Source organism: Perca flavescens, chromosome 8 (genome assembly GCF_004354835.1).
Source record: "Perca flavescens isolate YP-PL-M2 chromosome 8, PFLA_1.0, whole genome shotgun sequence".
Taxonomy (NCBI): Eukaryota; Metazoa; Chordata; class Actinopteri; order Perciformes; family Percidae; genus Perca; species Perca flavescens.
Window position 1 is genome coordinate 13,460,107 of NC_041338.1, and position 139,149 is coordinate 13,599,255.

At 41.0% G+C, this 139,149-nt stretch overlaps 14 protein-coding genes across 26 annotated transcripts in view; 8 read left to right on the plus strand and 6 right to left on the minus strand.

Moving 5' to 3' along the window:
- Positions 1-3,246: 3,246 nt before the first annotated feature.
- On the minus strand, positions 3,247-5,171 carry bscl2 (BSCL2 lipid droplet biogenesis associated, seipin). The gene has a single exon (XM_028584713.1). The coding sequence runs from the start codon at positions 4,596-4,598 to the stop codon at positions 3,339-3,341; it is 1,260 nt and encodes a 419-aa protein (XP_028440514.1). The 5' UTR covers positions 4,599-5,171; the 3' UTR covers positions 3,247-3,338.
- On the plus strand, positions 5,029-15,234 carry fnbp4 (formin binding protein 4). 2 transcript variants are annotated; one of them, XM_028584704.1, is made up of 17 exons: positions 5,029-5,504; positions 5,994-6,071; positions 6,170-6,285; positions 7,231-7,405; positions 8,509-8,656; positions 8,747-8,843; positions 8,950-9,294; positions 9,459-9,651; positions 9,783-9,922; positions 10,015-10,119; positions 10,420-10,553; positions 11,544-11,713; positions 11,910-12,199; positions 12,327-12,444; positions 13,919-14,112; positions 14,366-14,523; positions 14,678-15,234. In XM_028584704.1, the coding sequence occupies exons 1-17, from the start codon at positions 5,381-5,383 to the stop codon at positions 14,766-14,768; spliced, it is 2,676 nt and encodes an 891-aa protein (XP_028440505.1). In that variant the 5' UTR covers positions 5,029-5,380; the 3' UTR covers positions 14,769-15,234. The 2 variants fall into 2 exon arrangements, with proteins under 2 accessions (XP_028440505.1, XP_028440506.1); XM_028584705.1 differs by having other exon boundaries at positions 5,030-5,384.
- A 362-nt stretch (positions 15,235-15,596) lies between these two features.
- Positions 15,597-27,176, plus strand: agbl2 (AGBL carboxypeptidase 2). 7 transcript variants are annotated; one of them, XR_003693225.1, is made up of 23 exons: positions 15,598-16,259; positions 16,656-16,785; positions 17,165-17,338; positions 17,576-17,683; positions 18,407-18,554; positions 18,696-18,951; positions 19,844-20,242; positions 20,450-20,592; positions 21,155-21,314; positions 21,536-21,662; positions 21,744-21,844; positions 22,103-22,215; positions 22,329-22,407; positions 22,491-22,610; positions 22,976-23,056; positions 23,158-23,256; positions 23,514-23,583; positions 23,722-23,877; positions 23,973-24,003; positions 24,112-24,332; positions 24,452-24,593; positions 25,112-25,502; positions 26,978-27,176. XR_003693225.1 is itself a non-coding variant. In XM_028586317.1 (23 exons), exons 2-23 carry the CDS (start codon positions 16,674-16,676, stop codon positions 25,402-25,404), a joined length of 3,024 nt encoding a protein of 1,007 aa, XP_028442118.1. In that variant the 5' UTR covers positions 15,598-16,259; positions 16,656-16,673; the 3' UTR covers positions 25,405-26,183. The 7 variants fall into 7 exon arrangements, 6 of the variants coding, with proteins under 6 accessions (XP_028442119.1, XP_028442118.1, XP_028442120.1 ...); XM_028586317.1 differs by lacking the exon at positions 26,978-27,176 and having other exon boundaries at positions 25,112-25,257; positions 25,367-26,183; XM_028586319.1 differs by lacking the exon at positions 26,978-27,176 and having other exon boundaries at positions 25,112-25,200; positions 25,367-26,183.
- On the minus strand, positions 26,240-28,487 carry tmem17 (transmembrane protein 17). Of its 3 annotated transcripts, none has more exons than XM_028586323.1 (5): positions 28,298-28,487; positions 27,831-27,934; positions 26,966-27,079; positions 26,712-26,855; positions 26,240-26,537 (listed from the first exon to the last, which is right to left on the minus strand). In XM_028586323.1, the coding sequence occupies exons 1-5, from the start codon at positions 28,386-28,388 to the stop codon at positions 26,403-26,405; spliced, it is 588 nt and encodes a 195-aa protein (XP_028442124.1). In that variant the 5' UTR covers positions 28,389-28,487; the 3' UTR covers positions 26,240-26,402. The 3 variants fall into 3 exon arrangements, with proteins under 3 accessions (XP_028442124.1, XP_028442125.1, XP_028442122.1); XM_028586324.1 differs by having other exon boundaries at positions 28,221-28,359; XM_028586321.1 differs by having other exon boundaries at positions 28,134-28,357.
- A 2,655-nt stretch (positions 28,488-31,142) lies between these two features.
- Positions 31,143-32,504, minus strand: mthfs (5,10-methenyltetrahydrofolate synthetase (5-formyltetrahydrofolate cyclo-ligase)). The gene has a single exon (XM_028585889.1). The coding sequence runs from the start codon at positions 32,367-32,369 to the stop codon at positions 31,767-31,769; it is 603 nt and encodes a 200-aa protein (XP_028441690.1). The 5' UTR covers positions 32,370-32,504; the 3' UTR covers positions 31,143-31,766.
- Positions 32,505-33,286: 782 nt separating this feature from the next.
- On the plus strand, positions 33,287-36,370 carry LOC114560388 (tripartite motif-containing protein 16). Its single transcript, XM_028585728.1, has 6 exons — positions 33,287-34,226; positions 34,345-34,440; positions 34,559-34,792; positions 34,873-35,029; positions 35,144-35,188; positions 35,275-36,370. Exons 1-6 carry the CDS (start codon positions 33,615-33,617, stop codon positions 35,793-35,795), a joined length of 1,665 nt encoding a protein of 554 aa, XP_028441529.1. The 5' UTR covers positions 33,287-33,614; the 3' UTR covers positions 35,796-36,370.
- An 883-nt stretch (positions 36,371-37,253) lies between these two features.
- Positions 37,254-41,813, plus strand: LOC114560814 (tripartite motif-containing protein 16). The gene is made up of 6 exons (XM_028586451.1): positions 37,254-37,918; positions 37,996-38,091; positions 39,442-39,688; positions 39,800-39,953; positions 40,058-40,123; positions 41,185-41,813. The coding sequence occupies exons 3-6, from the start codon at positions 39,443-39,445 to the stop codon at positions 41,721-41,723; spliced, it is 1,005 nt and encodes a 334-aa protein (XP_028442252.1). The 5' UTR covers positions 37,254-37,918; positions 37,996-38,091; position 39,442; the 3' UTR covers positions 41,724-41,813.
- Positions 41,814-43,178: 1,365 nt separating this feature from the next.
- On the minus strand, positions 43,179-47,735 carry slc15a5 (solute carrier family 15 member 5). Its single transcript, XM_028584487.1, has 10 exons — positions 47,381-47,735; positions 46,798-46,836; positions 46,410-46,581; positions 45,573-45,742; positions 44,676-44,896; positions 44,395-44,574; positions 44,042-44,273; positions 43,735-43,866; positions 43,484-43,592; positions 43,179-43,371 (listed from the first exon to the last, which is right to left on the minus strand). The coding sequence occupies exons 1-10, from the start codon at positions 47,733-47,735 to the stop codon at positions 43,230-43,232; spliced, it is 1,752 nt and encodes a 583-aa protein (XP_028440288.1). The 3' UTR covers positions 43,179-43,229.
- A 2,120-nt stretch (positions 47,736-49,855) lies between these two features.
- Positions 49,856-54,858, plus strand: ccdc34 (coiled-coil domain containing 34). Its single transcript, XM_028585523.1, has 7 exons — positions 49,856-49,993; positions 50,386-50,664; positions 50,844-50,988; positions 51,172-51,279; positions 51,430-51,588; positions 51,694-51,823; positions 54,280-54,858. The coding sequence occupies exons 2-7, from the start codon at positions 50,399-50,401 to the stop codon at positions 54,495-54,497; spliced, it is 1,026 nt and encodes a 341-aa protein (XP_028441324.1). The 5' UTR covers positions 49,856-49,993; positions 50,386-50,398; the 3' UTR covers positions 54,498-54,858.
- A 1,470-nt stretch (positions 54,859-56,328) lies between these two features.
- rab19 (RAB19, member RAS oncogene family) lies at positions 56,329-58,686 on the plus strand. Its single transcript, XM_028586012.1, has 3 exons — positions 56,329-56,619; positions 57,860-58,043; positions 58,342-58,686. Exons 1-3 carry the CDS (start codon positions 56,425-56,427, stop codon positions 58,614-58,616), a joined length of 654 nt encoding a protein of 217 aa, XP_028441813.1. The 5' UTR covers positions 56,329-56,424; the 3' UTR covers positions 58,617-58,686.
- Positions 58,687-59,011: 325 nt separating this feature from the next.
- Positions 59,012-64,174, minus strand: hdhd5 (haloacid dehalogenase like hydrolase domain containing 5). The gene is made up of 8 exons (XM_028586011.1): positions 63,829-64,174; positions 62,913-63,116; positions 62,692-62,804; positions 62,079-62,172; positions 61,967-62,000; positions 61,679-61,853; positions 61,378-61,566; positions 59,012-60,866 (listed from the first exon to the last, which is right to left on the minus strand). The coding sequence occupies exons 1-8, from the start codon at positions 63,937-63,939 to the stop codon at positions 60,446-60,448; spliced, it is 1,341 nt and encodes a 446-aa protein (XP_028441812.1). The 5' UTR covers positions 63,940-64,174; the 3' UTR covers positions 59,012-60,445.
- A 1,012-nt stretch (positions 64,175-65,186) lies between these two features.
- ccdc77 (coiled-coil domain containing 77) lies at positions 65,187-79,193 on the minus strand. Its single transcript, XM_028585333.1, has 12 exons — positions 79,108-79,193; positions 78,360-78,408; positions 77,756-77,942; positions 77,492-77,634; positions 75,593-75,689; positions 74,656-74,746; positions 74,358-74,446; positions 73,696-73,844; positions 73,209-73,470; positions 66,010-66,135; positions 65,727-65,879; positions 65,187-65,497 (listed from the first exon to the last, which is right to left on the minus strand). Exons 2-12 carry the CDS (start codon positions 78,392-78,394, stop codon positions 65,351-65,353), a joined length of 1,479 nt encoding a protein of 492 aa, XP_028441134.1. The 5' UTR covers positions 78,395-78,408; positions 79,108-79,193; the 3' UTR covers positions 65,187-65,350.
- A 69-nt stretch (positions 79,194-79,262) lies between these two features.
- ush1c (Usher syndrome 1C) lies at positions 79,263-103,732 on the plus strand. Of its 4 annotated transcripts, XM_028585329.1 has the most exons (24): positions 79,263-79,347; positions 79,816-79,934; positions 82,003-82,070; positions 84,550-84,693; positions 86,108-86,246; positions 88,198-88,306; positions 88,438-88,462; positions 88,548-88,605; positions 88,699-88,887; positions 88,985-89,044; positions 89,494-89,550; positions 90,933-91,075; positions 92,384-92,449; positions 92,565-92,695; positions 93,411-93,460; positions 93,719-93,883; positions 94,072-94,188; positions 98,082-98,147; positions 99,544-99,585; positions 100,623-100,676; positions 100,810-100,909; positions 101,192-101,301; positions 102,054-102,109; positions 103,301-103,732. In XM_028585329.1, the coding sequence occupies exons 2-24, from the start codon at positions 79,899-79,901 to the stop codon at positions 103,311-103,313; spliced, it is 1,998 nt and encodes a 665-aa protein (XP_028441130.1). In that variant the 5' UTR covers positions 79,263-79,347; positions 79,816-79,898; the 3' UTR covers positions 103,314-103,732. The 4 variants fall into 4 exon arrangements, with proteins under 4 accessions (XP_028441130.1, XP_028441133.1, XP_028441131.1 ...); XM_028585330.1 differs by lacking the exon at positions 79,263-79,347 and having other exon boundaries at positions 79,741-79,934; XM_028585331.1 differs by lacking the exons at positions 79,263-79,347; positions 79,816-79,934; positions 82,003-82,070 and adding an exon at positions 84,068-84,205.
- A 5,367-nt stretch (positions 103,733-109,099) lies between these two features.
- Positions 109,100-139,149, plus strand: part of abcc8 (ATP-binding cassette, sub-family C (CFTR/MRP), member 8) — a 72,923-nt gene continuing 42,873 nt past the window's right edge. Inside the window, exons 1-9 of the mRNA XM_028584666.1 lie at positions 109,100-109,321; positions 115,242-115,383; positions 117,177-117,298; positions 118,814-118,980; positions 121,908-122,150; positions 126,203-126,391; positions 128,025-128,189; positions 128,290-128,445; positions 138,594-138,728. Of these exons, the coding sequence (XP_028440467.1) occupies positions 109,174-109,321; positions 115,242-115,383; positions 117,177-117,298; positions 118,814-118,980; positions 121,908-122,150; positions 126,203-126,391; positions 128,025-128,189; positions 128,290-128,445; positions 138,594-138,728 (1,467 nt within the window). The 5' untranslated portion in view covers positions 109,100-109,173. The remainder of the gene's footprint in view (positions 109,322-115,241; positions 115,384-117,176; positions 117,299-118,813; positions 118,981-121,907; positions 122,151-126,202; positions 126,392-128,024; positions 128,190-128,289; positions 128,446-138,593; positions 138,729-139,149) is intronic.

Genomic DNA, 139,149 nt, shown 5'->3' on the forward strand with positions numbered 1-139,149 from the left:
AGGATATCTGTGGGATCTAAACAGTACTGGCAAGCATGTATTTCTACTTGATAGATATTATAGGTGTGTTTGCAGGACACTTTTCTATTAAACTGACTGTGCAGTTGGTCAGTATGGCAGGGATTGAGAAAAAGAAAGGATTCTTTACGCACATTTTTGTTCGAGCAGAGTGTGAGATAATATCTATACCTGCTGAGGCTAAATACAGTGAGGATTTTAATACAAGAGATGGATGATTTAAGTCAATTAGTGCACTCCTTATCCAGACCAATGCATAATTCATCTGATAGATTGGGGCTGTGGTTTGAATAAAGGCTGCTAATGGGCTCTAATATCATCGTCATAGGTTCACGATTTGAAACAGATCGTAAATGCAGCTTTCCAATTCCTCAGAGTACCAGGAAAATGTTCAGTAAACAAGATTAAATGTCATTCCACAATGTATCTTTTTAGGCACTTCAAATCCTTTTAACAAACCGTAGGAAAATAGATTACCGTGGGCCTTTTACTGGAAATGTGATTATTTCACACAGCGTGAACACACAGAACTACTGTATTAGCTTCAATTCAGCCTCCTATTTAAAACAACAACTAGTTTATTGTGTGTTTATGTAACTCTAGAGGTTCTATGAACACATAAAGACACCATTCTGTTTTATCATTCCAATGCTGTACAGTGTATGTCAACAATAAACAACTAGATTATGTTATACTGCCCCCCTAGCACACCTAAATCCAAAGACTCCACTAACAGCATTTTACACTACTGTACATTCAATCCACTCTCGGTGTTGCAATGAGCTGTCTGCAAGTTGTCTGTAGATGCAAAAAATGTATTGGCCCTGTTCTTATCAACATGTACTTCATATCACCCTAGATTGATTATCATAAGTCTTTTCTCATTTTTTTGACAAGATTTGTCCGTAAAAAATCTGGTTTTTAACCCAATGTTTTTTTTTAAAGGATTATTTAAGAATAATAGAACAATGCTACTAAAGCAACACATTCTAGTATGTAAAACACTAATGACTAATGTAATCCCTTTGATGTCTTTAATACCATAATCAGGTGTTATAATGGACATAATATCATATTGGACAGGGTCCAACCATTTGTTTTTTTAAATGCTTTCGGATTTCACTCATAATCTATATTAATCAATATAAAATATTATGGGAATAAAAAAATCTGCTTTATTTTTTAAATATGAAATTTGCACATATTGACAGAAGTAAATTAACTTTTACCATGCAGTTAACCTAACATAAAAAAAAAGTTCTCAGATTTGGGTTTCAAATCTCATATAGTATACAAAAATGACACAAACTCAATCATTGTAGAATATTTGAATAGTTAGAGCAGCTATATAGTTTGGCAGGGATGTCACCCAAACGTATACAAGAGACAATAAAAAAAAAGAGAAGTGCACCAATGAATGTTTATTTAATTAGTTCAACACATAAATAACACCAACTCATATAATGTTAGGGGAGTACAGCACATTAAACAATATCTTTGGTACAGAATCCTACATCAACACCATTTCCATAAACCTTGTTGAAATCATAAGCTCCTCTAAAGCGTAGGTTTAATACATAAAGGCTAAGCTATATTCAACAATTCCTGCATCACCCATTAGCTCGAATAACCAGTATTTCAAAACAGTACATTCAGTTATCCTTTTAATACGGTTTCTTATTATTAAATACAAACGTGTTGAAGCAACAGACATGTTCCCTAATAGACATTATGTTGTTATTAAAACACAATCAATGAAATATTTTCTACATTAAATTGCAATGTTTAAACTGCACTGTAACAGATACTGAGTAAAGGAATGATGATATTGATGGAATGAATGCCAACTTTGTAAAAGCACTGAAGCCTTAACTAAATATGCCACGGCTGTATAAACCATTAAACTGGGACAGAACGTTCACTATTTGCAATATGAAAATTAATAAATGCAACATATTCCTTATGTCCCTCGGGCTGCACCCACAGCACATGTTTTCTAAGACGTTATTAAAAACAAAGACACTCTTTTGGGCACATTTTCCAAATCGAATTGCTATGAGAGAGCCTCTGTTAAAAAAATGAATCACGAGGCAGTGTTGTGCAAATCTTTTAAAAAGGGTGTGAAACATTCTAGGAAATCCAAAAAAAAACACATTTAAATTTGGTTTCAAGTATGTAGCAGCTACATTCAAAAACAGAATCACATCTACTGATGTTTGAACTGGTTATCAAGAGAGACAATGTTTACTTGTATTATCATGAGAGGACAGGCCTTTTTCACAGCAGACAAATTGACTTTTCACAGTAAGAAACGCACAAGTGTAAATAATGAAATTAATGATAGCTGAATTCCATTTAGCTGCTTTAATTTCAGCTTCCTGGTATTGTGTATGCTGGCTCCCGGTCACTCTCACTGGGACACTTGAATAGAACGGAGCCATCGTGTTATTAATTATTAGTAACACCTGTACTTTTCAAAAGGTCTGCTGTGAAGAAGGTCAGGATTTGTGCATCCAGCATTTGCAAGCTGGGCGTGTTGTGAAGAAAAAAATGCCACCTTACAGGCATTGGAAGCGGTAAAAAAATGGGAAGGTTCAACAGACTTTCAAAAAAGGGTGCGTTTTTGGTGGAATTTCCAGAAACACCATATTGTGGTATGATGAGACTAATAAGGGAACGCTTACATGATAACATCAGGCCATTCATAGGTCACAGGTCAGGGGACGAGAACATTCGGCCAGTCTCTAACACCCAAACTGTACAAACAGTAAAGCTGTACTGCCTTCTCAATCGAGTGTTCGTTAAGTGCTTCTGTGTAATTCATCGGGGTCTCCCGAACCTTCTTCGCGTATGTGAAATGAGTTGTGCTACAGTTTTTCCTTAACAGTGGTAAAAACATATGGTAATATTAAATTCCCCTAGACAATACTGTTGGACAAGCCAGAGCTAAAATCGAGTGCCACCTGCTATGGGGTTCATCAAAACCAAGATAGCAAAACACAAGACTGTAGACAATAAGCAGAAAGACATGAGAAGAGGTCAAAGTTACAACGAGGTAAATTGTTTTTTTTAACACAAGACAATAAGCAGCAGTGTGTTAGCTAAAACAACACAGGTATAATATTAGCATGCATCTAGTAGGCTGACTCAAGCATGGGGTTAAGCTGGGCTAAGCTAATGCTGGAACCGTCAGACAGCGTTACAGCACGCACGGAGATGAGAAGGGTATGTATCGACTTGTCTTACTCTGGGGGTTACGGTGAATAAGCTAAATTCCCAATAAGTCGGCGTGTTCCTTTAACTGTGTGCACAAGCGTGGTTCACAGGCTCATCCATGGCCCAGGTCTCTGCCGGAGTAACGTCTCCCCCTGGTGAGGCAGCTGGCAGCCATCCAACGCGTCTGAGCCGCCTTTCTCCTCATGAGAGGAGTTACGAGACCCTTCCTCCTTTGCATCTGGCACATCAGCCCCAGATGCATTCAGCATTTCTGAGGGCTTCGTTGGCGGTGGCTCTGCTACTGCTGTGTCATCGTCCTGGAAATCAGATGCATCGTTCACAGATCCTATCACTTGAGGAGCACCCAGGTCCTTCTGCGAGTTTTCCTTCTCCATGCGCTTCCGAGCCTCCTCTCTCCTCTGCTGGATACGGGTGTTGTCTCCCATCATAACCCTGACTCTTACTTGATCTGGAGGCCAGATCCCGCCCCATATGAACTGCAGGTAGCTGAACAGCACAATGACACAGAGGAAGGCAAAGTTGGTGGCTACGCCGATCACTGCAGATGTCAGGGGGAAGTTGTACAGAACATATCGTATGCCAGTGAAGAAAGCATGGATTCGGAGTTGAGCTGAGTAGATCTGCACTCGTTTGGACTGGATCTCAATGACTGCACCGACAGAGGGTTGATAAGCATTTGTCTTGTATTCCGAGAAGAGCTCCACTTCTATGAGTTGCTTCTGCTCAGCCATCCCGGTCAGAAAGAAAGGAGAGAACAGTAAAGTACTCAGGCTCTGCAGAAGGCTGGAGCGGTAATGCAGCATGGTAGATCGGCCCACTGACGAAACTGTCTTTCCACCCTTGGTGTAACAAGACATCTTGACCATAAACATACCCAAGCGTTCATTCACTGGAGACTCTGGCATCTCTAACTCCAAAGACACTCGATAAGGCTGACCGTAAGCCATCACAAGGTCCCTCTCATTCTTCATGAAAGAGATGTTGGCCGTGGGGAATGAACAAAGTGCTGACTCTGAGGAATCACAATCAGAGGTGTAGTAGAAGTGCACAGGGGTGGAGAAGCTCACACTGGGCATGTAGGAGTAATAGAAGCTTCCGTAGAGAAAGATGGACACCCAAAGTAGCAGAACCAGGACACAAAACAGGATGGCAGCCTGAAATAAAGTCCGCCGGGCTTTGAGGAGAGTAACAGCTGCCACATTTTGGAGCCAGTGTAAAACCGGTCCCATTGTAGCCCCCATCATGTCTGATCCGGACCTCCTTCTGGCACTGGTTTGGGCAGTTGTTCCTCCTTCGAGCCTATTCGACTGCTGCCTCTGTGGTGGGTCTTTATGTTCATACATCAATGGGCGGCTCCCCTCCGAAACTGTATAATTGCTTATCTTCACCCTCCCATGACTAGCTAGCTAGTCTGTTCAACTAACGTTACACATTCACTTAGCTACGGCCCGAGTTTTAGCTTGTGAAGCTAACGTTAGTTGCTGCTAGTTTGGTCCACAAAGTAGGTAACGTTAAAAACGATAAAATGGAAAAATTCTTGGCTTCTAAAGGTCGGACGGTTATCTACCTGACTTGCTCGGAGGGTGTCGCATTCAAACATCGCTGCTAGGTTACAGCCATAGACTGTATATAGCTAATTCTCTATTACTGAAAGCGTTTCTGGTTACTTTCAAAACATAACCATATGAACCGGAAGTTGATACCTGTGCCCTCTTCGAAGCAGCAGGGTAGATGCTAGATCGCACCCGTTTACCCGTTCTCTTTGATACATCCATGGTTTACGTCAACACGCTCATACTGCGCAGGCGTCAACACACTTGGGCTTCACGTCTGTATCTGCAGCCGAAAATTGAAAATGAATGTGTCGTGATCTGAAATTGGGGAGAAATTATTAACAACATTAGCACCCAAGAGGGCAAGCGTGTATGTTAATAGAAACTGTAGTAACGTCTGAATGGTGTTGAAGCCTACGCATTGACGCATGCGCAGTATGCGCATATTGACGTCGACACGTGTATCGGATGCGATCTAGCAACCATTACCTAGCAAGCAGCAGCAGAGCAGAGCCGCAACAACGACGACGCCAGGGAAGGAAGGGAGCAGGCCACTAGACTGAGAGACAACGATGGGTAAGAAAAGTCGCCTCACAGGAGGAGTGGTCGGTCGGAGAACGATCCTCCAGCTTTCACCTCCCGGGCTCCGCAGTGGGAATGCCGGAGAGAGGGAAGAAGCACCCTCGGGATCCGATGGTATTTTTTATTTCTCAGTGGCTTGATAGCGACAGGCTAGTTGAGTGCTAAATGCTCGAGGTGTAATAGAATGGGCCTATCTCATAAAAATCGATTTACTTAACGACATTTAGCTAGCTGCTGAGTTTCTGGTTTCAGAAAGGCACCATTACCAAGAATTAGCCAAGCCAAATTCTAGCTAACGTTATATACTAGCTCATGACACGACAACGTGATGTTTTTAATTGGACCGACCAGAAGCTATCGCCTATCGTGCTAAGCTAGCAAGCTAGCTAGTAGTTATGTGAGCATGCCAAAATAGGCTTATGACAAATGACTGGGCCAGTTAACTATAACGAAATGTACCAACTAACACAAATACCGTTACATTTTACTTGCTTTATCTAGCTAGGGGAGTGAGTATCTATGTGGGCGAATAACGTTAGCCTATATCTAGCTTTCTGTAGCAACAAGCTCAAGGCTAACCTCTTGGCTGGCATTGTTTTGCAGATGAACAGGAGGGTGATGGACTCAGATTCGTGAGAGAAAGGCTCACAAACATGAAGACTCCCGCAGCAAAAGCAACAGGTAGAGTAACTGTGTATATGTTTGGTGCTGTTTTTGGTTCTCAGGCATTGGAAAACCAGTTGATTTGAACAAAGTTGTTTTTATCTCTACCTTTTTAGAGGGTTTGTCCTTGCTTGGAGCCTATGATGATAGTGATGAAGAAGATGCTGGAGACTCTCAGCATACAACGACAAAGTCAGCTGACATTGACAGCACATTGGCCAATTTCATGGCTGTGAGTATTATTTGCTCCATATCTTAAAACTCTTAAAAAGCTAATTGGTATACCTGGTGATACAGTTAAGACTGTAGTAGAGCTGGGCAATATATCGATATTATATCGATATCATGATATGAGACTAGATATTGTCATAGATTTTTGAATATCGTGATATGACATAAGTGTCTTTTCCTGGTTCTAAAGGCTGCATTACAGTTAAGTGATGTCATTTTCTGAACTTACCAGACTGTTGTGACTGTTATTAACTGTAAACTATTATTTGCCTTTACATAGTCATTATATCCACATTACTGGTGATAATATGTTGTTTTTATTTGTTGTTTGTATACCTGGGGTGGTAACAAAAATAATTTCCCCCTGGGATTATTAAAGTATTTCTGATTCTGATTATTTATCAAAAATCTCATTATGTAAATATTTTTGTGAAAGCACAAATAGTCAACCCTACAATATCGTAGCAGTATCGATATCGAGGTATTTGGTCAAAAATATTGTGATATTGGATTTTCTCCGTATCGTCGTATGTAGGCTACTGCACAACATTTATGTATGTATGGCTTGCAACGTCAAAAACACAATGTGTTAACCCAGTTTTCTTGATATAACAACTAGAATTAATCTTTATCAGGCTCAAACCTGTTCAGAAGCACAGTATTTAGTTGTGAAGTGAAAGGAGATATTGTGATTCGATCTGTGGGCCTTATTCATTGTGGATAATTATGGGTTGGTGGCAAATAAGTACCAAGTAAACTGCAGGTTTTGAGTTTTCTGATTTTTAGAATCAATTTTGCGTAGGTTTCCAATCTGGGCCTGGGTTGTCATTAATTCATATTATTATTAAAGTAAAGATTAGTGCTAAGTAAAGTGTGGTTCATACTAAGGGCTGAAAACACAGTTTTGTCAAAAATATAAATCCTGTTGCCATTTTTCCCACCACAGGAAATTGATGCAATCACCACTCAGCCAAGTTCAGAGGATGCAGCATCTCATCCTTCGGTCCCAACTAGCACCCCACCCAGACCTGAGGTTAATACTCAGCAGCCAGCCGCCAGTGAAGAACAGAACCAACAACACACATCGTTTGAGTACAATACGGAGTACTCGCTTGCTGGAGGTAACTGTCTGTGCTGTATTTAAGATAAAGTTTTTATGTTCTGATGCCTTTCTGATTGACAATGGATTTTTTTTTTCTTCAAGTACCTGTGGTATAATACTTTAACAGAGCAATTTCATATTAATTTTATTAACATTAATTATACTCTTTATAACCTATTCAAGCAGATTTCTTTTTGACTGGGTATTAAAGCTGCTGGCGTACTTGGAAGAAAGACAAGCCATTATGTTTTTTTATATTAATCATCTTATACTCTGGAATACAACTTAACTGCTATAGATTAAAATCCATCAGCCACTTTTTAGAATAGCAGAATTTTTATTCAGCCTAAATTGAGTAGCGGTTGTTTGTTTGTGGAATTCAATTTTATTTATAGTATAAATCATAACCAGAGTTATCTCAAGACACTGTACAGATAGAGTAGGTCTAGACCCCACACTATAATTTACAAAGACCCAACAATTCCAGTAATTCCCCCAAGACCAAGCATTTAGTGCGACAGTGGCGAGCAAAAACTCCCTTTTTGGGAGAAACCTTGGGTGGTGAGGAAACCTCAGACAGACCCAGGCTCTTGGTAGGCGGTGTCTGACGATGCCGGTTGGGGGTGTGATGAACAGTGGCAATAATAGTTACATTACATGTCATTTAGCTGACGCTTTTATCCAAAGCGACTTACAATTGCTATATATCAGAAGTCGCATGCCTCTGGAGCAGCTAGGAGTTAAGTGCCTTGCTCAGGAACACATTGGTTGATGTATCACAGTGGGAATTGAATCCTAGATCTCCCACACCAAAGGCATGTGTCCATCCACTGCACCATCACCACCACCTATTATAGTCACAATAAAGATAATGGAACTATGACTAGAAATAGTAGTTGTAGTAGTTCATGGCGGAGCAGGACAACAGCTGCAACCATGATTTAGGTGCCACCCTAATCCAAGGAAAACTGCTGGGCGAAAAAACAAAAGTCCTCCGGGGAATAAGCTCCCCAGAGCTTGGTTATGGAAACCGATAAATTGTGTGCATTACATCACCAAAAAGCTCTTTGTCTCAAAGCATCTAATGTATATGTTTTTTATTTTTATTTATTTTTTTTGCAGTGGGTGTAGAGATGGGAGACTGGCAGGAGGTGTGGGATGAGAACTCTGGCTGCTACTACTACTGGAACACTGTAACCAACGAGGTATCCTGGGAGCTGCCGCATTATCTAGCTGATCAGGTGCAAAGCCTGGAGGAGAATGCCAAAAGGTAGGAGCAACTGACAGAGTGACAGTATTTGGTGTTTTTGTCTCTAGTACAGAAATTCAGCTATGTATGATTTTTTTCTTTTCTTTGTAGCTCTAATGTCAACGGCACAGGGCATGCAGCTTATAACACCAAGGAAAATGCTGCATCTGCTGCAGCCCTACAGTCAGTTAAAGAGACCAAAGTCAAGGCAAGTTTCATTGAAGTCCAACACAAATGTCTCTCTTGATTCTGTGTTTTTTTTAAGGACTGTTATTTTGAGTTTTAATATATCACCATCATGTGTTGTCTAAAAGGAGGTGATTGAGAGTGTTGTAGGCCTCACGAGTGAAGAGGAGGAGCGCTGTGGAGTGGCTGCATCTCTGCTTGGTCCTCTGATTCCTTCTGAAGTGAAAGAAGCTGAAGAAAAATGGAGAAAAAGCCTGCTTAAAGGCTTGGACGAGACTGAGAATAGTTTGGATTCTGATGGCGAAGGCGTTCGCCCTGCAGGATCCCCCTCTATCCCTCTGCCGGACCCTGACCCAGTCCCCACGGTCCAGAAAGATGTTGGCGCTAAGAAGCAGTCGGGAGACAACTCCGATGCTGAGGAGGAGACAGAGGAAGACACAATGGAGCTGGAACTAGCTCTGGAGAGGAAAAAGGTGTGTTTTTAATAGTGTTTTTACAGCTTTGACATGTGCAGGAATTACCTTTTTTTTTTTTTTTTTTTTTTTTTTTATTTTTTTTTTAATGTACAGCAGTGGTATTTCAAAAATATATAATATTGTCTGTGTAACTCAGTTCTATCCTGTTGTCTGGCTCCTAGGCTGAGCTCCGGGCGCTGGAGGAAGGTGACGTGAGCGCAGCGGGCTCCAGTCCTTGTTCTGAGACGAGCCAAGAAGCCTCTGGTTCTCATGGCCTTACACTAAAGAAAAGCCGGTGGAAGACTGCCTTCCCCTCTGCTCCCAGCCCCGACTCCAATAGCAGAGGCTCAGACCTACAGGACAACACAGAGACGAGTGAGTCTAAATAATTACATATGCGCCATTGGAGGATGGCATGCATGATGGGAGTGGGTGAAAAATGCATAAATATCCCACTTATTAAATATTTTTAAGCCATACTTAAATGCCTCTTTTGTGTCTTGTAGCACTTTCTAAAGTCCTAGAGAGTGTTGTGGAAGGAGAAGACAAGGAAACGGACAGTTCTGAGGAAAAAACAGTTACAAAACCTGCAGTAAAAGAAGAGGCGGAAACACCTGAGCTCAAAGTAGAAACGCCTGAGCTCAAGGTAAGCCCAGTGTTACCATTACAGTCCATCATTTTTTGTGACAATCTCTTTTGATATATGTTTTGTTAATGCTGAAAAAAAAAAAAATGTAGTTTCAGATCGGACAACTGGCTAACACCTTAACCAGCAAGATGGAGTTCTTGGGGATAAACAAAAAGGCGATCTCAAACTTCCAGTTTCTTCTGCTACAAACTGAGGTGAGAGGATAATGGTACAGTTCATCATAGGTTCCAGTTGTGGATATTCCAGTGCGACTTCTAAAATATTTAACGCTTCATTTGGTTTCATATCATTTTCCACACGGACGTGGTAGTACTTAATATTTAAAATTCTCATAATAATCCATCAAAAGGTGTCATTGTGAAAACTTACTGTAATTACTCTTTCATGATACTCATCTATCTTGTGGCTCTTCTGTCTTTGTCTCTTTATCCCTTTACCTCTATGTTCTGGGCTTTTATCTCACTCTTGTCTCCTGTTTCTTCCCCCCCCCCCAGACTCGGATTGCTGACTGGAGGGAGGGCGCTCTGAATGGGGTCTATCTTCGCCGCAGGCTTCAGGAAGCTGCCGAACACATAAAATATTACGAACTTAACGCCACCCCTAAAGGCTGGTCCTGCCACTGGGACAGGTACGCGCTCCTTACCTTTCACATCTCTAAACTCCCTCGTCCCCCAAAAATTTTACCATGTGACTACACCCTTCTCAGTGCCGAGGTTGCAGACTTTGTTACATGACTTGGGGAGAAGCTTAACCAGTCTGAGAGGATCAAAATGCTTACCAGAAACAGACTCTTCAGGTTTCTGTGATGCAATCCTGGCACTCTGCCTTGCACAAACTGATAAGGGAGCATCCACTCTGGGCCAGCCTGCGTCCTGTCACAGAGAAAACTCCCTGTCCCCATAACCCAGACTCTTAAGCCCTTTGTTGTAAGGGCATTTGTAGACTGATTATGGGTCCAGTCAGTGGAAAATTTGGTAGGGGAGGGTGTACGGTAGAAAGGTTGGTTGCGTGGGAGAGCTTTGCACTTTACAGGACTACAACCCCCCAGAATGCAATGCAGACAGAGTGATGCCCTGGAAGCGAGGAGTGTCACGCATCAAATAAAAGGTGAAGATGGAGCAATGACGGGAATCCAGCAGGTCAGACCTACTCTATTTCATATGTCTTCCTGTTTTTTATTTTTTTATTTTCTTCTTTCTGATGTAAAATGAGTTGACTGTGCTTGTTATTTTCTGACCTATGGTTGTTGATGATTATGATGGTGCTTCCTCCCTGGCGTCTTCCTGTGTCTGGGAGGGAATGGTTGTCTAAAACGGAACAAATGTGACAACCATGGTGTGAGCTGCTGAATGCTACTTTCAGGACCTAGAGATGATTTGTTTTGCTTTCTTTGTTTTTGAGAGCAAGGTGGGTTCCCTATCCACATCCATAACCACACTCCAATTGGGCCCTTCTTTTGGACGGCTAAAGTCGCTGTCCATACCAACACTCCTGCCCCCTACTGTGGCCATTATGTCCACTCCCTTGCCCCACTATCCCAGGGTATTATGCCACTCAGCCAGTTGCTAGGCCAGTCGTTGAGACTCTTGTCTTCTATCTCTGTTGTCCCACTTTTTAGAGAGCACAGGCGGTATTTCTATGTGAACGACCGGACCAGTGCCTCCCAGTGGGATTTCCCAAAAGAGGAGGACAGGGAGGAGGGCCTGAAAGGCAGCCACGGTGCCCAGACACAGATTTCCAGTCCAGGGGACGCCAAAACATCGTCTGCCACTGCTGGTGGGGTCACAGGTCAGTCTATTACTACGGTCGCTGCTCCTTTGATCTGCCTGTTAAATGTCTTCTTTAGTGACTTCAGAAGAATAAAGAGTATAAATTCAGTAAATATTGTTGTGCTGTATTAAGTGCATACTATGTGACATATTGCCAACCTCCCTATCGCCCCATGTTATCACCTTTTTTTTATTTTATTTTTTTTTTTAAACAGGATCGTCTACTTTTACTATGGCTGCCCCACCACCACCTCCATCGTCTCTCTGTTCCCCATCTCAACCTCCTCTTCCTGAAAGCCCACCTCCGCCTTCCAACAACCCCCCGCCTCCACCTCTCCCCCCAGGCTCACCACCTCCACCTCCTCCCCCTCCTGACAGCGATGAGGAGATCATGGAGGTGGAGATGGAGATGGACGATGATAATGATGGGGAGCCTCCAGCCCCTGGAACGGAGGAAGACGGCAGTGGGAGGCCTCCTTTACCCCCAGGCACTGCTAGCATGAAGGTATGGGAGTAATTTTTTTTTTTTTTTTTCTTCTTTGATCAGTATATTGGATAATGCAAGATGTGTACATTCTGAATAAAGGAGGACATCAGCTTTTAACTTCTGTCCTATTTCTTGTTCCTCACAGATCGTGGAGTCATTGGGCCCATTGGGGAAGGGTCAGAAACGTAAAGCCAGTCAGCTGAATAAAGCCATTACTATTGGCAGCAGTCCCATTATCTACACCCAGCCTGCTATCAATGCAGGTAAAAAGATATCACTACACAACATCTGCATTTACATTATACTGTGTATATTAATGATATCCATAGCAAAAATGCATGTGTAAACAAGATTATTACATATCTAGAAGCCCAATCATGGTGTCCAAACACCAAACATTCGCAAGGAGGGGCAGGTGCTTCCAGTCATAAAAATAGTAACGATACAGGATTTATGTTCATACTGAGTAAAGGCACACCAGTGTAACACCTCACTAAGACAGTGCTTAAAGGAACACGCCGACTTATTGGGAATTTAGCTTATTCACCATATCCCCCAGAGTAAGACAAGTCTAGCACAGATCCTGCAGGTAACTGGTTCCAACTAGCCTACTGCTCTGAATTGTGACAAAAGTGACAAAACAACGCCAACATGTTCCTATTTACATGTTGTGATTTGTATAGTCTGGCGTGTACAAAAAAACAACAACATGACATGAGACACAGCCATCTTCTAACCGTAAACAAACCGGGAACTATACACTCAGACAGGCTTGCTGCGAGCATATCACTCCGCCCAAGTACTATATTCTTCCGCCTGAGAATATAGTTCCCGGTTTGTTTACTGTTAGAAGATGGCTGTGTCTCATGTTACGTTGTTTTTTGTACACGCCAGACTTATAAATCACAACATGTAAATAGGAACATGTTGGTGTTATTTTGTCACTTATTCGGAGCAGTAGGATTGCTGGAACCATTCACCTGCATGTTCTGTGCTGGCCTGATGCTGCTGGAGCCGTCAGACAGCGTTACAGCACACACAGAGATGAGAAGGGTATGTATTGACTTGTCTAACTCTGGGGGTTACGGTGAATAAGCTAAATTCCCAATAAGTCGGCGTGTTCCTTTTAAGTTAAAGCTACATTGTGTAAGAATGTCTCCCATCTAGGTGTGAAATTGTATATGACAACCAACCTGAATATTACTTTCTAGCCCTTCCCATTCCGAGCGCATTTCAATTCCTACAGTGGCCGAACCCGAAATTAGGTCTTAGTATCTTCCTTGTTTACACGCATCTGTTCTAGCCACTCCAGTTGGTCTTGTTGCTTTGTCTGTCGCATTGTCGTTTTAAATCTCTTTTTTTCGCTTCCCTGGCGAGTAATCTCCCCCCTGGCATTCGTCACGGTGCCACTGAGTTTAAAAGCGCGAAATGCGGAGTTACTCCCTCTTTGGCTAATGTATTTTAAAGATGGAGGCGCTACATGGCTGCCATCATTCGAGCAACTCACTAGTATGTGTTCTGAATGATTCTAAATGGCAGATTGTACGCTTACGAGAATACTTTGATTAGTTGGTGGAAGTAATTACACATGAATGAGCACACATTTGTGAAAGAACAAAGTTTTTAAGAATCAACTCAAAAACAATTACACAATGTAGGTTTAAGGGATTTGCATTTCAAACATGTAATTGCAAAATTTTCAAGTGTTTACTCTATAAGGTTTCTCTTTGTTTGCAGCTCCTCTAATGTCAGCGACTGCCTACTGGGGCATGCCGGCTGTCCCTGCTCTTTTGGTCCCTTGTGAACCTCCTGCCCCCCCTATCCCGGCCCTACCTCCCCAACCACCACTGCCACCATCCCTGCCACCCGTTGAACCTCCTGGAGCCAAAGCTCTGCCCACAGACAAGACCAAGAAAGCCAAAAAGGATAAGGTTAGCATCGCAGTTAACATATTACATCAAGTGTCAAAGGAGGGCGGTAGATAAGTTAGAAAAAAATGTGTTTTAATACCAATAATGTTCAGCATTAATAGTATTTTTTCCATTGTAAATCTTCTGGATTGATTTTTCGTACTTGTTTTTTTTATTTTTGGTAAAGTCTACACAGTCAAGCTGTCCTTCTAATACATATCAAATACAAAAGACCTGAAGTATATATTTTTTTTCTCTCTTCCTATGACTATAGTCCAAGAAGAGCAAGATCAAAATGCCTTCTCTGGTGATGAAGTGGCAGAGCATCCAGAAGGAGTTGGATGAAGAAGAGAAGAGCAGCTCCAGTGACGAGGACAGAGATCTGCTTAACAAAAAGTTTATCGAGGACTGGAAGCAACAGCAGCTCATGACGTACGTTTACGTTTGAATCGACTAAAGTTTAGTTTAGTTTTAGTTTAGTTATGATGAAGATATAAGGACGTAGCTACACTGTTTCATTAAGTTCTTTCTGTTTATTCTGATATTTTTCCATCTTGGTAACCCTTCACTTTTCTTAATTCTACAGAGGGAAAGCTTCAAAAAATGCTAACTTTGAGGCACTTCCTGATAACTGGCGGGAACGACTGAAGAAACGGAAGATGGCGAATAGCACGTAACATCAGTCACGTTAACTCAGTCAACATTTGTTTTTTGTTTTTTTAAATCCACTCCAACTGTAACTATAAGGTCATCCTACCCAGCTTAATTTCTGTTTAATGATCTATGGACTTCCTTTACCATTTTACTTGTTCACAATGGAGACAGTTAGAGGCCCCTACATGGCAGGCCATTCAGCAGAGGGGTTTGATTGTTCTTTTTTGTGTGTTTTTTTTTTTTTTTTTTGCCACTATTGTAAATGTGCCAAAATTCTTGAGTTCATCAGAAAAACTTCACAATTTTTTTATAGACCCCTGTAGATGACCACCACAGTTTGTTTGGAGGGATTGTCTATTTTATTCACCATTTTTACAACTGTGTACATATAATGTCTAATGGGATAAGCCATGTTTTGGAAGGGGGGGAGGAATGTCACTGAACTTGTACATTTTGTAAAAAGTTATTAAACTGTTTTTCCAAATGCAACTGTTTTGTCTTTTTCTTTCTTTTACATGGTATGCATTTTTTTTTAAACCTTTTTTTTTTTTAAAGAATGTGTAGTAGTAATAGTAGCGTACATACATAGCATAACATTGTTGGACTGCAGTTTTATCACGCTTCATCTTTTTATTATTTTTTGGGGCTTTTCCCTTTTATTATAGTGACAGCGGATAGACATGAAAGGGGTAGAGTAGTGGCCCTGAAGTGCAAACCACAACTGCAAATATGAAAACATGACCGAAAATATGAAAACCCTTAAACAAATCATAAAACACAACGGCAAACGAGAGAGAGAGAGAGAGAGAGAGAGAGACCTTTGCGGGACGCTGCTAACAAGGGGCGGACGCTCTTACTGGGTGAGCTAGAGGCGGTCGTGCCATCCCCACATCTTCACTCGGGAACTGCTTCAATGGCAAGACATCTCCATGGCAACCGCGGTGTTTTTGGAGACGCTCGGTTGCCTGGCAACATCACTTACTTCATGAGGGTACTTCTTCCACGCCTAGTAGCCGCTACCTTTGCTTTTTGCTGTTCTGTTCATGAAAAAAAGTTTACGTTGTGTAATTGAAATGTAGCTAAGTGGCTGTCAGGCATTGATGCATATTTAAAAAAATATATATATATATATCATTGTACAAGTTGAGAGCGGCGCGATAGCAGCAACGTTAGCTAGAAGGAGCTAAAGAAAATGTTAGCAAAACAGGAAAAAGCAAATAACGTCGACGTAAGTAATTCGCGAGCGTGGTAATGGCGACCGAGTGGTCTCAAAAAGTGGATTTAGGATTTAACCTGCTGAGTTTATGCAGAGAGACCGGGATGCCGGTCCTGTGCTGAAGACGGACATTGTAACGTTACGTTACTGCTTATGAGCTATTGTGTTCGAGCTAACATTACTGGTAAACTATAACGTGATATGTTTACTTTATAACGGAAGACTTTCTCTGGCGGTTTACTTTGAGCAGAAAGGCAGCCCAATGTGCCTGTGAGAAATTTCCCCCTCCACACCTCACGTGAGTTTTCTCCAACATGTTTTTTGTCTTTCTTGCGAATTCACTCAGTGTATCAAGGTTATATTTTGAATATGAGCTAAAGATACATATGTCATCACCATAACCTTATTGGACAATATCCTAAAAATGTCCAACATTGGTTTGTTTGATCATTAGTGGTATGTTACTTCCAATACATTTCAAATGATATATCTATCCATCCTATAAATGTTTTGTAAGATAAGGAAAAAAAACAAACTAATCTGTTCTATAACTAGCATTTCTATATGACTCAAATGTGATATTCTGTGAGAAAATGGAATTGGCTTCAAATATCTGATATTGGTTCATAATTCACCTTTGCAGTAGTTAATAACACGGGCATCAGATTGGTAATTACTAACATTTTCCAACCAGGCAGAGAAAACACCAACCATGGCTGTCTCTGCTATCAGGAATTGGTGGAATACCCACCAGTTGGACAAATCGGACACCAATGACTCTAACACAGAGGAAGATGAGGAGGAATTAGCAGGGAGGAGGCAGTGTAAGCTGTTTTCACATATGTACTGTGCGCTTGTAGCCTAACTGTTGCCTAAAATGTGCATACGATATTGGTGACTTTACCACAAAGATGTGGTATCGACCTGTTGCTGTTCAACTACTGTCTCATGTTTGATGTGGAGTGTGAATTCCTACTGTGCAGGCTTTCCAGATCATTATATATTAAAGAAGCTCTTTTGTGATTGAGATAATTAACACAAGCAGGTGCAGCATAATCCCTTCTTAAAAGAACAAGCTTGTGTGGTCTAGGTGAGGTAAGGGGCAGCAGACCTGATTAAAAATGGATATCCACAGTGCACCAGTGAAAGAACAGGAGCATAAAAAGACCACTCACTTAAGGTATGATTCATGTCTCCACTCAGTATCTATAAACCTTAGTCAGACTCTGCGGACCAGGCAGCTGCTCATTGGCTTTGATGGTGGCCGACCTACTTTGAGTCTCAGGGCACCGCTGGACCTGGTTAACTTCCCATCTATCTTCCGCCCTCGTTGGCCCATAGAATGTGAGGTCAACAGCGACATCATCCATCACATAGGTAATTTAAATTGTATTGAAACCATTATGTTACTAGGTATGTTACTGATTTGCACAAAGGCTTATCAATGGTGTTAATCAGCCGAAGAGTAGGCAATGAGTGGAAATTGTGAGCAGATGCTTCTGGCAAAACATATCCCGTCTTAAGTAAAGAAGTGACAAAATGTAAATGAATTAAACCAAGCCCTTTTGCTGTTACTGTCGACACGTAATGACACCAAAAGAGTGTGTGTTGTAGAGTGGGACCCCCCAGAGCCAGAGCCTTTCTACCAGCCCACAGGACATGAGAGGACACCCATGCCAGTAGGAGAGGAGAGGGAGAAAGTGGTATACTGCATTGACCATGGTAACTTATGACACCTAAGGCATTTTTTGTTGTTGTACCACCAGGTTACATGTATGGCTATGCAGTGTATTATGTCATCCTAGTGTTGTCAACAGATCCTTCTGAACACAAGATAATGATAGGAACCTAATACTTTGAGTTACTTCATGCTATACGTTTCCCTGTTTAACTTTGAGGGCATCTTACTGCAAACATTTGTATACTAGTGAGGAACCAACCTAACTCCTTAGTGCTTCAAGATGTAGATTTTATTTAATTACAATATACGTGCTGTATAACAATGTACAAGTCTTGCTCACTGTTTAATATACAATAATGGGAATTGTGGTGGGCCATTGGGTAGTTTCTTCCCTCAGCTGTGCTATCCTAGATATTATTTTTAGTGTTGCTGCCCCATCCCTCTGGAACACCCTCCCTGCAGATATTCTTAATGCTACACCCCTGCACATTTAAAAAAAAAAACTCCTGAAACACTACTTGTTGATCACAGCCTACAACCTCCCTTAGTTTAGCCACTGTAATTGTGTAAAGAGTCCTTGGGTTTCATGAAAGGCGCTATATAAATAAAAGTTATTATTATTATTAATAATTTTCTAGATAAATATGATATACCCTGCCACTGCTCTTTGAAAAACAATGCCAGTCCATGTTAATTGAAAGTTTTAACATATTTAGCTGTTGATATTCACTCACACACCTTCATGTTGTTCTCACTCTTTAAAGCCACTAAGCGTCCCTATTTCACCTGCTCCCGGGTCGGAGGAAGCAGGGGGCCCATTAAGAGCGCCACTTCTTATGACGGTCGGACAGACTTCACCCTTGAGTTTGAGTCACGCTTTGAGAGTGGGAACCTTCAGAAGGCTGTGCAAGTGTAAGTCTCTGCAGCCTAATCTACTGATTAGTTGTTGCAGCTTTTTGCCCATTACTGTATATTTTCACTATGGTTAGTTCTTACTGTGGCTCCAGGTTAAGTTACTCTTCCCCCCCCCCCCCTCCATTTTCTTCTGTTCAGGGGTGTCTATGACTATGAGATCACCCTGCGCACAGACATGTACACCAGAAAGCACACACAGTGGTTTTACTTCAGGGTCAGGAACATGAAGGCTGGAGTGACCTACCGCTTCACCATCGTCAACTTGATGAAGAGCAGCAGCCTGTATTCACAGGGCATGAGACCACTCCTCTACTCTGAGAGGGCTGCCACCGACAAAGGGATTGGATGGCAACGCACTGGCTCCAATATCCGATACTACCGTAACAGCAATCAGGTAGGTGAACTTTCTGACATAAGATGAAAATGGTGTCTCGACTGGCTTTTGATAGTAAACTGTAATTTTCTAGCCCATTTTCAATTTTTTTCGGCAGCGTTGTCATTTTTAGTTTATGTGAGTATAGAATAAAATAGAATTTGCAGACATTTTAAACTTGTTTTAAATAGGTAATCATCTAATTGAATCATCTTTATGTCCTATCAAAAAGGTTTTCACTGCATGGTAGTGCAGGTAAAGGAAGCCCCGTGAGTGAGTCCATCTTGCCATAAGCAAGGGAACAAAAGGACATCATTGACTGTAGTTGAGTTCAAATGGCCTTCACTAGTAATAAAGTAGTGTTGCTGTCCAAAAATGAATGATAAAATAATTGATGATGTCCAAATAATTCCCTTAATCAAAATAATAATAAAAAATACTATCTGCTTTTTTTGTGTAGACTAAAACCTGTCCACAGTGATGTATAGTAAATTAACTGACAATGAAAGAAGACTTAAACTTAAAATTAAATTGGAAGAGAGGAACAGCGAAGGAAAAACTGCCCCTACTTCATATAAACTGGAATACAATTTTACTTTGGCAGCCATCTTTCATCTAGACATTTCACAAATTGAGAGAAGTCAGCATTCAGAAGTTAAAGATGCAGTAGGTAAGACTTATAAAACAAACTTTCTGGCATATTTGCTGAAACTGACCCTATGTTCAAGTAGAACTACATGAAGCATGTCATTTAAAAAAAAAAAAAATCTGGCTCCTCTGGCACCACCTACAGCCTGTAGTGCGATTTGCAAAAATCCACAATGTAGAAACTTCTGCAGTTCTTTAATAAATTGCAGTTATAATTGAAGAAGCAGGATCTCTCTTAAAAAACATTATCTCTGTCTCTATTTAGAATACAAAGGACAACAGCGACACAGTCGCCCTGTACTCACTCACCTGGACTCTCCAGTTCCCTTATGACTCAGACACCTGCTACCTGGCCCACTGCTACCCCTACACCTATTCCCACCTGCAGCGCTACCTTAGGCGCATTTCTTCCAACCCAGCAGTTGCATCATACTGCACACTGCGGGTGCTGTGCCACAGCCTTGCAGGGAATGCGGTGTATGTGGTGACAATCACGTCCCGGGGTGGCGGCAGAGTGGCGGGTAGGAAAAAAAAGGCTGTGGTGGTGACGGCCCGAGTGCACCCTGGAGAAACCAACGGATCCTGGATGATGGAGGGGTTCCTAGACTTCCTGCTCGGGGACTCGGAAGATGCTCAGCTACTCAGGGACACTTTTGTTTTTAAGGTGAGGGATCTCAAGCTCACAGCCTCCCATCTGTCTTACAGTATGATCATGGTCTTTACTTTAGTATCTTCCAATTTGTGATATGTCTGAAAAGCAATTTATGAAGTTGACGGGGAATAAGGTCGTTTTGAGATTTATATTATGTTGTAATGCCATATACTGCTATTGAACATGTTTTTTTCCCCCCGTGGATTTGTGTTGCTGCAGGTGGTGCCAATGCTGAACCCAGATGGTGTGGTAGTGGGTAATTACCGCTGCTCTCTGGCAGGCAGGGACCTCAACAGATATTACAAAACATTGCTCAGGGATTCCTTCCCCTGTGTGTGGCACACCCGAAACATGGTGGAAAGGTATGACTGTACACGTGCAGCAACAAACACATTAAACACACTGCATATTAAAGAATTTGTATTTAATGGCCATTTGAATTTTAGTAGAAATTAAGCAATTTGGTGTTTTCATTTCTAAATGTATTTCTAAATGTATGTCAGATGTTACAAAGGCTATTTTATTTATTAATCTAAAGCTATACATAGAACACAAAATGATCAGTTCTTTCACTTCTGTATTAGTGAGCAACAAGTTTGAGTTGTTAGTAGGACTGTAGTACTCTGACGGATTGGGATTAAGGTGAAGATGTGAGAACAAAATAAACAAACTGACACATGAAAACTCATTACAAGTCTTTGTGCATTGAACACATATGGGTTATTTAGTCTGCGTTTGCTCACTAACTTTATGGGAGAAAGCAGTCCAGCTGTGGACTTTGTTGGACTTTATCTATACAAAAAGGCACATTTCTTTTAACCAGATCCGATGGTATAGTAGTCTAAACAGGATAGAAAATGGCTGGATGCCAGAAAGATTATGATGATGCCATAAACTGGCCCTATTATGATATATTTTCCCCAGGCTGATGGCTGAGACGGATGTAGTTCTTTACTGCGACTTTCACGGCCACAACCGTAAAAACAACGTTTTCATGTACGGTTGTAACAACCGAGGCGATGCTTCGCTGAAGCTGCACGAGAGAGTCTTTCCACTAATGATGAGCAAGAATGCCAGTAATAAGGTAAAGTCACTGTTTTTGAACAACACTTTCAAACCCATATTTAGTCTAAGGAACATAGGGCTTCTATTTACATCATGACACCACGCTTATTCAACTATTCAATTCAGTCACCCATCTGTTACACAAATATTGACCATGTTTCAGAGGCAGCGTTTCTTTCTTCATATTCATTTGTGCATACTACATTTCAGCTACATCATCTATGTCACTCTCTTTGTTAGTTCTCCTTTAAGAGTTGCAAGTTTCGGGTGCAGAAGGGCAAAGAGGGAACAGGACGAATCGCCATGTGGAGACTAGGCATCAAAAACAGCTACACTATGGAGGCCACCTTTGGAGGCTCCACTCTGGGTGAGTTTAGACTTTCCAACTTGTTTCTGTGTGTGCTTAGATGTCTGTTGTATGAGGATCTATCATGTGTTTGAATGTTAGGCGACAGGAGAGGAACACATTTTACTACTCGAGACCTGAAGTCCCTTGGCTTTTATTTTTGTGACACCCTGCTGGACTACTGTGACCCAGATCCAACAAAGGTGAGAGATAAAGCAGCATGTCTATAATTTATATAGAAATGTATAAATGACTCCTTCCACCGCTGGTGTGTGTGTGTGTGTGTGTGTGTGTGTGTGTGTGTGTGTGTGTGTGTGTGTGTGTGTGTGTGTGTGTGTGTGTGTGTGTGTGTGTGTGTGTGTGTGTGTGTGTGTGTGTGTGTGTGTGTGTGTGTGTGTGTGTGTGTGTGTGTGTGTGTGTGTGTGTAGCTGTTATTTAATGTTATTTAAATGTTATTTCAGACCACTTACTGTCTGACAGAGCTGGCAGCGTTGTTGACAAAGGAGGTCAGGGAGAGGCTGGGCAAAGATTTGGGCACTGACTGTAACTTCTCTGTGTCTGACCTGGAAACCAGGTGATAGAGTAATTTATCTTAAATACACATGCAAACCCGACTGGGGCAATATGAGATATTTAAATGTGCTCTCATTCAACTTGAGTGTGAATGTTTCTTGTTTGCTTTCACAGCACCAGTGGTTCAAATAGTTCTGATTCTGATGGCCTCCCACTTCATTTACTTAACCAGCCACAAACTGCCCACCCAGAGGTACACTGACATAAGATGATATGATATGATGATGATATGATATGATACACCACTTTACCTCATGCTCCTGATCTCCTCCACAGCAAACCGTGAAGAAGAAAAAGAAACGCTTGAGGAGTTGTAAAGAGAGGGACACGCTGCGACCAGAGAGAGTGAAGAATAACACACAGCCAAAGGTCCGGCAAAGCAGCGTAAAAAATATTGTAAGAGACTAAATTAACCACTCATTAGTGCACACCGCAGCGATGCTTGCATGACTCTTGTATATGGATCTATAGATAGTCTTTATTGTCCACTGGGGAAATTATTTTATCACAGTCTGTACAGGGCCTCACAAATACACATACATACATACATACATACATACATACATACATACAGTAAACATTGACACCTTCTCCCCAAACACCCTATAATTCACAGTTCCCTCCAACCATTCCATTGACACCCCTTGTGCACAGCATACACAACATATGAATAAATTACACACACATAACAATCTATCATGCGCACACCCTTGTCTGGTTACTGACCTTTAACAAGACTGATTAGCAAAAGGTCTTTGCAGGAGTCCAACCTGCCCCATGAGGACACAGTTAAAGAGATCATCCATGAGAGAACTGTTGGAAGACACAGGAAGAAATGGCAGGTATGAAGTTGAGAGAGAGTGAATTCGTTTAGGAGACAGGAGCCAGGGAAGTGAGAAGATTTTCTGACCTGTTCCTTTTCAATATTTTGGTCTTTGTGAAGGCAAAAGGTCTGATGAGAAAAGCGGAGATCCCGCCTCCCACCGCTCACCCTGGGGAGGTCACTCCGGTGACTCTGTGGCAGGGCTGCGAGCCGGTCAAGGTAGAGATGATCCTAAATTCTCTCACAAAATCACCTTGTCCTCACCACCTGTTAGATCATCAGTACACATTATTGGCCAGTGACATCCTAAATTCTCTCACAAAATCACCTTGTCCTCACCACCTGTTAGATCATCAGTACACATTATTGGCCAGTGACATCATACATTCACTCACTCACACACCCATTTCAAGTTGTATTGATATAACACCATCTGTAATTTTGACTTGGGTTTTGGGCTATTTTCTGCATTTTAGGACAGAAACATGAAAGGTGCATACCCGCATCGCAGGGTAGAAGCATGTCCACATCTCGGCACATACACAGGTAACATTTATTTTCACACCCTCGCTGTTTAATCCACCACTATCATCAATGCAGTACTGTGTCTGCCTTTTGACTTCCAAATATAAAGCAGATTTGAATACACTCGTAACATATCATTTACTTGGCTTATGTTCACAGATGACCTGGGGATGTATACAGGACAGTGGAGGTGCTCCTCTAAGCTGCTGCACCTGAGTGCTCTCCTTCCACCTTCTCCAAATCCCATCATACATTCCAGCCAGCAACAGCAGCGCTGCCCCCAACAATCCTTCGTCTCCTACAAAGTCTACAGAGGTTTTTCCGCATGCACAGTAGCTTAAGATAGAACTGAATTCATGTTTTCATGTTTCTGTAGCTCTTTAGTAGTCAAACTTGTCTCCATCTTTTAGGGCTGCCATCTTCCCTTACAGCGCTCCACAGGTAAGCCTCACAGAGACATTGTATCCTTATCAACAGAGTGTAGATAACTGCATGTTGAGGTACGTTCCGAGTCACGTCCATTCAAGGGTTATGTCTCTTCTTTGTTAGGTCTCCCTCATCCGTGTACGTCAAGATGATCCCAGATCTTTTTCCAAGAAAGCGCTTGCTGTCAAGTTTCACCACTGACAAGATCGACGCCAGGCATATTTTAAGAAACTCTTTACTGGCCTCAGAACGTGACTTTGTGCCTGAGGATTCCTCCCCGTCACACGCAGACATGACCGAGACCAAACGACTAAATGAGGAACAGGAAGAAGACTCCTCAGAAGGTTTCATATGCACACTTATCCTACTGATATATGAAACTGTAATTATTATGATGATTATGCGTCACTGTTTGCTAAACTCACCTCTTCGGCTTTATTATCTGATTTTGTCATTTGTTCAGTGGGTCTGTCCCTGTTGAAATGTATACCACCTGGAGAGCAGAACCGGAGAGATCTCACCCCTGATGTTCCCTGGAGAGGAACTGAACCGTGCAGCAATTTATTTGTGCCTGTTCCGAAGGGAAAAGACCTGAGAAGAAATGGGTGAGTTTGAGCACTCTCTCTTTGTCTGTCATTATCTCTCTGTTAAAGGTGCTGTAGGTAGGATTGTGAAGATCCAGGACTTAGCCAAAAGATTTGAACATCGACAACTTCTCAGTCCCTCCCCCCTTTCTGCTAAAGGCGGGCATGCAGGTAGACACCCCCGGCCCTGATTGGTGCATCTGAAGAGGGAGCGGTGGATTTTTGCAAATCACACTACAGGCTGTAGGTGGTGCCAGAGGAGCCGGATTTTATTTAAATGACCTGCTTCATGTAGTTCTACTCAGTTTCAGCAAATATGACAGAATGTTAGTTTTTTAAGTCTTACCTACTGCATCTTTAAAAGCTCAGGTGGCTGTTGCAGTTCAAAAAATGGAAAAATAGGCCCTGATCTTTGTGCAATGATTATTTCGTTTTATTATTATTATTATTATTATTATAATAAGTATTATACATTTTACCTCATTTTAATGGTCTTTCAAATGTTTTCTGTGCTCCCTGTCTTTTTTCAATTTCCTCAGACTAGGCAGACTAGGTGTATTATCCCCTTTGTCAAAGCCTTCTGGCCTCATGAAGATGGAACGTCCACGTCCTAAGAGTGGCACCCTCGGTAGGCTTCAGGCTAAGGACATCAGGCACTATAACTCTGGAAGAGAAAGCCAGATAAGTGCGGCAATGGTCGCAAGATCGTCACAGTCTGCCCCACTGTAGGGCATAATATTCATAATATGGAAACTACAGATTGACAGATATTGTTCTCTCTATTTTCGGGCCAGTGATGGGAACCTGCTCTGATGGATCAAGAAGACTATGATCGAACTCGAACTTCAACAAATGTGTTAAACCAAGTGCTTCCCAACCTTTTTGGTCCGAGGTCAGATGAACTCAAGTACCCCTTCATCGATTCACAATGTATGTTCCTAATGTATAACACTATTCCTTATATAAAACAAGTTTTCATAAAATTGAACTGTCAATATTAAGGTTGGTTTGGTCAGCAACCATGTATCGAGTACGTGACTTTTAACTAATCCTTTTAACTGTTTAGCCATTACTTTTAGCTATCTGTTTAAACTTCTGTGCTCGCTTGCTAACTAGTTTTCTCTTACCTAATTACAAGATGTGGTGTTAACTGTTGACATAATGTTAATATCTGGATATATATATATATATCATAATTTGTAAATGTTCAAATTACAGCAGTAGAGCTCTCCAATCTTTCCACGTACCCCCTGGCAACCCCCCTGGGGTACACGTACCCCTGGTTGGGAATCATTGTGTTAACATTCACACATATATCACGATGCAGTGTAATACCAATAGGAGAGACATATTTTTTTCTTAAATTTTGATAAAATTTGTTTATCGGTGTTATTAGGCAATGGTTAGGGTTAGGTGCCTTGAAGTCAACGGTCGCAGCGCTGCCTTTGAGTCAACGTTGGGGGCTTAAAACTCCATGGAGCAAAATTGATACAAACTCTTGTATTTTTGTTTTTACATAAAAGGTCACAACAATGCTTATCTATTTTCTGCAGTGTTGATATTGGTAAGAACGACATTTACTGATGACAAACCTTTGCGCTCGGGTTCTCAGAGTACATCGAGTCTATAATACGTTACAATAGCTGTCTAATAAATGATACACAGGCTCTGTTATATACATTTTATTTATGACAACGCTACAAAAACAAGAATACAATGTGAATATAATGTGCATGAAATATAAAAATAAATATGTTCAAACATTTTTCTCTTGAATTCTCAATCGGGGGAAGGAAATATCTCATGGACGATATGTTGTGATGCATAGTATTACATATTGTCTGGGAAGTGTAAGGATGTTTCAAGGTGTGGCCGGGACGTCAGAGCTTCAGAAAACTGCCGGAGATGAAATTGGCTCTCTGTGTGTCGGACCACGTTCCGGAGCGCCACAAAACCAGAGAGGGCCTGGATCATTCAGGAATGAAAACATCAATTTAAAAAAACATTTAAATCCAATCAGCGACGATCTCCAAATGATGAAATGTAGAAAACACGCACAACGTAACGTATATTTAGGTATATGGAGATTATAAATGGTAGAATTACAACGGTCGGTTTTTAAAAGGAATGTTATCGTACCTGTGTGAGTATGAATGTGGCGAGGACTATGTGAACACCTCTCTCCAGGGGTTGTATGAGAATGGCTTCGTTAAAGAGCAGAAACAGGATGAGTGGAAACTGCAGCAGGATGCTCAGCAGCCAAAATCCAGCCAACTCTGGGACCTTCCACAAACGCATAACATGAGTTACAATCTCTGCCCTGCGCTAGTTTTGTGTGTGTGTGTTGTTGTGTTGACCTCTTGTACTTTATGCTTGTGCGAGTGATTCGCCACCTTTTCTTGCAGGTTCCCAGCATATCCCAGAAAGAGTCTAATGGCCTCGATCAGAGTCATCAGGATGAGAACGGTGACGAGGATGAACTTGTAGTAGTCTGGCAAGACAGGATACTGGAAGAAATAACAATTACAACAATGCAGGCAAATGAACTGAAATTAAATCAACGTGATTCATTCAAATGGGCTTTTATGAAATAGTCTGACTTGTTTCCAGGTCTAATCCTGACAATTAAAATGAACATTTATCACATCATGTATCAGCTTTTCGGGATCATTTGTTCTCTTTGCTGCTTACGTTTTGTGTTTAGGTTCCTCCCAAAGTCATACATGATTTAAAAGATGAAATAACTTGATGTTATTAAAACAGAAGTGGCGAGTCCCATCCATCTCAGCACAGTGAAAGTTTTACTTGAACTGAGTTTGAACTTAAGGATCAGCAACTTAGTCTGACAATGGGAAATGTATATTGAGGGCCAAATCTCTTATTTAATCATTTTCTCTCTGTACACTTTTTGTAATTGTAATGACGGGGATCCTAATGTTGAAGTTTGTACACTGTCTGATCATTTATTAAGTATAGTCAACAAACATCACCAAGGCTTTGATCTGTTTGACCTGTTGCCCTCAGGGGGGCGCTACAGGTGCATCAGAACAAGGACTAACAGACTCAAGAACAGTTTTTTTTCTTTTTTTTCCCCAAAAGCCATAACCACTTTGAACTCCCACATGCATTGACCTCACAGTCTTTTAATCTCCTTGTACATGTGTATAGTGACAATAAAAGGCATTCTATTCTAGAAACAACGATAGCAGTATTTAAACTCTCCTCCTATCTCACTCTCTCTCTCGGTTTGCCTTTTACCTTGAGGTGCAGCATTACAGTTTCACTGATCCACCACACGGGGAAGAACCACATGTTAAAGTACAGAGACATCTGGAGGTGGAGACTAGACAGAACCCGCTTGTCTGAAAAGAAAACAACAGAACACACACGGAAGGGATAAAACAATTCCAGCAACAACAGCTGCTGTAAAACTATGTTTGAGGCCAACATATCTCAATCCAACCGTTCCTGACTCTAGTAAACGTTAGCTAACTACGCTAACATAATGCTAATTCGTCCATAACGTTAACGTTATGTAGCTATCTGCACTCTTGAGTTTACCGTGTGGTAAAAACGTGTCATTCTCATTTGGGAAAGGCTGAGTCCGACTCTGGTCAAATAACACATTCCGGGAAAAGTCCTCTAAACCTTTTCTGAGCGTCAGCGACAGATCCATCGTGGAAAATGCTCCCTAAACACACATATCACCAGGAGGAAAAACACACCCAGCCTCTTCCCCACTGCAAGGACGTTCAGGCTGCTGCCGTCGTTGCCCTGGATACCAAAGAAATCTCGCGTTCCGCTCAAATCTCGCATGGAAAGTGTTCACAAAGAGGAAAAAAAATGTCCTCTTGTTTCCTCTGTTGGTTCCTTTCCTCCTCGTTTAGTCTACGTACGCTATGGTTTTAGTCCTTTAAAATGTTTAAATATGACACACAACCCATGACGAAAAATAAGATTAATAGCAGCAGGTCAACAACTAAAATATGAATAAGCAATGATCCTAGTGTTTGTCTGTATTATGGAAATCTAATAGAAATATAGTCAAATATATAATGCAATAAAACAGTAAGAAGATATTATAAGACATTAACATAGTATAATATAGTGTGGAATATAAGATATAAGATAGAGGACTTCCTGTAACTATTGGTCTTGCTGATATAGAGCTTCAGGTGATTGTTGTTGCACCATGTGGTGTGTGTGTGTGTGTGTGTGTGTGTGTGTGTGTGTGTGTGTGTGTGTGTGTGTGTGTTGGCCATAATAATTAAGAATCAATAGAAAGAATAAGAAAAAAAGAAAACATGACAATATGATATGTTGACAATAATTGAGTTTGAGAGTTGAGTAAAAGTACAGCCATCGGTGTGTATGCAGGTGTGTGTGTGTGTGTGTGTGTGTGTGTGTGTGTGTGCGCGTGTGAGAAACAAGGAATATTCCTCTCTAACAGGTCCAGCAGTACTGCAGCCAAACCACCCTGGGCCTCGCTTATGGTGGTAAACAGCATTTACAAAAGCATTCTGCAAGTCCTATCACTTATTTAAGAGCTCAATGATTTATCTTACTCCCTTTGTTGTCCTTTTTCCTGCAGTACATTCAGCAGTTTCCTTCACATCAAAGAAAAAGTTCAACCTCCCGACCAGGTGAGAAGGATGGCCGACCACAAGACGAGCTGGAGAGGGAGGGTCACCCGGGATTTAGTCAACTAAGTAAGTAAGCCCTTACTAAGACGTCAACAGTAGCAAATGTGAAATAAACAGCCAACACCTTTTTATAAATCTGTGACAATACAGATTAAAGTTCTTTATTAAGAGATCTTCTTTCCGCAGGCTGTCACTGTGATGAACACTTAACACCAGTCCATAGATTAGGATCAGTCCCTGTGCAACAACCCCGTAATGCCAAGCATCCACCTTTTAGTCAATTATATATTTAATAGTGTTAAACACACAACTTAAACATGTACAAATCTGTCAAATACTCTATCTACTGTCATATCCACCTACCACAGATATTTAGGCAACCTGTTGTATTAATATAACAATTGTATGTGTTAACACTTACTTGGCCATTAAAGATGATTCTGAGATTATTGATTCTGCAGGAGATATGTGGTGGAACATCATGATGTCTGTTAACTCAAAGGAGGAAGTGAAGTGTATGAAAAAAAAAATGAATGACTTTTCCTGTGTCTTTGACATTTCAGGGCATCTGAGAGTGGACGTAAACCAGCCGCTCATCCCAGGGCACAACAGCAGTCCACTGAACCTCGCTCAGCAAAATGATAAAAATGAATTCAACATGAATTGCCTACCCTCTGGTAGGCGATACAGGGCACTGTTCGCCAAAACCAGCCGACACAGAGACAGTTTCTTTCCCCAAGCAGTCACTCTGTTGAACGCTCAGAAATAGCCCCCACCCTTACACTGAACGGAAAACTGTTCTGCCCATCTACCTCATATATAGTTCAATCTTACAATTACAATATTGTTATTAATATATTACCGTTGCATTGAACTGCCTTGCACTATATTTATATTTAAATCTTAAATCTCAGACTATACTGATATTGCACTATTCCTTCCCTCTCTTCAATTATTGTATATTTTTGTAAATTTTTAAATTCTATTGTATTGTTATACTGCATACTTAACAGTATTTTTAAAAAATATATATTTCTTACATTTCTTTCTGTTTTTATTCTTTATATGTTAAGTGGGTGTTGTACTTTGAGAGCAAAGATTAATCGGAGTCAAATTCCTTGTTTGTTTCCGCAAACCTGGCCAATAAAGGTGAGTCTGATGAGTATAAGGTTATAAACAAAAATGAAACAAAGTGTGTGCACTGAATTTGTCTCGCCCTGAGATGAGAGGTAAATCTTTCCCGTCGGCAACTAAAATCTTATGTTTTAAGTAGCTGTAGAAAATGAGATTTCATCAAACAGTAGTGCAACACACAACAAATCATCCCCCCCTTCCTGTAACTTTGCGTTGACATTCAGGGTGAATGGCCAGGACGGAGGGCAGGTGACGGCCAACGTGATGTGGCTGGTTTTGTAACCTGCCAGAAGAAAGAAGAAAATCCAACCCCGAAATTCAGCCTTGGTGCAGAATTACAGCCACTCGAGCCAGTCCCATAATGAGCTTTCCTATGTGCCATTTCTGTGTCTGAAGCTATTGAGGAGGAGAGAGGGGGGGGGGCAAGGTGGGGGTGTGGCCTTGACCAACTGCTACTTTGGTCGTTTGATCTCTCTCTCCCTCTCTCTCTCTCATGGGGGTGTAGCCTTGACCAACTGCCATGCTTTGCTTGTTGCAAGCCATGATGTCTCTCTCTCTCTCATGGGTGGGCCAAATTATCTGGGTGGGCAAAGCAGAGAAAGGGGAGGTAACCTTGCTCCTTATGACCTCATAAGGAGAAGGTTCCAGATCGGCCCATCTGAGCTTTCATATTCTCAAAGGCACAGCAGGATACCCAGGGCTCGGTTTACACCTATCGCCATTTCTAGCCACTGGGGGACCATAGGCAGGCTGGGGGAACACATATTAATGTTAAAAAACCTCAAAAGGGAAATTTTCATGCCATGGGACCTTTAAAGTTCAAGCGCAATGTAATGAAAAAGTAGTACATCCCAATTGTATGCTTACTGCATGCAATAGTACATACTTTGTAATGGCAGAGGCAGTACGTATGCAATTTACAACTACTGTCATGCTTCTTTTCTTTTTGCATTTCCCAATACAGCTTTATTTCCACTTCTTTCCATTTGATTGTCCATTCACGTTGTAAAGCACTTCTTCATTTTAAGTAGTTAGCGATTAGAAAAACATAGTAGCTCTTTATGGCAACATCAGCACCACAGACAGTATGGCACAAAACCAGGTTTCAGCACCTTCAACGCAAATATCAATACAGCCGTTGAATTAGTCGCTTAACCTGTATAATGCCACGACAGATGACATTTCGACAAGTAACAGGAATACCACAGATGGAACCAATAACACCAATGGGCCGTCGTTAGTCTCATTAGTCCCCTTTGGGCTATTCCTGCTATAACAAGTGAAAATGTCTGCAGCGAGAGTCAATTATTAGTGTTTCATTGAAAGGCCGGGTTAAACCGTTGGCTCACTTTGGCGCGTAGCCTAGACATGTAGAACCCAAAACTGAGTTCATGGACCACCACTGACGATCGATTAGCTACTCCTCCTTCTCATACAGGACTTCATCTATGAGCACATCGTTGTCGTCGACGGGGATCTCCTGACACAGCTGCTCCTTGAAGGCCAAGGCCATGGTGTAGGGCTTTCCTTTGGGGTGTCTGATGCAGCGCTCCAAGTAGGTGTCGTAGAAGCCCTTCCCTCGTCCCAGACGCTTCCCCGACTCGTCAAAACCCAGGCCCGGCATCAAGATCAGGTCCAGGCCTCCTGCAGAGAGCGCTTCCTCTCTGCTGTGGTCATCTTCAGCAGGCTGTCGGATGTTCCATGACGTCAGAGGCAGCGTCTCCATGTCCTGCAGACTGTTGAGCTTCAACATGTCCATATGGTTGCTGCTGCTCTCATATCTGGGAATGAAGCAGCTTTTGCCACATTTAAACACGTCTTTGATGATTTCCTCAGTGCGCACCTCATCGCCCATGCTGAGAAACACTGCGATCCTCTCACAGGACACGTACTTGGGGTGTCTGAACAGCTGCCGGGAAAGCACGAGAGACTGCCGTCGTTTCTCTTCGTCGCTCAACGCTGCAACCCGTCGCTTGATTTCTTTCCTCAAAGCTTGCTTTGCTGCACGCACGGCGGCCATTCTGCTCTTGAGAAGAACTTCTCACGCAGAAAAACCATGAGAAAAACACGCGGAGAGAGGAGGAAACCAGCGTGTTTACAGAGAAATGCGACGACACGTCAATTGACGTCCGTTTCTGATGACGGTGGCACAGCTGATTTGCTGACAGCGTCTGTTATATTTTTATAGGCCACCGTTATATTCACACACAAATAATGCTCCAATAACCAGCCGACTTTGTTTAGACACGTTTACTTGTATTTTATTAATTAATTTCTAGTTTACCACACTGATGGGCTGACGTTACCAGCCTTATTTTTTTTTAGGTTTATTTTGTATTGTCGACTTGTTTTATTTTGCTTTGCACTTTATAGTTTGTGCTTATACATTTACAAAATTATATTAAATGTAGCCTATAATGATTTTTTTTAAATGTAATTAAAAACGATCAATCTGTCAATATAAATCCTAGCTGCACAGTACTATTTACATTTAGAAATAGGCTACTTTTTGATCCCCCGGGTCGAAATTACATTTGTTGTTATTACACACACACACAAAAACAGTTTGCTCGTTTTCTAGCTTTAAGATAGAGAAACCACATTTAGATCAACCGTCATTTTAGAGAAACTTCTAAAATATTTATTTTACAACCGCATGATACAATGTACAAAGTATTTTGGAGATTAATACTCCATCGAATTACTACTATTTTTAAAGGGGTAGAGAACAGGAACATAACCCCCCGATGGAGTCTAGACCATATAGACTGTAGGCTATACAGGGGAGGGTCGAGCGCTTTGCCTGAAACGACAGCTGACAGCACAGGAGGAGAACAGATTTAAAGCAGAGTTGTTATGCTGTGATTGGCCCTTGAATTTCGTGGCCAAGTCTGATTGGTTTAACTGAAAGTATCGCTTCTAAACAGCTGATTTGATTTAAGAAGAAAGAGTAGGCTAGTGATTGGGTTAATGACGTCTTCCAGAAAGAATTTACGCGACATTACATCACTTGTAGCCTAAAAGTGTAAAAGAAAAAGTTTTTTTTTAAATAGGCCTACTGCAACTAAGGCTTTTTAAGTCCTGTCCTGCTGTCCTTTTAGAATGATAATTAGATAGTATCATCGGCTAGACAGAAAATTGTGTGAATTTAGTTGAATGTGTGATTAGGAGGCTTATTCTGGGCTTTACAGGGTTAACGCTCTCCCTTAGCCTATAACAGCCACTTTTGATTTCACAGAAAACGAAACTTAGGGGAGTTCTGAAGATGGCAGCGAGCAAAGAGCCAGATTCTTTATCCTGCTCGATATGCTTGGATATACTGAAAATACCTGTGACTCTTCATTGTGGCCACAGCTACTGTATGGAGTGTGTAAATGGCTACTGGGACCAGGAGGATCGCTGTGGTGTTTACAGCTGTCCCCAGTGTAGACACACATACATCCCTAGACCTGTGTTGAACAAGAACACAGTGTTGGCTGATTTGGCAGGGAAAATGTCCCAAGAAGAAGAAGAACAACAACAACAACAACAAAAACAACAACCCACTCCTCCTGTGAAGGTTGAAGTCGACCCAGTGGATGTGGAGTGTGATGTCTGCACTGCAAATTTGAAGCTGAAGGCTGTCAAGTCTTGCCTGGTGTGTCTGGCTTCTTTCTGTGCTACTCATCTGCAGCCCCACTATGTGTCTGCTGCTTTCAAAAAGCACAAGCTAGTGGAAGTCTCTGCCTCCATACAAGAAAAGATCTGCTCTAAGCATGACAAGCTGCTCGAAGTCTACTGCCGCAGTGATGGCCAGTGCATCTGCCTGCTTTGCGTGATGGATGAGCACAAAGGTCATGATACTGTCTCGGCTGCAGCAGAGAGGAAAGAGAAACAAGTGAGAATCATTATTCTTTTTGCAATTGTCAAAGTCGTATTGCTGCGAAAGTCGGAATGTCTGTAAATATTGGAAGACAATTTAGTTTTGCACAAACGCAATATGATTTTATTTTCAGAAACTATTTGGAAAGAAAAAACAAAAATACCAACAGGGAATACAAGAGAAACAGAAGCAGCTGCGGCAGCTGAGACAGAAAATGAAAGCACTGCAGGTGACTTGTTTTGTACCTTTTTTCTCAGCTGACTTAAATGCATTAAATGTGTCCTGTATCTCTTACCTTTTCAAGTAACTGACATACTGACATTTGTATTTTTTATCTCTACTGTCAGTGTTCTGGGGCTGCAGCTCTTGATCAAAATGAGAAGGCCTACACTGAAATAGTCCAGATGGCAGATAAAAGGCGTTGTACTGTGAGAGAGCTGATCAGAGTTCAGGAGACGGCTGCGGTGAGCCGAGCTGAGGCGCTCGTGGATCGGCTGGAGAAGGACATCTTTGAGCTGAGAAAGAGAGAGGATGAACTCAAGCAGCTGTCTCTCACTGAGGATCACATTCATTTCCTGCAGGTACACACACAGTCAAACGTAGATTATTGAGCGAGTAGCACTTTACTTCATGTTGTGTTTCTCTTTTCACATGTTTCTAGAGCTGCCAGTCCATTTTTGACTGTCCAGAACCTGACGGGCTGTCTGATTTCGACATCCTTCTACACACGCCTTTTGACTTTGTGACAAAGGCTATTTCTATTTTGAGAGACAAAATGGAAAACATGGCCAGAGATATTGCAGAAATATCTCAGACGTGTAAGAAAATAACATAATTAGAATAATTTGTTTTATTTACTGAAATGATGTGATATTGTATAAATAGCCAGTTTACCAAAATGCTCTTTTTTTTATCATGTTTTCTGTTTTTAGTTCAACCTGATCCTGATCCTGAGACAAGACAGGAGTTCTCCCTTTGTGAGTCATTCATATTTTTGATCGGCCACACTGTGCTTTCCTCTCAATGTATGTCACACTGAATTATAATAACTTTTACATTTCAGATTCCTGCCGCTTAAGTTTGGATCCCAACACCGCATTTGAAAACCTTTTGCTCTCCGAGGGAAACAGCAGAGTGACCTGGATTAAAAAAGCCCAGAGGTATCCATATCACCCGGATAGATTTACCAAATATGATCAAGTGTTGTGCACTGAAGGTTTATGTGGAGTTTACTACTGGGAGGTTGAGTGGCGAGGGCCCAGGGTGGAGGTCGCTGTGTGCTACAAAGGGGCAGGGCTGGATGAAAGTGGCTTTGGATACACCGATCAATCCTGGTGCATTTCCCTTTCAAATGTTGGTTGCACCTTTTGGCATAGTGGAATCAAAACCAAAGTATCCACCCACTGCTCCTCTACTGTAGGAGTGTATCTGAACCATAAGGCAGGGAGCCTGTCCTTCTACAGCGTGTCTGATTCTGGTCAAATGATGGTCCTTCACAGAGTTCACACCACATTCTCCCAGCCTCTGTACCCTGGGTTCATGGTCTGCAGAGGGGCCTCCGCTAAGGTAATGTCATCTAAGTAAAGGGCACCCACTGTCAACGTTGCTCAAGTAAAGCATCAGTATTAAAGTATGTTTATTCTCCGTGCACTTTTTTGTGTGTGCGTTAAACATCAGCGCTAAAGAGGCCTTGACTCCAAAAGTGTTGTCTGTTGATCATTGCTCATTATTTGATAGTATTCTTTAAAATGTTTAAAGGAAAAGGCTGAAGATGATATTTGGCACAGATGTGAGTTTTTTTGTGTGTTCCATGTTCCTTGTCCTGTAATGGATCCCTTTAACTGTAAACTCTAAAAGCAATAAACTGTAAAAGCAATGTATTGTTTGTGTAAGTAGAATAATTATATATAAAAATGTACAAAACTAACAGAAGTCAAACTGATCTAGCCTAGCTATGTGTGTACTAAGGTTTTTTTTCTTTCTTTTTATTCAAAATAACGATACACACATGGCTTCATTTAAAAAATAGAGGTACACTATTAAGATACTGTAAGTTGTGGATACTAGTATACTGCTTACTTTATAATTGTATACCAATGGCGTTTAGTTAAATAAGGCTACAATATGTTTTGTCAATTCAAATAAATGATGGTCACATTTGTATAGGCCATTTGTGAAGCACATAGCTGCCCTACAAGCAAATTCATTCTGAAGTTATAGAGATTTAAAGCATATACAAAAATTTGTATGTGATTGTATAATTTTTATAATTATTTTGTTTCCAAATAAAAAATAGAGACACATAAAGAGAGAAACAATTTATTGTAGGCTAGTCTGTGTTTCAGCACATTCATCTTAAGTGTCCCCAGATCTGTTGGATAGACAGGTTCCATCAGCGTGCTGTCTACCACATTTTCTTTGCTGCTACCAACTCATTGTGGAAGAAGTTTTAAAAAACAGCCCAACAAGCTGTAAACACAAAGTTTACACCGCCAATGTGTTAGCTAAGTTTAGCAGTTGCCTATTTACACACCCAGCAGAAATTAGCATTCATTTAGTCATGTTTCTGGCCACCTGATGAATATATAGGCTATGTAAATCCAATATTCACCATTTGGGTCTCCATCACTTATAAGTTAATATTCATATTAACATTAACATTCAATATGTTCCCAAGCTTCGATGCTGGAAAATGAAGTTCATGAGAGCGGTGAAAGTGAACCAAAAACAGCCAAGTTGCTGTTGAACCAACAAAATCAGCTAAAATACGCTAAAATGCTCTGTGGAGCTGAGGGGCACTAATACATCATTTTAGAATTTTCTGTGGGTTCATCACTGTGCGACCTCATTGCAGTAGGCCTACATTTAGCCTATTCATTTAACCCATTGTTAATATGAAAATATTGATTAGAGTAGCTTTAAATGAGTTTATACAGTATAATCTCAACTAAAGTTGAGTACTTTGACTCAAGTAGAGTTTACGATCTGCCCTACTTTGACTCTGGGTATTTTGTTCTACACTGACACAGACCAGCTAGTCAGCACGTGCTCAGTGCCAATAAGAACAAGCTTGCCAACAAGCCACTCCTTCAGAGAAAACGAAAGTTAGGCTGCTCCATCAGTCTGAGCGGCAGAAAATGGCTTCGAGTGAGGAACTGTTCGACTGCTCCATCTGTTTACAGTTACTGGAGGGTCCTGTGACGACGGCCTGTGGACACAGTTACTGTATAAAATGCATCAATTCCTTCTGGGATGTAAATAATAACAGTGGAAGGAGTTACAGCTGCCCTCAGTGCAGGCAGACGTTCTCCCAGAGGCCTGTTCTGAAGAGGAACACACTTCTGGCTGCCCTGCTGGAGGAAAACAAGAGTCCCAGTCCAAACGCTGCGGACGCCTATGCTTCACCTGGTGATGTGGAATGTGACGCTTGCACAGGGAGAAAAAGAAAAGCTTCCATGTTCTGCCTCGTGTGTTTGGCCTCTTACTGTGAGACTCATCTGAAGCCTCACCTCGAGGTGACTCCGTGGAAAAAACACCATCTGATTCAAGCTTCTGCGAGGATCTAAGAAAGCATCTGTGGCCGTCATGAGAAACTTCTGGAGATTTACTGCCGCACTGATCAGCTGTTCATATGCCTGATGTGTGCGATGGATGAGCACAAAGGCCATGACACGGTGACAGTAGCAGCAGAAAAATGTTTAATGCAGGTAAGCAATCCAGCCCCATGCTGAAGTCATTTGTTGCACGTCCTTTTTTAATGTCACAGGGATTTGTGTTTCAACAGAGACGACTGGAGGGGACCAAACAGGAAATTGCAAACAGAGTGCTGGATTCAGAGAGGAAAATGGCAGAGCTGAGGGAGGCTGCAGACTCTATAAGAGTGAGTACAAACACAAGCACTTTTGCTATTATTCATCAATACATTTCTTCATAATCAATATGTTGATACAATGCCTAGTTTAGTGACAACAAAGATGTCATAGAAAAGAGGAAAGGGATGTGGGTGTGTTGACTGTTAGGCAACAGATGTTTTGGGAATTTCCAGTCTCTCCGTGGGCATACGGTGTTTGACAGCAGAGTGTAACACAGTGCTGAAAATGTTGAGCCTCTGATACACTGAAAAGAATGCTGAAAATGAAATGAAGAAAATCAGGCTTGGTGCATGCAGACTGCATACAGACACCAGCAGGAAGTAAATGGGTGCGTGGAGTAATCTTGACCAGTGATTCCCAACCTTTCTGGCTTGCGATCTCTTAGCGCACACACATTCTCGCCAAGAGTTGGATAACAGGCTTGATACAACTCGGAAGTCTTTTGTTAAAGCTATAGTACGTAGTATCTGCCGCCCCCATGAGGAATTCTAAGTAATGACAACAACACTGTCAGCGCATCCACATGATAGAAGCCTTCCGTGCGCGCCTCCTCCACGCAGTTGCTATTAGCCAAGGAGGACACGGAGGATTAAAAAAACATGATGGACTCTTCAGAAGAGGTAATTATCTCCACTCGAGCTTCTGCGCGGGGAAGTCACCGGACGCCACAATCTTCTGAACACAGCCATACTGAGAAATGCAGAGAAAGTTGTGTGGAGCTGATAGTCTTAATTAGCTTTGTAGCAACTTATTCTGCAATGGCTTGAACGTTCATTAATATCAAAAAGTTACGCACTACAGCTTTAAATATGAAAGTACAGCTACACTCTCAGGATTGCTCTGGTGCCGCCGGAAATTCCTGCCGGATGTCCCTCATTTAGGCCGGATGTCCGTTATCTTCCACTTTCTTTGTGTTGGCGTTCTAAACTCTGGTGGATTTATGACGACTATGGTTAACTGCTCCTCAGATCTCTGCAGGGTAAATCCAGAAATCTAGCTAGACTATCTGTGCAATCTGAGGTTTCTGTTGCACGACTAAAACAAACTTTGAACGTACACGTTCCACCAAAACAAGTTCCTTCCCGAGGCTATTTTGCAGTGGAACTGTCACTCCATACGACGCTTAGCCCAAGACAATTGTGATTGGTTTAAAGAAATGCCAATAAACCAGTTTTTCTCCCATCCCAGAATGGTGTGTGGACTCGCCAGACCCTCCTCCGTAGCGCTGTGAAGTTACTTATCATATGTTGCAAAATAACTGAAGGAAGTGTAAAGTAGCCCAGCACTATCCTAAATAGACTGTAACTCAAAATGTCATCAGTCGCAACAGGACAAATGTTTTGCATGTTTTCTCCAAGGATGTCCGCATGGAAGGCATGTGACGACATTGAGCGACTGTGCGCGGAAAGCATCCGGTTATTCGTCCGCTCTGTGGAGAGGAAGCGCTCTGAGATGAGCGAGAAAGTTGGAGAAGCAGAGAAATCTGGAGTGGGCTGGACCAACAGTCGCCTCGGGCAAGTGCAGCGTGAAGTGTTGGAGCTGAGGAGGAGAGAGGATGAACTCGACCAGCTTTCACTAACCGAGGACCCCATTCAGTTTCTGCAGGTGATGACATGTTTATAGTCTTTGGAAGTATACGCCATTTTTGTATCACATTTTTGCTGCTACATTTAAAAATGTTTAAATCACACAATGTATATTTGACGCCATGTGCAGGGTTGCCGGGCCCTGGGTGACCTCCCTGTGTTCACAGACTCGCATGCAAGACCTGACATGCTGACGGAGTTTGTCACTGCACAGACCGATAAACTGAAAAACATGTGCAACAAAGAAAAGAGAGAATTATTCAGTCATTCTGAAGAAGATCTGTGTAAGTGTGACCAGTTTGGATCTCTAAACCTTATCATTAGTATAGTCTGTATATTTCCTCTTAATGTAGACAAAATGATCAGTGTTTATTTCTTTTCATCACAGTGTCAAAAAAGCCAACGCTGTGTGAGGAAACAACATCAAGGACATACCTTTTGACCAAATATAAGAGTATGCATGATGTTAAGAAGAAAAGTCTGGAGTGCTCGGAAGTTCAAAACAAATCATAAAGGCACTGTTCTTGTGAATTTTTTTTTTTTTAATGGTTATTTAAAGTGCCCATATTATGAAAAAAATCACTTTTTTTCTGGAATTTGGGGTGTTGTTTTGTGTCTCTGGTACGTCCACACACATACAAACTTGGTGAAAAAAAAAAACCATGCTGTTTTGAGTGAGATACGGGATTCTGAATGTCTTCTGCCTTCAGTCTCCGGGTGAGCTGGTCAAAATCGGCAGGGCCGTGTACGTCATCGGCCGAAACATTTGCTGTGTGCTAACCACTTTAGCTAATACCATCAGCCAGCTGTTTCTCCAACTTCGGTCAGTACAAGGCAGGATTAGCCGGGAGACTTCTTCAAAATGATGGCGCACTTCCAACTTTGCGTGGAATACCTGCAGAACAGGGACATAGTCTATACATACTATAGTAAGTAGTTCTATACAATTTATTTTGTAGATTAGGGTGAACTTGTGTGTGTTGTAGCAGTGTTTTGCCATTGAGAACGAGGTGGCTAACCACTAGCAGCGCTAGCTTCTAGCTAGAAGTCCTTACCTAGCTACTGCGAATGTGCGACTCCCAACAAAGATGGGATAGAAGTGAGATGCCTCACTCTGTAGCTAAAACCGAGAGCTCAACGCACAGGGTGAAAAGAGGAGCTGCAGCAATGTGCAGTACAACACAAATATGGTGGTTTTTGAAAATTAAACCATGTAAACCTATTCTGGTACAACCTCAAAATACAATTATGAACCTGAAAATGAGCATAATATGGGCACTTGAATATCGAAATCTTACAATAAAAATAGAACTGGGCAGAAACCCACACTAATCGGCACAAAGCGGCCTTTTTCGGGTATTCCAAAGAGCACCTTTTATGATTTGTTTTGAACTTCCGAGCACTCCAGACTTTTCTTCTTAATTTATTAAGCATGATCTAAATTCACTTTGCATTAAAGCACAAACATACACGAAAGCTTCCCCAGCCAAACAAGTGTTTCATGTATTCCTGCAGACTCCACAGTGGAGGTGGACCCCAACACCGTAGCTGCATGTCTTTGCTTGTCTGACAGAAACCGAGAGATATCATGGGGTGACAGGGACCAGGCTCATCCTGATCACCACGACAGATTTACCTTCTATCACCAGGCTCTGTGCAAACAGGGCCTTCAGTGCAGCCACTACTGGGAGGTGGAGTGGGACGGTGGCATTGTCGATTTGGCCGTGTTGTACAAAGGCATTGAAAGAAAGGGTTCAGGGAAAAATTGCTGTTTTGGGCACAATGATTTCTCCTGGAAATTAACCTGCTCTTCGTCCGGCTGCACATTTTGGCACAATAATCTTCACAAAGGCCGGATTCCTCCGGTTCTCTCCCGCAGAGTGGGCATATACCTTGATTCCGATGCAGGAACACTGGGATTCTACAGTGTTTCTGACTCTGACAGTTTGACACAGCTGCACCAAATCCAGACCACCTTTATTGAACCTCTCTATCCTGACACTAACACTAAAAATATGCAACATATAGGCCAGTCTACATTTAATACAGGCTAGACGCAGGACTTCCTGTCATTGATGAATCGGGGATAGAAGAAAATAAGAATATAAATAATAAATAAATATATATATATATAATCTAGTGCTGTCAGTTAAACACGTTATTAACGGCGTTAAGGCAAACCCATTTTAACGGCAAGATTAACGTTCTTTTTGGCCTAGCAAACGTTGTAGTTTTTTTTCACATGCAACAACTAGTAACGTTAGAAAAACTACAATACCACATCGGATCTAGCTAGACCGGAAACAAAACAACAGGCACGCCACACACACTTGTTTGGGCTTGCGAGTTGGCCAGAGAGTAGTAGGCTGACGTTACGTTTTGAGTGGATGGCGAGCGCAAGATGCCTGAAATGGATGCCAATAAGATTCTGAATGGAAAGTTTACTTTAAAAAAGTTGCCAAATGGTTCCATTGACAAGACCAAAGTGATCTGTGCGTTTTGTCGTTGTGAACTGAGCTATCATCGCAGCACATCCAGTCTGAAATACCACTTGATGGCCAAGCACACAGCTGATGCGAAACCCTCGTCAAAGCCAGGCGACAAAAGCATAAAGCAAGCCAATGGCCCTTTTCCATGTTGATAAGAGCATTAAAATGAGAAAAAAATTACGCGATTAAATATTTTATTTTAATAATTATTTTATCGTTTGACAGCATATATATAATCTCTCGATTATTTCGATTATGAATCGAAGAGTGGAAAACAGAATTTTCTTATATTTTGGCTTTTTTTTCTCTTAAATGTTGCTAAAACACCATCAAAAGACTGTTCAATTGTTGTTTCTTTCATAAGATGCACCTATTTTACATAATGTTTACATTGTTTCATTTTAAGTCTTTAAGCCATATTTCTTTATTTTGATCTTCATGCTGTATGATGGAATAATCTCCATTCAAGCCTTATACTATACTACATAATACTAAATTAAGAGCACATCTTCAAAGTGGCCTTGAAAAGATGGTTTCTCAGTTATATGTAGCCTGATTTCTTTTATTGTGAAAAGAGCTTGGGCTTTGTTTTATCTCGTGTCAGAGTTTCATATTTTTGTTGCTTGTTGTATGTTGGATGACCACAATGGAAAATAAGCCGTTTAGGTTTTGATCCTTGATCATTGTAAATACTGTGTGCTTATTCTTTTTTTTTTTTTAATTATCAAACAAACCGAGAGTATTTGCTTGAGTTTCATAGACTCAAATAAAGGACCATGCTTTGCTAATTATGTAATTTATTTCATTTAATGTGCTATTATTTACATTTTATGTTTGAGTAGCAAATGTATCTCAAAAATTTCACTCATATTGAGGCCATGCTCACAAAAGTCAAGTAGCGTTCCATGGTTACAATACGGGACATTTGTTGGATTATATGCACACATTTTATTATTACATTGATCTTAAAAGCAGTGAACAAATATTCCGTGAACATCATTTATACAGTTCAGCCCAAGTAGTAACATGCAGCGCCAGCGCCACCAACAGTAGAGAAAATAATTAAGACCGTCATAAAATAGATTCAATGCAGGCGTTTGTGTAGGAGCAATCCACAGTGTTGTAGAACCGCAGACAGGCTTTGTAATACAGCAGCTTCTCAGTCAGAGGGCTGGCGGTCAGTGCTTTACCCTGCACACTCAAGTCTATGTACCTGGACAACATCAGTGAGAATGAGAATGACAGTGTTCGTTATGCAAAATTTATAATATAATTGTAGCCTCTATTCCACCTTGGAGTCAAGGTAGTTAGAGATAATACTGTACCTGTAAGACACGCTCCAAAACACGAGGGTGTTTACAGCCATCAGTGTGGCCAGGAGGAAGAAGAATCTCTCCAGATTCCCATCGTGCAGTGTGTTTGGGTAGAAGTTACCTGCGAACAAGTAGCAGTGTGTTCATATCCGCATCAGTGACATCTTGGGCTAAAAATCGTTGGGTTTTTACATCAAATGCCAGTGCCACTGTCATTTGTTATTGGAAGAAAACATGCAATACAGTATTTGTACTCTTTTTACCTCCAGAGAGAAAGTACACCAGCTGAATGATGAAGGCTCCCAGAAAGCAGCCCCCTCCGTAGGACAGAGTGAGGAAGTGCAGGGAGATGCCTCTGATGTGGCTCGGGGTCAGCTGGAAAGATATGAGGGTACCTGCCACAGAGGAAGTGACAGCAGGAGTGTATGATCATCTTTCTACTGCCTCGGATTTTTGTGTCAGTTGCAGTTGGTTTGGGCTAATTTGATAAATCAAAAAGTTGTTTTGGGCAAAAAGCGCCATGTGAGACCTGCATCATGACATTATGGAGGCCCTAAATCTGTCACTCACATGCAGGAGTGACGAGAGCCTCTGCGAGACCAAGTAGGATGTACTGAGGAGCCAGCTGGAAACACAGCATTGATGACACCTGCAGAACGTTTCCAGACAGGGTCTGCTCCACCAGAGGGTACGCCTTCCTCTGCAGCTCAGACAAACCTGCCACCAGGACCGACAGGGTGGCACACGCATGGCCCAGAGCTGGAAGGGGAGGATTGACAGGTGGGGGTGATAAGAGAGGGGGCTGCAGCATAATTACGGGGGGGGGAGAAGAGGGATGACGCAGAAGAGCAAGAGTGACATTAGAGTCATGTGTGCATTAGTGGGGATGTGCATGTGTGCATACAGAAATACTCACTGATGACTTTTGCAGGTGCCAGAGGAGTTTTTTCCATGGAGAGGTAACAAGTCGTCACACACTCGATCAGCGGGGCTAAGAGCAGCAGAGGCAGGATACTGATCACGTTCATGGCGCCGATGGGCAACAGGACGTTGTTGAGGTGAAGGTTTGAGTTCATTGTCTGTATGTAGTAACCTGAGGGAATCTGTAGGAAAACATATTCTTAGTCTCCCTGCATATGATAAAACATGAGCACGATCCCTTTTCACGCTTTATAACAGTTCCTTTATCTTTCCAGTGACCTGCCTGTGTGATGCAGGCTCTGTAAAGCAGCTGAAGGCCATAAAGAGGGAAGAGCTTGGCCAGGACTTTAACGTTTTCTACATGTGTTTCGCTGTATCGGCCGCCGTTGTTCTCCTTGGCCCGGTCCAGCCAAGATCCCACATCTCCACTCAGGTGACGATAGTGGAGGCAGCACATCTTGAGAGAGTTCATGAATACTCCCAGTGTGGTTAATAATGAACCACCTGCAGTACGCCAGACACACAAAGGAACAGAATGAAGTATGATTTAAGTTAATGTGCATATACAGTATATTTACTTAAAGGTCCCATGGCATGACAATTTCACTTTATGAGGTTTTTTAACATTAATATGAGTTCCCCCAGCCTGCCTATGGTCCCCCAGTGGCTAGAAATGGTGATAGGTGTAAACCGAGCCCTGGGTATCCTGCTCTGCCTTTGAGAAAATGAAAGCTCAGATGGGCCGATCTGGAATCTTCCCTTTATGATGTCATAAGGGGAAAGGTTACCTCCCCTTTCTCTGCTTTGCCCGCCCAGATAATTTGGCCCACCCATGAGAGAGAGAGACATCATGGCTTGCAAACAAGCAAAGCATGGCAGTTGGTCAAGGCCACACCCCCACCCTCCACCTTGCCCCCCCACCCCCTCTCTCCTCCTCAATAGCATGTAATGGCATAGACACAGAAATGGTACATCCTAAAGAAAGCTCATTGTGGGACTGGCTCTAGTGGCTGCAATTCTGCACCAAGGCTGAATTTCGGGAAAGAGACTTAAGATACAGTATTAGGGGACCACTAAGGTCTATAAAAGCATCCAAAAAGCAGCATGTTATAGGACCTTTACGTACTGTATGCAGTGTGTTTGAATACTATAATAACTGAACAATTTTATTGTTTGGTACCTTTCTTGGGTTTATAGGTGAGTTTGTTCCGCATCATATGTATGGCGATTAGAGCCAGCAGCACAGAGGTAAAGGGGATAAGGAAGCCCAGATTTTTGGCCACAGACTGCTGGATGTAAGCAATACCCAGAAACACCACAGTGGAATTGAGGTTGACCAACCAGTAGAACCTAAACATAAATAAGACAAATATCATACTCAATTCCTTCATGTGCATACTGATCACAAATGTCACTGAATAACTTATGAGTAGATGGAAGAATTATTTCCATCTACTCATAAGTAGACACATCATTTTTTAGCCACACTACAATTTGTTTGGACGATCTGTCCAAACAAAGTCCAAACTAAAATATCTCAACAACTATTGTATGAATTGCCATAAAACGTTGTACAGGCATTTATGGTCCCCAGAAGATGAGTCCCACTGGCTTTGGTGATCGTCTGACTTTACCTCTAGTGTCACCATGTGGTTGACATTTTTGTTTTTTAGTGAACATGTTTGATAATTATTGAATGGATTCTCATGGAATTCCCAGAGGTTGAATTGTAATGACTTGTGTGATCCTCATCTAGCACCCTCATTACAGTAGTTCATTTTAATTTGTCATTGTGTCAAATTTACTGTCTACACTTGTGGGACATTAAAGTTCTTGTGTATTCTCCATACTCAATCAAGTGTTTTTTGTCTCCAAGCAGTATAACTGAACTGTAAAGTCAATTAGTCATTATGAAATCTTCCTTAATGAAGATCAAATGGATCATAGTAACAATATCACTGCATCATTTGTAGTCTAACCAAGTGAATGAGTGTTTTCTGCTGGCAACCCCACCCACCAGTTGAAGAAGGACAGGAGCTGGTGCTGATTGTAGCATTGCAGACTATAGGCTCCCATGGGACAGAGGATGGCCCGGATGCCGCCGATGCCCAGTGCAGCAGCCAGAAGGCCGATGTAGAACAAGATCTGCTGTTCCCGAGGTTCCAGCAGGTGTGTCATGTGATAATGCTCTTAAAATGACCTCACACTAATTGTTAAGATGTTCATGCTTACAGTGGTGTGAAAAAGTGTTTGAAACACAAAATGCAATTTGTAAATGATCATTAAAGGAGTTTAAACCATCATTAAAAAGGATTGAAAAAATAACTGGTTGGGCCAAACCATCATGGCCCTTTGTGAAAAAGTGTAGAACAATCTTGAAATCTTCAAGCCCTGTGTGAAAAGACGATTCAAACGGAATGCCACTACAGGCAGCATGGCTGTGCCTATAGAAAGCGTGACGACAGGGGAAGGTCATGGTACGTAGTTGCAGCTAGATTTCAAGAGCAGCTAGATTTTGTGTGACTTCCCAGAAGCCGAGCCATGACTTAGCATCTTCATAGAATTAGTAATGCTCTTAAAATGACCTCACACTAATTGTTAAGATGTTCATGCTTACGTATATGTTGATTGTTCATGTCACATATTCAGAAAAATATCTGGTCCTTTTAAAAAAAGAATTTAATTTTAAAGATTATTTTTGGGGCATTTTCGGCTTTTATTTTTTAGCCAAACCCAGGCCCGCTGCATCGAGGAGTAAACCTCTATACATAGGCGCCCACTCCACCAACTGAGCTATTTGGTGCCCAAAACTCTTTAAAGTTTAAAGTCTTTTAAACTGGCAAATTTGACCCTACGTTACAATGAATCTTACATCATAACATAAACTGTCCAAGATACTGTATCATTTAAAAAAACAAAACAAGTCACAGTCTTATCACAAATTTCATCACACCAGAAAACGTGTATAAACCTTAAATTGTGTCTTACCAAAGAAATGAAGGAAAGCACACAAGTAAAGAACCTTGGTCCTTCCTAAACAGGTCTCTGCAAACCACCCAACCAGAACAGGGGTCAGGGTGCTGGCTCCTATAAAGCACAGGTTGACTGTCGCAGCCAGGTAGTTATCATAGCCCAGCTTCACAGTGCAGAAGAGAATCATGTTGCATACAATCCCAAAGAAAGTGAATCTCTCACACAGCTCCACAAGCAGAACACAGATGATAACTTGGAGCTTCTTGCGGGACTTCCTCGGTGCGTGTCCATGGTCTGGACGAGGGGCCTGGGAGGGTTGACGCAGTCTGCCACTGCCCTGTGGCAGTCTCTGAAGGTCTCCTGCTACCATACCACCTGGCCAGCGAGCTGGCTGCTCGGGTTGGCTGGATATACTGTATGTCAGTAATGGACGACGCAGAGCTCTGAATGAGCTCTCCTGCCCTTCGAGCAAACGACCAGGCCAGAGCTGGAATCCCTCACCCTCGTGTGACTCTGGAGACACGTACTGTAGTATCAGACACACCTACCTGCATTCTGTGTAATGATCTTACTCAGAACTGTGGACGCCTCACAGGGATCTGACACATTATACAGAATTGTATCCAGTAGGGAGTGATGGATGGGAGCAATGTAGAGAACTTCCCAGAAATATTTCTATAATTAGGCCTATTACCGAAAATATGTTTTTTTCAGAGCAGAGGTACTTGAGTTTCCATTTTCTGCTACTTTCTGCTACAAATATAATTTTTTACTCCACTTTTTTTTCCATTTATTTGAAAATGTAGTTACTAGTTACTTTGCAGATTCAGATATTAAGTCAAATTATAATCAACAAATAAATGATGATGTTGCCTATACATTAAGCTGAATGGGCAGAATGTAAAGTAGTTCAAATTAGCCCCACCTTTACCACCTGCAATATCTAACTGATGCTTACACATAAATGCATCAATAATTATGAACATGATATTGTACAGTATTCTGAAACAGGCCCTTCTGCATAATGAGTACTTTTACTTTTGATACGCTAAGTCCATTATAATACTAATACTTCTGTACTTTTACTTTACTTAAGATTTGAATGCAGGCAGGCTTTTACTTATTTCTATGCTGTGGTATTGCTAATTTGACTTGAATAAACGATCTAAGTACTTTTTCCACCAACTTTAATCCTGTTTATCTGAAACTAAATAACAAAGTCATAGATACATTGATAATGAACAACTCAAAACACACAATGTTGCACAAGCAGTGGGCTTTAGCATTAAGAGACATACAACAAGACAACAAATTAATTTAGTGTAGCACATCATTACAAACGCTCACAAAATGCCACATGTCTTTGTGAAAGCAGTGCTTCATTTTATGAGCTTGTGTAGAACCGTCCTCTGGTAATTAGACTGGTAATGTTAAGTGGGAATGAGACAGAGTGCATGGGCAGGTTGACTTCAACTGGATCAGAGCTGCTGGATTAATAATACTGTTGTTACAGTAGGGAGTAAACCACTGTCTGAAACACAACCACAAAGCACAAGCCAGGCAAGCACTGAACATAATAACATTGAAATACAAAGAGTACCTTTTCACAAAACCTCAGGACAAAATTACTCATTTGTTACTTAAAAATGTTTGGCGTGACCAAAATATCTATCACTAATATCCATCATGAAATACGATCAAATAAATCAGTTTAAATAATCTGCATAGGTATTTTTTTTAACACCTGCAATCACTTGGTAAGTAAAGATGGATTATCTTCTAAATTCCCTTCTTCCTTTCTTTCATGAAGAGGCTACCTTTTATTTAGCATCTTACAAGCTAGTAGGCTATAAAAAGAGGAATTAGTGGCCTTGCTTATTCATTAAAACAAGACTGTTCTAATATTATTTATGAAAATTTAAAAAGTGTAGCCTATATTTCAGTGGAAATTCAATAGGAGGTAAAATTGTAACCAAGTTGAAAATAAGAGATTCAATATTCAAGAGAGCTTTATTGTAATTGTCTCCAACAACAAAAGTGCAGCTGCATCACCAATCAGGCGCCAAGTCATTCAGATAGTACTACCGTTATAAAACATAACAATATCAAAGTAGGCCTACCAAATACAATCCAAATCAAAATACTTTCAGAGTAAATACAGAAATGAGTTATATTGCAAGAGTAGGCCTAAGGTCTTTACAGTATAATAGCCTACATGTGGAATTGTGGGATAATAGTTAGCTACAGTATAAAAATGCACTTATTGGCCCTTTTATATTTTCCCCTTTTTTACATTATGTCATTATAATTTATTTAGAATAAATAGGTTACATCTATAAGGGTATTCTAATACACACATGATTCAAATACACTCAGTTATAACTTAACTGACAATGTGATAATAGAAAAATAAATTAGCCTAGCTACATGTTGAAGAGACAAACAAACAAGTTGCGTTCTTTTTGTCTTAAGCGTCAAGCGTCACCATGGTTACAGAAGCGGCGTTCAGTTGAGCGTGGGGGGCGTGGTGTATCGTGGGGGAAAAAAATTGTTTGCAAATCAGTTCCAGCGTTGGTAAAACAAGAACGAGCATAACAGCGAGACTTTTCTTCATATTTACGCACAACGGTAGGCTACGAAATCTTCACATTTCTTTCAGAGATAGCCCTGCACACAGCTACACTGTGGAGTTAGCTAGCATAATACTTAGCTAGCATTAAGCGTTTGTTGCACATAGCTAGATAATATTCAAGCTAAGTTAGCTAGCTAGCTAGTATATGGCTAGCTAGCTAACCAACGCTAGCTTTTAAGTTTCCTCTGAGTGCTAACGTTAGCCCCACTTTACTGACCGTTAAACGAGCTTTTGACATGAGCACCAGCTAGTTAGTTAGTTAGTTAGTTGTGTGTATTGTGTGTCACTGAAAAGCTGCATAGGTTTGTTTGACATTAGTTAACAGACAAAAAAACAACAACTCATAACCCATAACCGAGGGGAAACATTCTTGTGTTTTTCGAAGCAGACATCCGCTAGCAATGTCTGGAGGGAGGATGCCCAACTGTCCTGCCTCTGCGTCCCAGGGCTTTAGCTCGACCCCTGTCAAAACAAGTCAGGGAAAGGACTTGCACATATCCAAGGGCTTGGACGACGGCATCCTATCCGACGACGAAGACACGTTCTCTCTGCTTTCTCCCATCTATCATGACAGTTTTGACAGCGATGAAGACCTGGAGCCCAGCCCAGCTCAGCAGACTTCACCCTGGCAGAGAGACAACTCAAGTCACGGTGTTTCACCAGTCAGGTACTGCTGAATATATATATATATATATATATATATATATATATATATATATATATATATATATATATATATATATATATATTCTGAACAAAGTAAAAGACCACAGACACGTGGTTCATTCAGACAAAATGTAAGCATACAGTAGAATATGTATAATTGTACATCTGTTTTTGTTATAGATGTGAGCTACCAAGAACACCGTCAGTGCAGATGTTGCATGCAGCTACGGAGCCTGCAGGCTCACCTACTCTCAGTGCATGGGAAATGTGGCTGGTGAACAAAGCCAAGGAAGACCGTTTAAAATTGGAGAAACAAGCAGAGGAGGAAAGCCACAGTTAATTATAATTTATATGCATAACTAAAGCAGTGGTTACTTTCCTAACATCCCTTTTTGCATGTTTCTATAAGTCTTTTCATAGTCCCCCCCCTATTTTCAAATCATTCTAACCCAAACATACTTTCTTATTGCATCTGGTCTGAAAAAACATTTTATACCCCTTGAATTAGGAGTGGTTATGGAAGGAAAAAAAAGAACAACAAGAAAGGGAGCGGGAACAGAAAAAGATTGTCATGGAAGAAAAGATCCAAGAATGGCTCAGGATTAAAAAACAACAGGTAGACGACCGCTTCTTTAAATCAAGTAAAACCACACAAAGCACTATAGCAGATTGGCTGGCTGTTTTTTTTCAGACTTTTGTTTAATTACCGCTATCCGCTATCCAATGCTGACGTGTCGGTTATTTGTTTTTCTTCTTGCAATCCAAGGAGAAGCACGAGCAACTTGTAAAACTGAGCAAAGAGGAGGAGGAGATACAGAGACAGCGGGAGAAACAGACGGAGATTGAACAGAAAGCTCAACAAAAGTATAAAGACTGGCTGCAAAAGAAGAACCAAGAAAAAATAGAAATGGAAAAGAAGGAAAAGGTAGTGTGGATCTTTTTTTATAAGTTATTCTGCTTTTAATGAATCTTATTAATGACGAGCAGAAACGGACAGATTCTGATAGATGTGTTTTTTTTTTCTTGACAGGAGAAAGCTGTCCTGAAGGAGGAGCAGGAGAAAGAGCGCCACAAGAGGGCAGAGGAGAAATTTAAAGAGTGGCTGGCAAAAGCCAATGAAAAAAGCAGAGCGAGTCCAAAATCACCTTGCTACCCAACAAGTAAGATCATTCCCTCATATTGGAATTGTTAACCAGGCTTTATTGATTTTCAACATGGCATCATGACTTTGCGTAAACATACACACCACTTTCTTAAAGCCAAATGGCGTGTTATCTGTACATATTTTGAGCTATCCACGTGTATAGGGCTGTAGCGATACACTAATCTGACAATACGATACGATACACGATATTTAGCTCACAATACGATATATATCACGATATTCAGCCCACGATAAGATTTGATACGGTTCGATATATTTCGATACACTTACATCATTTTCTGAAAGATTTAAAGGGGACAGAGTGATTTTGGTGACATCTTGTGAGTGTTCAATTTACTTAGATTTAATTAATTGAACTGAAAACATCAATTACACAATATATGTCTGACTGGACAGAGAGTCTACAGCAGGGATCATAAACTAAATTTTTTTCTTTCAAATAAAGAAAATAAAATTAATTTTATTTTTTATTTTTTTACATGTATTATTTAGTGTGAGCAAACTCCTAAAAAACATGGACACTCCATAATGATAACTGGCTCTTTAACTAGAAATAGATCTCAGACTAGGAGGCAGTTCACTGAAGAGTGATGGTTAAAGTCTGTGATTATGGAAACATTATTGTAGTATGCAGCATAGCATCCTGATTGGTGGAAAATGCTTGCAGAAAGAAAGGCTGTTGTCAGGTAAACATGTCACTGTCAAAGAGGCTGAATGGAAAAGTTGACGTGGAAAAGCCAAAAGCCCAGCTTTAATGATGAATGACTGATAAGAAGGCAATGCACTCGTCATGTAGGCCTATGCCTCATTTGCAATGAAACAATGTTGTTGCAAAATAATACAACCAGAATCCTCATCATCACTCGAATATAACGATCGCGTCATTCACGTGCATATTAAGTAGCTCCAGATTGTCCGCTCTAGCGGAGAGTTTGGTTTGTTCAGCCAGCAGTGAGGTTTACAAGAATTTGTCAAAATTTCCAGATTCCCGGCAACCTAAGATAAACAGTTAGACTAAAAACCGACAGCTTTTGTTTTAGCTTGTTTGTAAAAAATCGCTATTTGCAGAGTAGAGCTGTGTTTGCGTAAAACAGCGCGGTGGACTGAGCAGACTGAAATATCGCTTTCTACATGTTTATGCAGGTCTAAACAGGTGAGTGCATTGATTTGTGTTGACTTTCTACTCACGAAGGTTTAATTGTAGCCTATTTACAGAAAAGAGACTAGCGAGTTCATCTGCCCCAGCGGCCGTTGGTAACTCTCTCTGTATCGTTCCCAGTCAGGTGCTGCGTGTTTTAACCTTTAACACACACACATCTCGGCTCAGCTGTGTGTGTGTTTTAACGCACACACATCTCGGATCAGCTGTGTGTGTGGAGCTCGGGCATCGATGTACAGAATCCCGGCATGTGAATAGAGATGTAAATACAGGGGGCTGGGTTTTTGCTCTAAATGCTTGAAATGATAAATAACAGAACGCATTTTTTCCTCTTTACATTTTGTGAATTCATGATTATTCTGGGGGCCAGACTAAAAGCTTTGACGGAGGGCCGCCAGTTGACGTTGGCTGCTCTACAGCGACACTAGCAGCTGGCTGACCAAATCGCTCTTCCTGCAACGTGAACGGGGGTAAACACGGGGGATTTGAATGGGACTTATGTATCGATACTCGCAGCTTAAAAATCAATACTTTCTTGGGGGAAAAAATATCGATTTATATCGTAGAAGATAAAATTGCTCAGCCTTACACGTGTATGTCTACGCTGTATACAGCGGATGTAAACATACACACCACGTGGCGTCGCCACGTTGCGATAATAATAATAGTGGCGATAACGTGCCGTACTATCGCGAGAATGTCACACGCATGTAAAAAAAAAATAAAAAAAAGTTGGGTTTAGGAAAAGAACGTTGGGAAAGGCTTTAGTAACACAAAAATACGACAGTGACCTATGTTACACGCTAGGAAAAAAATAAACTGTTGGGTTTAGGAAAGAAACATTGGGGAAGGCTTAAAAAACGAAACAAATTGACTGCTGAAAAACACCACATGCGGGACGCAATCCTGGCTCTCCTGGGTGAAAGTCCTGTGTTTCACCCATCCGCTGACTTAACGTCCCTTCATACTACTCGCTACAGCGAAAATTCACACGTAATGCAGGTCAATGGTGGCCAAACAGCGTTGATAAACACGCTAAAAAGCGATTATGCGTCTTGATAACTTGATAAGATAATTGGCGTGTCATACATACGCCACTTTATGAGATCAGTCTGCAATTTTGGACTGACTGACACAAGATTTTTATTATTGATAAAAGCTATAATAGTAGCAATATAACTGTTTTTATGTTGGTTTCTAACTTCATCAAATGTGATGTAGCTCATTAGTTTAAATTGCCTCGCTGATATTTGTTATATGTACCAGTATCACATCGCTTTGATTTCTTCCAGGTCCCTATGACAAGTCCTACCCATCACCCAGCTTCTGCAATCCAATACCCTGGAAGCCTATTCACGTCCCTCCTCCAGAAACCTCACTGAATAAGACACCTGGCAAGAAAACAACGAAAATTTCAACAAACCAACAACGGAAATGTCAACAAAGCCCCAGCACCGCTTTTAGACTGAGAAACTCTGCGAGGGCAGCACAGTTGCTGCAGAAGAGATGACAAAGCAGACCGACATCTATGACTGATTTGGTAGCTTAGTTACGGCTCAAATATGATTTCATCACCGCTCATCCACTCCACCACATGTCCTAAACTGACACTGCCAAACCACAGAATCATTTCTGTTCTAATTCTCTGTCTACATTTTGGTTTGTTATATGTAGTACACTGGAGTGATTTAGTAATAATGCAGTAGCTCAAATTACCTTTGTACCTAAGGATGTCTGAATGTTTGGGATTTTTACAAGATTTTACAAAGATATTTATCATTTGTTATAGACATTTAAGAGCCTTGCGTTTATTTCGTTTTATCCTGTAAATTTGCTTATTAGATAAAAGAGGCATTATCATAGTTCTTTTCCACTGTTGTCCGTGTCTTATTTGTGCCATCACTAAATGGTCCACAAAACCACATTACATTGCATTTAATAAGGCATCAACCACACAACAGAAGGTGGCTGGTGGTCACAGCCAAAGATAGACCCAGCTTGGTCAAGTGCCCCTCACACTCACACATTGTTCTGTGTCCAGCTGTGCCTTGTTCTTCTGTGGGCTGAGATGACGACAGAACAAGTGAGGGGGTGGAGAGAGAGAGAGAGAGAGAGAGATAGACTGATTCAGATTCAGAGCAGTGCGCTCATTCTGTGTTAACATCTCACTGTGATATCAATGTATGCAGCCTGAGGTAAAAAATAATTTCAATTACAATTGATGTTAGATTATCCTGTCTTCAACTACATCCTTTCAGTGTGTATTGTTTGTGCTTATGCTACGCTTACTGTAACCCCTTTCTGTTGTTGCGTGCTGTGGAATGTGTTATTTGACAGTAGTCAGCGAGGGGGCTCATGTTGTTGGGCATTTTTAAAAGTACAACAACAAAAAAAACTCTGGGGTCAAAAGGACAGCTTTTAAGACAAATGTCAAGTGTTTACATTCTGTCAGGAGAAGGTAAATTGCAGGAGCGGTTTAAGCTGTTTGCTCAGGGTTGGTTGCACACTTGAGTTTTGTAAGAAACCCATAAAGATATACAGTTCTGTTCAAAGTCAGCCTCCAGCACTTTGGCTATCTGTGTACTTCTAAATAAACTGTTCCAACTAAAATGGTAAGTCATAACCAGTTAGTTATAAAACCACCTAGAGCTCAAAATGTCTAAATCTATCTAACCCTATCACATCTACAATATTCATGCCTGATAATGACCAATGTTTCAGGTCATTGAGTTTTTATTTCTGCCTATTCTAGGTATTGTGACCTATTACAGAGCCTGAATAGAAAACCATATCCCAAGATGCAGTGGTGCAGGTGGGCTGGCAGTTGGAGATCGCACCTACCAGGTCAGGTAGGAGGCGTGTCTATAATGCAGAATGGGAGGGAAAGGTTTAGAGGGCAGAGAGTGACAGTCTAAAGGGCAGCAGTGAAGACTAAACTTGTGTTTAAGACTTCAAGAATGGGTTCGATAGCGTAGCGTAGACATGGAAACAAGCATAGGACGAAGAAACACAACTTTGGATGCTGACTTTTACTTCAAGGGAAAAAGGGAATTTGAATCCTCTGCTATGGGGATAATCAAGTTCATTTTGTTGTTTTCCTGAGTAGAGTTTGGGAATAAGGTTAAATATGACAGAGTTAGTCAGGCTGTTGGAATACAAACTGGATTTACAAGTGAGATTATTCCTCATCATCTGTGACTGGGATAACTTTACCTACGAATCACACATATTCGGCTGGAGCCACATCAACTGTTACACTCCAGCTGTTATAAACCTGATTTGCCTCTTTATCTGACATGGATTTGACTGTTGTTTCTGTAAATAGCCTTAGTTTCTATTGACACAACACGTTCTGTTGCATTGAGGCAAAGAGGTCTTGGATCAAGTATTTTGGCCTCCGTTTTTTTGTGTGTATACTGTACATTCCTCCCTTCACCATGCAGTCTGCAGGGCCGGAGATTGAGGACTCTTTCGACTTTCTTTTCAAAATCATCCTGGTTGGCGACTCAGATGTGGGGAAGACCTGTGTGGTCCAGAGCTTCAAGTCTGGCATATTCATCGAGAAGCAGCAAAACACCATCGGGGTCGACTTTACGGTTCGCACCCTGGACATTGATGGCAAAAAGGTGAAGGTAGGTGACATGCACTCAGCTCTTTTTTTCAATGTCTTTTTATTTATTTAGAAGTTTATTTCTTCTTTATTTTTATAAGACACATTCCTATATCACAGCTTCTAATGCAATACATACATTAGGGTTCATTTCATTTGATCATGGGTATATTTTTTAAAATATCTGAACAAAAATATGTGAGATGTGTCTGTGTAGTTATCCTTAAAGCAAATACTCCCTTTGCTTGTTGAAGTTTTCCTTTAGAGAAAGAGGAGTGGCTGACTGCTTTCTTCAAATGACATCATCCGTGTTAGCTTTCTGGGTGTGTTAATTTGTTAACTGCAAAGATGTCTTTTTATGCAAATTACTTTGGAGTCGTGTGCGCAATCATGTTTGAAAAAGGACCGATCACTTTCAGAGTTCACAGCACGTCTGAATAACTTAAAATATGTTTGTGAAGATACCCAACACACATTTTGTAACCATTATAAAGGTGCAGTAGGTAAGCCTTATAAAACTAACTGTCATATTTGCTGAAACTGACCCTATGTTCCAGTAGAACAACATGAGGCAGGTAATTTAAAAAAAAAAAATCCGGCTCCTCTGGCACCACCTACAGCCTGTAGTGCGATTTGCAAAAATCCACCGCTCCCTGTTCAGATGCACCAATCAGGGCCAGGCGTGGGGGCGGTGGAGGGGTGTCTAACTGCGTGTCAATCACTGCTCATGCACACACATTCCTTCTCCCTTGCTGGGGGAGGGGCTTAGGAGACCGTTTTGGGCTTTAGCGTAAAGGCGGGGAGGGACTGAGAAGTTGTCGATGTTCAAATTCTTTTCCGAACGCCGTGCAACCAGTAACCAGGAACACAGCTCAAGCACATCATTCGTCTGGTCATGACTATTTTCCCAAGATGGCGCCCGCATGTATACGTAAACAGTACTGTCTTTCTAAAACATCTTTTTAATAAACTGTCTGTACAGTTACAAAGTTCTAAATGCTTCGGTTTACATGTATAGGGACCCTCATTATGCTACAGTTGGAGTGTGGGGCTATTTTGAGCCGTGTTAGTGGTATAAAAATAGCGATTTCTTTTTACTTTTATAACTAGCGTTATAAGCTAATTAGCGCTATAACTGGTCACATTCGATTCGCATGAAAACGTATCCCAGAGAACGGTCGACTCAGTACACGTGTTATTAACCCCTAGGTTCATTTTGCGCCGGAATTCTCCTTCAAGTCATTTCTGTTTTGTCATTGCAGATGCAGGTGTGGGACACGGCAGGTCAGGAGCGTTTCCGCACCATAACTCAGAGCTACTACCGCAGCGCCCACGGTGCCATGGTGGCCTATGACATCACACGCCGCAGCACATTTGAATCGGTTCCCCACTGGATAAGGGAGGTGGAGCAGTTTGGAGCTGCCAGCGTGGTGCTGATCCTCATTGGTAATTAAAGTGAAAAGAAGTTGTTTTTATGTTGGTCAGTAAACCCCCCGAAAATATTCCTAGACTTTGTACTGTTGGTCGGAAAAAAAACAAGCAATATCAATACGTCACACTGGGATCTGTTAAATTGTGGTAACTATAATAAGAATGTTTAACAATTGTATTTCTTTGTCAAGTTTATAGACAAAACAATTAATTGAGAAAGTGTCAGATTACGATGATAGAGATTAATTTTATATATATATATATATATATATATATATATATTTTGCACTTCCTGCTCTGTTTATCCTTGCAGGTAATAAGTCAGACCTCCAAGCTCAGCGACAGGTGTTGTTCGAGGACGCGTGCACTCTGGCAGAAAATAACGGTGTGCTGGCTGCTCTAGAAACCTCGGCCAAGGAGGCCCAGAACGTGGAGGCGGCCTTCATCCTCATGGCTCGGGAGCTGCTGGCACGCAACGGCATGACCACCATCGAGGAGATTTCCCAAGAATCGCCCCAATTAATTTTGAGTAACAGCACCCACCCGGTTTATGGCACCGTGTCTTCAGATAAAAAGTGTGGGTGCTGAGCAGGGATGTGTTGTTTTAGACTTGTTTGGTAAAAATAGTGTTCACAGTTTAGGAGAAACTACATACTGTATATGCGTTGTGTGTGTGTGAGAGTTTTGTACATATTTTGACTTTAAATATTTATAAAGTTTGTAGAATCAGTAACACAGGTTTTAAATGGTGGTTGCTTATCAAACGTATTTTGTATTATTCTACTGAGCACAACCTTTGCTGAATGGGACCACACCAATGCTGGAGGACTCTGTGCTAAGATCGTACTGCAGTATACAGAATGTTCTCACTTGACAAGCAACTTTTTGTGTTTTTCATCCTTTTTCATTTTTCTTTCATTCAGTAGGACTTTTTTTTTTTTTTACTGTACATTAACCGGAGTTCCACAGTTTTAACCTACCAATTAAGTCACTTGCAAATCATACTTTATTCCACCTGTCATTTACAAATATAACAAACCAGCACCTTGCGACATGTTCAGTGGGGCTGCAACTGTAGGTACGCGTTTTCTCCCACAAAAGTCTTCTATTACAGACATTTAAATTAACCATCCATAAAAAAACATTTTATTACTTTAACCATTTGACAAAAGAATAGCACTTTTTTTAAATTTATGATGAAACAGTGGTACTTTTTCCACAAAATAATACTTAAATAAAATGACCGTACTCATAATTGAGGCTAAAATCAAAAATGTTGAGGTACTAATAAATCTGGCAACATTATCTCATCAACATTAGTGGTTATGCATTCACCCTATTTAAAAAAAAACAACAAAAAAACAATCTGAAATATGACAGCAGTAAAAAACAAACAGCAGATATGGTCTAGTTAGGACCTGGTGGGGGGTGCATATTTTGGAAAGGCAAGATGAGCCAGTTATGTAGCCGGTTGTGCAAAGAATAAAATCCATCTTTATCTGGACAATATGTCATGTCACAGATGAGCCAGCACATGGGTCTTTATACAGCTATTTCTGGATCAATCTGAACATTATTCCGTTTAAGGTGTTAACTATGTTTGAACAATGTCTCTCATCCATGAACTTGCAGATACTCAATAAAAGTCTGAGTGTAGTAAAAATGCATGTAACTCAACACCTAGACTTCTTAACAATCCATGTGCGTTAAAAAAAGAGAAAACAGATATAGATTGTGTCGTACAAAGGCAAGAAAGGACACACATTAATGAACTTGGCTCCCTATAATTAGGGTTGGGCATCGTTTGGATTTTAACAATTCTGATTCCAATTCCGATTCCTCCTTTCGATTCCGCTTCTTATCGATTCTTTGAGGGATGGAGTTGAAATGGGTCACATGCCTATTTTCACAAATAAGAGGAAAGTTGTATTTGGATTCAATGGCGGTTTGCCGTTTTACAGGGCTTTTTCAGTGTAAAATAAAGCCACACTAGAGCACTGCTTACTGTGCTCCAAGGCTGTGACACAACAAGCGCCTGGCCGCTTCGGAAACCAAAACTTGCGCATGTGAAATTGGGAAGCGAAGATCGGATTTGAAACCAAATCCTCTAAACGATTCCAATAAAGAAACCATTCCAGTGCATTCACTGGAATCGTCACTTTTTTAAATAGGAATCGGTTCTCGATGCCCAATCCTACTTATAATTAGTGTTAAAACTGCATATTGTTTTTTTTTTGCAGCTGATTCTATGGCACTTTATTCAAAATCTCTAAGAAGAAGCCCCTGAAACAGCTACATCAGGGGCATGGATTAAAAATGAAGCTCATAAAGCTTCCGCTGCTACCAGTTAAGGGTCGGTAGAGCTGTTTAATGGACGGCTGGGAGATGAAGCCAGAGTTTGAGGGCCACTTACCGTCCTACTCTAGAGGCCAGCCTTCCTGCTGAAACACCAGCTCCACCGCCTCCTTCACATCCTCCACCACGAAGGACGGCTGCGTGAGGCTGGGGTCAAAGCGGAAGTCCCTGTGACCGTGGAAGATGTGCTGCTCCGTGACAGTGTGCGCCGGGTCCGAGGGCAGCTCCTGCCGTTCTCTGCTGTACACCCCCGTGCACACCAGGATGGAGCTGCAGCCCTCGGGGAGGTCCTCCTCTGCCCCGTACTCAGCTGACGCTCCGCCTAGTTCGGCTGAGGTCATTTTTGGTGCGTCAGCAGCTTCTGCCAAGGGATCTACACCTCCTCCGCGACTCTTGGCCTGCATCTGGGCCTTGGTGCGGCGAGAAGCCTGAAGGTAGTGGTTGTAGAGGTTGGCGCCGTATACGTCGGCCATGGGGTTATCACTATAAAAAGAGATGAAGTGACAACTGGAGCTGGGCAATATATAGATATTATATTGATATCGTCATATGAGACTAGATATCGTCTTACATTTTGGATATCGTGATATGGCATAAGTGTTGTCTTTTCCTAGTTTTAAAGGCTGCATTACAGTCAAGTGAGGTCATTTTCTGAACTTACCAGACTGTTCCAGCTGTTCTATTATTTGCCTTTACACACTTAGACATTATATCCACATTACTGATGATTATTTATCAAAAATCTCATTGTGTAAATATTTTGTGAAAGCACCAATAGTCAACACTACAATATCATTGCGGTATCGATATTGAGGCATTTGGTCAAAAATATCGTGATATTTGATTTTCTCCATATCGCCCAGTCCTAGTGACAACGCATTAAAAGGGGCTTTTACTTCAAATCAAAGTTTTTGTGTTCAACAAAAGGACAAACAGGACAACTCTTTGAGTGACAAAGGTGGGTCTAAAGTCAAGAGACGACTGAGTCACTCACCCTATAGCATACAGCCTCTTCACAGGTGTGGTCCAGCCAAGTCTCTCGGCCTGCTGTCTAATCAGCAGCTCAGCGTAGTTATAAGTCACCACACTAGGTTTACCGATCAGAGCCTCGTACTTCAGCTCGTAGCCAGTCACCTTCTTGTACAGGCTCTCTAAGCTCACCAGAAACATACCGTGACCGAACCTATGAGACAGGGACATTAAGTATAATAACACTGTAGTGAAGTGAAAGATAATGTTGCTGGGTGTGATATACGTTCTAATGTGTGTATTCTTTTAACGCACACGCAGAGTACCTGGGATTCTTCGCCTCGGCCATCCACAGCAGGTCCATGTTACAGGCCAGGACTGGGATGTGAGGGTACCGCATCGAACTCCAGGCATTGTCTGGGTTCCCATTCGTCAGAAGCACATCAAGGATAAGCTGGAGGTTGGTCTCCCATCTGATTGGTTCACCAAATAAGATGACAGCTGTAGGGACAAACAGGCAAAGACGGAAATAGCATAAAAGACAGCCATACCCGTGTTCTTTATGAATTGCGTTACACTTATTGCTACAATGTTGACTGTGTGAGGAAACTTACCGTCTATTGGCCATAAGCCTTTGGTGGGGGGAATCTGTGAGACATTATACACAATTGGTTATGACTCATCCGTAAACGAACATAAACTGGCTTCAATATTTATACTACTTACACTGTCTTTGGGCCTTCTGTTGTGATCTACAACATCCAGAAGAGGATATGCTTCCCTGAGCATGTCTACAGTAACAACATCCTGAAAGCCCAGGCTGAAGTTCGGTGGGTTAAAGTTAAACACAGGTGAGCAAAAGTTACAGCAAAACACACATGAAGTAAATACTTCTGTCTTACAAAAGAATCACAATGGGGATTTTTCATTTTGTAATTTCTTTCCTAAAGGTATAACTTTCTATATTTCTTAATACATTAGGAAGGCATTAACCACTGGGTTATTCTGAGATTTTATTCAGAAAATAAAGTAAGAACAAAATCCAAGGCTTTAAATATCCACACACTGACTTAAATTAATGCTAAACCACACATGGGAATGGGAAAAAAAACTCCCACCAATCCCGAATGGAAAATACATTTAAAGTAGGAATTCGGTGAAAGGACCTCACTGAGACGGTCAGGCAGCAAAGGGAACAAAGGGTACAAAGCTTAAATACTGATAACAAAGTGGACCATGAACAAAAAAAACGCACTGAATAAACAGAACATGCACACTTTTAAGTTCCACATCCAGAGGGGTTGCAGAAATGCACAGCCCCTGATTTAAGACAGGATACTTGTGAGCGACCTCCTCCACAGGACCCTGTCCCGACACCAGCACACGCATTTTGTGGAACTGGGTAAACATTCGCAAAGGACTGTGGGACAGCATCACCTGGTCTGGAGAAACCTGAGAATAAAGATTGATGTCAAGAGGAAAAAAAACAAAACAAAAAAAAACCATACATGACAGGAAGACACTTAACAATGATTTAATGATGCTAAGTGTTCAGTTTACCTCCACCTCGAGCAGATGTGACAGATGCTCAGCTTTGGCCTGCCTCATGCAGTTCCCAGCATTGGTGACAAACACCACAGGCACCTTGTATTTCCCATTGCTGTCCACCAGGTCCCTGAAGCACTGCTTGGCTGCAGGGATCGGCGTCCTGCCCCGCACCAGCACCCCATCGATGTCAAAGAGGAGCCCAAAAGAGCTGGAGCCCTGAGGAGGAAGCGAGAGTGGCGGCATGTGCGGTATATAAACAGGGGAGGATTGTTCATTAACTTGCTGTGACACAATGGACTTTTTTTTTCACAGCAGACATTTTGACTTGTCATAGTAGGGAATAGCACATCTGAAATTGATAACCTTAACAATGCCTCAGTTCCATCAAGTGTCCCAGTAAGCTATTTCAGTGAGTCGGCATGCCCAATACCAGGGCCTCTCCTAAATGGAATGCAGCCATCATTAATGGTTTTGAATACACATGTGCTTTTCCTACTATGACTGACATGTCAACATGTGAACACGTGAAAAAGGTCTATAGTCTTAGCACTCGTCATAATCTCGTCAATACAGGTACAGGGAACTGCGTGAGACTTTGCTCCCAGAGTACGTAACTTACACACCACGGTTTTATTGGAATAGATAACTCATCGATGAGTGAAGTGGATAAACGAGACAGTAACTGAGGTTGAAAATGTGTGGTGTGCCAAACACCATAGTAATGTGTGTGTGCGCTGTGATTAACGTTAGCTTCAACGTGGTGTTCAATTTATTCCTTGTGTTACATAATTTTTTTTTTCTTTGAAATTGGCAAAAAAATAAGTACAACCAGCTATAGCTTTTTGTCTTTTAGCTACCATGTTAAAAGACAAAAAGTGCACGTCGTCTTCTTATTTTAAATGAAGTTAGCAAAGAAGCACCCACTTACATGACTATGATTTCGTGAGGTCGAAGGCGAAGTGTTTACTTGTTTTGCTGCTCCCTCACAGCTTGATTTCAGCAGCTGCCAACCGGTTTTCAAAGACCTTATTCTCTGCATTTCTCCGGGCACTTGTGTGTAAAAGCCGGCGGATAAACAAGAGATGAGCTAGCTTTAGCTGAGCGAACGGTAACGGTCTACTTACGACTGAAGAACTGGGTCATGGTATCTCAGTGAGAGTCAATACTAAACTCTGCGCTATCTCCTCATGCTGCCAGTAACTTAGCTGCCATTCAGTCCACAAAACAGCAATCTCCAAAGACATGCGCAGAACCGGTTATCCAACGGAAACACTGTAGCTACCACGTGTAAAGCTTGTTTGTGATTGGAGTTTATGTAGAAATGAAACTTAACTTAACTTTAAACTTAACTGCAAAATCTTTAACATTAAAACCACAATTTAGACTTTTTGTAAGAGGTCATCATACAGTTTGGAGCGTAATGTAATATTAATAAAAAGTAATAAAGTAATATGAACTTTTTTATTGTAAATGTGATATAATTCGGGATTGTTCTTTTATTAATTAACACGATAAGATATTTGTATCTCTATTTCTAAGATTAGTTTACTCTTATAGTACAATATATATTTGAACTAATATAACTCTAAAATTGTATAAAAACAAATGTTTCTACATTTGTGAAGATACTAGAATAGATACTTTATTGATCCCTAGGGGGGAAATTACATTTTTACACTGTTGATATATACTGGTATATTACATATTATGCACTGGCCCAAAATGCATGCACACATGCACAAACAGGAACACATGCACTAATCTAATGGAGAGATGTCAGAGTGAGGGGGCTGCCCTTTTAAGGCGCCCCGAGCAGTTAGGGGTTCGGTCCCTTGCTCACTGGCACCTCTCCAGCTACCAGTCCACAATCCATACTTTGTCTGTACAGGGACTTGAATTGGACTCAAACAGACTCCCAAGTCAAGTCCCTACGGGCGAGCTACTGCTGCCAGTGCCCAGAAGGGCAACCCAACTTACCTTGTAGTGAGTACCATAAAGTGAAGTTGTAAATGGAGCAGTAATAAGTATTTACTAGACATCCTAATTAGTGATGGTTGAATTAAGCATGTAGCTGCTTGGTGAAGGGGTCCTGCCTGGTACTGTGCACACTGTCGCGGCTTAGTGAGACACTTGAACAGAACAGCTCCATTGTTAATGTTAATATTAGTAACACCTGTGCTCTTCCTGCTAGGACAATTCCAGATGTCGGCTGTGAAGAAGCCTATGGCTGTTTGCAGTAGTCATTTCATAAAAGTCATTTCATAAATAACTGTGGGTGCTCATTCATTTGAAATCATCGTAGCAAAACATTTTTATTAATCCAAAAGTACAAAAATAGAAATAACATTCACTCTAAGTTTCAGAAATAAGTAGCACAAACATACATGACGGAGATAAACCTCACATAGATTGTCTTCTATAGGCAGACAGTTGACACCACAGTCCAGTCCTCAACTGAATCTCAGCTCGTTTTCCAGTCCATAGATCTTAGCCTTCAGTGCCATCAGCTCACCCTGAACCTTCTTTGTCCTGCCGTTGGTCTGACGTACCTCATGCAGAATGGCTAAGTCCTGGTTGGGCCCAATATTCAGAGTAGCCTGAAACAGTGGATACGTGTAGACCAGTTTAACAGGATGAATGAAACTAAACTATAGCAGCAGTATGCAAGGCTGGAGGCGACAATTATGAAATAACTTTTCATTTTCTGTTACATCACATATTTTCTGTGTTCATGATTTTAAAAAAAGAGCTCAAAACCCACTTGTTGTGTTGAAATCCCAAAATAATTTACACCTGATTAAGACACAAGTCGACAAGCCTTTTTACCTTGAGGAGTTGTTTTTCCACATCTTTGAACTTCTGTCTGAGGTGCTTCAGGTCTGTCTTGAAGCCCTCCACCTCCATGGCCCTCCTCTTCTCCAGCACTTCGTAACGCTGAGTCATCAGCTGAAGACGCTTGGCCATTTTGTCTGAACGCTCCTGCACACATCGAGATTTGGTAAGACAAAAATATCAGTAACAAGACTTGGGGATTCCATAAAATCTCAACAATCAGTTAGAGATGTGTATGAGGATTTTACAGGTACGAGCATTGGTCCAACCATTGTACCTTAAATATTTCCCTGCCCACATCCCCTTCCTCTCTGATTTGGGACAGTTCTGTCTCCAGCGTAATACACTGCTCCCTGTACATCTCTGCCAGATGATGGGCTTGCTTCAGATCCTCTTGCATTGCCTGATGACAGATTCATTTAAATAAGGTAAAAACTCAAACATACACCCCAAAACAACAAGAGCTTTGATATTTAAGGGAAAGGTCTATCAATGTTTACATTAGTTTACAAAAGGGATAAGTTAGAAGGAAAATTTTCTTTTAAAAAAGGAACATGCCGACTTATTGGGACTTTAGCTTATTCACCGTATTGCTCAGAGTTAGACAAGTCCATACGTACCCTTCTCATCTCCGTGCGTGTCACATTAGACACAGCCGTCTTCTCACCGTATACAAACTGGGAACTATATTCTCAGAAAGGCGAAGCACTGCTACTTCTGCTACTTGGGCGTAGGGGTGGGAGATATTGACAAAAATGAATATCTCAATATTTTTTTTCAATATCTCGATATCGATATTCAGACGATATTTTTGAAATCCTTCTAGAAGTTAAAAGAAGCCCTGTTCTGAGGCTATTTCAGGGGTTCTCTTGGGAAAATGTACAAGCAAGATGAAATCATAACAATAAACAAAGGGCTCTGTTCTGTAACATATTGTACACAACCATGTCCTTATTGGAAGCAGTCCTGGAGCTGGGACAGGGCCGGGTCAGATTAGGTTCTGATAGTCCTTCTACTTGGCTGTATAGTCCTTCTGACCGGGATTTATGCTGGGATCAGGAGTTGGATGTGACCTGACTGGCCCAGGTGAGGGAGAGGTGCAGTTCTGTGTGCTTTTTTGATGTTAGAGTATACATGGTCTAGTGTGTTCTTCCCTCTAGTAACACAATCTACATGCTGAGAGAAAGCTGGAGGGGAACAGACTTTAAGGACGCCTTGTAAAAGTCCCCTGTATCCCGTATCCAGGTGATCGCGCTGCAGTTTGTTCACTATGGTTAGCAGTGAACCAAACTTTTGCTAACGTTAGCATCGGGGGCTATGTAGACGGCAGTGTGCTGTTTTTGTAGTAAATAAAATGTACAGTATATTACCGACACGGCTCCAGGTCAGGTGAGCCGTACTGGGCAACGATCCTGCAGTTGGTACTCCATTCATTCTGTACAAAAATGCAGTCCTCCGCCTCTGGTCGTGCCGGAGTTATGTTCTCATTCTGCCGGTAGATAGCTAGCTCGGCGTGCTAGCGCCGACAACAACCTGGAGGGCTCGGTCAGGCTTTTTCCTCCGGGATGTTATGAGCCGCCTGGAAGGCTCTCGTAACGGCTGTGTTGTATCGTGGTCCTGTATTGATTAGTTCAGTGTGGCTGTACGTAGGGTGACCAGACGTCCCGGTTTGACCGACTTTGGTAAAGTTAGACAGAAATTGGCAGATTCGCAAGATTGCGGTTCAATGCATTTTAGATGAAATGTGTTACTTACAAAATAGGCAGCTCTATCTAACCGTAGGAAGGTAGACAACAAGCTACAACCCGGTTTTCATCCGAAAGAACAGTCTACTTATGTGGATGAATACAATGCATCCCTGTGAGCGTTATGCTTTCAGCCAAGCATCTAGGGACCGTTTGCAAAGTGCAAAACCGAAAGTGGATACAAAGATAAAATTCAACAGCTTCACTGTTCTTGAGCCTAGCTCTTCCAAAATCACTCCACACATCTATGGCCTCCCTCTGAACATACTACACAGACACATTTTTTACAATATGCCTCAGCCTATTTTTTATGAACTTTTATTGCCAAAAATTCAATACTGTCAATGTTATTGAGTCTAGCTCTTCCAAAATCACTCCACATATCTAGGGCCTCCCTACCAACATACTACACCTTCTTACGTTGGGTAAGCAGGCTCAGTCTATTTTTAAATAATTTTTATTGGGGATAACATCCAATAGCTTCACTGTTACTGAGCCTAGTGCTTCCAAATGTACTCCACACATCTGGGGCCTCCTTACCAACATACTACACCTTCTTACGTTGGGTAAGCAGGCTCAGTCTATTTTTAAATAATTTTTATTGGGGATAACATCCAATAGCTTCACTGTTACTGAGCCTAGTGCTTCCAAATGTACTCCACACATCTGGGGCCTCCTTACCAACATACTACACCTTCTTATGTTGGGAAAGCAGGCTCAGTCTATTTTTAAATATTTTTTTATTGGGGATAACATCCAATAGCTCCACTGTTATTGAGCCTAGCGCTTCCAAAATCACTCCACACATCTGGGGGCTCCTTACCAACATACTACACCTTCTTATGTTGGGAAAGCAGGCTCAGATTATTTTTAAATATTTTTTATTGGGGATAACATCCAATAGCTTCACTGTTACTGAGCCTAGTGCTTCCAAATTTACTCCACACATCTGGGGCCTCCTTACCAACATACTACACCTTCTTATGTTGGGAAAGCAGGCTCAGTCTATTTTTAAATAATTCTTTTTGGGGATAACATCCAATAGCTTCACTGTTACTGAGCCTAGTGCTTCCAAATTTACTCCACACATCTGGGGGCTTCTTACCAACATACTACACCTTCTTATGTTGGGAAAGCTGGCTCTGGATATTTTTAAAGACTTTTTATTGGGGATAACATCCAATAGCTTCACTGTTACTGAGCCTAGTGCTTCCAAATTTACTCCACACATCTAGGGCCTCCCAAACAACATACTACACCTTCTTATGTTGGGAAAGCAGGCTCAGACTATTTTTTATTAATTTTTATATGGGATAACATCCAATAGCATCACCGTTAGTGAGCCTAGTGCTTCCAAATTTACTCCACACATCTGGGGGCTCCCTACAAACATACTACACCTTCTTATGTTGGTATAGCAGGCTCTGCCTATTTTTAAATAATTCTTTTTGGGGATAACATCCAATAGCTTCACTGTTACTGAGCCTAGTGCTTCCAAATTTACTCCACACATCTGGGGGCTTCTTACCAACATACTACACCTTCTTATGTTGGGAAAGCTGGCTCTGGATATTTTTAAAGAGTTTTGATTGGGGATATTATCCAATAGCTTCACTATTATTGAGCCTAGTGCTTCCAAATTTACTCCACACATCTGGGGCCTCCCTACCAACATAATACACCTTCTTATGTTGGGAAAGCAGGCTCTGCCTAAATTCAATACCTTCAATGTTACTGAGTCTAGCTCTTCCAAAATCAATCCACCCATGTAGTGTCTCCCTCTGAACATACTACACCCGCCACTTTTTGAGAATCTGGCTCAGCTTATGTTTTATAAATTTTTATTGTGAAAAATCTCAATCCCGTCAATGCTATTGAGTCTAGCTCTTCCAAAATCACTCCACACATCTATGGCCTCCCTCTGAACATACTACACCCGCTAAATTTTGAAAATCTGACTCAGCCTATTTATAATAGATTTTTATTGGGGGAAAATTCAATACCGTCAATGTTATTGAGTCTAGCTCTTCCAAAATCACTCCACAAATCTATGGCCTCCCTCGGAACATACTACACCCGCTAAGTTTTGAAAATCTGACTCAGCCTATTTATAATGTATTTTTATTTTGAGAAATTGCAATACCGTCAATGCTATTGAGTCTAGCTCTTTCAAAATCACTCCACACATCTATAGCCTCCCTCTGAACATACTACACTGAGTAATATTTGAAAATATGGCTTAGCCTATTTTTAATGAATTTGTATTGGAAGAAATTCAATACTGTCAATTCAATACTGTCATACTACACCTTCTTATGTTGGGAAAGCAGGCTCTGTCTATTTTTAAAGAATTGTTATTGTGGATAACATCCAATAGCTTCACAGTTTTTGAGCCTAGTGCTTCCAAATTTAGTCCACACATCTAGGGTCTCCCTATCAACATCCTACACCTGCTAATTTTTGAATAGCTGGCCCAGGCTATTTTTTATGTATTTGTGTTGTGAAAAAAATCAATACCATCAATGTTATTGAGTCTAGCTCTTCCAAAATCACTCCAACCATGTAGTGTCTCCCTCTGAACATACTACACCTGCCACTTTTTGAGAATCAGGCTCAGCCTATTTTTTATGAATTTCTATTGTGAAAGAAATCAATACCATCAATGTTATTGAGTCTAGTGCTTCCAGATCTACTCCACACATCTAGGGCCCCCCTCTGAACATATTACACCACCGCTGGCTCAGCCTATTTTTTATGTATTTTTATTGTGAAAAAAATTCAATAGCTTTACTCTTTTTGATTATAGTGCTTCCCAAATCATCAATTAAAATAGATTATAAATAGGCTGAGCCAGATTTTCCAAAAATAGCAGGTGTAGTATGTTCAGAGGGAGGCCCTAGATGTGTGGAGTAAATCTGGAAGCACTAGACTCAATAACATTGATGGTATTGAATTTTTTCACAATACAAATTCATAAAAAATAGCCTGGGCAAGTGATTTTGGAAGAGCTAGGCTCAATGACAGTGAAGCTGTTGAATTTTTCTCTTTGTATCCAATTTTGGTTTTGCACTTTGTAGACGGTCCCTAGACGCTGAAAGCTGAACGCTCACAGGGATGCATGGGATTTATCCACATATGTAGACGGTACTTTCGGATAAAAACCGGGTTGTAGCTTGTTGTCTACCTTCCTACGGTTAGATAGAGCTGCCTATTGTGTAACTAACACGTTTCGCTTATGATTTATTGAACCGCGAACCCGCAAATCTGCCAATTTCTGTCTAACTTTACCGAAGTGTTTGACCGGGACAGTCCCGATTTTAATTGCTTGTCCCGAGTCCCGACAAAAGCCTGTCGGGACGCTAAAATGTCCCGGTTTACACCAGGAGCGGCGTCAGCCGATTTTGCCGTGTCTTCAGCCCCGAATGTTTTGAGTGTAGCCCCGAATGTAACTTTGTCCATTTATTTTTCCGAGGCGAATAGAACGGGCAGCTACGTGCGGGGTCCGACCCTGCTGTATTTGTTGCTATCACCTAGCAACCGTCTCTCCGTGAGGAAAGCTGTGAAAGGGGTAAAGTTTTCGGAGGAATCGTAGCCAAATCAGTCTAATACAGTGATGCCATCAACAAAGTTTAGGAGCGCAATACTAATGATTTAGTTTGAAGTTCCCGTGACGTGACGTTTCCAGTCTACGGTTCAGACTCAGACACACGGAGCTCTGAAGCAGACCTGTGGGTCTCTTAGTGTCCACTCTGTAAAATGCAGCGCAGCTTCAGGTTCATGGATGCGCTCAGCTGTGGCCATGCTGCGGCAGATGTGTTGCGTTTGTGCTCCGTGTATTCTTTAGTTTTGGGTTTCCACCTCCGACGTAGAGCAGCGTACAGCCACTTCCATAGCTAAACAATTTGTCTCATTCAGAGACCAGAGACCCAAACGGGGCTCTGTGTCTGTCAGAAGGTCTGAGATCTACCGTATCAGTAGAGCAATCACGTAATGCACAGCAGACTATGGTGCAGGTATAGATTATTTTCTGAAATATAGCTTGTGATTTTATTCTTGTAATAGCCTATTATCACTTTATTTTTCTCAAAATATCACGACTCCTCCAAATCACAGAGAACACTACTGTGTTTATATACTTTGAATGTGCACAAAGTTTTGGACAAGAGCAGTAAATCTTGCTCAAACATCTGAAATATTACAGTCCAGGGGTTTATTAATAAATTAAAATGAATGAATGTATCATTGAGGTGAATAATTGTCATATGCACATTAAGGAGGTTACTTAACCAACAAAAGACGCAAAACAGGAGGTAAGAGTAATGATGCCTATAGGCTACATGTGTGCTGACTCAGATATAATTAGAAAAGTCCATCCAAAGGAGAATAAATAGTTGAAAGCAATTCAGAATGCCTGACAGCCTTACTGCAATATATTCCATTATGTTTTTATATTTGGATTGTAATCTGTTTCTCTTTAAATAAAGATATTTGCAGCATACATTGATTCAGAAAAAGGTAGAAATAGGTGCATACAAATTCACCAGAATGCAGGAAATTAAGTGTTTAATGCTCAAAATTTTCAATTAATCATTTTAATTACTTTGCTGTTATTGGAATAAATAACACTTAAAAAAATCTTTTTTTAGAAAAAATCAATATAAATCTCCCACTAAACTGAAAAAGGCTGTTACTGCAATTTTGTTAATTTCACAGGAAAAACAATTATTATTAGACGAGGAGCCTAGGATCAAAATAATGAAGTTACTGTCTGTGTCTGTGTAGAGATGGCACATGTTCACGTTAAAAAGAGTGTGCGTGCACAAACACACTACGGTCACACGCAAAGTGTCCCGGTTTTAGCTCCAGAAAATCTGGTCACCCTATACTTGTATAAATATACACCGAGAGGAGAGCCACTGCACAATCGCGCACCGCCATCTTTGTTGACATGAGTGAACGTCATAACGCACAGGTAAGAACTAGTAGCAACTTACTCTCGTGCGGGACGATCGTGATTTTGTACAAAAAAATACAGTCAAACAAACCCCTACAGTATTAAAATCGCTACATATAATTGTTTAGAAGGTTATAGTGTGCGCTATTTGTTTTCTCTTTAACTTCCTTCAGCTCTTTTCATGTTTGGGTGGTCGGATTGTACAAATTATGAAATATTCGATATCCCAATTTTGCATATCGTCCAGGCAACAATTTGGATATTATCGTCTAAACGATATATCGCCCACCTCTACTTGGGCGGAGTGATTTGCTCGCAGCACCTGAAGCCCCGTGGTGAGTAGCAGAGAGTAACAACGGTGCTTTTCAGGTGTTGCGCTAAATCACTCCGCCCAAGTAGCAGTGCTTCGCCTTTTGAGAATATAGTTCCCAGTTTGTATACGGTTAAAAGATGGCTGTGTCTCATGTGAACTTATCTGTACACCCTGTTACTATGCAAATCACAACATATATTATTATATTACATATGTTATTTTGTTACTTATTGGGAGCAGTAGGCTAGATGGAGCCAGTTACCTCCAGGATCTGTGCAAAGCTAGGCTAACTATGGGTGCGTCAGACAGAGTTACGACATGCACGGAGATGAGAAGGGTATGTTTGGACTTATCTAACTCTGGGGGATACGGTGAATAAGCTAAAGTCCCAATAAGTCAGCGTGTTCCTTTAAATGTTTATCTTTTAGAATAAAAAAAAAAAAGAAAAAAGCAACAAATCTTACTTTTAGCTCCTCCTTGTGTGTGTGCTGTGACTCTGGCTGAGGCCGGGGGAGGAGCAGGGCTGTGCTGCTGCTGGGCTGCCACGTTCGGCCCAGCTCGGCACCGGCAGACCCAGTCTTCCTCAGGCGGTTGTGGCAGGAGTCCAGCTCCCTCAGAAGCCGGTCCTTCTCCACCATCCAGCTCTTCTCATGAGCCCGTGTGTCAAACTTCAGCTGTAAGAAATCTCGGGTGCTCTCATACAAAAGGTTCTGGGTTCGCTCGAGCCTGAGGTGTCAAACGTAAAAGGAGGTGCGAGATATAAATTGAGATAAGGTGTAAAAGTATTTATTATCATTCAAAGTTCATGAGTATAATTCCAGAAAGAAGAACAACAAGTCACAATCCGTCCTTCACAAAAGAAGGGCATCATTCCTAAAATATACTCAGCTGTAAGTAGTAAAGTAGTGGTGAATGAATAAAAAAAAAAAAAAAAAAAAAAAAAAGACCCACTTGTCAGTCAGAGCTGTGATTCGCTCCTGATCTCTCTGCCATTGGGCCTGTGCCTCCTCCGTTTTAATCCGTCGATCCTCCAGCAGAGACTCTACCTGCTCTTTAGCCAGTCGGGTTTGTTCCTCCATCTGAGCCTGCAGAGCCTCCACCTGGAAACATTAGGCCACAAAAAATAATAGCTTGGTAAACTCACACCAAAACCGTGGAGACAGTAGAGGGAAAAAAAAGTTTCAGTCCCTTGTTATAAAACAAGATACACCTTTATTACTTCCCAGCGGTGAAAATTGGTCGTTGCAGCAGTACAAAAGAAATAACATAGATAAATACCTATAAGTAACTCATCTGTATTATCTGGATTTTAAGAAACTTATGTAAGTATAGAAAGTTAACAGAAATAAATAAGGTACATGAACTAAAAGAGAAAATAATTAATAAAAGTAGAAACCCCTTAGCTTAGCCACAGTAATTCTGTAAAGTGTCCTTGGGTTTCATGAAAGGTGCTATATAAATAAAAGTTATTATTATATATAATAATATATAATATATTATATATATATATATTAAAATATGTATAATATAAAACAGAATACCAATATATAATATGATATACAATATAATATAATACATATATAATATGGTATCAAGCGGCCACCTAGTCCTACCTGTAGTAACAACGTCTGGTTATCGTTCTTGTATTGTTCCAGGCTCTCTCCATTTACCCCGTCTGTGGATTTGGTTCTCCTGCTACTCTCTGCTTAAAACAGACATGAAATCAGAATGGCATAGTCTGTCTGGAGCAATTATGCTTCCTGTGTTTGAGTAAGATCAACTACTGTTATTATTCGCTAATAACAGGTTTGCAAAGAACACAGCAACTGACAAATAATCATATTTACATCTTTCTTAAATGATTAGACAAAATCTTAATAATATTAAATTAAGACTTAATTCATTACAAACCTTTCCTGGTTGCAGCAGGTCTGAACTTTGTTGGTCTGAGATTGAGATTTTCCTCCAACCTGGACTCGGCGTTCCTCTGTGTGACAGTGACCTGAAATATAGTCATCACATACGGCCGTCTTCAAAACAGTAATTTTCTCTTTGCCTTTTTTGCTAGCACAATCTGAATCGACAGTAATAAAGTATAGTAAAAATAATGTAATACACTACGTTTGTTTGTTAATCCACAAAAAAAAAAGAAGAAAAACAAAAACTGCTGTTGGACCTAAAGCTAAAAATCATATGGTCAGTTAAGCAAGCAGCAAGCCAGAAAATGTAAAATCCCAATTTATATGCCCTCTCACAATATATTTTATTGTTAGAAATTACAAGTGATAAGCATTCCCAGCAGTCAGTTTGCTTATTTGTGGAACAAAAAATCTGTTTTAAAATGTAGGACATGACATTGTAATGATTTGATGTCTAGTCAAACTTTTTCACTGCAGATATTCTGGAGGAAAAAAAACAACTAATCACATTAGCAATGCCTCGGTTCCATTTATAGCCAATGTAGCATTTATTATGGTGAATAATAAGACTAGATATCATCTTAGATTTTGGATATCATAATATCGTGATAGGACATAAGTGTTGTCTTTTACAGGCTGCATTACAGTAAAGTGATGTCATTTTCTGAACTTACCAGACTGTTGTAACTATTCTATTATTTGCTTTTATCCACTTAGTCATTATATCCACATTACTGATTATTATTCATCAAAAATCTCATTGTGTAAATATTTTGTGAAAGCACCAATTGTCAACACTACAATATCGTTGCGGTATCGATATTGAGGTATTTGGTCAAAAATATCGTGATATTTGATTTTCTCCATATCACCCAGCTCTAAGTCAAGCGTCTGCTGTGATAGGCCTATGATGAAGTAAACATTTGTACCTTGTGAGGAGGTTCCCTGTGGAAATATGTGATCTCTCCTGCATCAGTACCCACCAGGGCAAGAAGGTGATGGATTTTCTTCCTGTCCTCCAACTCTCTGTACAACAGAGAATTAGGTTAAATTGTTTTATGTTCACAAGTCCGAGTGAAAAAAAATAATGGTAAATCAACACTGAAGATAGATATTTAAGGCTATGCACACCCCCACAGGTGCTTTCCTTTACTTTGGCTGGTTAGACCTCTGTCAATCAAGAACAGTCTGTATACGACTTCCTGGTCTTATGAAGAGGTCTAATCAGGCAAGTGTGGATGGGTGTGTAAGGGCTTTAAATAATCAGAAATAATATGGAGTATGTCCCATGGCAGCCAATCATATAGCCCAGTGACCTATTACTATTAACATCTAGCCTTTTTTTTTTTTTTTTTTTTTTTTTTTTACATGGCAGGCATTTTGACTTGTTATATCAGGAAAAGCACATGTACAGCAGAACTACTAGAGTTGCGAAATTCTGGGATTATTCAAGGAGGTAACTTTCCATGGGAATTAACAGGAATTTATGGTAAATAAAATGGAAATATAAGGGTTATTTACCAGGCTGTATTTACCATATCATTAACAGACATAATCCATTAATTTGTCAAATAAATGTATATTTCTTTGTCAAATACGTACAGTGTGAAATGTGACAAGTTAGCTAGCTCGCAAGTTAAATAATGAGGAAAGGCACTTTGAAAATCTGAGCCGACAACGTGGGCTGTGTGCAAAAGTAGGGTTTAAAGTCAACCACTAGTTTATAAAATAAATGTTTTACAATAAAAAAAATAAAAAGGAAATAGATGAATTAAAACTCCTAAATTAGCATTAGCATGCTCTATCAAACTACATCCCACATGGTGACAGCTAACTGGCAAAAACTAGCAGAAGGTGTTAACATGTTATAAACTGTGTACTTTGCTTTAGGCTAATATCTGTTGGTTTACTGAAATGTCATAAAAAATATAAAATTCATGCAAGTATGGGAGAATGCACTGTGCATACAGTGTTGTAATTTTAATGAAATCCTATTTAATGGGATGTTAGCAGATGGAAGAGTGTGCTGCTGAAAGCAGTGCATGGTTACAATTAAATGAAATGGGCATACTCATAACTAAAACATGTTATAAGACCTAGTAATAATTTTTAATTTGCCCAAAAAATAAGTTCACTGTTAAATAAGGTACGCTTTTTGAATTGAAAAAAATGTCCAAGCTTACCTTCCCTTGTAAATTATCCGACCCTTTGCAACCTTAATAACTACTAACATTAATGCTGGCTCTAGGGCAGCGCGATATTAGTAAGATATCTAATTGCGATTATTTTGACCGATATTGTGATTTGATTCACGATATTGGAGGGAATGATCATTTTCATTGAAAAAAATAAAAATGATTGAAGTGTGATTTTTTTACGAGGATCTGTACCAAACAAAGATTTTTTTTTTTTAGTCTGTAGGATACCAATTTGTAGGCCGGGACGTCTCTGCAGCACCATAATACCTTATTTTAGAATGGTTTGGCACATATTTTGCCTTTAACAAATATTGTTGCCCTCTGCGATTTGGATATTGCACTAGTTCATATTGCAATTTTGATAAAATTGCAATTAATTGTGCAGCCCTATCTGGCTCCATTCCATTTAAGTGTCCCAGTTAACCCAGTCAGTGATCAAACATCACTACATATAATAGCAGGGCCATGGATATGGAACACCTGCATCTAAAGCAGCCCTAACTAATGTTATTAAAGGAATACTTCATATACAAATGATCATTTTGCAGGTGAAGTATTCCTTTAATTACACACGTGCTTTTCCTGCTATCACGTTTAAAAATCTGATGGATCCTTAAACCGTGCACCTACCTGATCTTAAGTCGGTCATTTTCTGCATAAAGCCGAAGAGACTGTTCTCTCTCTTGGAAAAGGTAGACCTGCATGTCACTCAGAGCGCTTTGCAGCTCCGCAATCTCTCCCTCACGCTGCCGTACCTCCCACTGTAGTTTATGCTGAGAGGATTTTCAGAGATACAGAGAGAAGATAAGTTAAAACAGGCGAATACACTCCGACATAACTGAAAAGCAACGTCCCATACAAAGCAATCACATACTACTCCTAGCTATATCTCACCTGGCCCTCTGTGATACCTCTGTACTTCTCCAGCATTTGCAGCAGCTCCTCGTGTTCTCCATCAAACTGGGCAATCTTCTCCCTGTAGAACTCCAGTAGCTCCCTGGAGGGACGCAGGTACGCCAGCCGCTCATGGATGGGTGGAAGCGGGGAGTCAGGTTCTCGACCAGGGGTACAATCGTTGGCTCTTTAATTTAAAAAAAAAAAAAAAAAAAAAACTGCACTAACACTCAACTATAAGGCCAGCAGTTTCTTTTAACATGATAGCAAAGGACATGTTATCCTGTACAGGTACAGTACATGTCTGCAGCAAATCCTATAAACATCAATAAATGAAGATGAATGATTACTCTTAGGGCTTCTATATCTTTGCATACCAGAAATGTGTCTGATGCTGGGCTTCTGCTGCTAGCCTTGTCTGTACACATACGTTTCCCATTGATAAAATGAAATAATTTATTTTGTCAATATGTTTGTGTTTGCACATATTTCGAAATATATATATGTGTGCAGTATGCAGGAGCCCTTATTAGTGCTACAACGGCATTTCTCTTGCAGCGAGACCACACAAATATCTGTCCTCTTGTTTACTTTATGATCTTACCTGTGTGGTATTGCATCTTTTGTTGGAGATCCCATCCCAGCACACAACACTGAAAAACATAGCGGCCACCTGTCATCAATACTACAAAAATGGTTTGTTGTTGCAGGTCAACCAATTCTGTAAAAACTTGAAAATTGAGTGAGAGATGGAATATAGACTACATGTTAATACTGTGTACACAGAGATGTCAATTTAGGGCGCCTGTGAGAAATCAGTATTAGCTTAATACTGAAATGTTTACAGCAAACGTTGTGTCCAAGACGGTTGCCACATTTCAATATGCCAAAAACCATGAAGAGGCGTTAGGAGAGGGTAAGTTTGTAAAATGTAAAAGTTAAACTATAAAGGGAAGTGTTCAAAGTGTGTAACGTTATCTGAGTTGCCATGAGTTGGGCGCCAGGGGGAGCGGGACGTTTGAAAGCAAAGTCTACTAACGTTATTCTTCGAAGTGACGTTACGCACATATTTAACGCTTTCATATTTAGCTCAAAAACAACTCGTCTCAGTTGGGCAGACTGAAGTTGTACTCCACGCACGAGAAAAACCAAATTAGCATATCTATCTCCGTTAAGTTAACGTTATATGCTACAACGTTTGTCTGTCTCTTTCATGATATGCGTTAACGTTACTAATGGCGAAACTTCAGATTAAGCGAAAATAAAGTAAGCACATAACAATACTAAATAACAAAGGTATATTAAACAAAATTCCGGCGTTTTTGTCTAGCATACTAATACATTTTACATACGCAGAGTCTTTCCAAACACACAACTCTTCAGTCAGGACGGCGATGTTGTTCGTTGCTAATCAAGCTTTTGAAACCCGGAAGTTGACGCCTCTTAGTCTTCTTCGTGGGAAACGGTAGCGAAGTTGATGTATATTGCCCACAAGCGGCGGACTAGGCTTCTGTTTGAGTTGGTCAGTGTCATGAAACAATTAATAAGACAATAACCACATAGTTTATAATGTCAGTTATGTGGCAGCTAGGGTAAGTATAGTTGTATTGCATTTCAAGTAAGAGTCAACCATGAATAATAATGTTCCATAACAAGATTTCTTCTGAATAAAACCCCATGGATATTAACGCTCCTTTGGTCCAGCGACTTTCGTCGGTTAAAAATGTGTATCTTCAATAAAGATATTTCATGAATTAACTAAGCGTCTAGCTAAATAACTAAATGATTGTTTTGCAAAAGCACCATTTGTCGACAGTTCGCTGAAAAACAGAAGGTAAACCATGTTGCTGCCTTCACAATAAAGGCCTGAAATTGAGGTGTGGAGAACAAAGACGTATACACACTCACATGACAGTCACCTGAGAGTTAAGCTAAGCCTGGCTAAACGATGCTTTTGTGAATGTTCACTTTGGTCGTATTCATTACCCCGTGTTTATCTTTGTTAATGATTGTCTTACTATGAAAATCTTAACCGGAAGCTCTAATTATACTACGAGTAGCTTGACGTACTGACCCTGGTCCAGTCCTGTCAAACTGTCACCGACACTGGGATCTCACGTCTGCTGGCTACTGTCTCTCGGCGATGGAGCGGAAAGTTGCTCGGGAATTTAGGCACAAGGTAAGATACAAACATTGTCCTGTTCGTATATCGATTACATCTATCTAAAATAGCCCTCAAAAAGCTTTTTCCTTACCTGGTTGTCACCTTACTGGCTCAGGTGTCTCTTTCAGTGGGATGTTACGCCAAAGTAGGCCTGCCCGACAGCCTCACGAAAAAGTAAACCGTTAAAGTCATTCAAAATGTATTTTCAAAAAGATCATTTTCAAACACAAATATAATTTATCACTAGTGTCACTAACTATAAAGCCCTTGGGATAAATAATAGAGAAAACTAAGAGTTGTAAATAAATTAATGAGTTTTCATTCAACTGAAATAACTTGTTTTCTTGGTTTGTCACGTATAACAAATTAATTTCATAGGTTTTCATTTGTTTTTTTACAGTTCCCACAATTCATATTTTAGATGGTAGGCTATAGGCAGATCTATTGTTAGTTATGTCTATTCTAAGGACATCCTTTCTGTATTTGTCCCATGCCTGTAAACATCATACAGCTGAGGTCCAGGATAAAATAAATGTTATTTTAATCCATGGTATATGGCTCCATGAGTTAAGCACACATTATACTATGTTGTGTGGTTCGTGATAGCACATAACAGACTGAAAAAGTAACTATGAGTAAAAACAGAGGAAGGAAACATGATATGTTAAGGGCGTTTTCAGCCCCAGAGCATGTAGGATCATCACACAGCCATCTGTTCAAGCAGGCAGGCAGTGTCGCATATTGCAGACTCTTCACAAAGGGCATCTTAGCATTAGATAATGTAGACTGTCAGAGATGAGCAGCTGAGCAGAAGATATGGGACAATTTATGGGTTTAATTAGAGGCTGAGGGGCCAACATGGCACAATCAGGCTTTGTTTCTTTTTGGGACATCAAAGTCAGTGTACCGTAGCTCTCTTTGGTTGAGAGTTTGTGTAGATTTACTGTAAATTTGCAGAATAATTATTATCTGTTTTGTCAATTTAAAAGTGCCAGGTGTTTTGTTCTCTGGGGGTTCGTTGTATGTACTGCAATCTATGTACAAAGTTATATATAGGTTATTTTTCTGTGAAAACAATCTGAACCTTTTAACTAGACAGTGCACTTTTAAAATGGATATCCAACTGACAAATCATCTCTTACCTTATTGGTTTATGGTGCCAAAGTCTGCATGCAGTTCAGGCTGCAGGAGTGGCTGACTTTGTCTCACTGCCCTTAGCCAGATCATTTTATGGCAGTCATAAACACCATGTCACACACACCCCTCACAGCAGGGTCTACGTAGGGCAGTCCTACAGTTATGACTATAATAATGAGTCGATCTACCAATGCTTTAATTTCTATATAAAATTATACATAAGAGTCTGAATGTGCGGTGTACATGAGTTTTTGCTCTCTCTAAGACTTACACACTAGATGAGGGTGTGTGTGTGTGTGTGTGTGTGTGTGTGTGTGTGTGTGTGTGTGTGTGTGTGTGTGTGTGTGTGTGTGTGTGTGTGTGTGTGTGTGTGAGAGAGACAGAATGTTGGGTGTAAATGTTCACCTCTGTTTGTGTCTGAGATGTAAGATGACACTGCTGACCTTCCCACTACAGCCTCTCCTCAGCTGTACTGCCATTATTCCCTCTCAGTGGTTTGATGATTAGGGAAGGGCTGTCCATTACACCTGCTTTAGTCCAAGGAGCCTCATCATCCCCACAAAGCCTAGTTTAAACTACCACTCTGGTAAAAGATTGGTTGGGTTTGAAGACTGCAGTTTGTAGTTTGGGACAGATTTAGTCAGACCTAAAGTGAAATGTGTTATATCAGTGATTGGCCGAAACGTTTCCTTAAGACCATTCTGCTGCAGCTGAGCCACCATCAGGTTTGTATGACACACACACACACACACACACACACACACACACACACACACACACACACACACACACACAGACAGACTGATGGCTTACCCCCCTGTGGTAAAACAGAGAAACAGTGTTGACAGGACCACAGGAGTGAGGTACAGTGTGTCTGTGGGCTGACATTTCCCCCGATTCAGCAGTGAGAAGAAGCATGGCACCAGATGTTTGTTCTTTCTTGCAGGTGGAGTTGCTGATTGAAAATGAAGCAGAGAAGGATTACCTGTACGATGTCCTCCGCATGTATCACCAGTGAGTACCATCTGTCACTGCTCAGAGTGGTTTTTGTGTGTGTGTGTGTGTGTGTGTGTGTGTGTCTGTGTCTGCAAGAAAGTTGAAATTTCTTTTTTGTTTTATCTCTGTCATGCACACATCTGTATATTCACACCTCTATATATCAGAATAAAATGTGGTTATTGAATAGATTGTGTCCTTAAATAACTACCACGTTAAGCCAGAACTGATAAAACCAGTGATATTAGGTTATTCAACATGTGACATTTAGCATATAAAAAAGACGTATGTGTATATTCTAAGATAAAAGGCTACATTTCTTCTCATTTGTTCTTATTAGCTGCGGGTGAAATTATGCCCAAACACATTTTTAACTTCTACTAACTCCTCACCAACTTTTAACAGTAGTTTTTTTTTAAAGCTCTTTATCTTGTCACACACATCTCTGATTCACACAGACCTCCAGTTTAAACTTTGTGCTCCATTGGGGTTTCTGATAACAGCCTGGTCACAGCAGAGGGCTTGGTGGTGGTGGTGGGGGTCTAGGTTTCAATTCATCTTTGTACAGAGCCAGAACTCTATGGCCCTACCGGTTAAGTCTCTGATCAGTTTCCACTGTGCTCCGACATGCCTGGCCAGTTATCCACAAAAGCTCTTTTTATGTTCACCCTCCAAACACGGCTGAAGTGGAATGGAATTATTAATAATTTAAAGAGGAGGCCAGGTGGACAGATTTTACACAGTAGCTTTTACTTTGCTGTGTTACTACTTTAAATTGTGAAAGAAAGATGATTGGACTGTTTTTTTCCATCCATCAGTATCCCCATAAATATTATGGTTATGCACTTTTACTGTTGTTTAAACTGGAATTTAAAAATTTAACAGGAACTCCACCAATTTGAAACGTCAAAGACTGTTTACAGGTCTTGGGGAATACTACTGCATATGTAAGAAAAAAGTTGTATAAAACCTTTTGTGGCTCCAGAGGGCCAGCGTGAAGTTTGATAAATTGCCTCAAGTGATGTCACTTAAGGCAGCCTCGGTTGGCTCTGAAAGCTACATGTTTGAAAAATTAGTGTTAAAAAGAAGTGAGCATCCCAGACCTTTAACCCACTCCTCATCTCTGCTTGAGGCCAGCAGCTTGAGGCTACTGCCACTATTAGCCAATAGGCAATAGTAAACTATTAGGCAAGGGGGAGGAGGAACCTAAACCAAGCTTGCAGAAGAGCTGCATAAAGTGCACCGATGATAAGAAGAGTTTCCGGACGATCTACATAGTTTATTGTGCGGTGAATCATGTCAGGCTATAGGAGTGTCATGTCAGGCGCTATAGGAGTCCTGAATCAAAAACTAAGACCCGAAAAGTACGGTAGTATAAAAGCTGCTCTTTAACATACCCGACCAAACTGTCAAGTTGCATTGTAGGTAATGTAGGCACCAGGTTTTGACCGGAAGAAGAATGTGTGGGACTGAAAAAACAATATCTCTGGTTCTGCTGCATCAACCCTGTCCATTATAAGTATGACAATGTTTAAGGAGTGCAATGCTAAATCCTGGAGTACTCTTTAAGGAGGACTTTAATACACCTTAGTGGTCACCTAATACTGTATCTGAAGTCTCTTTCCCAAAATTCAGCCTTGGTGCAGAATTACAGCCACTAGAGCCAGTCCCACAATGAGCTTTCCTTAGGATGTGCCATTTCTGTGTCTGTAGCTATTGAGGAGGAGAGGGGGGGGGGCATGGTGGAGGGTGGGGGTGTGGCCTTGACCAACTGCTACTTTGCTCGTTTGAAAGCCATGATGTCTCTCTCTCATGGGTGGGCCAAATTCTCTGGGCGGGCAAAGCAGAAAAAGGGGAGGTAACCTTGCTCCTTATGACCTCATAAGGAGAAGATTCCAGATCGGCCCATCTGAGCTTTCATTTTCTCAAAGGCAGAGCAGGATACCCAGGGCTCGGTTTACACCTATCGCCATTTCTAGCCGCTGGGAGACCATAGGCAGGCTGGGGGAACGCATATTAGTGTTAAAAAACCTCATAAAGTGACATTTTCATGCCATGGGACCTTTAAATGTCGAATTAATTTACAGAATAATCATTATCAGATAGAACTAAACAAATGAATAAAACAAGCAAAGAATTCGGAGAGGTCTACAGTAAGTATTAAAGTATAATCTCCAGTGTTGTTATTTCGGATTTTCATCTTCATCATTCTCAGTTCTGTTTTAATGAAGCTGATGCAACTTAGAAATGCAGTACATCACATTGGCATTTATTGGCAGATACCAAGATACCATTTAAATTTCCTTATTCTTGTTTTATAACTGCAGTAGGCCTACATACTGTATTTCTAACAAACTAGATTTCTTTCAAACAATACATTGTAGAAAGTCACTTGTCTTGACCAGGGGACCTTATATTGTATCTTCCTAAGAGGTAGAAGTCACATAAAAAAAAAAAAAAAAAATAAAACAAAAGTTATGCCCCTCCTCTCTTTCAGGTCGATGGATTTGACAGTGTTGGTGGGGGACCTGAAGCTGGTCATCAACGAACCAAAGCGCTTGCCCTTGTTTGATGCCATCCGACCTCTCATCCCACTCAAACACCAGGTGGAGTACGACCTGCTTACCCCCAAGAGGTCACGGTGAGTGCAGCATCGACTTAAAGCGTAACTCTCGCCAAAATGCAACCTAGGGTCTTTTTGTGAATGTACCCGAGTCAAACTTTCGTTTTAAAAGCATATTTAGGACGGAAACGCCACTTGTAAGATTTACCGTATTTTCGTTTTTCGGTCAAATGGCCTTTTGAATGGGAGTGTTAGGGGCACTACTATGATCGCATCAAAATCAACATTTTTAAAACACTAAGAAGGCTCGACACAACATGAAACTTTGCTCCAAGTATCACCAGGGGCTCTACACATGAACTCGAGCATTGAGAACTTTGTTTGTGTACACAGAGTTTACTAAAAAGAAAAGTTTTGAACAACTCAATTTAGCAGTTGTTGTTTACGCATCCGCCATCTTGCTAGTCAAAAAGTGTCGATCTCCGAATGCGAATGAACGGACTCCATAGGAGGAAATGTCATTCTTATATGAGGCTCCTTTTTCAACTACAAGGTCAATATTGTTTTTCACTAACGACAAAACAACGAATTATCCGTGCATTTATATTGAATTAAGTTTTAGGAGTTTTCCATCTTTACTCTCCTCCTGTTACGCTGGATTCGGAGATTGACTCTTTTTGACTGGAGAGATGGCAGCGACAGGAAACACCAAGAAGTAAAGTGAGTTGTTCAAAACTGTTCTTTTTACTAAACTAAAATTTCCGTCCTAATTATGTTTTTAAACGAAAGTTTGACTCGGGTACATTCACAAAAAGACCCTAAGTTGCATTTTGGCGAGAGTTACGCTTTAAGACCAGGTACTGGTTTATATCTGGTCTGTATCCCATATGTGCCTACGTAATGAAAACACCCTACATAGACGATTTAACTAGACTATAATATCCCTGAACATCCCCCACGCTTTCTGTATTCTCCCTTTTCCCATACTGAAACCATCCTGTATTCATTTTTTTTTTAATTAAGAGAAGATAATTATAATTCAAGACGCTTCTCTATCTTTGAAACTGGTAAAGTGAGGTCTAATGTAAAATTTAGATGCGTTTCAGTTTTGGGGGTTAAATTATGGAATGAACTTAATGATGAGTTGAAAGTGTGTACGCCTCTGTTGAGGTTCAAAAAAGCTTTACAATCTAAAATAATCAAGTGTTATGAAGTAATTTGATTAAAATGTAAAATTACTAGTATTTAGTTTCATTTAGTTTTGATGGATTTTTGGGTGGTTCTATGGGGATTATAGGATGGGCAAAATAAGCCTTGGCTTCACCCTATTCCTTTTTCGGTTTAGCTACGGTGGCAAATTGTGGGAAATAATTGTTTCTTTCATATATGTTAACCGAAATAAAATTATTCATCATCATCCTTCTCCATTTCTAAATTTTACCTGGCTTGTACATCCTGTTTTATAATCTTCCTCTCTCTCCTGATTATGCAGAAAGCTCAAGGAGGTGCGTTTGGATCGGACACATCGCGATGGACTGGGCCTGAGTGTCCGAGGAGGGCTGGAGTTTGGCAGTGGTCTGTATATATCACAGATTGTCAAAGACGGTCAGGCCGGGAATGTCGGCCTTCAGGTATGCATATGTGTGTGTTAACTGTGATGTTTTTTTTCTTTTCCTTTTATGTTACCACATATTAGCCTGGGAAAACCCTGACAAACTTCTGGCAAATTTGAGATTTACTCTGCAAGTCAGTCAGGCCAAGAGCCCATTCAAGCCCATTTCCAATTTTTCCAAATCGAGGCACCAATCACAACCGTTGAGGCGGGCTTTACACAAGGACGATAGCGCAGCGACGGCGAGCAGCTTTTTGTTTACATTCAACATGACGGCCACCGAACCCGTTGGTGCAGCTGTCGCTGCTACGTCCCCCGGATCGTTGGTCTGATTGGTTGAAGGTCTATCCAATTGCGCCCAGAGACATTTGAGCGGCGTCCGTTGGTGACGCCCCCCTTTGGAAATGAGCTGTGAATGAACCTTCCCCAGACCCACTCTCAGTTACAACTGAGAAGGGTCTGGTGTCAACCAGGCTAACCACATATTTTTTAAGCTCTTAAAACACAAAATGCCTATTTTAGTTAAAGTACCAAATAAAGAGTTATTAATATGTAGAATTATTATTTTGTCATTTTAGTAGCAATAGTACTAGTTTTAATAAAGTATACCAACAGTATTTTTATTCAGTTACATGGTAAACATTTGCATACATACTGTATGTTACAAAATGGTAATTTTGTGTATAGCATGCCACTTAATCAGTATACTTCTTAATGTAAAGATTATATAGGGTACCTGTTGTTGTGTCTTGTGTCTTGGTGCCACTGAAGGTCATAATACCAGAATCCACTAGGTGGGGTAAAGCACCATGCTATTTAAGCCAAGGCAAGGCAATTTATTTGTATAGCACAATTAAGAACATAAAGGCAATTCAGAGTGCTTTACATAGGCATAAATATACAAAGCAAATAAAACACAAACTATGATATGATATTCATAAAATAAAAGAGAGAAATAAAACATAATTTCTAAATGACCTCCGGGTCTCTCACAGAGCTTGTGTGTCTGTCACTGATGGCCCAGTTTCACCCATATGGATGTTCAGTACAAAAAAAGAACTCCTCCCATGGCAGAAAAAGTTAATGTCCTGTGTAGATTTTAGTCTCCTGTCTAATATCTGGATAAAACCTGGAGAGACACAGTCAGTGTAAAACATGGCAGCATTTCTACTGGTACTAATGGAAATTAAAAAAAGATACATATATAAAATTTTATTTTATATTAATATAATTTTAATTAATTCAAAGGAATATTGTAGTATGCATTATAACCTGCTAAAATACAGGTTGAGTCGATTCATTTAAAATTTATTTCATTAATTGTAATCTATGTGTTTATTTTACAGGGACCAGATACACATTGTTACATACAGATGAGCAATAGATGTACTTTACTATAGGGCGTCTAGCTGAAGCTAATTTACAGCCCCCGACCCTGGTTAGGCTTTTAAATCTAAGCCAAACAGCCAAACAAATGAATTAATTAAATTGATTTAGGATAAAAAAAACAACAGCACAGATGAATGTGTGTGTGTGTGTGTGTGTGTGTGTGTGTGTGTGTGTGTGTGTGTGTGTGTGTGTGTGTGTGTGTGTGTGTGTGTGTGTGTGTGTGTGTGTGTGTGTGTGTGTGTGTGTGTGTGTGTGTGTGTGTGTGTGTGTGTGTGTGTGTGTGTGTGTGTGTGTGTGTGTGCGCGCACACGCGCGCGTGTGCATGTGCCTATGTGTGTATGTATAGTACATGACTGTGTAGACATTGGCATATAGGTGTGGTAGCTAAGCTCAGTTATGTAAATGGTTAAAACATCCAAATGTAAATAGATGACAAGGTTCAATTAATCATATTGTGGCTGGTAAATTCAAGAGACAGGGATGTAAATTGTTGGAGTAGCAGTACCGTCGTCTCTGATCTGGTTTGATATATTGAAAGTGAAGGTGTCATCCATAATATGCCATCCTGTGTTGATTTTGAGGTTGGTGATGAGATTGTGCGCATCAATGGATACTCCATCTCCTCCTGTATCCACGAGGAGGTCGTCAGTCTCATCAAGACGAAGAAGATTGTTTCACTCAAAGTCAGGCGTACGTCAAACACAAAGTTATTTTCCAACAACGGTAGCATGATTGATGTGCATTAAAATGAATATTGTTTAACAGCTGTGGCATCATCCATTTTATTTTTAATTTCTTTGTTTTTTTTTCCATTCGTGCAGATGTGGGGATGATCCCAGTGAAAAGGTAAGACAATCAGTATGGTAATATCGTTTCTATCTGCCGATTAAATGGTGAAATGGGGAGTTAATGTGCTGTTTTTTTTCTCCAGCTCATCAGATGAACCCCTCAAGTGGCAGTTTGTTGACCAGTTTGTGTCGGAGTCAGGGGTAGGAGACACATTCAGTTTTTTCCACATGTTGCTTTTCAGTTTCCAAAGTTGTATCACAGACAGCTTATGGACTTTTTGTGTACTGCCGCAGGAGAAAAAAAGCAGCATTGCAGGCTTGGCATCCATTGGAGACAAAGAAATCAAGGAGAAGAAGGTTTTCCTCAGCCTCGTGGGTACCAAGGGTATGGGCATCAGCATTTCCAGCGGTCCAACCCAGAAACCTGGTATCTACATCAGTAACGTCAAGCCAGGCTCCCTTTCTGCAGAAGTTGGACTTGAGGTGATTTCTCCAAATGACCAGAACACCTCTATGAAACAGTGAGACTCATATACCTGTCTGCTGTCAAACTGCATCTATGTCTTATCCTGAAATCTAGATTGGAGACCAGATAGTGGAGGTGAACGGGGTGGATTTTACTAATACGGACCACAAAGAGGTGCATTTTTCTTCACTTAATTATCCACTTGCAATATTGGCAGCTTTAGCATAGACATACAATTTTGTACATTTTGTCATTTTCTTTCTTCTATCCAAAGCCCCAGTGTTTTAACTGTGCTTGTGTCAGTGGCAGTGTTTTACTACGCTCAGCTCACTGAGCTGCAGAACCAAAGCCAAATTAGTGTTTAACCAGCCAATATGGTTTTGTAGTAAAAACAAAAAAAAATCCTTCATGGACTGATGGCTGATGGTTATTTGCCAAAGTGGCTGATGGATAAAACAAAGCCTGCAGTATTTACCAGGATTTGGTGATTTCTTCACACCCTGCTAAATACACACATCACATTTTTCACATGGGCCATTGTCTTCCTAAGAGACTTAATTTAATTCATTAAATATATCTGCAGGGCATTATTTAAAAGCTTTCTTTTTTTTATATTTCCCCAGGCTGTGAGAGTCTTGAAGAGCGGCAGGAGTCTGACTATTACTGTTCTGACAGGAGCTGTAAGTACACTCTCATTATGTTTAGTGAAGAACAACAACTCATAGAGCATTTTTACTATGTCGTTCTTTTGCAGCTCAACTCATAATTCTTGTTCTTTTTCCTCATATAACTCATGTGAGTATTGTTGAATTCACTCAAAGACAACATAAAACACCACTGAGTTTAAGATACATATGATTACATCTGCATATGAGACAGTCAACCCTTAAAAATGAATAACCCTAGATAAAATGACACATGTTGCTGTGTTTTTCTTACATGTAGAGTATTTACATTTAAAAGAATTCCCAGAGACTCTAAGTCTCCAAGTTTCTAGGATATAAAACATGCATCTAACCGGTCAAATATAATACAAAAAACAAATCAATCATAGTGGTGATGCCCAATCAAAATTATGTATATACAACGGCTGGATGTTGTGCATATTGGGTTTGGGATCATAGAATAAAGTGTAGATAGGGAAAAACCTGGAAAGCAGATACAATCTGCGTGATTGCCTTTGAATCCGCTTATGAGGAAATGGAATTCTCTCAGAACGTAAAACAGTTAAGAGATTAACACACGTCTGCCTTCTCCCTTTTGCATTCATGCGACGTACAAATAAATGTGCCATTTGTTTTGGAGACATCACATTACCTAGCCTGTGCCTCAGCCCGGCTGTCTGCAGAAGCAACATTTATCACTTGGCAGGTTGTTTGCCTCGGGACTCAGTGAAGACGGCTGTGTGATTGAGTCATGCAATCCTTCTTATTTACTGTTTTCCTTGGTGCCGTTCTAATGCATTTATTTATTTGCATCTACATAAACAGGGAACCCTGCAACAGTATTTCTAGTATGTATTTTGTGTTTGTGTATATGCGGATGTATTTATGTATGTATGTATGTATGTATATATATATATATATATATATATATATATATATATATATATATATATATATATATATATATATATATATATATATATATATATATATATATATATATATATATATATATATATATAGGAGGGATTGCATGACCCGTTTCAACTCCACCCCTCAAAGAATCGGAATCGATAAGAACCGTAATCGAAAGGAAGAATCGGAATTGGAATCAGAATCCAAAACGTTAATATCCAAACGATGCCCAACCCTATATATATATATATATATGTATATATATATAATAGTTATATAAATTGCTCACACACTATATACTGTATATCAATGATTCTTAAGTTGTAAGTGAGGCTTCAAAGATGTTACGTGACAAAAACAGACGTCTCCTCTTTCCCTAGTGCAGGAGACTGTTTCGGGCTTGCCTGCCGGTCTCCAGAGCCAAAAAGTTGTACACGTTGTCTTTCCCTGATTGTCGTCTCTGGCTGTTATCACCCTCTCAGGGCACGGAGCTGTTCATGACAGATGAGGAGCGTTTGGCAGTGGAGGCCCGCAGGGAGCTGGATAGGCAGGAGCTGATGCACCAGAAGAGGGTGGCACTGGAGACCAACAAAATCATTAAAGAGCAGCAGGAGAAGGAGAAGCAGTAAGTGAAAAGCACAAAACTCTCCTCTTCTTGAAGTGCAACCTGTTTGTTGTCGCATGGCAGAAGAATGACAGTGTTGTCTTGTTGTGCCTGTACAAGAGACTGATAGTCTATTATCTTGAAATGTAAGAAGTATGCTCCATAGAGAGCCAAAGTCCCGCCCCTTCCGGTGGACCTCATGGGACCTAAACTCAGAAAAAATATGAATGGTAGTAAACGGGGAGAAGCAAATTATTTTTTGATCCCGTTTGAATTGAGCCATGGATTACAAATATGATGTTTGTCAATTTAAAAGATAATTTTTCAACCGACGAAAGTCTCAGTTAGCCGTAGGTTTGTCATATGACCACTTAGTTTTATGTGAAACCGCTCAGTGAACTACATCTCCCGTCTCCCACAACCTAGCTATCTCACCTAGCTTGATGCTCGGCGTGACTTCGGCTCTCTATAGTACTGCAATTTTGATCTTGTTCATTTAAAAAGGTTATCGTCACACAAACTTAAATTATAGCTTATTACACGATACAAAGATAATCTAGTATTACTAGATACACACAGGGTTTAACCTAATATGAAACTACATTGATTTGATGCAAATAGAGTTATATTTCAAACTAATGCAATGGATATCCCTGGTTCTCACGCACACTGTTGCACACTTGGACACTTTGATATGACATGCTCTGCTTCTCCAAAGCTCTGCAAGTTAACAGTGCCCAGTAGATTTGTATCCACTTTCAGCTGGAAGGCTCAGTTTGTCTAATTAGCTTGAGAAATACCAACATGCGGTCAATCTGAGACTGACTGTCATCACCCAATAGCAAAGGTGTTGACTGAAATTACTTTGTTGTTTTCCAGAAATCCCTATGAGCATTTTAGTGGCAAAGTCTGGATTTACAATAGCCTAGTTCTTTCCTTTATCTTTGTTGATCAAAACCTTTCCTGTCACCCCAAATTCAAATACTGTACCTCAAATGAATTCAGGCCATTCCATGCCCTCCTGACACTACAACACAACAGAAAAAAAAGAGTACTCTTAATGTGTGAGCAAAGATATTATGTCCCTGTCAACTAGGCATTACTTAACAATCATACATTAATCAGGTCCCATTTAACTGAGGACCATATTGCTCCTTTGGTACATCACAATCTTATTGCTGCCAGCAATATAGAATAATGCACATCACGTGTTGCAGGGCTGACACTCATAAACTGGATTAAAGTCGTATATTCTGTATGTACAGCCCTGTGCTATAGCATGTTGTATGGACAGAGTTTTATGTTGTATATTTATCATATGTTTACCAGGAGAAAGATGGAGATTGCTCAGAAAGCTGCCGAGGAAGAGGAGCGCTATAAAAAAGAGATGGAGAAGTATACAACTCATTTCGTGCATTTAATCAGTGTCCATGAAGTGCCAATTCAGTATTGTTTTTACGACATATATAAAATATTTTACACCGCCCTCTTGTTTTTACGCCCTCTGTAGGATTGAGGCTGTGGAGAGGGAGCACAGCAGAGAGTGGGAGGAGGACTGGGGAGCCAAAGAAAGACCCAAGAGTCCTAAGAGCCCACAACGCGCCCCACCTGAGACAAAAACCACCAAGGCCAAGAGTTCTCGTAAGGACACCTGAACGAGTCTTTGTCCTGAAATGCATGAATCCTCCATTTACTTTTCTCCCGAGCTGTAGAAGGTTCTCTTGCCTGGTGTTCACCTAATTTCCCCTCCTCTCTTCTGCACGCTCTCTGTTTCTCTTTCTGTCACTTCTGTGTGCTGTGCTGTTGTTGATGGCCTTTCCTCTAAGCGGATGAAGCCAGCTCGTTCACAGAGGATGACAAGGAGGAAGAACAGGACAGACAAGTGAGTCCGGAGCCTCAGCTGCCATTGTCACAGCTGTTGTCGCAGGATGTTCGTGCTAACCAGCGTGAACACAGACTAGTGCTAGATTTCCTTTGACAACCAAAATGTAACCATTGGATAGTTAATTTTCAGTATCATCTGAATAGGTTTTATTTATCTTTTGCGGGATCCTGCAAAAAGTTAATGACACACAACCAAAATCCAGTATTTGAAAGCTGTCTTTTTTTTTTATCTGCATCACCAAAATGCATTTTGCATCCTTGGTTCTTAAATGTAGTTGTTATTCAGAGTGCCTGAATGGAGCAGGCTTAATCTGTTTCTCTCATTCTTCTCTTTGAGTGCTGTGTTGTGGGTTCTTTAGTGTAATGTTTCTTTTTTTTAAATAGATGCACTGTTTGGAGTTTACTGAGACTGTGTTTTAACCTTGGCTCTAGTTTAACAAACTTGTGAGACTGTGTTCATCTCCATCCTTAGCGTTTGGCTGGTTGTATCGATATGAGGGAAAACTGCCGTCACTCCGCAAGGTACTGTCAGTGCTGCCTGTGTTCAGAGTGGTGTGAGAGTGGCGACAAAGGAATGATAATCGGTTGTTATGTCATCATGACAAAGTTGCTGTTGCATATTCAAAATCAGAGTTTTTGTTCTTAGAATTATTTATAAAACTTCACGTGAACACAGTGTTGTATCACTGCCTATTTCTGCACATCATGCTGTGTGGTTTGGAGTGGCAGATTTGTCTGTCCCCTGCTTGTTTTATTTTTGACTAACTGATGACGCCTCAGAAAGGAGAAAAGAAGAAGAAAAAGAAGAAAGGGTCCAACATGGACACACTGCAGGAGCAGAGAAAGAACAAGAAGGAGATGGAGTTTGAGCTGAAACTCGCCAAGGAGAAGGAAGAGATGTATGAACGAGAGAAGCAACTGAAGATCAGTCGGCTGGTCCAGGAGGTAGGAAAGGACGGGCTTAGCCAAGTCAATTGTAGAGTGGACTTGTTCTTAAATACTGAACAAAGTTACAATGTGGATTAAACCATTTCATATTTATGATGTACTTTATCGGCAACGTTAATTTCATGGTGTCAAGTCGTGGTTTTAACTTAAATGCAACCGTTGTTGTTCGTCTTGTGATGTGCCAGGTCTCAGAGACTGAGAGAGAAGACCTCGAGGAGTCAGAGAAAGTGCAACACTGGGTGGAGCGTCTTTGTCAGACTCGGTTGGAGCAGATATCCTGCGTGGAGAATGACTCCCCAGAGGTACAGAGTGAGACCTCCTCTGTCAAAACCTCTCTGCACTCAGAGCTCTTCATAAAGTTATACTATGTTATGAGCCAATTTCTTTTTACTGTGGCCAGGAGATGAATAGAGCTCTAACACAGTAGATGATTATAGCATTGAGACAACTCTTCCCGCCATGTTTAGTTGGTGTCTGAATGAAAAGAATTGGGGAAGGACAGTTACAGTTATTTCACTTTCAATGTAAAAAAGTATGAACTGTGAAGTACAACAAAAAGACAAAAATCAACCACAACATTCTATAATCTGATTCAAATTTTTTTTTTAATTCTACAAGGACATGCATTTGTCGTAAATCGACAACGTGTCCATGTAGAATAAAAGAAGAACAAGGAATAGGACAATAGTTTACCTTCTGATGATTGCCTGAATTGTGTAATATGGCAACAGGGGAATTGACACATGAGGTGAAACAAGTAAATTTTTCATTTTTCATGGTTTTGTGACTTTAAGCTCTCCCCGCCGCGCTCTCCTGCTTCGGAGCCCAAGGTGAAGCGTTTCGCTGGCGGCCTCCACCTGGCCACCACTGACCTGGATGACATTAAGCTGGGTGACGTGGATCAGAGCCTGAGGGGCCCTCTGAAGAGATTGGCCCCCACCCAGCCCAGCACTAGCCAGCCTCCCCCTCCCTTGCCTCGCCCTCCACCCTCACCCAAGCTGAACCCCACAATATCCAACTACTCCCCTCCCTCCTCTCGAGCACCCCCACAGCGGCGGCCCCCTTCTGGACCCAGCGCCATAAAACCTCCACCTGCCCCGTCCACCTCGGCCAACAAGGGGCGCAGGCCTCACCCTCAGCCTCCCCAACCCCGTCGCCCGCCTTCCTCCCACTATCCTCCTCCGTCTCAGTCGTCGTGGCCTCCGTCCTCCCCTCAGCCTGCTCCACGGCCTCCTCCTCCTCCTCCTCCTCCTCCTCCCCCCCCCCCCCCTCCTCCACCCCCTCCGCCGCCTCCCCCTCCGCCCCCACCCCCACAACGCTCGGAAGAACGAGTAGGAACCCTCAGCGGGTTCCGCCAGCATCACCGCCATCACCTCCAACACCCTCCCAGTCCTCCAGAGCACAGGAGCGAGTGGGAGGCAGGCGGCTACCTCCCAAGAGGAGGGATTTACTCGTCCAACACCAGTGAAACGTCCTACCCCTCTAGTCCAAAGGTTAGAGTGTTCCATGTGTTGGACTGGCTTTGACTTTGTGTTAGTACCTTGTTGAACTGATAGATGGCCAGAATTATTTTTTTCCATCTATGAAAATTTGCATCAGCGGTTGAAAGAAATATGTTGAGCGCTTGTAGAGCCAGTGCATTTTCAAGGCTGCAGGACTTGATCCTCTTTAATGCTCAGGTTTATTTGCATGTCCTGTTTTATGTGTTGGGATGTTTTATGCATGAAGAGAGAGTGAGACATTGTATTAGCACGACCGAAATGTACATTGTCATTGATCTTGACCTTTTAGGTGAGGAAAAGGCATTCAGAGATGCAGCTAGTTATTGATGTTTGCCTTGTAGCTGTGTGGATTGGTATACCGAGTGGGGGTGTTGCATGGTGTGTAGTGTTGATGATGAGAGGAGCTGATTTTTAAAAAAAAAAAGAAAAGTGTGCGCTTTCATTTGTTTGGACGTTTGCACTTTATCCAGTGGGCTATGCATTGAAACCTCAGCCATGCTTTGAAAGTGGAGGAAATGGGAGTGAGTCTGAGTGTACCAGAGGGCTGAAATATTAATTTTATCTTACTGTGGTTCAGGTAATGAGAAAGACTTCCCATGCCAGTCGTATTTCCAATTCAAGCACCCCGTTGGTGAGTGTCTTTCTGTAAAAATCTGGTGTGCAGTTTTGCAAACACCCCTTCCATTTTTAGTTAAAATGACAAGCTTTATACATTTGTAAAAAGCATAATAAAACAAGATGCTTTTGTTGTAAAAAGACTTATTGAATGAAAATACTGTTCTAAAAATCAGAAACTATATTCAGCTGTTGCATGGAAACATGGTCTTTCCCCATTAGCAACTAGCTCCTAGTCCCCCCAACCAGAGGCATCAGATGGCCCCCGTCATGTCTAAACCCGTCATGCTGCCGCAGTCCCAGACCCACCGACCAGATCCACTCAGATCTGCACTCCGTTCTGATGCCCTGGTATGAAACACACCACAATCACCTGTTCCCTGCGTGAATCCTCGCTGATTCACCGTAATATGGTCATAAAGCATTTAGACATTTGACACAGTGTGCCATCACACTTTTCCTCAAGTCCTGGGAAGTCTTCCAGACTCTCCAGCTGTTTTGCAGAAAGCCAATCAGTGCTTATTAGATCACACAGGGGAGCCATTTCTTCTTCCTGTCAAAAAGCTCAAATAAAACTGCCCAAATAATGTTGTTTATTTTTGCAAACTGCATTTACTTTGGAAAAGCCTTTTTCCAGTAACCCTCTTGCCTTACATTAATAGAGTCACACATTCACATCTGAGAACACAACAACACACTTCTGCCATCAGTTCATCAGAAGCTCTGCAGCTGCAGGTGAAATGCCTCGCTGAGAGGCACCTTGACTTTAGGTGCTGAAGCCATAAATCATTCACCCCCCTCCAACATGTTTTACCCCAAACGTCATAGTAGTCTACACTGCTGCTGCTGCACACGATACTATTGATGTTTTTAAATACAATTTTATATGTTGTATTTCATAAGAATTGTAAATATTGACATCTAGAAAGAAAATTGCTGCTGAATGTTTTGTGCAGTATATTCCCAAGGACTGTGGTGTACCATATGCTGTAGTATTAATATAGGATTCCTGTTGCTCATTGTGTTTCACCAGCCTAGAGAAATAGGCCAAAGAACTTTAAAGAGCAAGGATATGGTAGTTGTCCATATTTTTCTTATTGTCAACAAATCCCATGAAAAGACCAAAACTTACATTGAACTGATCTGCTAACTAGCGTGACATAGCTTATTCCTCTATGGGACAGCCGTTGCTGAAAATTGTCCCAGACAAATGTAACATTTACCCCTGTTTGAGTGATGTTTGCTAAACCCGACACTGCTCAGCTGTTTGTGACGATTTTTAGCCTTATTTAAAGGAGCGCGATGCAGTTTTACGCTTTTTGCTCGCAGGTTTCTCTATAGAGCTCCACGTACCGCTTTGGAATAGATATTTGGCAACGCTGTCGTAAAAACTCGTTGGCGACTCTCTGATCAGTCAGACTGCCTTTTCTGCCACCGGTCGGCCGTCGGGTTAGTGTGTCAGGAGCTTTAAGGTAAATTAAGCTAAAAAAAAGCCCGGCATAGTTCCCCTTTAAAAAGGAAACCATTTATTAGTGACCTAATTTATTTTTTAAGAATTGCATCTTTATTAGGAACCAATGGAGGTGGGGCTTACTGCCCAAGGAAAGAGAAGTCTTGAGAGACAGAGTACATTGTTGGTTTTTGTCTTTTCGTGGGATTTGTTGACAATGATAAAAATATAATAGCCAGCCCTCTCTTTTACAATACTCACAATATTGATGTTTGTTATTTGACTTTGTGAACTGGACCAAAACGCTTTATGATATAAATCTAAATTGAACAGAACACTTTTTATTTATTTATAAGAAAGAATTATTACTTTTGCGCATACTTAGCATAGCATGGTTGACTCAGTGGCGTAACTTCTCACCTTGCTGCAGTGATGTAGCAGTGTTGGGTTTGGGTACAGGTGCAGCCGAGTACATTTCTGACAGCACCCAACCACAGCCATCGCTGTTGCTTGGTGTGTTCAGAGGCGAAGTCAACTTACAACCTTCAACCAGAGAGTATAGAAGTGAGGGTTGTTGTGGTTGTTTTTATTTGTCCGCTAAAAGCTGCTGCCTGGTCTTTTGTTTCAGCCTCCGGAGATGCTGAAACGGATGGTGCCTTACAACTCGTCTTTTAAATCAAACAGGAAACGACAAGTAATCCATACCTATCACCACCTGTATTGATTTATTATTACTCTGCTGCTTTTTCTTCTTTCTGCACTTTTTTGTCCTCTCTCATTTGGCTGCCTCACTGCCTTTAGGTCCAGCTGTGTAGCTTATGCACGAGTGCCCTTTTATTGATTTGGAGCACACAATAGGGCTGTGAACACACAGTTGGGGAATTGGTGTCAAAGTCTTACTGCTGTTATTGGTTTTGATCTATCCTGGCAACTGATGGTTTGTTCGTCAAGAACTGTCCTACAATTGGTTGTAATCTGTCTCTCTACGTTGGTTGGTCCAGTGTGCATTACTTAAATATTTAGTGCGTAACTTTTTAATATTAATGAACGACTGTTACATTAAAGCCATTGCCGAATAAGTTGCCACAAAGCTCATTAAGACTATCCGCTCCACACAATTCTCTCTGTATTTGTCTGTATGGCTATGTTCAGTTGACTTTCCTGCGCAGAAATTTGAGTGAAGATAATTACCTCTTCTGAAGAGTCCATCAGGTTCTTTTAATCCTGCGTGTCCTCCTTGCATACTAGCAACTGTGTGGAGGAGGGGTGGGGGCGCGTGCGCGATCACGGAAGGCTTGTATCGTGGACACACCGACAGTGTTGTTGTCATTACTTAGAATTCCTCATGGGGGAGACAGAAACTATGCACTATAGCTTTAAAGAAAGGAAGGTGGTTGTTTTACCTTTTCTTGTACCTCCAGTTTGGTTAGAGAGAGATAACATCAGTCTCATTAGATTTACTGTATCTATTATTCCAAAAACCACATCAGTTAGATAGTTTGGGCCAATTTCAACTGCTGTCTCCAGCCACAACAAATAAAAACATGTAACAAATGGGTTCATTATTTATGTCCAATGTTGAGTGTCCACAAAACAACAGGAAATGAAGAGTTAGATTAATGTGTTTTTTTTTTCTGCAGGGAGAAAAATGGCTCTCTTAGTCAACGTAGGTGGGCAAATGTGATGTCCTTTTTTCCCTTTCCTTCCTTTGAAATGAAATGGCTGTCATCTTTGGTAGGAATGATTTTCTGCGTGTGTTCCATCTAATTATTCTTGTCATTATTGAATTAAAGTGTGAGGCTTTGAAAGCCACTGTGGTTGTTGAATTAATAACTAAGTGTCTCCATGGTCTCCATTTATTCAGGGTGGTTGTAAAAGCTTTACCATAGAAGTGGTTGTCAAAGGAAATCTGACTAGCACCTCATTCAATGACTTGTTACACAGCTGACATTCACTGAGATTTCTCAGAGATTCTTTTGTTTTATATATATATATATTTGTGTGTGTGTGTGTGTGTCTCAAATATATATGTTAACCCCGTATTGACATATCGATCCATTTTAATGAACTTCATGTTGATTCTCTTTCAGGAATTTCAGAAATACGAGGAAGATTTTGATCCCTACTCCATGGTATTGTATGCCTGATCTTGTTAGCACTACAACATTGCAGAAAATGCAACCAATATTTGGCAGTAGAGCTGGGCAATACATCGATATTATATCGATATTGTGATATGAGAATAGATATCGTCTTAGATTTTGGATATCGTATTATCGTAATATGGCATAAGTGTTGTCTTTTCCTGGTTTTAAAGGCTGCATTACAGTAAAGTGATGTCATTTTCTGAACTTACCAGACTGTTGTAACTGTTCTATTATTTGCTTTTATCCACTTTGTCATTATATCCACATTACTGATGATTATTTATCACAAATCTCATTGTGTAAATATTTTGTGAAAGCACCGATAGTCAACACTACAATATCGTTGCGGTATCGATATCGAGGTATTTGGTAAAAAATATCTTGGTATTTGATTTTCTCCATATCTCCCAGCTCTATTTGGCAGTTTAAAATGAAAGTGGTATTTAGCTAACAGGTTGTAGTTCCTGCTAACTACAAATTTAAACCTTGTGTGTCTGCTTCAATTAACCACATCAGCTCCTGTTTTTTAGGGTTATTAACTTTGTTATTCCTATGTCAGCCATTGTGAATTATATTACACAAAAGAACTAGCCTTACTACAACAATAAAAAAAATCTAACTGTTGAAAAATTAAACAACAATTACATAATAACTGCATTGACTGTCCAGGTTGAGAAGGGACGTTAGCTATAGTTGCTAGTTTGTTATTTAGGCTAATTAAAATGACTTCTGTGTGAATAAGATGTTTTCTGTTTGATTCCATAGAGAACATATAATAACTTTCCTGAACTATTGTAGAGCAGCAGTCCTCTCTTCATCCAAGTTATAGCATCCATGGTTAATAACTCCCAAAGGGTGTCTTAAGTCATGTTTTTTGCTGAGCATTGCCATATACATATTCAGAGAGCACGAAGCCATTCTTTATGTTGGCACCTCTATTTATAGATTTTGCCTACTTATTCCTCTGCAACTGCAGTCTTGTGTTGTGCTTTCCCCTTCTTCAATCCTTTCTTTGTTAATAGTTCTCCTCGGAGCAGATAGACGGGCGAGATGTGAGACTGCTGAGAATCAAAAAGGTAGCGACTACACTTTCTGCCTTCACTTCAGATACCAAACATTATTGATGAGAGGAATCTCACTTATCGCCTTTAAAGTACGATAAATTCTAAAACAGGACTGATGGCACTGTTTTTGTTGATCGTTTTTAAGACTGGACAGCTTGATATCGCTCTGGAGGGAGGTGCAGACTCTCCGTTAGGAAAGTTGGTGATATGTTCTGTGTATGAAGGTGGCGCTGCAGATAAGCACGGTCAGTCAACATTTTTTTTATTTTCAAACATTAACTTAATAACAGACTTGAAATCAACCATCCCTAGTTCACACAGTTAAGATAGATGCAACCTTTTGGACAAATTTCCCCACGACAACCCTGCATCACTGTGGGGGAAAACATGTTTATGGTTTATTGAGATTCAAGTGTTTGAACGCCACTTCACGCAGACCACATTTATGTTTGCACTGACTCTCTGTGTGTCACTTTTGTGAACAAATCCGTTTGGCAGTGAACCATCTCTGATGTGTCTGTTTGTAGGTGGCGTTGTTCCTGGGGATGAACTTATGGCCGTGAATGGGAAGATCCTGGTTGATGCCACATTGACTGAGGGACAAAACTATCTGGCTCGGGCCTGGAATAGTGGAGGGGTAGGACTCCAATTAGTGGAAAATGAAATGCCATACTTTGTTTTTCAAAAGGATAGATAAAGCAGCTACAGCAGAAGCGTGTTTTATTGATTGCACTTAAAGGTCCCATGGCATGAAAATTTCACTTTATGAGGGTTTTTAACATTAATATGCATTCCCCCAGCCTGTCTATGGTCCCCCAGTGGCTAGAAATGGTGATAGGTGTAAACCGAGCCCTGGGTATCCTGCTCTGCCTTTAAGAAAATGAAAGTTCAGATGGGCCGATCTGGAATCTTCTCCTTATGAGGTCATAAGGAGCAAGGTTACCTCGTCTTTCTCTGCTTTGCCCGCCCAGAGAATTTGGCCCACCCATGAGAGAGAGAGAGAGAGACATCATGACTTTCAAATGAACAAAGTGGCAGTTGGTCAAGGTCACACCTCCACCCTCCACCTTGCCCCCCCTCTCTCCTCCTCAATAGTTACAGACACAGAAATGGCACATACTAAGGAAAGCTCATTGTGGGACTGGCTCTAGTGGCTGTAATTCTGCACCAAAGCTGAATTTCGGGAAAGAGACTTCAGATACAGTATTAGGGGACCACTAAGGTCTATATAAAAGCATCCAAAGAGCACCATGTCATGGGACCTTTAAAACCCATCACCCTTGATTGATTGTGTGTGCTTGTTGTTGTCACACTCTCACTTGCAGATTCAGTCAGACTGCCTATATTCTATTGATGTATACAAAAGTCCATTTTGTTTTTTACCTTTAGGACTGGATCGATGTTGTGATCAGTGTTTCCCCTCCGAAAGAATATGAAGATGAAGTGTAAGCATTCCTGATCATTATTTATGTTCTAGTCCAAACATGTATAATTGTTTTTTCGCCTGTGTTTATACTGTAATTAAAATGCACATCTGGTGCATTTTTTTTTGTTCATTCGAGCCATGATCTAATGAAACTGGTCCATTTAGTTTACAGGATGTGACAGTGTGGCTTGTGTGTCTGTGTGTGTGCTTGCTCATGTATGCAGCAAGTCAGCATCAGTCAGTCCCACTGTGAACAGAAAGGTGTTTGAAGGCAGTGCAGCTCTGTACAGACACGGCTACCTACTACAGCACTAGCCCTCCCTCTCCTCCTACCTCACCTTCGTCCCGGTAATCGACTTAGTCTTCAAACTTCCTCTCACTGTACCTCTCAGTGGGGATGTTTGGTGTGGCATCTTATTGGCCCCATTTCTTTCCCCTCGGCACATGTCAGTCTCCATGTCAATCAGAAGAAACAAGTATTTTGGTATTTGTTTCCCCTCATCTTTGTCAAGCTGCCAGATTTGTGTATTACAGTTAGAGCTTACCCATTTCCAAGAAACGTGACAGTGAATGTATACAGCATATGTTTATTTATTGCTGAAGCATGTGCGCTACAACAATACTGCCATGCTATTCGAGTGAAGACATTTAGTACTAATGCGATCAGTGACCCGTCCCACCATATATCTGCCACATCCCGACCCAGTGAGCCGTATATAAACACATATACGTACACGTGTGGCCTCTGTGGCATTGTCCTGTGTCTTCAGGTCATGGCCGCTCATAAAAGCAGCCTAGGACCCCTGCCTGCCTTCAGCAGTTGTTCTGATTGTTCTTGTTGTCACCCAGGACAGTTACATCTTTTAACACATGCCATAAGTGACACCGGGTGGTATTGTAAGGAGGATTCCTCCAGGGTTTGATCGGGGTTATTTTTTCAGTCAAAAAAAAAAACACAAGAAAACTTGAGTCCAGTTTAAGCCCTGATTATCTTGTGTTTCTAAAACTCACATGCATGTGTCTTGGTCTGCTGTGTTTGATGTGCAGTGCCTGAAGCAAGCACAGTATAAAATAATGTTTTCCTGATGAAACCTTTCTTAGCAGTCCAGTTAACAAAGTACAGCAGGTTGAACAGCTTTTTTTTTTTTTTTATGCAACTGCTATTCTTATCTTACATGTAGTTAATTCACTCTTCTTTCTTCTCTTACAGAACATTCTTCTAGTCTCATCAACAGCCTGCCAAGAAAACCACACTGATTAAAAAACTTTTCACTGTTCACCTTTACGCTGAAGATGGTCTTTTGTTTTTACTTAAAAATTACTATCATGCTCCTATCATCTCTCTTTTGTCCTGTAACAAGATATTGGCACCATAAAGTCAATACACATTCTCCCCGCATTTTCACTATCTTTTGTTCAAGGATGATCCAGTCAATATTCCGTTGACTCCAGTAATCTTCCTCACCTCTGTCAAGCCAGAAAATGGTTGACCTCATTTAAATCTGCACAGCCATGATCATTCCCTTCAGACATGTGTCTCATCTGTCAGCATAACAATAAAGGGCAAGTTAAAACATGCAAACTGTAATCAATAGCAGCTCTGTAATCTTCCTTTCCAAAGCTTAATAAAGCCCAATCATGAGTTTCTGTTGTGCATACAGATTGTCTGCTCTCCTTTCTTCAACATTATGTTACCAGGTTGGTGTTGCAGAAAAACAAAACATAACTTTAGGTGTAGATTTGTGTGCTTATTTACTCTCTGGTAACTCAGTCCTATTGTTTTTTTTCTTCTTTTAATCAATTATAAGCCAAATAATGACTTTATGTCCATGTGTGACACAAGGTAAAATTAGTTTCTAAGTTATATGGATTTTCCAATCTTTATTGATGTATTTTTTATTTTTTTTTAAGATTTTTTTTGGTGGCATTTTTAGGCCTTTATTTGACAGGACAGCTTAGACTGAAAGGGGAGAGAGAGGGGGAATGACATGCAGCGAAGGGTTGCAGGCCGGAATTGAAACCGCGACCGCTGCGGCGAGGACCGAGCCTCTGTACATGGGGCGCACGCTCTACCAGGTGATCAATTTTTAAAGTTGGATAAGCCATATTGTACTGATTTACAAGGTGCGTGAGGTGAAGAATGTTGCTCTCCTGTATCACGTCCTTGCTTTAAGGCTTTCCTTCACCTTCTCTATCGGCTCTTTTCACCAGCAGTGCATCGATTTACTTCAAGCATGGACAGCCATACCGTTTTTTAATTAAATGTCCACAGGGGGCAGTAGTGCTCCTTCTTGAATATTAAACTACTTACTGAATAAGGGAGTCCCAACTGTGATTATAATTTTGCTTTCAATAAACCCAAATGTCATTACATAGGCATAAGTAAGATGTATAATCGGAGTTGTGGGAAACAACATCTAAATCTATGCACTCGATATATCCAATGTATTCTGAACACTATAACCAAATGCTTTAAGCCATTTAATGAGTAGACAGACAAGTGAGAGGTCTAATGCTCTGAGTTTCTTGAGGCCTCATTGACGGCCTTTCAAAGGTTAATGTGTGTGTACATAGATTGTCCGACTCAGTGGCTGAAACTAGCAGATGGTGCGAGACTGATAAAATATGGGAAGCAGGGGAAAGATGTGTCACAGGCAGTTTTGGTTGTGAAGCGCTATGCATGGTACATGCATGGTATGTAGGCTATATTAATGATTAGGATGCCGAGAGTTATTTAAGTTGCTGTGAAGATTTGTGTACTCATGGACGTCACCCAGGAGAGAGCAGAAATGAGATTCGACGGACCAATGGGAGGTGCATATGTCTTGGTCTGCAACAACCCCCAGGAGTGGACGACGCCCCGTGAAGGACACAATATAACCAGTCACTTGGACGATAACATTCAGGAGGACATTTGCGAGAGCTGGACAGCTTCAACGTGGACTGTCGAGTTGTCGCGTTTGTGCTCTGCTTTGCAAAGTACATTTGTACTTCATTCTTTATTCATCCAGTTCTGATAATGAAATACCTTTATTATAACTTTTGAATTGGCCTATTTGTTGACGGACTTCATCCTGACAGTGATGATAAAGCACCATCCCAACAGAGTACAGAAGTGAATATCTTAAATAAATAACAAAGAAACTAGAAAATCCGAGAATTCCATCATGTAATGTTACATGTGTGTGGCTTGGCTGTTATATAACCGGTACGTGCTGACGTACATGACCGCTGTCTGCTGCGAGTTTGACATGTTGTGGTGTGTTTGGTTGAGAGCCCTCTGCTACTGAAACCCGCCGGTCGAAGGTTCATGAAAAGTGGCCTTGGGTGGAAGATCTGCCCTCCTCTTCCTCCTCCTCTTCCTCCTCACCGGTACCCGGGTTCAGCACCGTGGACAGCTCCCCGCCTCCACCTTATACCGCCGCCTGCGGTTGGATGGTAAACCACAGAGCGGGACAGCAAGAAACGGGCTGCGCTCTGATCACATGAGAGACTGCAATTTAGGAGATTTTACCTCATTTCTTTTTTTTGTAACATCCACGCGACGCAACTGACAGTGACGGTATTGAAGAGTGGGGTTCGGGAGTCAGGGAAACGCCGCTGCAACACAATGATCTCACGATATAAAGCGGTAAGTGCAGGTGGTTGGGACTCTCACACTGAGTTGGTATCGATGCAATGCTTTGTCAACATTCTAAGTGTATTTTATGGTTGACATCATGACGTATCACTCAATTACACATGGGCTACAAAATGTATAAATATACACTGTTTTCATTTGCAAACATAATTTTACAGACCTAATTTGGATGCAGATGAAGGCCTATCTAATGCTGTTTATTTTAGGTAATGGTTGGTTAAGGAATCCCTGTGTGTGCTGTTATGGGATCATACATCACTGGGATTCTTTCATTATAAGGGCGATTTATGGGAGAGTGAAATATTACATGTGTTGGCTGGGCTGTTACATTGTGGTAACACATTGTCAGCGAGATGGACAGCATTTTTTTTTCATTCTTTGAATTTGTGCAAGAGACCAACAAGATAGATCAATGCATGACCATCACTTACTCACTTTACTCCCATAGATAAATCTCTCTCTCTCTCTCTCTCTCTCTCTCTCTCTCTCTCTCTCTCTCTCTCTCACACACACACACACACACACACACACACACACACACCCCCAGCCATACTAACCTTTATCCTTTCAGGGTCTCAGTGAATGGCTGCTGCTCTTCTCTTTCTTTCTACACACACACACTCAAGCTTCATTTCTCCCCAGGCAATCCAGTGATGGATAGTGCTTATCTCTGATGTAGTACACCACAGAACTATATAGCTCGGCCAGTTTCCCAGTTGTTAAATAAAGGATAATAATACAGACATAATGCATGGTAAAAAAAAATGGTATCTTAAGTTGAGGCATTGATGCTGACTGAATAATTATATATATATATATATATATATATATATATATATATATATATATATATATATATATATATATTTGTTTATTTATTTGTTATAAATATTATTATTATTATTTGTATATTCATAAGATGAAATCCATTCTCAGTTAGTGAAACCCCTGCTTACATGTCATCTGGTTAGATCACAGATTCCAATGTTTGTGAAAATATCCCTCTCTTTGGCTTAGTTTATTCAGTACCCCATGTATTGCCTAACTGTTTACTGTCAGATGGTTTCAGTATGGTCTTCTGAGAAAGAAAGATAATTAACAAATGACAGGAAGTGAGAGGATGGCAGCAGTTGTTATGAACTCTTTATCTTGGTTGTTGAAATGAAAGATCAACTGGGACTTTCAGGCAATTATACCTGGTGTCCCGTTTTCATACATTTCATTTCTGCCAAAATGCCTTTTGACCTTCAGTGTATATCAGAAATGCTTATTTCCCCCACAACAACAACATCCTTAAAGCTGAGACACTCGTGTTTAAAAAAAAAAAAAAAAAAAAAAAAAAACACACTGTATATTAGCCTAAATAATACACTTGGGCACAGCTATGTGCTTTCAGGGAAGCCTGTTCTGTTCAAACTCCACCAGAAACAGCCTGCAAAGACATGCTGCAGAATTGTCACAAACAATGTGACATTTTAATTAACATGCATAATTGTTGTCTTTCCTAACATGAAGATCATTTCAGACGCCCACCGTTGCTGCTATTCCGTCAAAACGTTATAGTTCTGCAATCACCACATGCATGCAGTAGACGTACTTCTTAACATTCTGTTATATGTCAAGAGACAGCAGTAAGTCTCTTAGAGACGTTTAATGGACAACAACGTCTAATGCAGAATGCAAACTTGGGGAAAACTGAATGTCTCTTTCAAGGTGGTCCCCATCAAGAGCACACTTTGGACTTTTTTTAATTGCTGGGCCTTTAAGGTCCCATGGCATGAACATTTCACTTCATGAGCTTTTTAACATTAATATGCATTCCCCCAGCCTGCCTATGAGCCCAGAAAATTCGGCCCACCCATGAGAGTGAGACATCATGGCTTTCAAACGAGCAAAGTGGCAGTTGGTCAAGGCCACACGCCCACCCTCCACCTTGCCCCCCCCTCCTCAATAGACAAAGTAATGGCACATACTAAGGAAGAGCTCATTGTGGGACTGGCTCTAGTGGCTGTAATTCTGCACCAAGGCTGAATTTTGGGAAAGAGACTTCAGATACAGTATTAGGGGACCACTAAGGCCTATAGAAAAGCATCAAAAGAGCACCATGTCATGGGACCTTTAATTTATTTAATGACATTGCCAGCACAGGACTTCATTTCCATAAGAACAGTTGAACACATGATGTTATGTGAATGTCCTTCAGCATATATCTGTGTGTGTGTGTGTGTGTGTGTGTGTGTGTTACTCACGTAAACTGTCCATTACATTTAAGCTTATCATCCTGCTGTTATTATGTAAAGGTTACCGTAGAGTGGATTACATTAAACATGAATCATTTGAACCAGAAATAAAAGGCCATGAGTTTGTCCCTTTTGCTACATGGATTATCAAAATCTGCTCCCATGTGGCTCTTTGCTGATCCCTCTGAGCAAGTCAGCTGCCACTAGCTGCAGCGGGATCTGTCCCAGCAGGACCGGACGCAACATGCATCCATCCTTGGAATTCATTCATATTTTATGTCTCTGGTTTTTATATGTGCAGCCTAGTTATTCAATCAGTTTCCTGTTTAGTGTTCTGTAGCTATAACGTGTACTAAAGTAATAAATGACTGGAGGGTAGTTATGTAATTCCTGTAAATGTGGTGTTGGCATTAAAATTAGAGCACTCGTTCGTGCTTCACACGTAGCTCTGCTCCCTCAGAAGCTTTAGCCACCTTCTCTTTCTCTCTCTCTCTCTCTCTCTCTCTCTCTCTCTCTCTCTCTCTCTCTCTCTCTCTTCATCATTTTCTACTCCCTCCTGCCTTCGCTGCCTACCTCTTGTGGCTCTGTAGCTCAGTCCTCCAGCTCGCCTGCACAGTGCACGCTCATCCCCCTCTGCTCACGTCTTCCAAGGTCGTTTTTGAGCTCTCGTTTGCAAAGAGACAAGAATTGCAGGGGCACTGCAGAATGCCAATGCTGCTCTAGCTGTGTGTGCGTGCTTGTGAGTGTGCGTGTCTGAATGCATTCCTGTGGACCTGTGCAGCCCCAAGTGAAGCTTCGGTTTTAGAGGATGTCTGAGGACTGCGGGAAGACAGGATGCAGATGTTTCTCACCAGCATGGCCGGGAAAGCAGCTTAGTCTGCCGGAGAGAAGAGAGAGCCGCTGCTGCACTGGACTGTGACTGCCTCTGATCCCCATCTCCCTCCTTCCCTCCTTCCCTCTCTCCCTCTGACTCCTGTCTTTCATTGGATCTGATATTTGGGAGTTGGATTCCAGAGGGAGCAGAAAGGAGGTCGCTATTTATCTATTAAAGACGCCCATCAGTGTCCCCTTTGAAAAGAAGACATGCTCTGAGAGCCTCTATTTAAAATCCCTCTGTCTCTCCTGTGTCTCTGGTCCTCTGGTCCTCCTCTTCCTCCTCCTGCTCTTCCTCCGGCCGGTTCCCTGCAGAGTCCCGGCTCCACCATGTCCTTGGCGTTCTGTGGGAATGAGAATAACTCGGTGGCATACAACGTCGACGGAGGGGTTCTAAACAACGGCTGTTTTCTGGATGCGCTAAATGTGGTGCCACATGTTTTCCTCCTCTTCATCACCTTCCCCATTCTCTTCATCGGTGAGTGTCGCTGGGAGGTGAGATCCTCAGCCTTTTTGCACCACACTTTTCATGCACACACGCACACGCATGCACACACACACACACACACACAAAAAATAATAATATGTAAATTATTTACTTTCATTAAAGTGTCTATACACTACACTTTGACTGTGAACAGTTGATATTTCATTCCCTGTGTTAAAACACCCTCTTTGTAGGTGTTGGCTGTCTCATTGCCAGTGATAGAAACGTGAGTCTTTTGAGTATGGTAGGACGTAAGGACATATTTCTTCAGCTGCAAGCAAATGTGACTGATGAATGTAGTGAACAGAGGCAATCAAATGCCACCATGCTGGCTTTAAGTTTCTACTCTTCTGCTCACCTTTCCCGGCTGCTGGCCGTTCCATTAGTGTCGCCATTGGCGTGTATCAGACTAGCTCTGCGTCGCTGCTACAGCCACACATGCTCTGGCATGTTCATCCTCTGCCCTCTCACGTGAGTTTGTGTGCATACCATGTGCACCTTTTTTTTCAAGTAGGACAACACTTTGTTACTTCACACACCAGGTTTGAGAGTGGCTCTACATTCCTGTTTTTAATTGGACATACAGTCTATCTACCGGTTATTATTTTTAACACACAGAGACACTGTCTTGCTCAGTTACACATTGCACTCCCAATGTATTCCGTTTTGTTTGTCTTCGAACTGGATGCACACATGCTTTCATGTATTACCACATTTCCAAAGTTTTGGTTATTTTTGATTGGTGTGTGATACTTTCCCATACTTCAAATTTCAGTGTAGTTTCTATCACTATATCATGTGTTCTTAGATGACAACTTTATTTTAGCCATGCTAGAGGTCCGTCTGTCAATCGGTTGGAAGGACTGTCCCCCACTTTGGTCAAGGCTCAAATATCTCAACAACTGTATTGGGACCAGACCTTCATGTTCCCCTCAGCATGAATTGTAACGACTCTGGTGTTCCCTTAACTTTTCACCATGCACCATAATCATGGCAAAATTTCAATTTGCCCAATACTTTTGGTATTTGACCAAATACCTAAACTAATGACTTTGCCAATCAGCCTCGCAGCCCCAGCGCGCACAGAGTTCTAGCATGTAGGGCAGCCTATAGAAGAAAAAGAAGAAACTTTATTTATTCATCACATACAATTGTACAGTACAATGTAAGGCAAGGCAAGGCAAGGCAAGGCAGTTTTATTTGTATAGCACATTTCAGCAACAAGGCAATTCAAAGTGCTTTACATAAGACATTAAAGAGCAGTTAGAAAACAATTTAAAAGCATTAAAAGACAAGAATACAATGTAACGAGCAGTTAGAGAACAATTAAAAACAATTTAAAAAACATTAAAAGACAAGAATAAAATTTACAGTGCAGTATAAGAATTTAAAGAAAGAGCAGTTAAAACAATTAAACATATAAAAGCAGGAAAGATAGGTCTTCAAATCGAAGTGACAGTTTAGGATTGTGGTTCCCAGGTTCTTAGTGAGCTAATGTTGATATGCTGAAATAGGCCAAAGGTCAGCCATAGCTACATTGTTAGCTTCTAGCAAAAAGTACTGCTAGGCACTGTTACGCACTGCTAGGCACTACTAGGCACTGTTAGACACTGTTAGACACTGTTAGGCACTGCTATGCACTGTTAGACACTGTTAGGCACTACTAGGCACTACTAGGCACTGTTAGACACTGTTAGGCACTGCTATGCACTGTTAGACACTGTTAGGCACTGCTATGCACTGTTCTAGGCACTGCTAGGCACTGCTATGCACTGTTCTAGGCACTGCTATGCACTGTTAGGCACTGCTAGGCACTGTTAGACACTGTTAGGCACTGCTATGCACTGTTCTAGGCACTGCTAGGCACTGTTAGGCACTGCTAGGCACTGTTAGACACTGTTAGGCACTGCTATGCACTGTTCTAGGCACTGCTATGCACTGTTAGGCACTGCTAGGCACTGTTAGGCACTGTTAGGCACTGCTAGGCACTGTTAGGCAATGTTAGGCACTGATAGGCACTGTTAGGCAATGTTAGGCACTGCTAGGCACTGCTATGCACTGTTAGGCAATGTTAGGCACTGCTAGGCACTGCTATGCACTGCTAGGCACTGCTAGGAGGCAAGGCAAGGCTTTAAACAATTTAAAAACATTAAAGAAAGGCAACATCAAAAAGATAGGTCTTCAGCCATGATTTAAAAGAACTGAGTAATAGCGGACTCGCAGACTGTCTCTTAATAGCTATTTAATAGTCCCGCAGACTATGAAAAGACAAGAACAAAAATTGACAGTGCAGTATAAGAGAGATACAAAAATAGGTTATTTAAAGAAAGGCAACATCAAAAAGATAGGTCTTCCTATCCATAGCCTTGATTTAAAAGAACTGAGAGTTGCAGCGGACCTGCAGTTTTCTGGGAGTTTGTTCCAGATATGTGGAGCATAAAAACTGAATGCTGCTTCTCCCTGATTAGTTCTGACTCTGGGGACAACAAGTAGACCTGTCCCAGACGAGGTCTGGGTGGCTCATAGTGTAGTAGCAGATCAGAAATGTATTTTGGCCCTAAACCGTTTAGTGATTTATAAACCAGCAAAAGTATTTTGAAATCAATTCTTTGAGGCACTGGAATCCGGTGTAGAGACTTCAGTACTGGAGTGATGTGATCCACTCTCTTGGTTTTAGTGAGGACTCGGGCAGCAGCGTTCTGAATAAGCTGCAGCTGTCTGATTGATTTTTTAGGGAGATCTGTAAAGACACCGTTACAGTAGTCAAGTCTACTGAAGATAAAAGCATGGACAAGTTTTTCCAAATCCTGCTGAGACATAAGTCCTTTAACCCTTGATATATTTTTAAGGTGATAATAGGCTGATTTTGTAATTGTCTTAATGTGGCTTTTAAAATTCAGGTCTGAGTCCATGACTAGCATGTAGATGTTGAACAGAAGAGGGCCCCAGAACTGAGCCTTGGGGAACTCTGCATGTCATATTTGTATGCTCAGATGTATAATTACCTATGGACACAAAGTAGTCCCTATTCTTTAAGTAGGATTCAAACCACTTTAGTACTGAGCCAGAAAGACCAACCCAGTTTTCCAATCGGTCAAGTAATATGTCATGGTCAACCGTGTCAAATGCAGCACTGAGATCAAGCAATACTAAGACTGAAATTTTGCCACTATCTGTGTTTAAGTGGATGTCATTAAAGACTGCGTTCAGCTTTTCGACACGCTCTTTTTTCTGTTCTCACCACTATAAAATTTCTCTTTATGGAGATCTTTTCTTACCAGAGACAGCTTTAATCTTAGTGGGAGCAATAGCATCAATAACATTCATAATTTTACATTTGAAATTAGCTACAAGCTCAGTGACTGAGGCCCCAGTGAGGGCGGGTGTAGAGGAGAAAAGCTGAATGAATGATTCACTGGTGTTTTCAGTGATATACCGTTTTCTGGTTAACTTTGTTTGGACACTTTTGGGCACCGAGATAGTGCCGTTAAAGAAAACACAGGAATGATCAGAGAGAGCAACATCAGTCACCCCAACCTTGTAGTTAAATGTATCACCTTTTCTCCACTGGAAGGGCACCCTAGTGTAACCCGATGTTCCATGTGGTTTGTAAAAAAGAACCCTCTGAGAAGCCATCATTGGAAACTGTTTAAAAAAAAATACTTGGCAGGTGAATAAACCATCTGTCTATCAAACTCTTGCCAAAGACAGTCCGGGGAAGAGCAAAAACATCTTTCCATTGAGAAAAGCCTTCAGTGTCCTTGCTCTCCTTTAATTAATAAATACTTTCCAGTTCTGGTATACCTATTAGGGCTGTGTATTGGCGATACGATATGTATCACGATACATGGGTCACTATTCAATATATTGCAATATATTTCGATACTGTGCGTAAGGCGATATATTGGGGTTTTAGTGTAAATTTTAGAAAAACTAATATTTAAAAAAAGACATGATGTTCATAAAAGTCTAAGAAGTTTACTTTAGGTAAACAATTCAGTACACATAAAATCAAACTGCCAGTTTTGGATTGTGGTTCACAGGTTCTTAGTGAGCTCATTTTTATATTTTATTTTATTTAAGTAGGCCAAAGTTCAGCCATAGCTACGTTGTTAGCTTCTAGCAAAAAGTCAGGCACTGCTAGGCAAGGACACTAGTGGTGCGTCTCAGCATAGCCATCTAGCGGGAGGGGGGTTTAAACACAACATAAACGTGAACCACTGTTTTTGAACGTAAAAAAAAAAATCGATATTGCCTTTTTGAAAATCGATACAGTATTGCAAAATAAAATATCGCGATACTCAAGGGTATCGATTTTTTCTTACACCCCTAATGACTAATGCTATTGTGGCATCTACGCTAACCTCTTTAGGATTAGCCATTGATGTGTTGTCACACACAACCAAAAAACACAGGTACAGTAGCTGCCAGTAGCTCCTCACAAAAAGCTGATTGGTCAGAACCCCTGTGGTTTGGACTCAAGTGCATTACTTTTGCTGTTTTGTTTTTTTAAAACACCTAATGAAACACTCACTAAAAGGCAGTGTGAGTTGCTAGAGGATAACTCTCCAAGAGAACCTAACTGGAAGCGGCAGTGATTCCTCTCTCTGCCCCGTCACCTAGAGCTGTACTGCTTCCACTAACAACTTTCTCACCACAGACAAACCTCAGGGGTGTGAATGTTTTTTGTGTCCACTTTTATATACTGTATTCTGCGCTCCATTTTACCCTGCAGCTTGTGTTGCTCTTTAGAGTGCTGGCTCATGAGTTCAGCTATAGTCACATCGAGGTGTAGGAGGAAGCTGTGGAGAATACACCACAACACCTTAATAAGACACCAGCAGTCAGAGAGCAGGGTTATTGGACCTCGGTTAGGGCTGCAACTAACAATTATTTTCATTCATCACTTAATCTGTTAATTAGTTTTCGATTAGGATAATCATTTAATTATACAGCCTGTACAAGTTGACACATTCAAGTCCGACCAGCAGTCCAGAACCCAAACATGATTCATTTAATATCACAAAAGACAAATAAAACCATCATATCTTCACATGTGAAAAACTGGAACCAGTGAAATCTCTGCATTTTTGTTAAAAATTAATTGATTATCAAAATAGTTGCTGATTTAATTTTCTGTCGATCAACTAATCATTTCAGCTCTAACCTCAGTTAGAATAAAAACTGACAAAATTCGTTAATATATAGATTTTGTGTTACACGTGAGAAAAGCACAACATTGGAACGCAGTGTGTGTGTATGTGTGTGTGTGTGTGTGTGTGTGTGTGTGTGTGTGTGTGTGTGATTACCAGCCTGTGCCAACACTTTTCAGAGAGATAAACTGTCCAACAGCTAAGGTGCCAACAACCATTAAAATAATTTGACCAGCAGAGATGACCGCAGTGACTTGCATTATTGATATAAATTGCACTTTGATGACTGAATCATTGTTATATTATAGTCTGAGTTGAGACATACATCTAGCAAAGTGAAGGGACAAATGATAAGAGAAGCTGTAGACACACAATAAGGGAAAAATAATTGACTTGAGGGTCTTATGCCAGCAGCCATCTGGCCACTCTCATTGGCTTACCTGCCAAGCAGATTCAAGCGATGTAATGAAAGTGATTTTGGACTCGAAAAGAGCACTTTGTCAAGTAGCTCATGATGTAAAGGTTACACTGGGAAGCACTGTAGAAAGCACTAAGTCAATTGAGTTTAAATTTACAGCTCATTGTATGAAGTCAAGAAAAAAACAACTTTTGCCATTTTAAACTATCTTATCTATATATCTATCTTATATCTTATAAGTCTCTCTTTTATTTTACTGCCATTGGCTCTGTAATTAAAGTGAGACACCCACGATGATTTAAAAAAAAAAAAATCGTACATTTCCTGTCACCTGATTTAGGCTGGGGCAGTCAGAGTTCAAAGGTCCACATCCACCACAGCACCTGGCTTCACTTTCCTGGTCACAACCTGCGCTGGCTCCTCACCTTTGTCCTGCTCTTCATCCTCATCTGCGAGATTGCAGAGGGCATTTTCTCTGATGGGTATGTTTGACACACTATCTATATACTATGTAATCTAACCTCCAAGTGTAAGTGATGTTTTTGTCATGTTGTGTAATTTTTATTTATTCATTTACTGACCCTTACATGTTTTGTGTATAGCATTTTATAATTAGTTTCGAGACTACAAACCAACAATCAATGAGCCATACTGCGTTTTACCTGGTGTTATTTGGAGGAAATCTGCTTCATTGTTGCGTGACAGTGGTTCCCCTGAGTAGGCCTACTGCTGATTCACGGCAATTTAATGAAGCCTATTTACACCCGGGATGGCAGGTAAATACCATTAACTACAATTAACACTATTCATCACCTTCATCCTAATATATCAATTGCTCAATAATGACACACTAGAGAATACTGCCTGCTCTTCAGATAGCCCACTTTCAAACAGGACTAATCAGATACATGAGTACCTCATAAATAATCTAATAGCCGGCAGCAAATATTTACACTGCCAACGTTTTATCATAGAATTAGATATATTTAAAACAGACAACACATTTTTTTGTAAAGATTTTTTTTGTGGCATTTTTAGGCCTTTATTTGACAGGACAGCTTAGATTTGAAAGGGGAGAGAGAGGAGGAATGACATGCAGCAAGGGTCGCAGGTTGGAATTGAACCCAACCCAATATATAGTTATATATATAAATATATATATATATATATTTTTTTTTTTTAAGGTTAGTTTACACTTGAATTACTTTAGCCTTAAGTTATATGTACGCAAAACATCATTAGCCTAAAAGTTAACACTAAAAAAAGCAAAAGCAATGCTAGCATAATTCAGGAGACATCAAGAAGCTGTTTTTGTGAAGAAGGCCTTTGTTACAATGCTACCACCATATTCTTTACTAAATAAATATCTGCTTCTGTACTGGTTTGTGATAGTTGAGCACCTGGTTTTAGTATTCCTTTTTAAAATTTGAATCAAGACAAAAAGCTGATAATTTAGTTAGCATTCAACAGCTAGCTAGCTAACGTTACTGTCTATCACACGCTGTGGCTAAGACTCAGATTAGTGGTGTTGATTGCTCACAAAAAAAACTAGCTGAAGCTATGACGTCAACCCCATAGACTGTAAAAAAACGGGTGAAGGCTATGACTCATGTCTTCAAAGATAAAACAGCGACAAAATTACTCTACAGGAACAAGGGAGCCGTCTACAGCTTTTGCTGTTTCCATGGTTGCTGAAAGCCGTGGCTGGCATAAATGCTAATTTGTAGGTAGTTAGCAGAGCCAAATGTAAGTGTTTTGGCCTTTCCAACCACACAAACATATACCCATTAAACATGTGCTCCAATTTAAAAAGTTGTGCATGCATTTTTATTATGTTTGATCCTCATCTACCTTCAAACTCAGCAGCAGTTTATAAACCTTATCCCACTGAGGTTAGAGTTGATGTGCCAATTTCAGGTTTGAAGTGACATGGACAAAGAATCCATCTCTGCCCTTTCTCTCTTTAAATCCCCCACCTTCTTGTTATCTGTTATCCTCTTCTCTCTGTGTGGGCCATATTCATCCTGTAGTTGTTTAATGTGGTGAGTCCATGCAAAACAGGGTCCAGTAAACACTCAGGAATACTGTTTATCAGTCTTCTGCAGACTGGAGGTGGGTAACTGCATGCAAGTGAAGAGCGCTCCATCTGCTCGCCACTTCACTGGGCTTTTCACACTGACTGCAGTGCTGTGCTGATCAGGCTTTAGACACTTGGTTTAGTCATTTTGTGTTTACTCTAATCTTTTTTTCTCCTCTTTTTGATGTTTATTTGCAGGTTTAGCCAATCCCTCCACCTGCACCTGTACATGCCTGCAGCTTTGGCCTTCATGGCTGGCATTACCTCTATTGTCTACTATCATAACATCGAGACCTCCAACTTCCCCAAACTACTGTTAGGTACAATATTCTTAAAGTCACTTATCCTTTGTTTATTATTCATGTACGTGTTTTCTTTCTCATTTACATTTATTTACAGAGCAAGGGTTTACTGAACACCATTGAGTCTTATTTTTAGCAACGATAAATACTCAGTCGGGGTTTCAAACAAGAGGCCAGAGCTTTTTGGGGCATCATCATTTGATTAAGTCTTGGGAACACATTGCTTAAAAAAATGACCCTTGTCACCTCTTTTAGTTTTAGTACAATAGGAGATTCCGATTGCATGAGCTCTTCAGGATGATTATTGATTGTAATTATAATTATAAACTGAGTCAGTGCAGCCATTTACAGATGAATGCTTCATTACAGTCGGATAGGATTGGAAAATGAAGGAGGGCAATATCATCTAGTGCAATTGTGCTGCTCTGGGTTGATATTAATTATCGCTTTTCATTAGGAAAATTAGATTCTGGTGAAAGAGCTGCAGTTTTCTGTTTTCAACAAAAATAGATTCATCACAATCCTTTATGACCTGTGGGAATTATTACACTATAAGAAAATATCCCCATAGCAACACTATAGTATGTTTTTCATGTTAATTAAGTGATACATCAGGACATTCACTGTATTCTTAGCTTTCACTGATCCATTCATAAATCCCTATCGCATTCATTTTAAATGCATCAATTCACTTTATTTCTATATCACCCTTCACCTTAGTCCATTACTTTTGGTCATAAAACTCCCATGTTTACTCCCGTAATGATTACTCTGTTGCTTCTCTTGGGTTCTTTTTCTTCTGCATCATTACTCATCTGTGTTTAGCGCTCGATGTTATACTCCCATCACGTGGCTGAGCTGCCTTGGGCTTTTGAGTCTCCATATCACGGTCAGTCTCTTAAGGGTAGTCGTGGAGTGCTGCTGGGTTCATCATTGTACGAACAGAAATGAATCTCCTAAAGAGACTCTACTACTGACACGCATGCTGCCACTATGTTCACGGTATAGATGCTCTTCATGTTAAAGAAGTAAACTCTGCATAAGAGTCTGAATGGATGATTCCTGCATCCCATCTTCATGGAGTGAAGACAATTGACTTACCTGCTATTAACTGGATTAAAGGTGTTGACCCTGAAAGCTGTTAGACACACATCGCTGAAGTGTTGCTGTTGGCATCTGACGCGATGAGGAAAGGGGGTGAAAATAGGGAAGAAAAAAGAATTAGAAGAGGAAGGCACTCAACAATAAAAATATATCATACATTATAGTTAAAAGGACTAAAACAAGAAATTTAAATTATACACAGAAAACATTACTCCGTGAGCCGTGGTTATATATATGTATATAAAATGTAACTCAGACTTTGACAAAGTACACCTACATATTGCACAAATCCAGTTTCAGTCAAACTGCCAAACATTACATTAAAACTCCAGCTCTAATACAACTGACAGTCTGCTGTCGGGTTATTTGTTTTTTTTGGCTCATCCAGTGATTTGCTGTCTCTTTCTGATCCCTGCTAAACCTCCTCAGCCCTGCTGATCTACTGGGTGCTGGCCTTCATCATGAAGACTATAAAGTTTGCCAAGTACACCGAGCATGGCATCGGCCCCAGGCAGCTACGCTACTGCATCACCGGACTGCTGGTGCTGCTGTATGGACTCCTACTAGCTGTGGAGATCAATGTCATCCTGGGAAGGGTGAGTGTGTAAAATTGGGATGGTTGCCTGTTTTTAGCTTCAGTCAGCTCTTCTTCTTTTAGTCTGAAATCCAAATGGCTCCAGAGGTCAGTGATCAGTAAAGTTGCCTAGGGTGAGTGAAATAGGTTGGATCCCATGATCCTACGTGTTTGTCTTTTTCTTTTCACACATGTTGAGCTGTTAGGAAAATAGTGTTTATGTTGGTGCGTGTCATAGTGGTGAATGTTGTAATACATAGTGCAGGAGACATGAATATCTGTACAAAATCCATTCGATAGTTCATGAGATATTTGACCAAAAACAAATATTTAAACTTAATGTCAAGGTTCCAATAAAGTCATTTGGCTTCATCCTGTGGGGACCATACATGTCTATACAAAATGTCATAGTAATCCATCCAATAAATGTTGAGATAGTTCAGTCTGGACCAAAGTTGTGATCCGACAGCCCAACATCGCCATTTCTAAAAAAAAAAGGTAAGTAGAAGTAAATGAGATTAAGTTACAAGTCAGATTAGGTTAAAAAGATTGTTTCAGGGGCCAGGGTAGCTCACCTGGTAGAGCTTGCGGGTTCGAGTCTTTGCTGCATGTCATACCCCCTCCCCTTTCATGTCTTCAGCTGTCCTATAAATAAAGGCCTAAAATACCCAAAAGATAATCTTAAAAAAATAAATAAAGATTGTTTCAATGGATTGTACAAATTCTATTGTAGTGCAGTGTACAGTATGAATACAAGTAGCATAAGTGAATAAATAACACCTTTGTTCATGTAGCTAATAACTATTGCAGGAATTATTGGACATAATTGTCCAAGAATATTGAGATGCGATGTGGGGATGCATGCTGTGAGACCAGTTTTAACTCTAGCATGTGACACTCGGAGGGAGAAGTTATATAGTTATAGTTACTGGCCTTCCATATTAGTTTGTTGAGTCTGTTGGTGTCTCCCACTCTCAGCCTGCTGCCCCAGCATGCAACAGCATACAGGAGAGCACTAGCCACAACAGACTCATAAAACATCCTTAGCATCTTCTGAAAGATGTTGAAGGACCTTAGCCTCCTCAAAAAATAGAGGTGACTCTGGCCTTTCCTGTAAAATACTCCCAGAGTTTTTAATCCTATCCAGTTTATTGTCTATGTGTACTCCCAGGTATTTGTAGTTCTCCACTATTTCCACACCGACACCTTCGATGGAGACAGGGGTCACCGGTGCCTTCCTCCTAAAGTCCACTACCAGCTCCTTTTGTTTTTTGTCACATTGAGCTGCAAATAATTGTCCTTGCACCATGTGACAAAGTTCTCCACCACAGCTGTACTCAGCCTCCTCACCATCACTGGTACATCCCACTACCGCAGAGTCATCAGAAAACTTCTGAAGACGGCAGGACTGGTAGCTGAAGTCCGTGGTGTAGACAGTGAAGAGGAAGGGAGAGAGTACGGTCCTCCGCGGGGCCCCTGTGTCGGTGACCAATCTTTCCGACACACAGTGTTGCAGGCGCACATACTGAGGTCTTCCCGTCAAGTAGTTAACAATCCAGGACACGAGGGGGGTGTCCACCTGCATCGCTGTCAGTTTGTCACCCAGAAGAACTGGCCTGATGGTGTCAAAAGCACTGGAAAAGAAGGCCTGCAGCTTTCTTTGTATTGATTCCTTCCAGCTGTCTTCTCACCTTTTCAGCGGTGAAGCTCATCGTCGTGGTAACCAGTGGAGGGGGGGTGGAGTTGCTGTTCTAAAGAGGGAAATAAAAGATGGGGGGAGGGGAGGAGTAGGACCCCACTCCCTCCCCCCCACTGGAGGAGTGAGAGCAGATAGGAGGGGGATGGGGGTGTAAGTCGGCAGGGTGGGGGCTGCTGTGTTAAACCTTGATTATTCCGTTTTTGACATTTTCGGTCTTCTAACCCTTTTTTTACCACGATGGAGAGAATGTCAGACTGGCGTACACTTTTCCCCCTTTTCCTCTAGACAGTTTAGAGGGTGATTTGTCTGTTAGGCTTTGCACTGAGCACACATCTGTTATTGAATCTGACTCCCCTGGGTGAACAGAAGAGAAAGAGATTCTCCCATCATGCCCTGCACTCAGTCTGTTGAAGCACGCTCTGCCTAAACCCTTTGTTAGAGTTCATTTAGAAGTACACTTTAAATGAACTCTTTTAGATGGTCAAACGTTTTTCTTTGTCAATGAGGTGTTATAATTAAATATTACTCACATGATTTTCAATAACCCTCTCTGACTTGGTTATGATTGGCTCCCATCACCAAAAACTGCTAATCCTTCCAATTGTTCAATCAATACACTAGAAAACATGCATTTGCAAAAAGTAATTGGTGAATATTATTCGCATCTTGACGCATTTTAAAACAAAACCATGGAAACAGAATATTATGAGACCGTCAGTATAATGAAATAAATATAATTTGTGTGTGTGCTTACTCACTGACCTAGTTTCCATCAAGCTTAACAGAATGCATTGACTGTTTCACTGGCTTCATATAATATATTGTGAAGCTAAATGTTGCTGCACCACATCTATTCATCGCTTTCTATTCTGTTCAGTCTAATGTTTGTGAAAGTAGAATATATGAAATGTTAATGTTAATGTGAAGCTTTGCCAAGATTAAGTAATTGCCATAGCAACATCAGACAACCTGTAATAATACACAGTAGAAATAATTCATTTTACGGCAGCAATAATTCATCTGACTAATACGAGTGTTTCTATTATGTTGTAGCTCTCCTATGAGTATGGAGAAAATAATTATTATAATCTCCATAGATGTTGCAGATGAGCTGATGTTTCTGGTTCATTGAATGTCTAATCAGCGGTTGCATGTTTTTCCATACACCCTCGATTTTCAGGCCACTGCGGACGACACAGACAGTTGAATCCTAATTTAAACTTGTGTTTCTGTCCTTCCTTTTCTCACAGCGCTACATGTGTTACGCCGAGCCCAAAGAGGTGAAGCCCCCCGAGGACCTCCAGGACCTGGGTGTTCGTTTCCTGCAGCCCTTCGTCAACCTGTTGTCCAAAGCCACCTACTGGTGGATGAACACCTTCATTACCGCCGCTCACAGACGACCCATAGACCTCAAGGTGATCGGCAAACTGCCCATCGCCATGCGAGCCCTCACCAACTACATAAAGCTACGCAAGGCCTTCGAAGACCAAAAGGTTAGTGCACCTGGTTTAGTAATCTTCTTTTCTTTGTGGAAAACATATAGGATTGCGGCTTAGTGCTGCTATCAATCAAATGAGTGACAATATTGGGCTGTTCCTCCCATGAATTCCAGGTTTTGTTAATAGTGAGTTGTTAAAAAATGTTGTACACAAATAAAAAAGCAATTATCTGCATTTGAAGGGTCCCTATCATATTTTAAGTAAAAACTACGCAGGCAAACCACATTACGAAAGAGGAGAAAACCGCTCTCTCCTTCTCAATGTGGTGATTTTCATCTCAACTTGGATCTCCTACTCGGATTATAATAATAATAAGGATTTAAAGTGTTCATATTATGCTCATTTTCAGGTTCATAATTGTATTTAGAGGTTGTACCAGAATAGATTTATGTGGTTTAATTTAAAAAAAAAAGAAGATTTTTTTCTTGTACTACACATTGATGCAGCTCCTCTTTTCACCCTGTGTGTTGAGCTCTCTGGTTTAGCTACAGAGTGAGACATCTCACTTCTATTACATCTTTGTTGGGAGTCGCACATGCGACTAGGTAAGGACTACTAGCCAGTCAGAGGCAGAGTATGAGGGAGTGCTATGCTAGCAGCTAGGCGAGCATTATAACATGTGTTACAAAGTGACAAGCGTTCGTCACGGAAGTAAATGCTGGACTACAATAGAGCTGTTTGGAGCAGTTTGTGAACAGTGTTTTCTGTTGGAGATGGTAAGTCCCTTTGGGGTGGACTTTGGGCTTTTTCCCTTTGTAAACCAATAACGTGCAGAAAAAGATATATGACACAACAAAGGAAAGGGAAAAAGCCAAAAAGCATAATATGAGCACTTTAAGGATTTATGTAAGAGCTCAAGTGCAGTTTGTTTGACTCATTTGGCCCCACTTTACTTTATTTTTAGCCCATTTGTTAGTTAAACTGTCTTAATAAATCTTGTGTTTGTAATGTTGAATTGCTGTCTGTTGGTCAGTCGGTCATGGGCATGAAGTGATCTGGGAATCTGACATAATTTTTGTTTATATAGCTGTGATCATTGATGACTCATCCGTGGCTGATCTGTGACCATTAAACTGTATTCATGTCACAGAGATGATTAATAGTCAATAGCATAAACACTTAAATAGCATGCCTTTGAACATGTATACATGCTCAAGCTTTTTCTTTCTATCACAGTCTTGTGAAGTTCTCTTTTATTTGGAAAAACAAACTCCACCTCTAAAAATGTAATATGGTTCTGCTCCTCCACTTTATGCCTTAAGCATTCAGACCTTCCAGCCAGCTCGGGCCTTTCTGTGTGTGTTTCTTTGCATGTTGCCCCTTTGTCTTTGTGGGTTTCCTCCTGAAGTCAAAAGACATGCAGATTTAGTGAACTGGCAGCTCCAAATGGTGATAGACTCCCTGTTTTGGGATTATCCCTGGCTCTCTTCTGTTGCATGCTGGGATACTTGAGCCCCCTGCGACTCTAAGCTGGTATCAAGTGGGCGAATGAATGCTGTTCAATAATGAAAAGAAATCAATTAAATCTCATTAAATCTGAAGTTCTGATTTTCACCCCAGATCGGGTCTCCACTAACATCCTCCAACATTTCAGTTCATTGGCCGCTAATAGAAAATGGTTTCCCAAAAACCTCAGCGTCACTTTTGACTACCAGCTGAAATTTGACAAACATTATCATATTCAGTCCAGCTACTTTCACTTGAACAATATTGCAAAAATACGTCCAATGTTGTCCTTCCAGCAGTTGTAAATGGTTAAACATGCCTTTGTGTTCTGCCACATAGACTATTGTAATGCTCTTCATTCCTGCCCTAGCCAAGACACCGTTAACCGATTACAATTAGTCCAAGACTCTGCAGCAATACTACTTACTAAGACCTCATGAACAAGGCCTGCTAGTTGTACCTTGTACAAGACTGAAAACTTGAGGGGACTGTTTGAGTCCCAGGCTGTGAAACAGTCTCCCTCAGGGACTCAGGTCAACAAAGTCTCTTGAGTGTTTCAGGTCTCAGCTGAAGACCTATATCTTTACGTAATGTTTTTGTGCTAAGCAATGTGCTCTGATTTTGGGTAGTGATGCCTTTAATTGTTCTGTTGTAATGTTTGTGTTGTACTCGCCTTTTGTTCTTATAACCTTTTTTGTAAAGCATATTGCAACCTAGGTTTTAAAAAATGTAATAGAAATAAAACTGTACTTACTTACTTTTTTTTACTTAATACAACAACAAAAACAAGGACTTGGTGGTTTGATGAAATGAAAAGAAATCTAAGTCACTTTGGACAAAAGCGATGCTATGCAACACACTTAAAAAAAGGCTTAAAAAGTATTTTCCAATGAGTGATTTTATATGCATTTACTCACGCTTCTTCCTAAAATATTGACACTTTTTCAGTTTCCTCCTCTTCTTTTGCAAAATAGACAAGTGCTAGTTTGCAGTACAGCTCTTCAAAATTCATACAAAATGTAGTTGATGTTTGATACAGAATTGTCTTCTGTTTTTTTTCCACACTGCTCTCGTCCAAGGCGGTGTTCTTTCAGTTTTATTAATTCACTGGGGATGTTTCCACATTACATATTATTTATCCTTCTTTCCTCTCTTCCTCTTTTTGCCTCTCTCTCTCTGTCTCACTTTTGGAGCACGTGCCAGGGGTCAGAGGTGTAGGCCCTCCTGTACAGGGTCGTTGTTTTCCAGTGTTTAGAAGGTCACAGAGATTCGTCACTGCTGCATGTGCGTCCGGTGTGAACGCAATCCCACTTCCTTCTGGCAGGAGTGAGGGATGAGAGAGATATAGAAATCCCAGTGGAGAGGTGTGGGGTTTGGGGTTTGGAGGAGGCGTTATTCCCATTCTACTGTGAACAAGGCGACATCCCGACCCCTGCGGGGGTGAAAGCACTGCACTGCATGGGAAGCTAGTTTCACTTTGCGTGTGTGAGAATGAAATGTCCTCATTCCTTCTCGTTTGAACCCAAGGTAATAAGAAAGGATGTGTTTGTTTGTGTGTGTTTGACGTGCACAGTGACACATGAGGTTCAACATGAGCTTGAATGGAAAGATGGAGACACGTAACAGTCACGTCGGTTCTCACAGATCTGTGAATAGTCATGTTCACAGAGAAACACACACACACACACACACACACACACACACACACACACACACACACACACACACACACACACACACACACACACACACACACACACACACACACACAGAAAATGTTCTGGGAGTGTTTACTGTACTGTGACCGTCCAGATGTTCTCTGCTGACTATTGCTAACTCACAGAACCAAAGCTGTTGTGTTGTTGGTGAAGTTTATATATTTTGGTCAGTAGCTCTTCCAGTCTTCCTTGAAAAAAGTCTTTTCTCAAGTGATTTTTAAAGACTTGTCATTTGAAGTAATTTAAAAAACCCTTTCACTTGCACTTCAATCCTCATCCTCTGCATCACCGTCATGGTCTTCCAGCACTATTAATTATAGAGCAGTTAAACGTGACTGACTGAGCACCGCTGTGAAACTTGCCATTAATCACTACATCCCATGATGCAGCAGCAGGGAGGGTGGAAGCCCTGAACTTGACCTCCTTTTGCCGGTTTCTGTTGCAGTGGTGGAGCGTCTCTTGACTTAATGGTGTCAACTCAGCTTTTATGTTCAAGCAATTACCTTCTCTTGCTCTGTTAGCAGGCTGTATTGTCTAACCTAGACAATTTCTTTTGTTGTGCTGCCAGTTGAGCTCCACAGAGAAATTTCCTGTGTGTAATTTTGGTGCAGAGAAATAACAAACCAATGTACTCCTGTCTTCAACAGCAGCCTTCTTCGCTACACCAATGGAACAATGTGAATGTGTCACTGATAGATGGTGGCCTATATTTTGAATTTATATGTTAAGGATACAAATCCTTTTAAAGTATTCAAATTGTTACTCAGTCACTGCAGATTAGTTATATTCAGCAAATGACATTTAACATCCGAATGTAGTTAATTTCTCCTCAACGTATTCAATATTTCCACCTCTGTCCCCTTTCTTTTTATCGTACCTCAGAGGCCTCAGGGCACAGCACCCCAGAGCCCAAAGATGATCTGGCAGGCCTTGAGGAAAGCATTTGGCAGACCGCTCATTCTCAGCATCACATTCCGCTTCCTGGCTGACCTGCTGGGCTTCGCCGGCCCTCTCTGCATTTCCGGCATCGTCCACAACATCAGCAAGGACAACCGCACCATTCAGCAGCCGGTGAGGGGTCAACCATACTGTAAAAAAGGCTTCAATGGTGTCCGATTTTATTAGTAGAACAATGAAACAACCATTTTCATCTTTTCACGTTTCATCTTTGTTACATTCTCCAGTTAAGTTTCTTAAGGTTTTCCAAAATTTGGCAGTCAAACTTTATAACGTTTTATTTGCAGAGACAAAAACAAAAGTTTTCACCTGCTTGTTTAGGAATTCTTTTCCTCAGCTGCAGTTTTTTTTTTCTTCCTTCAACAACTTTTTGCTGTCTTTTGCCGAAATAATGTATTTAATGTACTGTATGTAATGTACCTTCTGTACTTTTTTATATAACATTACATACTCATGACTAAATGAGCAGCACTAAAAGTCAAGTTTGGGAAAAACAATGCTTAGTTATCATATATTAAGAGCTTCATTAGGACTGTGTGTGTTAGTGTGTGTGTGTGTTGTGTGATCAATTTGATAGTGCTGACAGCGTGACAAACGTCACACAGACCGAAATCTTTCGGTTGAAATAAACAAAACTGTTGTAACTTTGGCAGACACTCGTGTGCTGCGGCATTGGTTGGCACAGGAGTTTGGGCTCAAAGTTAACATTTTCTGTAAAAACATGTCGATGTTGTCAGAAATGAACAGAGAACTGAGACAAGGATTCAGACACAGACAAGCACATATTTAGCAGATGTGACAGACCCGTCACATGTCTTCCTCCTGCCTCTCAAATGTCACTGAGGAGACGTTTATGATGCCCTCTCTCCCTGGTGCACCTGCCCCAATGGTGTACTAATTTAATCCTCATCAAATATGAATGAGACTTATTGCTGCCGGAGTTGTCTCGGTTTCGACAGGGCAGACTGCCATATCAGACAGCCGCTCAGGCATCCTTCTGTAAGAATAACTCTTAAACTGTTAGTTTGAAATCCACGTCCACACAAACCAGTGTAATATCAAAAGTTAATTGGGAAATGGTTGAAAGCCTTGCCAAGCACTAAAAGTAAATGTTCTCGACAGCATGTCAGTTTAGAGAGAAGATTGAAAATAGTCCTGTTTCTGAAAAATTGGCAATTTCAACCAATGCGACTGTAGCAGGATAGCCTTTCTGGGTCTTATAGAGAGAAAGAGTTAGAAAAGTGTTTTTTTGCAGTGGGATGAGAAAGAGACCAGATCAATTTCAAAGATGAGTGGATGTGGAGTTGAGGCACGTTTCTAATCAATAATTTGTAATCCTGAGTGAATGACTTCTACATGATGCAGAATTAATTAATCTTTGAGGGAGATACCGTATCCTTCTCTTGTAGCTGAGCCATTCTCATTTGGTTTCCATCTCACACTCCACATATCAGCTGTGTGACTCCTAGGGCTCCCATTCCCTTCAGTTTGATTGAATTTCACACACAATTTTGTAGCCTGCTGTGAAATAGATATTATACATTTTAAATGGTTACAGCTAACCTTGACTTTTGAAGTGATGGAACAAAAAACAATTTTAGTTGAAACTCATCACTGACAGAAATTCTCCAAGTCGAATCCAGTCCTGCAAAGTTCAGTTTGTGTGATCGACGACCTGACCTGACTAACAATGGTAAATTGGTCGATACCTTTCTCTCCCTCTCTCCCTGTGTGTCCCTGCTTCCAGATAAGGTTGCTGGGGATCAATTTCATTTCCTCCAAGGAGTTTCTGGAGAATGCATATGTGCTGACTGTGCTGCTCTTCTTCGCCCTGCTCCTTCAGAGGACCTTCCTCCAGGCCTCCTACTATGTGGCCATTGAAACGGGCATCAACCTGCGCGGGGCCATTCAGGTAAAGGAAATTCTCCATGTAACATGTGACTGCCAAAAACAGTTTATTGAGGTTCTACTGTTTGTCCACATGGATCTAAATGTGGTTGTCCTCTCCCCAGACAAAAATCTACAACAAGATCACACGTCTGTGCACCTCCAACATGTCCATGGGCGAGTTAACTGTTGCTCAGATCTGTAACCTGGTCGCTATAGATACCAACCAGCTCATGTGGTTCTTCTTCCTCTGTCCTAACCTGTGGGCCATGCCAGTACAGGTAAGAAACTTGCTTTTCTACTTTTCAGTTTTTGCAGTCCCAATGTGTTATCTCTTTAAGCGGCGTAGCCCTGACTTGTAGTTACCTTTTGAGTAGGCACGTGTCATTTTTGCCATTTTGCTGCCTTTCTGTTATTGCATGGTAGCCTGGTCCTACCAGACTCTCGTACATTTCATTTGTACAGAGAGGAGGAGGGCCACAACATCATGGCCACCAACACAACTCAGCAAATATTGTTCTTGCTAACTTCTGGATATTCAGCAGCGTTGCCACAACGGACCGAATGGCTTCGCTCGCATCTTTCTCCACCGCCATTACAGAACTACAACTCAAACTAGCGCACGACCTCAACGTCATCGTTCTCATCCACTCCCTCTGTTCGCTGATTGGACCGGTAAAGATTTGGCCGGAGAAAACCCGCAAATACACCGCAAACCCAGACGGCGTACTGAAGGAAAATGAAAATTGAGCGGAAGTACGTTGGAGGGCTTGGAGGCTAATTGCATGGCTCATTCCTTGTATTGTGTATTGTTGCACTATTTTCTTTGTGTTAGACTTTTCAAAGGTGTTTGTTCCACTGTGTTTTTGTTTGCACTGGATGTGGATTGTTGTGTGCTGCATTGTGCTGCATTCATGGCCATAGGCTATATAACATTAAGGAAACCGAGGTCCGGACTTGGTATTATTTTTTTCCCCAAAAAAGTGATTTAACTACCTACAATGAACTTGAACAACGCCAAGATATGACTTGTTCCTCCGTCTGATCATCATCACCGTAATTGTTTGTGGGTGGTAAGTGACTGAGTAGGCGGTGAAGTGGATTATCTTGTTGTAACTATACGATCTTTGGTCAATGCGGTGATTTTTTGGTATACTGTCAACTTGTCTCACATTTGAAGCTACTTATATACAATAGTTGCTCTACAAATGTCTTGAAATGTGCATACTTATGGCGCTTTTCCATTACATGGTACCTACTCGCCTCGCCTCGACTCTACTCGCCTTTTTTGGTTTTCCATTACGAAAAAAAGTACCTGGTACCTGCTAACAAGTAAATTTTTTAGTACCTGCTCAGTCGAGGTTCCAAGCGAGCTGAGGCGAGCCGAGAAGGTGACGTGAAACCCTGCAGGCTGCTGATTGGTCGGAAAGAAGCGTCACTGATCACTGCATTGCTAGCGAGAGTTTAGCCAGCGGTGTTTTTTTGCTGCCGGAGGCTCCACGCAGAGCTTTCTCCGTAGCATACAAGTGGCCTGATGGTTATACTGGTGCGCTGGTGTGTGCATGTGTGATGTGTGTGTGTCGAGTCGCCGTATGTGTGTGTGTGGGGAGCTAGTGAGCGAGGGAGAAGTGAGAGAGTGATGGCGATTATCTCCGCAGCGAGTAGCGACTCTAGAGTCATATATATGTGAGAGAAACAAAGCGAGTAGCGACTCTAGAGTCATATATATGTGACCACGGTGGGAAATCTGGAGCAGTAAACGTTAACTATCTCTTTGATATCATGTTGTTTATGGAGACGGAGAACCAGGAAATGCGTCGGGGATATGTCAATGGGAAAAGCAAGCTACTAAGCCACGCCCACGGCAGTCGCTATGACGACCAGCCACGCTGAGGCGATACTAAAATCTGCAATGGAAAATGGACGCACAGCGAGTCGAGGCGAGTAGAGTCGAGTAGAGTCGAGTAGAGTCGAGGCGAGTCGAGCAGGTACCATGTAATGGAAAAACGCCATTAGATCAGTGAAAAAAAAAGAAATTGGTATTGCTAAAATCCTGGATACGGGCATGGCTGCATGTTGTCTTTATTATAGTATATCATGCCTTACATCGTCTTTTCTCATGAGGTTCATAGTACAGGGCAAAGCTCACTTAACTATTAAGTGAAATACAGGATTGATGTGAAGGCTGAAAAAGGAGCATCACGTGTTACAGCCCCTCTGGGAAGATTCACTGCAAATGTGTGCAGTTGATTGCTAGCGAACCAGAAGGCAGGGTCTGAAACTGTAGGTGCAGGGGGTGGATTTGGCTTTCTTCAACAACTGTTTGTTATACAAATCAGACAGGCTTTTTAAAATGCTGACCTATAAGTGAAATGTGTAATTCATCACACACAGTACTGTATAATCAATGCTGATATTCATAAATCAATAAATCCTCAGGATAAATTAGAGTTGAAACCAACCACCCTGGTGAATCATAAAAATACAATTTCAGCAAATACTGGAGGTCAGTTTGTTTCTCAAGGAAATCCAGTGTCCCAGGAAACCTATATGTGAGTTAATTCATATATTTTTTTATACTTTGCGCTCTATTCAAGATATTTTCTTGTCATACTTACCTGCTGTTTCTTTCTACCCTGTGGCTTCTAATCCAACTTTACCTGAAATATACATATATATATTAGGGTTGTCAATCGATTAAAAAAAATGTACTAATTAATTGCACAATTTGCTGTAATTAATCGCGATTAATCGCTTTTTTTAAATTGAGAAGAAGCTTATTGAGAAGCTTATAATAATGGATATTTAAATGCTAAATCACTTAACTTTGCAAATATGAAGAAAAAAACAAACAAGGAAAGGTTCTGCTAAGTTCAGAATGTTTAATATCTTTCAGAACAACAGCAGCAACAATTTGGCTTAGTCCTGCTGAAGGCTGCTGAAACGGCTAGAAACTGTCTGACTTAGGGCTGGGCGATATGGTTGAAAACTGTATCACGATATAAGTTTTTCATATCGGTCGATATTGATAATTATTGATATTTTTTATGACCTATTTAAAATAAGGACCAGGAGAAAAATATATTAAATTTAAACATTTTTATTTAAAACTTAACCCTGCTCTGATTATAATCCCCTCAATTATAAAAGCAGAAATGTCAACACAACCATGGAAAACATAATTAAAATGTAAACAGGTCTAAAATCACAATGAACACTTAACAATTATCTCTTAACATTAAGGTGCAAAATTAACGAATAAGTAAGAAATGCTTAATAAAGTGTCATAAAATAGAGCAAAGTGTTAGGGGAACTATTTTCTGCAGGTTTAGTGCTAGGTTGGTAACCTGGCTTCTGGACAGTGTTCAGCATGTCTGCCTTCGTTATTTCTTTGTAGCGTTTAGTAAGGCGCTGATGCAGAGTACCTCTCCATGGCGCTCTGCTGCTTGTAGTGTTTAGTAAGGCGCTGATGCAGAGTACCTCTCCATGGTGCTCTGCTGCTTGTAGTGTTTAGTAAGGCGCTGATGCAGAGTACCTCTCCATGGCGCTCTGCTGCTTGTGCCGTGTTGCAGCTGCAGATGTTGTTGGACGTTGATGGCGGATACGGCTGTGCTCGAAAGTGTGGCGCGGCTAAAGTGGTAAAACAAGTTTATGGTCGCATACCAGTGTTGGTGGGGACGACGGTCTGATTTTTTTACTGGTCTGACTACGGTCAGACTTATAAAATCCCCAAAACTGCCATACTGACTTTTCCTGTTTTATCAACAATTTCCTCGCTCGCTCCGGCACTCACTTTCCACTCCACGCCGGTTCTGTTATTGAAGAACACGAGACAGCGATGTGGCGCAACCAAACATGATAGTGTTACATGATTGGCTGTTAGAGTGTCACTCCCCACGTTGCTAGGTTGCCAGAGAGTGAGGGCCTTTGTTCATGCAACCAAACTTGATTCACAACCTCTGGTTTCTTCTGATGAAGAAAAACAAGTTATCGAACGTTTTATCGACCGCATTTTCTATTGATATTGATTATGTGTCTATCGCGATACATATCGTTATCGTTTTATCGCCCAGCCCTAGTCTGACTTGAGAACAGATTTTTGTCACCGTCCCCGGCTGCTGTCGCCTGCTCTCGTCTAGGCGAGGCGCAGTTCATCTCCAACGAGCCTATGTTCAGTCGGCGGCAGGGCAGTCGGGATTCACCCAGAAATGGCGAGCAGGATGAGGTGACTAGAGTCTCTCAAAATCTGACGAAAATCTTCTAAACTGACCTTTGTTGAGCTGAAATGAAGACAGATTCAGCAACTGCACGGCCTATTTCTCGCTTAAAATGTTTTCAGAAACATGTTTCAGTGAACTATCTTAGTACAATATGAGATCGTATTCTGAACGGCCGCCATGACAGTCTGGCTTTGGATTTCCGGAGAAAACAAACCCATGTGACGCATTCGTCCAATCAGCTGCCGGTTTTCATTACTTGGGCAACAATACAGAGTAGCGCCGCCTGCTGTTATGGAGGCGTATTACGTTTCTCAGCCGCCACATGAAGTAAACAAACACAGCTGCGTTAATTTCGTTAATTTTTTTTTTAACGAGTTAAATATTAAAAATGAACATAAAAAATGAACGCGTTAATTTTGACAGCCCTAATATATATATATATATATATATATATATATATATATATATATATGGGACATATATATAGCCACATTTACCTGCTGCTGTTGCATATTGTTCATTTAGAGCAGGGGTCACCAACCTTTTCTAAACTGAGAGCTACTTCATGGGTATTGAGTCATACGAAGGGCTACCAGTTTGATACACTCTTCTGAAATAACAAATGTGCTCAGTTTGCCTTTAGTTACAGTATATATGATTATTAATGATTAATGATGCTCATCTATGTGAAGACACTGATCATGTTAATGATTTCTCACAATAATTACCAACAATGACTTAACAAGGTGGGAAACAGATAATATCAATATTACATTTTTATTTTTAGAACAGGCCTGAGGGTTCCTCATGTGGTCCTTGGGGGCTACCTGGTGCCCGTGGGCACTGTGTTGGTGACCCGTGATTTAGAGCAACAATAGCTGTGGTGAAAGAGCAGCAGAGATGACTTTTTAATGATTGACCACAAGACTTTTCAGAGAGGAAAATGGACACTAGGGCTGTCCCAAACGATTAGTTTTTAAGCGATTAATCTAGCGATTATTTTTTCAATTAGTCGACTAATCTAAAGATTTATTTTTCGATTAATCTAACAATTAATTTTTCAATTAGCAATTATTTTCCCACTGCTCAATTATTAACAATTTACACAAAACAAATTTCAATAAGGTTCAAATCTCTATTTATTAAAATTGTTTAACACTGCTCTGTTCAAGTAAAATGAATTTGTAGTGCAACCTGAAGCCAGATGTAGGCTATCAATCCAACAACAACAAAAAGTCACACACAGGAGGAATACAAAAAATAAAAACTAGTAGGCTAAACAGAGCAACTGCAAAAAGAGTAGCCTGTATTTGCTTTTTTCAGCAGTAGCCTAATCGGTAAAATAATGAATAAGCTCTTGTTTAACATCCAAGCTCTTGTCCCTTTAATCTTACAAAAAAAGTGCAATTTTAGCAATATATGAAATCAGATGTATCAAATAAATCGAACATAAGGCAAGTTTTAGAGTATCTAATATAACACTGTAATCAATTGGGTCCCTCATGATGATGGTAAACCAAAGAAATAACACTGCCGACTGACCTCGTTTGATGATGCTTAATGTTAAGTCATTAAAACGAATCAACGGACTAACATACCCTTGGGCTACTACTGGGAACACATTCTGTGTCACTATGTTGATAATCGCACATGCTTGGGAGCAAAGCTTAGATCGGGCACAAAAAATCAAGCCTGACCCTACCCAAGCCCGTGCACGTTGTGTCCGAGCCTGGCCCGGCCCGACACATTAACTGGAATTATGAGCCCGAGCCCAATTTTAACCCGACTATTTTTTTTTATACGTGGGCCGTTATAACTGTTATAACTGCTATAACGTTTTATAAAGGACTCGTGAGATATCTGAACCAATTTGGCCTGGTTGCGCAATTATCAAAGACTACAGATGGGGGAGACACGATTTAGCACAGTTTACCTCACATTCAAGTCAGTGCAGGACATATACCTACAGGAGAAGCTGGAGAGGCATAGCTTTCTCCCCACCCAATTAGGCTAATACGTAAAGTAATGATTAAATAAACACAAATGCTTGATCAAAGGCCCGGCCCGGTCCGGGGGTCAAGTTCGGGCTCGGGCAGAGAATCTAAAGATTTTTAGACTTTTTCTCAACATGTTGTTGAACTTGCGAGGAATCCATACTTGCGCTGTTACTGGAGGCAGCCATGTTACTTTTAGATTTCTACGCGGTGCTTCGATGCAAACTATTTGTGTCGACGCATTTACGTAATTGATGAAGTTGACTACTTCGACAAATCCTCCCAGCCCTAATGGACACGATTTAGACATGGAAACACATTGGCCCAAGGGGGTAAGCCAGCCTCCACAAAGCGCCTACTATGGCGCCATTTTGATGCTACCTAGCTCTCACCCGCTGTTAGCATTCCATTGACTGTCATTCATTTTGATGTCACTTTGACAGCGAATAACTTTACATCTGAAGCGTTTAAAGACTTTATTTGTCCATTGTTTATTTCTAAAGAAACACGACAATGTATGAAAGGCTCCATTACCTTGTATCTCACGTTATGGCTCCGTAGCAACTGTTTTTGTAAAAATAGGCTAACGATTGTGTCATTACCAAGCGACTTCCTGTCGCATAGTAGAGGAATTACCGTACAGGAGAAGCTCACAGGCAACTTCGACTTACATTAGCTGTTTAAGTTTAATTACTCATGTTAACTAGCATGTTAGTTAGCAATAATTAGCCTGTGCCTATGTTATCTCCTTACATATACCTACCCTCTCCCGTCTCTGTAAGATTGGGAATGATTAAGATTTCTCTTGGCACAGCTACCAGAAGACTTACAACTTTCAGACAGGTTGCTCACGTCACATCTACGTCATCAAGCTCAGTCGAAAGCTGCGCAGTAACGCTCGAAATCCATGGCGTCACTTTCTGCCATTTCTTTTACTGTCTATGAATCAGCCACATGTTATTTTAGCATTCGTACAATGGTTTGGTGGTGATGGACTTTTTCATTTAGCAGAAATTGCTTTTTTGCAGCAAACAATACAGTAAACTACTATTACACTGATTCTATTCCATATGGCCTGATATTTCTTCTGGCTTATTATGGTTTGGTTGGCACCACATACTGTGTCCTCTTATCTCTTTACAGCAGGAAGCACTCTCACATATGTTTCTCCCATATGCTGACAATTTTAAAATTAAAAACAATTGTATAGTACTTTGTTGTCTGGCCAAGTCAAACAGGCAGCACAAAAATTGAGAATGTCATGAATAAAAAGACACATCAGGTCAGAAGCAGGCTGTGTTAACACCCTTCAGTAGCAGTATGCTGCTGCTGGTGCCTCTGAGGTCTGAGCTGCATTAGTGTTATCTACCTACCTGTCTCCCCCAAACTGTCAATGAATCCATTGTGCTCAATTTTAATTGCCCCCTACCCTGATGGGATGCAACATTGTGCTTTTGGAGGTCCATCGTTTTCTAGGGCTTTGTTGCAGCTTCCAGTTACATTTGAATCCCCATGTTTTTCAGTCAAATGACTGGACTGACGTTAGCCCTTTTTGTCACCTCCCCGAATACATGTTAACAGGAATTGTTTGCAAAATTATCTGTCTCCAGGAACCAGTTCTGTACCGTATCCAACCTTTTAGCATAAAGTGTGTTCAGTATTAGGCCCTTTTCACAGCAGACATTTTTACTTCTCATAGTAGAAAATGCACAGGAAACTGGCCATTTGCATCGTGTAGCTTGCTAGCTTGAAGTTTGTTGTTTCCCGTAGTGAAGGGATTTTGAGAATGGCAACACACAGAGGGCTAGATTTATCAAGCCGTTTGCGCCTGTTTCCAGGCGCTAATTGGTCGCAAAGACGGACGTAACCGATGCGGGCTATTTACAAACAGGGCGCACTTGGGTAAAATCACAGATTGTCTGCCACATGAGCGAGAAGAGACAAGTTGCGCTTTCAATATGCATTCGTGGGAGGGGTGGGGAAAGGGGGAGTTCCACCCAAAAAGGTTGGAGGATAAGCGCAAAGTGCACCTAATTATATATTCCGTGGTATTTATAAAGAAGGGAAATTCTCCGCCTCTTAAAAGCAGGTCTAAACCAACTGCAATCGAGTTTCCTCGTAGACCTTTATGCCGCTGGTGAAATGGCAACAGTAATTTGAGCAAGACAAAGACATAGGCAAGGCTGAAAATATTTTTTACACGAGAATCACACTTTGTCAGTGAACACAACATCATTTAGCGTTACAGATCAAGTAGCCATGCAATATTAGAGTTAGAAGAAATCAAAGATGAAATTGAATCTCCCACTCAGCGTTCACATTCCATTCCAGCAGTTGTTAAACTCCTCGCTACATTACAAATATTGGCATCATGATCATTTCAAACAGTCATAGCATCAGCAGTGGGAATATCGCAGTCTGCACTCAGCCATATCATAGCACAAGTACCGCTTTGCTACAGCGCAATTTACGGTATAGTGGGCGGAGAAAGACGCTGATTGCCTGATGGGTGTCAGGGTTGATAAATACTACGCAAAATGTGGAAGCATAGCATGCGCTATTACGGATGTCAGGCTTTATCCTGGAAATGTACTTTCGTTGATCCAGACTAGATATTTGTTAAAGTGACCACAGGGACAAACTCCCAAATGGTCAGTAGCAGACTACAGTAGTTCTTGAGGTGCTAAGAGATGCAGTTCTGAAGCAGTCTGGCGAATTAGAAGGAGTGATGATACATTATGCAACTGTATGTGTCGTGACGCTTTTTAACAAGAACACATACTTAAATCAGGCGTGATTCATGTGAGAGGCTGACAGAAACGGCATAGAGGTTAGTGGCTCTACAATTGTACACTGCCATGCTAAATGCAATGGTTACATGAGACTCATACCTAAGTGGCAGTCATTGTTTCTTTTTTATAGTTATTACAAGGAACTCAAATCACACCCTGCGTTTCTCTCGCCCACCTCGTTTCCAGTGGTGGTAGGCGGATTGATCCAAATATCGGTAATACCAGTGTAATGAGATTAATACTTTAGTTTTAGTTTCATTCCAGTATGCACTGCTGCGGTTTCATCAAAGAGGCGACCTGGCTGTCTCTGTCTTACTTACTGTGTAAGTGCCGCTGCTTTCAAGTGCCGCTCCTGTCCCAGCGCAGAGCAGGCACACTTTGCTCCTCCTCCCCACTCTTGTGATTTGATGTTGTACCGTCACATGACTCAGCGATGCCAGGCAAACAAGAAAGCAACCAGCCAGGCCCGGCAGCGGCCAGCAGCACACACACACACACACACAAGCAGAACAGAGACGGAGCAGAAGAATGGCAGAGAGGAAGAGGAGCGCTGTCCTAGGTTTTAACTTATTAATTATCCAAAAGGAAAAATCACAAAAACACTTAAAGGTCATGAAAATTCATTCAGAATTAGCAATTTGAGGATGAATCCACCTTAATTATTATAAAGTATTGGTATTGTATCATTATCGGCGATACTGGCCCTGTATTTACTTGGGATTGGATCGATACCAAATTTTGCAGTATCACACACACAGTATAGTTTCCAGTGACACTGTGAAAGATGAAGGAGAGGGTGTGTAAATGTGAAATGTCACATCCATCTCCATCTGGTTCTGTGTGTCCTGGTGATTCCTGAATCCAGCATGCGTTCAGTATGATGCCAAAGACGGTGGGAAGAAGCCAAGAGCATGTGAAGACATGACTCATCACTGTTGTAAACCAGGAGAGAGATAGTTATTCTCTGGTGGTAGATAAGAAAAAGCTTGAGTTTTATCATTATTACGTCATTGTTCAACTTACTGACGAGTAAAGAGTTGTGTATTTGAAATCCAAAACCTTGTAGAAATTTCCGGCTTTTCATGTTCCTTCACTTGTAAGCATGCATGTCAGTGTATACATCCAGTTAAATGAGGATGTCTCTTCAAAGGCTGCTGTCATTCTCTCAACATTTGCTTTGCAGGTATCAGAAATGAGGGTTTTAAGATGTATGTCACCTGCCATATTCTTGCAATGTATGCTGATGTCATTATGCTCAAGGTCACTGCCTCTCACAAAGCTGTGCACTGTGCTAATACGGTTTTTATACGGTCAGTGGGGAGCGTTGTGTAACTGCAGACTGCCTCTTTGCACATCTTGTATTCCACATTTTTCTCTCTTAAAATGATATCTTTCTTTCTTCCTCTGTATCTTCCACTCTCAGATTATTCTGGGAGTGATCCTGCTCTACTACCTCTTGGGAATCAGTGCCTTGATTGGAGCAACCGTCATTGCTGTGTTAGCTCCTGTACAATACTTTGTGGCCACCAAGCTGTCCCAAACACAAAAGAGCACCCTGGTGAGTATTTCTCTTGGCTCTTTTACAAAAATGCAGTACTGATTGTGACTATTTTTGATCAATCCTTAGCCATACAAGCAGCTATGGAAGGTAGTGTTTGCTCTTCGTGCAGGCAGTTGTTCGGTCAGTCCACCACTTTGCCCACACAAAAATATCTTAACTATTGGATGAATTGCCATGCGATTTTGTACAGACAATAAGCTGTTGGATTGATCTGTAGAATATTTTGTACAAAAACTAATGGTGGCCAGAGCATGTGTCCTTATGACTTTGCTGATGCCCTGACTTTTTATCTACCACCGGCAGGTCAAAGTTTAGACATTTTCTGTAAAATATCTCAACATCTACTGGATTAATTGACACATATTTTGGTACAGACATTCATGAGCACTCAAGGATGAATCCTGCGGACGTTGGTGAT

Bases quoted from the DNA above. Each gene is read 5' to 3' on its own strand.
- bscl2 (XM_028584713.1), bottom strand. From the start codon at position 4,598: ATGTATGAACATAAAGACCCACCACAGAGGCAGCAGTCGAATAGGCTC.
- fnbp4 (XM_028584704.1), top strand. From the start codon at position 5,381: ATGGGTAAGAAAAGTCGCCTCACAGGAGGAGTGGTCGGTCGGAGAACG. The intron at 8,657-8,746 runs GTAGGAGCAACT...TTTTCTTTGTAG, and splicing joins CTGGAGGAGAATGCCAAAAG to CTCTAATGTCAACGGCACAG. The intron at 9,923-10,014 runs GTAAGCCCAGTG...AAAAAAATGTAG, and splicing joins TAGAAACGCCTGAGCTCAAG to TTTCAGATCGGACAACTGGC.
- agbl2 (XM_028586315.1), top strand. From the start codon at position 16,674: ATGGCTGTCTCTGCTATCAGGAATTGGTGGAATACCCACCAGTTGGAC. The intron at 22,408-22,490 runs GTACACTGACAT...TCTCCTCCACAG, and splicing joins CACAAACTGCCCACCCAGAG to CAAACCGTGAAGAAGAAAAA. The intron at 23,584-23,721 runs GTAACATTTATT...TTATGTTCACAG, and splicing joins ACATCTCGGCACATACACAG to ATGACCTGGGGATGTATACA.
- tmem17 (XM_028586321.1), bottom strand. From the start codon at position 28,248: ATGGATCTGTCGCTGACGCTCAGAAAAGGTTTAGAGGACTTTTCCCGG. The intron at 27,935-28,133 runs GTAAACTCAAGA...TTTTCTTTTCAG, and splicing joins TGACACGTTTTTACCACACG to ACAAGCGGGTTCTGTCTAGT. The intron at 26,856-26,965 runs GTGGCGAATCAC...CGTTTGTGGAAG, and splicing joins CTGGGAACCTGCAAGAAAAG to GTCCCAGAGTTGGCTGGATT.
- mthfs (XM_028585889.1), bottom strand. From the start codon at position 32,369: ATGGCCGCCGTGCGTGCAGCAAAGCAAGCTTTGAGGAAAGAAATCAAG.
- LOC114560388 (XM_028585728.1), top strand. From the start codon at position 33,615: ATGGCAGCGAGCAAAGAGCCAGATTCTTTATCCTGCTCGATATGCTTG. The intron at 34,227-34,344 runs GTGAGAATCATT...TTTTATTTTCAG, and splicing joins CAGAGAGGAAAGAGAAACAA to AAACTATTTGGAAAGAAAAA. The intron at 35,189-35,274 runs GTGAGTCATTCA...TTTACATTTCAG, and splicing joins AAGACAGGAGTTCTCCCTTT to ATTCCTGCCGCTTAAGTTTG.
- LOC114560814 (XM_028586451.1), top strand. From the start codon at position 39,443: ATGTCCGCATGGAAGGCATGTGACGACATTGAGCGACTGTGCGCGGAA. The intron at 39,954-40,057 runs GTAAGTGTGACC...TTTTCATCACAG, and splicing joins TCATTCTGAAGAAGATCTGT to TGTCAAAAAAGCCAACGCTG. The intron at 40,124-41,184 runs GTATGCATGATG...GTATTCCTGCAG, and splicing joins CCTTTTGACCAAATATAAGA to ACTCCACAGTGGAGGTGGAC.
- slc15a5 (XM_028584487.1), bottom strand. From the start codon at position 47,735: ATGGTAGCAGGAGACCTTCAGAGACTGCCACAGGGCAGTGGCAGACTG. The intron at 44,575-44,675 runs GCAGGTCACTGG...GTTTTCCTACAG, and splicing joins ACAGAGCCTGCATCACACAG to ATTCCCTCAGGTTACTACAT. The intron at 43,593-43,734 runs GTAAAAAGAGTA...ACTTGTTCGCAG, and splicing joins GGTGTACTTTCTCTCTGGAG to GTAACTTCTACCCAAACACA.
- ccdc34 (XM_028585523.1), top strand. From the start codon at position 50,399: ATGTCTGGAGGGAGGATGCCCAACTGTCCTGCCTCTGCGTCCCAGGGC. The intron at 50,989-51,171 runs GAAAGCCACAGT...CCCTTGAATTAG, and splicing joins TGGAGAAACAAGCAGAGGAG to GAGTGGTTATGGAAGGAAAA. The intron at 51,824-54,279 runs GTAAGATCATTC...GATTTCTTCCAG, and splicing joins ATCACCTTGCTACCCAACAA to GTCCCTATGACAAGTCCTAC.
- rab19 (XM_028586012.1), top strand. From the start codon at position 56,425: ATGCAGTCTGCAGGGCCGGAGATTGAGGACTCTTTCGACTTTCTTTTC. The intron at 56,620-57,859 runs GTAGGTGACATG...TTGTCATTGCAG, and splicing joins TTGATGGCAAAAAGGTGAAG to ATGCAGGTGTGGGACACGGC. The intron at 58,044-58,341 runs GTAATTAAAGTG...TTATCCTTGCAG, and splicing joins CGTGGTGCTGATCCTCATTG to GTAATAAGTCAGACCTCCAA.
- hdhd5 (XM_028586011.1), bottom strand. From the start codon at position 63,939: ATGCAGAGAATAAGGTCTTTGAAAACCGGTTGGCAGCTGCTGAAATCA. The intron at 63,117-63,828 runs GTAAGTGGGTGC...CTTCCTCCTCAG, and splicing joins CCTCACGAAATCATAGTCAT to GGCTCCAGCTCTTTTGGGCT. The intron at 62,173-62,691 runs GTATCCTGTCTT...ACCGAACTTCAG, and splicing joins GTGGAGGAGGTCGCTCACAA to CCTGGGCTTTCAGGATGTTG.
- ccdc77 (XM_028585333.1), bottom strand. From the start codon at position 78,394: ATGGGATCTCCAACAAAAGATGCAATACCACACAG. The intron at 74,447-74,655 runs GTTTGTAATGAA...TGTTTTAAGCAG, and splicing joins ACCTGCTGCAACCAGGAAAG to AGAGTAGCAGGAGAACCAAA. The intron at 73,471-73,695 runs GTGGGTCTTTTT...TTGACACCTCAG, and splicing joins ATCACAGCTCTGACTGACAA to GCTCGAGCGAACCCAGAACC.
- ush1c (XM_028585329.1), top strand. From the start codon at position 79,899: ATGGAGCGGAAAGTTGCTCGGGAATTTAGGCACAAG. The intron at 91,076-92,383 runs GTAAGTGAAAAG...TATGTTTACCAG, and splicing joins CAGCAGGAGAAGGAGAAGCA to GAGAAAGATGGAGATTGCTC. The intron at 99,586-100,622 runs GTATTGTATGCC...CTTTGTTAATAG, and splicing joins ATTTTGATCCCTACTCCATG to TTCTCCTCGGAGCAGATAGA.